This window comes from Aptenodytes patagonicus, chromosome 12 (assembly GCF_965638725.1).
Source record: "Aptenodytes patagonicus chromosome 12, bAptPat1.pri.cur, whole genome shotgun sequence".
Classification (NCBI taxonomy): Eukaryota; Metazoa; Chordata; class Aves; order Sphenisciformes; family Spheniscidae; genus Aptenodytes; species Aptenodytes patagonicus.
The window spans coordinates 12,682,019-12,820,960 of record NC_134960.1 but is presented as its reverse complement, the minus strand read 5'-3'; the positions used below and the strand labels follow the sequence as shown (position 1 = coordinate 12,820,960).

The window sequence follows — 138,942 nt, the reverse complement described above, 5'->3', positions numbered from 1 at the left end:
CAGCAGGCCCTTCCTGGGGGCTGGTGTCTCCAAACCTATGAGCAGGATAGGCACTTAGTCCCTTCCTCTGCCCTGGCCCAGCCTGGAAAGCCATGGCCAAGCAGCACGCAGAGGTGTGCAAGGTCCATGGGCACTTGGGTAGGGGCGCCAGGGAGGGATGGAGGTGTCTGCAGCACCTTGCAGCTCTGGGAGGAAGGACAAATGTCTGCAGGCCAGTCCAGCCCCAGCTGGGGCCACCGACACCCCATCACAGGGCAGTGCCAGCGACAATACTCCTTGTCCAAAGCATCCCACAGAGCAGGCGCGCCATCCCACCGAGCACCTACCTCCTCACTCCTACTTCCTCTGGAGTGAGGAGGTAATAAGACATGAGAAAGGTAAGAAGAGTTTAGAAAATTCTGGTGGTTTATGCTGATTAGTAATTTCCACTGATCAAACCAACATCTTCTCCCTGCCTGACTTTGTACAGTTTCTGCTCCTGTCGAGTCATTACAACCACCCACCCGCAGAGCTGGAGCTCCATGTGATCACCACCTCCTCCCAATGGCATATGACACTTTCGCCCTGGGCCACCCACACGCCTGGGCACCCAGGCACCGTGCTGCCAGCACCCCACCCCAGGGTGCAGTTGCTCTCCTGCACAAGGTGAGGGCGCGAGAAGATAAGCAGAGGCGCATCCCCTTGAGATCCTTTGGGATCAGGTACCTCTCAAGTCCCACCAGCACCTGCTCCTCCAGGCAAATTCCTGCAAGAGTGATTATTCTGGAGCCACCGCAGTAGCTGCTGCCTGCGCAGGAGATGTTGCAGGAGCTGACTTCTTTTGCTCGAGAAACAAAGGGTGGGAGGGAGGCAAGAGCAGCCCTTTGAAGCTGCCAAGCCAGTCCGTGTGCAAGCTCTCCATCCCTTGTTCCACTGACGCAATGGGGAGTGCCTCTGCCTTGACTGGACTTGTGTCTCTGCCACAGGCAAGTGTAACAGCTGACCCCTTGAGAGGGATCATCATGTGCTTGTTTCACTACTGTAGGCAGAAACCCAGCCCAGGAATCTCAGCCGATGTGCTGTGTCTCACAGCGTAGTAAGGACGTCTGAAGCAAAGACCTTGTAGTAGGCCACCAGCTCTGTGCACTGCCAGGAAGGAGGGCGGGGGTGGGCAGCCCCCGAGCTTTGTGCAATGGGTTGGGGAAGCCCATGGCCAAGGGCCTTTCCAGGGAAGCAGCCTAATGCCGGGGTTCCCCCTTCATTTCATGAGCAGATAAACAACCAAGCAGGGAGAACTGGGCGTCTCTACTGGAGGCTGCAGAGAGCTGAGGGTGGGCAGCTGCCTGGCATTAATGGAGGTCTGTCTGCAAATTCCTGGCAGGGCAGCACTGGTGGGGCTGAGAGGACAGAGAGATGTGGCCGAAAAACCCAGAGGGGTGAAAAGAGGCTGAAGTGGACGGAGAGGTCCAGGGGTCCCTGGAGCCCCAGCAGCTGCGAGGCTCCAAGACCAGCTCACAGTGTTGCCCACGTGTCCTCCTCTACCACCTCCTCGCATCTTAGCAAGGAGGATGTTTTACTGGGCAGGAGTTTGCTGTGGAAAAAAAACAGCAGCTAATATCACGGAATATAAAACAATGGCCAGGAGTCCCATGTGCTGGTGGCACTGAGGTCTGGCAGCTGAGAGGAGAGTCCTGGTCAGACTGGGCACCACCTGCCCAGGCCCTGGGGCCCTGTACAGCTCAGCTCCCCGCGTACCTGTCGGGTTACCCCGGCTCCAGCAATGTGGGGCTTCCTGCCAAAGCGGCAGCACTTGGCCGGGTGTGCTCTGCTCGTCAATCGCTTCGGCTGAAAGCAGAGCTCCCCTGTGCGTCAGCAGCCATTACTTCATCTCTTTCCCTCCAGCCACAAGATGACTGCAGCGTCAGAAGGACGTCTCCATTATTAATGTGTGTAGATGAGATGCCAGCTCCAGCTCTTCCACCCGCCTTGACTCACCAGGCTACGCCCCAGCTGCAGGTCTCCTCCCCAGGAGGTGGAGAGCCACCAGCCTTGACACCTTCCAGTTAGAGACCTCTCTGCTAAGCCTTGGGTCCTGCTCTCAGCCAAGGGGGATCACAGGACCATCCAGCAAGGATGTGGGGAAGGAGACCTGGTTCTCATGGTCTGCTGGGGTGTCCAGCGAGATGTCCGTCCAGGTGTCCCACTACAGGCCCTCGGGGACACAGTGCTGTACGGGATGGAGAGAGGAAAGACCTGCTAGGCAGATCAGTCGTTACAGGCAGGAAAGGAAGGACTGAAGTAAAGGGTCTGTTTTCACAGCAGAGGGATGTTACCCATGGAGATCCACTGAGTGTGTCCAGAAATGATCTGAAAAAGTGCAGGGATGGCGAAGTGACCACGTTTGCCACAAGCACTGAGCTTTTCAGAGCAGAGCAGACAAGGACAGGCTGTGAGGAACTGCCGGGTCCCTCTCACTGAGCAGTGAGATGGTAAGGCGGCCAAGGAAACTCCACGCAGGCAAAGGCAGAGCAAACACACAGAAACCAGTCCTAATGTTGGTAGTCCAGTGACGGGCTCTGACCAGTGCGTCTCCTCCCAGGAAGGAGATCTTGGGAGTAGCGCTAAATGATGTTTGCAAAATGTCTGGAGCAGAGAAAGCAGAAAATTGAATGTTGGAAGTGAGTAGGAAAGAAACAGGACGAGAAATTAAACACTGCCGCTGTGTAAGCCAGCAATGCGCCTGCGCTCAGGAGGCTGCGTGCGGGTCTGGCTCTCCCTGTTGCCTCCGTCTCAAGAGGGATATGGAAGAGGCTCAGAGAAGGGAAGCAGGAATGACCCAAGCTCTGGAGCAGCCTCTGCGTGAGGAATGGCTCCATGGCCAGGAAAAGGGATGACGGGGAGGGGTGTGATACAGAACTGCACTGTCTTGGGAGGCACGTGAGGGTATGGAGGGGTGATTACTCACCATCTCTTCCAGTATAGGACTACACGCTCCAAAAAAAACTACCTGGAGGGAAGTTTAAAACAAGGAAAAGGAAGTGGTTCTCAGTGCAACGTATAGTTAAACCATGGAGCTCCTCACCACAGGATGTGACAGATGCAAAGCATTTAAACAGGAACTGAATGAATTCATGGAAGAAAAATCCTTTGGGTTATTAAATACAAAGAACCACCATCTCTTCCTTAAGGCTGGAGGACTATTCTTGCGAAGTCTTGCTGCACCCTTACTCTGTTCCTCTGTAAACATCTGCCGTAGGCCACAGCTGGAGCCAGGATATTGGCCTAGATGAGCTGTCACATGGCTCTTACGTTTTGTCAAACCACTGCCCTGAGATGAAGCCACAGACTGGGCAGCTCCCCGGGAACATCGCACACCGTGTCCTCACCTGAGGGGAGCCAGGCTGCTCCAGTCGCAGGTTCTGCAGGCAGGCTGCCCCACACAGGGGGCTCAGCCCTACCTGTGCCACATGCCAGACCAGCCATGCCACCACGAGATGGTCCCATTCCCTTTGGTTTTAAAAGAATAGTTGATAATAATCAACTGAAGTTCACTATTTTTCTTGAAGCACTTTTTGGAATGCCTCACCACGGGGAACATCCCTCTGCCCAGTCTCCTCTGGATTTTCAGGCAGCATACAGCCTAATGAAAGCAAACACTTCTGCTGCTAACAGCCGTCTGGTGATGTCCTTGAGACAGAGGAGGGGAAAAGAGTCTGGGAATTCATGGAAACCACAATACATGTTCCGGTCACAAAAAATAATTTTTAAAAAGTTCTTTTGCTAGAACTCAGTCCCACCTCTTTCACCAGCCCGCACCTCTGCGTGCACGTCTCCCCTCCACTGCTTAATGCTCGCAAGAGTTTTAATCAGCTCAGAGTTGGCACGAACTGGCTATTCAGACATGGCAGTTGACTCCAGGGTCTTCTGTTTGCCTGGTGCCATACAGTCTGATGATATGATCTGATCATTGTGATAGCCAGGCAGCCCTACTGAATTTGGTCTGAGTTTGGAGATTTCAGAACATCATCTCCAGTTCCCCGGGGGTGATAAAGCAAACCTCACAGCAAGGGCACACAGAGAGATGCTGTCATATGCCTGGAGTTCCCTGCAATGCACCAGTTCTCAGCAGCTGGGTACCAGCTGCTGAGTATGGAGATGTGACTCCACCAGCTTTAATGGGAAGATCTGACTCTGGTCTGTCTTCTCTGTTGTTTGGGAGAGGGTCCAGCAGAGGTGAAACAGAGAGAAATTTCTATTTTTAGAAACATTTGTTTTCAGGATAATTTTTCAAAGAGGTGACTGACAGGGCTTCATGTGTTCCAGAGACTGAACACACCAGTCACAGTGTGGGTCACTCTGGCAGCTATCCGACCCTCGGGAAGTGAACAGAACACTTCAGGGGGAATGATCCTTTTTGTAGCTCCTGTCCCAGTCTGCCATGAGAAACCATCCTGGTACAGCAGCACAGAGATGCTGGGGATATCCAGCGCCATGGCTGGCAGAAAGCTCCCGGCCAGGACCTGGCGCCTGTTTTGACTTAGTGCATTGCTGCTGCAGTTTGTGCTGCAGCATCCAAGGGATGCTCTGGATGCATTGCCCACCTTTTGGCCAGTGGTGACACAGGACAGAGGAACGCTGTCACCTGCTGCACCCCACGGCTGCGGCAGGTCCACCCTTGGGTGAATGTCAAACACTCATTTCTTCCCCTCTGGTTTCAGACCTTTCTTTGTCTCCCTGCAGAGGGGAGGCAGGTCCCACATGCCTGAATTTTCCTGAGAAGCTTCAGAGTGATGTAAATCCCCTGTCTCAGACAGCAGGTTGGGTGCCAGTCCTAGGAGCCTGGCTCCATCAGCCAGGGTAGCACAGGCTTGCCGTGGGGAGCCATGGCTCAGCCACTGCGCGCCTTCCCCTCCTCTGGGGACCCGGGGGGACTCTGTGTCCTGCTGGAGACAGGATCACAAGAGACCTTGTGACAGCAGGGGAACCATTGCACTTAGGAGAGAGGTGCGAGTCTTGTGCCTGAGTCACACAAGATTTCGATCTGCTCCCCAGGTACTAGTGGGCTTTGGACCAGGCCAGCAGCACCTGTAATCAGGGTGAGCCATCCTTGCTCTGTGACATTCCTGTGCCAGGTGTCAGTCGCCACCGCACAGACGTGGCCGCACAGACCCAAAGGAGATGGCTGCAGAAAGGAGTGTGGGTAAAAGAGCTCCACACCCAGAGCCTCGTGCAGTGGTAATAAAAATGCCTGTATTTTCACTCAGTCTCAGTGCCAACAAGACCAGGCACAGAGCAGCGACTAGCAGAGCTGTGTTCCCGCCATGAAGCCACTCTGCAGTTGAATCTGGTCATGGGCTGTCAGAGGTGCCCTCCTGCTCTGTAGCAGAGACCAGTCCCCACCAGCACCCGCTCCCCCTCGGTGGAGGATGGTGCAGAGGGAGCTTGTGCCACTCATGCTGGAGCTGCAGTCGGTGCAGAGCAGAAGGGAGGCTCACCCCTAGCTGGTGCTGCTCCCAAATTTGCATTATGGGTGTCAGCAAAGTGCCCTGCTCTTCAAGGCACCCAGCTACTCCCCATGGCACTCAGATGACTGGCCCCGTGCCTCTGAGCAGCAGGCAGCAATTCAGTCTACTGCCAGAAAACATGGTGGCCAAAAGCTGCCTTGCTGTGTCACAGAGCCCGAGTTAAGCTGTCCCTACAGGGTCTCGCTGCTACTCAGCTCTGGGACTGAAGCTGGCACGTCCCTGGCTGGTTTGGAGCATGGGCACGGTGAGCTCAGGGCTGCCACAAGATCCTGCAGAGCCATTTCTGTGGCTGCCCACGTGTTGGCTGAAGTGTCTAACACAGACACCTGCTTTTGCAAAACACGGCCTCTGCTCCCCTGAGCTGTGCTGAGCTGCTGTTCATTGATGCTAAAATTAGCTGAAGGTCCATCAATAAAGGAGCCCTTGAAAGAGCTCGCTCTCAAGAGCATCAAAAGGGGACAGCCTGCACCCTTTTCATCTGCTTGCTCTGCTCCTCAGATGATAAAGTGGGACCTACATGGCGTGACTGCTGCTCCGGAAGAGATGTAGAGCAGGGCCTTGCACATCAAGGGGCTGATTGATTTGTTAGTGATATTTCCAGTACTGTGGCGACAATAACATGTGATGAGCCTTTCCCCTTATCCGGCACTTTCCACCCTGCGCTTTTCACAAACGCTAATGGACCAGAGCTCGTGATGATCTTTGGAGGAGGAGAGAGAAAAAATTCAGGCATAATCAAACAGCATCTCTCAGCCCATTTTTTTTTTTAATCTCAACAAGAATCAGCTTTTGAATGACATGAAAAGCGGCTCCATTGAGTAGAGAAGATGTTCAGGCCCGCAGGTGAGTGTTGGAAGGAACAAGACACAAGTGGATCCTACTCCTGGGAGGGCATGCTCATGAAGGGGCTGGAGCCCCAGGTTTCCAGCCACAGTTTATCTGGAATCAGGTCCTCTGGCCCGAGTCCAAATCCTGGGATACTTTGCCCGGTAGCATCCCAGTGCCACTGCCCTTGTGCATGGCTTGTGGGAGATGGGCCAGCACTCAGCATCTGTCAGACCTAGTCTCTTGCGAATCTCCCCCAGGATTTAGAAATCAGGAGGATGACCTAGGAGATACCATGTTTAAAAATCACAGAGACATTTACAGACAAGTCCCTGGAGGGATGGGGCTCCTTTCCACTGCCCTGTGCTCTCCAGGCTCTCTGGGGTGCTCTCAAACATGTTTTTCTTTCCAATCTTGGGAGGAAGCAACTTGCTTTAAAAAAAATGGAAGGAACTGTAATGCCCTGACTCCACAGGACTAGCTCCATGACCCCTGAGGAGGTGCCGATAAAAGCCACCACATGATGTGCTGTTAGTGATAAAATCACCGGACTCAGCAGTCCTTGATTGGGTTCCTCATCTGCAATCTGCTTGCTCGAGTGCTGATCCTCATCCAGAGGCAGCCTCTAAGTGTTTTAAGATTCGGGAGGTGGGAGGCAGAGGGAGCATGCCTGCTGCGGAGGGGCCTGGGGGACAGGGGGACACAGCCTCTGCTCACAGCTCTGTGTCATTTCTCCCCCAATGTGTAAAGGGATCCAGAGCACCCCAAGAAGAGGGTGATGGGGAGCCCGCTGGGACAGACTGTGCTAAGCTGGCTCCTGCCACCGGAGAGCAGCAGTATCCACCCAGAACAGCCAAAGCCTGCACTGGACAGACAGGACCGAGCTGGCCACATCCTGCACTTCAGGCTGTTGCTCTGCTGCTGCAGCAGACGCTCTGCACCACCTGCTTTCGTTCCTCTTATCCTCCCCGGCATCCTAAACCACAGCACATGGCATGTATAAAACCCATGTTCCCTAAAATGGTTCAAGAAATTATACTTAGGGGGAAGATTTACTGCCAGGTATATCAGCCGTCATCCACAAGCTGAATTATTTTGCGTTAGAGGAGACTCACCTCAGTGATTTGAACATGACTGATTTAAGCAGTCTCACAGAGGAAATGTGCCTTGGATGCCAAATACCAGTACTCTGCACTAGCAGGGTAATTAATTCAAAAGCACCGGAGAAACTGCTGCTGAAGACTTATCCATAGCACTTGACATGCAGTGAATCAGCTGTACTGTCATTTACATCTTTTTTGGCCCATGACTTCTTCAGAGTCTCTCACCTCACCTCCCAGTGCATCCGCTCAAGTACCCGAAGCAATTTCAAGTCTGACATCACTGGAAAGTTTGGACCTCAGCTTCACCTCCGTTCAGCAAATTGTCCCTACTGATTGTGCCAAAGGAAAAGAGATGCAGTTCCTCCATCTACCTACAAACACTTCTGGAACTGCACAGCCTCTTGGTAGTGGATTAGGGAAGGAACCTGCTTTTGGAAATCTCATGGCCTTTCAGAGAGTTAAGGCAAGGTAAAACAAGGTATCCCAAAGCAAATCAGATGGGCTCCATCAAGAAAGAAATTTTTAGGGATCTCATGTCTCTGAACTTTTTTGCCTGGGTGGATAGTCCGAGCTCTGCAGCAGAGCCGGGGCAATCCAAGCAGCCTGCAGACGCTGCTGCTTGGCACTAATATGTTCACCAGAGAAACTCTGCAGGAAAGTCTCTTCCAGGGAACAAGTTCATTGGTAGAGCTTCAGCTGTGCACTAACGGCATTTCCTATGAATCATCAAAATTACTTGAAAATCCCCCTTTTCCTGCAGTACTTAAAAAAACCCTCTCTCCAAACAGCCAAGAATGTCCCAGACTGCAGAATTCCCCTCTAACTTCTTGAAAGGCTTGGAAATGGCACTGTTAGCTCATGGACACCTTCTCCACGGACCCAGATACCTTTGGTTCAATTCAAGCACTGCAAGAAGGAGATTTGTCCCACTGTCCCAGCCCTGCTCCAGGCTCTGCCCAGCTGGCCAGAGCCATGCCCCAGCTCCAGGGCCCCCCGTGTCCCTTCCCTGCCAGAGGATGAGCAAGGCACAATGCTACATCCATGCTGTCGTGGCTGTGGATGATGGGGTCTGTCTGGAGACACGATGTGGTGAAATGCAAGGGTTTGGCATAAGTGGGGAAGGCTCACCCCAGCCTTGCCTGTCTCTGCTGCCCTTCTCCTGCAGCAGTGCCGGAGATGAAATCCCAGGCTCCGGGTCAGACATGGCACGGCTGCTCATATCTCTTCTGATGCACTAAGGCATCGCCTGTGCTGGCTGTAACCCTGGACTACAAGGGGTGACAACTTTCTGAGGGTTATGTGCGAACACTTAAAGCAGGCACCCTTGCCAAAAATAATGGTGCCTCTTGCCTTGTGCCAGCACTGGCATTGAAGCTTTGCGCTCAGAGCCAGCCTGGCAAATGCAGCCGATGTCAGACTGCTCCAGAAAAACAGAGTTATTTTCAACCTGGACCAGTTCCCTGGGTTGGGTCCCCGCAGCCCCGTGCCTGGCCCTGCCAGCGCAGGGGAGGGAGGGGCAGGAGGGCAGTGGCGAGGGGCCTTAGCAGGGGTGGCCAGCAGCACCTCTTTGGTGCCTGTGGATGCCCTTGGCGTGGGTTGGTGTCAGGCAGGACATTGCCCAAGGAATGCAGAGGGACCGGATCCCTCCTGCCTCACTGCAATGTCCTGGTGAGCCCCACCTCACCCTGCTCTGCCAGAGGCACCTGCGGGGGAGCAGAGTTTGGCCAGATGGGTGGCAAAGCCACCCTATGAAGTGTCCTCAGGCACACAGACAGGACCATCCGAAGGTGAGCCACCTCACGTGGGGTCCCAGCACAAGCCTGGTTTGGTTCCTGCTGGCACAACCTGCTCCTTTCCAGCCATTTTCCCAAATGCCGTAAGCTCTGCTAAAAATAGCTGGATGGAGTCTCAGCTAAGGTCAGCACAAAGCCGAAGCCCAGGGGCTCAGGAGGGAGGGCAAAGCCTCCTGCGTGAAAGGCATGCTGCTGGTGTAACGGTGTGGGCAGGGGGAGCATGAGGAGATGCTAGAGCAGAACAGGTGTCCCCAGACAACCAACCTGCTGTGTCTATGAATCTGCAACCCAGATCTAATTTAAAACACAAATCCCTCAGCCTTGCCAGAAGCTCACTTGCCCCTCCTGCCAAAGAGCAAAGAAATACTGAGATGACTTTGGCTGCCCAGGGCTCAGTGAAACACATTGGTGGTGTCTCGGTTTGTTCATCTGCACCCGGGTTTTACCCACTTACAAGGAAAATTGGGGCAAAACTGCCTTGGGTTCTCCATCTCTCTGAGACAATAAACATTTCAGAGAGCAGATCGGACCTCGGGTTGAAGATATGGACCTTGCTTTTTCTTCGCTACACTGGGTACACAGGGTGAATGTGCCCCTCTGGAGAGGAGCTGATGTTAGGTGGCTGGAGGGACGAGTCAAAAGACAGAAGATAGTTTTATTTCTGAAGATCTTGGGCTTCTGCTGATCCCGCTCTTCTTTTTTCTTTGCATCAGCCCCAGCTTTGTTGGACCTTGCCATGAGACAATTTGATTCCCTAAACCATCAGAAAACTAGCCTGGCAAAACAAGGGAATCGTCTTCTGCCAGGCTAGGAGGTGCATCGGCTCAGTGAGGGGCCGGACTGCTGGAGCGGCTAGCCAGGAGTGAGCAGGACTCTGCCACTGGGCAGGGGATGGGATCTGTCAGCTCAGCTCAGCTCAGCTGTGGCATGTAACTTTGCTCTTTGTGGTCCGTATTGCAGAAGCGCTCAGGATGGTGCTCCTAGGTCCTACCTGCAGAAGCAGGAGGAAAGCCCTGGAAGATGGCAGCTCCACTCCAGAGAAGCTCTGAAATTATAACTTGACCTGAACGTGAGCTGACTGCTCTGGAGCAGAGGCGCTGCATGCCCTTTGACTTTTTCAATCATGACTTTGCTTAGCTTGTCATTTCACTGTTCCTCCCTCCCTTTAGAGCCTTTAGACAGGAGCCTGGGATATCCCTGCTGCATCCCTGGAGGATGAGCAGTTCCCTCCTGCTCCAACTTCACAGCAGCACATATTTGCTGACATGGTTACAAGCATGCAAAGAGAATCAAGAGGATGCTGCTCCACCAGTACTGCATCAAACAGCTGGTTTATTATACCAGAAACACTCCTCTCCTTTGCTGGGATCAAATTAAGAGGTTTGGGGATGCTCAGTTGCAAAGCAGGCACGAAGAAAGGATGAGCAACGCTGGGATCAAGGAGGGCTGGTCACACTGGAGGCTTGGTCATGCAGCAGGACTTCTGACCTGTCTTCTGGAAAGAGAAGAGAGGGGATTTATTCCTTTCATTTTATCAAGTGATGCAGCTATAAACATGTTTTCATTGTCTCAGTGTCCCTGAAAGATGTGAAAAATAATAATGAACAGGAGCTAAAGAATAGCTTGCGGATGCTCTAGCTGTCCAGTTCACCCCATCCTCTTTGGTGGTGGTGCCGAGGCTGGTGTTCTCCCTGTTAGCAGTGAATTCAATGATTCTCGTATTCTTTCCTGGCTGTCTGCAGAGCGCCTTTCCAGGCAGCAGGGGATTTTTCTTCAGTTTTCCCATCTGACCACTCCCATCTGGTGTTTTGGCTGACAGCATGTCACTGCCAACAGGGGACAACCCTTGCACTGTCCCCTGGAGCTCCTTGAGCCATTCGAGTCACTAGTCTGGCAGAACATTAACCCAGAGAAAACACCAAGAGAAACCATTCGGACAATTTTCTGCAGGCTTGGAGAGCCGAACTGACCACAGAGGGTCTGATGAGCCGCCAGAGCTGGGCATTAGGAGTGGAGTGAGTAGGAGTGGAGGAGGACGCAGAAGTGAGACTACCATGTATGAGCAGCAGTGAGTCCTTAGATCAGGCCAGCTGCTGTGAAGCCACAGCCTAAAATTCCCCTCCCAACTTACATTTTCAGTGTTTTTAATTGATATAATTTTAAATCCAATCAGTATCTCTGTGGGTTTTATGTTTGTGCAGATCTTGGTATTGTTCATGTTTGTCTTCACCAACTTCTGTGCTTTCCTAAAGATTCAAGGACACAAACCCCAAGGCAGAGGCCGTGGTAGGATTTTTACAAGGCCGGGACTGCTTTCAGACTGTCAGTGTCTTCACTGCTCAGCAAGGCAAACCCCAAACATGGTGCCATAGGATGTGGTTTTCTGCAAGGGGCTAGGAGGGGAATTTGCCTGTACTGTGGCATGAAGACAGAACAGATCCGTTGGCCAAAATAAAAAACAGCAAAAGCTCTTGCACAGGTGGACTTCATCCTGACACAGGAGGGGACAACACACCAGGTGAGACCCACCTCCAGATGTGATCAGCTTCTGGACATCTAGGATCCATCAGGCTATGAGTCTCCTCCAACTTCATGCTCTGAATAGTGCTGTTCGTTCACTGGGTTAAATTCTGCCTATCCAGAAATACACATGCACCTTCCCTCTTCCCTGAAACTGAACAAAGCTCTCTTTGCTACTGTGGAGACGTAATCAGAGCCCCAGAGTGGCTGAGATGTAAATCTGAAAGGTAGGATACAACATGGTGTCCCCAGCCCACAAACAGATGTGGTCTGCAACCACAGGAGTGAAGAAAAGGGAAACAGGTTGAGGTCATCTCGGCGTGGCACACAATGGGACGCTGGCGCATGGGGCTCTCCAGCTCTTCCTTCACAGAGCAGCCAGAGCTGGAGGTTTTCCCCACACTCCTGGTCCCAGTGCAGAAGGGTGTTCACAGGTATCCTCAGGGCTCCTGACCAGGGGTGATGGAGCTGCAGCTCTGGTGGTAGGTCTTTCTTCTCTTTTATGTCCTGGTTTTAGCCTGGTTTATGCTGGCTGACTTCTGCCATCTCTCTGCTATCTTCCAGCCTGTCCTGCAGCCCTTCCCACATTGCCTAGACTGATCCTCCTTTGAATCCCCCCATTCCCATCCCTCCCGCAGGACTCATTAGTGAATGCATGTTAAAAATAACCAAGACAAAAAATACCAAATGCTGATTGCTGGTCATCTTTTTTGCACAACACCCAACTAGACTGCAGACATTTTGGGGAAGATGTGTGCCTGGGTGCGTTTGCACCGGGCTCGGCTCAGCCAGTCCCTGCCTTGTGTGATGTTCCCTGGCCCAAGGCACCGGCAGTGTCCCCTGGTCACAGAAATGTCCCCCGGCAGGCAGGAGGTGGCAGCATTGCATAGCCCAGAAGGTCCTGCTCGCCTGCATACCCACGCGTGGTCTATTTACTGGCCAGGAGCTGCAGACCTGTTTTTCCAGCTCCTCCAAGGATACGTGACTCAAGCCAAACACCTCCAAACTGCTCAAATCCCATCCAGAGCAACATTAAATACAACTAAACCCCAAAGGCCGCTAAGTGCACATCAGTCCTAAGCTGTGAGCAAATCACCATTAACAGCAATGTGAGGGCAACTGAGGACACAGGGGCTCTGCATTTAGAAATGAGTGTGATGTTTAAAGATACCTCATTTGCCCTTGAAACTCCAGCCCCCTTAACTAGTGTGCGATGTATCTGAGCTCCTCCGCACAAGATCCACATTCCCTTTGAGTGACAAGAGTGCGGATATTCTTGCTTGCGCAAATGCTCCTTGACAGAACCGAGGTGGGAATGAGTTGGAGGCTAGCTTGCTCTCAGAGCATCATTTTCATTCTGGTGCATCTGGCATAGTCCAGGCTGATTTAGAATCCTTCGCATTTTATTTCTATTAGAGATGCGGAGAGACCTGTAGTAAAACCTTGGATCTAAGCTCCCTGAAACACAAGGGGAACTTGGAGCTGATATTTGCAGTTCAGGGCATTGCTGGCTGCCAATCTTCCCTCTCCACTCCTCCTGGTCTCTCACCATGGAGTCATCCTGTAGCTGACTGAGTCCACCACAGGAAGAAACACAGGCAAATCACAGACTTCCCTTGCTGCCTAACAGCCAGATGGACACAAGCCAGGACTTTTTTGCACTTGTGCAGCCAGAAAGTGTTTGTACCACAGTGCCTTTACCAAGCTAGAAAGCAACATGGTGCGTGCAATAAAAGCCTCTATCACCTTGTGGATGCTGTTCTGTTAAGAGGACTGCTCTACGTTTATATGAACAACTTCCTACCAATATAGCAGTGTCCTAACCTGGACCTCTTACTCTCACTTTTCTCCAAAATAGTTAGCTATTCAAAAAAATCTGTGCATAGACCAGTCTTAAAATCAAACTTTTTATTATTCTCATGGCTTTGGGTGCACCAGGCAAGCTGGAAAGCAGTTTCTTTAAAAAATTTCTTTACTGAAAGAGTGGTTCAACATTGGAACAGGCTGCCCGGGGAAGTGGTTGAGTCCCCATCCCTGGAGGTATTTAAAAGACGAGTAGATGCGGCACTTAGGGACATGGTTTAGTGGACATGGTGGTGTTGGGTTGACGGTTGGACTTGATGATCTTAGAGGTCTTTTCCAACCTTAACGATTGTATGATTCTATTCTATGATTCTCTGACTGCCCCCCTTAAAAGCAGACACCCTGAGTAGGCTTTCCTTCTACATACATGAGCTACATTACTGTAGGAGCTTTCTTTCTCCTGCAGACTGAATCATTTCCCAAATGTAGGCTTGCACAGCAGAATACGCTGCTCTGAGAGGGAGTGATGATGAGTCACCGGGAATTCACAGGTTTGTGTTCCTGCAAAGGAAAAACTCACAGCACTGAGCGAGGGGGCAACAGAGGCGATCTTGGTTTTGACAGACAGCAAGAAACAGCTCCTGGAGCACGAGCTGCTGGGTCAAAGCAATCTGGGGAAGGAGAGGAGCCGAGTGTAACGGCCACGTGACGGTTGGGTCTGCAGGACCAAGAAATGCAGCTATGACGGGTGGCTCTGCCCGCAGTGTGGTCCTTGTGAGGGGGCCACAGCCGCCTCAGGCTCCTCCTGAATCCTCACCTGGACTGAGAAACTCCCAGCAGAAATGCATGCAGCCCGTCCAGGATCTGCAGTGCTGTGCACTGCAATCCAAGCAGGCCGAGGCTGAAGGTCGGAGGGATAAATCAGATGCGGCAGGCCGGGCAGGGAAGGGTAATGAAGCAGATGCCATGTGTGTGCACAGGAGCGGGGAAGGCACCTCTGGTCCCTCAGCTCAGCCCTACAACCCGCTGGGCTGCGGATACCACAGGGCCTTGGGGCCGCAGGAGGACCGGAGGCAGGTTGTTGTGGATTCATTTATATACAAAACCAGACCATTAACGTGCACGCAGATCGGGGTTTGGGATTTGATAAGAACCTTGAAACAGTGCCAGCAGCCCAGCCACAACCCCACATAAAAGAGGTGTGAAGCGTGCGTCACGGCAGTGACTCTGACCCAGCCCTATCTCCTGTTCCCTAGCCCCAACGGCCACCTCGCAGCCAGCGAGGGCAGACGCCCGGCTGCCCAGGCTAGCGAGGATCACCCCACCGCCTGAGGGATGCAGGGGTGGGTGGGCAGAGCAGACACCCGGGAGTCTCAGCAGGAGCCTCGCGGCTTTGAATCCCCGCTGCTCCCAGCCCCAAGTGGGGCAGCGCCCGGGGCAGGCCCAGTCGAGGCCCGCGAGGCGGGGGGCTAGGGCGCCTGCCCCTTTAAGAAGCGGGTGAGGGCACGTATGCTTCTCTCCCCCTCTTCCGCCCGGGCTCAGGTTCGAGTGGCACACATGCGCACAGCTAGCACGCTTCGAGTCCCTGGGCCGGAGGTGGGCGAAGAGCGACGCCGGTCATTGGCTTTGAGGGCGGGCGGTGCGTGCGCATGCGCAGAGAGCGCAGTGCCGCCCTCTCCCCGCCCTCTTCCCCGCCCGCGCAGCCCCGCGAGCAGGCGCGCTGCGGGAAGGAGGCGGTCTTTCCCTGGCGCATGCGCGCCGGCCGCCCCGCCCCGTTCCCAGCGTGCCCCGCGCGGTGAAGAAGCGGCGGCTGCAGGCTGGGGGCATTTTGTGTCCGCGATAGCAGCGGTTGAGAGACAAGATGGCGGCAGCGGCCGAGTGAGGGACCGGCGGCGGCCGGGACCCGGCGGAGCCAGCAGGCTTCGCGTTTCCCTTCCCCTCCCCCCTCTCCCCTTCCCTACTCTCACAGCACCTCGGTGGCCGCCTCTCGTCTTTCTGGAGGGCGCCAAGAGCCGAGTGCCGCCCGGCCGGGGAGCGGGACAGAGCCGCGGAGGGGGGCGTCCGCCGGAGGAGCCCGGCTGAAGCTGAGCAGAGGGGACCAGCCTTCCTTGTTCTGCCCCCCGTCCCGTCCCCTCCCCTCCCCTCTCTTCCCTCCCCTGCCCCTTTCCCCTCCTCTGGGGCGGTGGTAGAGCCCTCTTTCTCTCCCCGAGCCTCTCAGCGCCGGGGGGGCCCCTCAGCCGCCCCTCACCATGGCGAGTAGCAGCGGCTCCAAGGCCGAGTTCATTGTCGGAGGCAAATACAAGCTGGTGCGGAAGATTGGGTCGGGATCCTTCGGGGACATCTATTTGGCGATCAACATCACCAACGGGGAGGTAAGGGCTGCTCGCACTCCCTCACCTCCTTGGGCCTGTCGGCGCGGTCCCTTCCGCACTTCGGGGTGAACCGGAGACCAGCGATAACCTTCCTGAGGCCGACCTGAAGCCTGGGTTTGCCCCCCTTGCCCCCGGTGTTGCTGCCTGCGAGGCACGGGGCGGCCCCGTCTCTCCAGGGTGGCTAAGCCGCCCTCCGCGGGGTGGGGAAGTGAAGGTGCGTACCCCGGGGTTGAGGGGCTTCCACCGCCTGAGGGCCTTCATCGCCGGGGGGGTAGCAGTGCCCCTTCCGATAGCAGAGCCGTGCGGTCATGGTCTCCCCCACCTAGCAGTTGCATAGCTTGCTTGCGAGTGTTAGAGAGAGGAGACCACCATTGTGGGAAAACATACTTTGTCTTTTATGAGTGGCCAAAGTCGTCCCTCTCCTGCCAATCATCTATCCCCCTCTCTCTCAACTGGGGAATGCTATCTCATTTTTATCAACAGTAATAGAAACAATGAAGATCCCTTGTTTCTTCAGCTCTCTTTTTCTTGTTTTGGTTTTTTTTGTTGTTTTTTTTTTCTTCCTCCCCCTCACGGCTCTGAGCTGTAAAGAAGAAACACCCACGTATGTTCTTCCTCACTTACATGGATCTGAAGACTTTACATCTCCAGCTCAATTTCATGACCTGGGATGGATATTTATGTACAAATCATCATGATATGGATTTTATTTGAAGACACAACAAAATGCAGGACGTTGAGCACCAAGATCTTAAAAAAAAATTATACCTCAAAGCATTTGCAGCAGGGGTGTGTGGGAGATGTTGAAGTGCTGTGCCCCTTAAACCTCAGTGGCAAGGCTGTGCTTGGTGGACACTCTGCTCTGACTCCTTGTTCCCTCTCACTGTAGGAAGTTGCTGTAAAGTTGGAGTCTCAGAAGGCTAGACATCCCCAGCTGCTGTATGAAAGCAAACTATACAAGATTCTGCAGGGAGGAGTTGGCATCCCACATATACGGTAGGAATCATTCATGTATGCCAGTACAGTGACTTTTCTTTGATGTTGGTGTGAGGCAGAACAGCACCATTAAAAAGAGATTTATCTGGGAGGGATTGGGCTGATGGGGAGGAAAAATGCTCCATTCTAGGCTCTACAACTAGTTGGGTATCCTCCTCACCGGCCCACTGTCTTTTCTTATCTGTACATACTGTGCTTTGAAAGTGAGATCTTCAGCAGTTCCTGAGCTGTGAGAGATTCTTGTGATTAGAACAAAGTGTGAGACTGTTTCGGTGAGAGCCAATGTTCTTGATGAGGTTGAGAGTTTGGAGCCGGTACTAGAAATGGCTGCTTTCTTTTGTTGCTTGCTTTTTTTTTTTTTGTTCCAACATGTCTTCCTCCTCCGCTCAGAAAATGGCGGATGGACGTGATTAACCCTCCCCCTTCTCGTGTTGGGACAAGGGACGTGCTCAGGCATGTATCTTTTCCTTTCATAGTTATGTGCTGCAGTGCTTGAGACTGCAGAGAACCTCAACCAGGAATGAAATGGCAGCCCCTTTCAGTTACCCGCAACAGACGCGTCACTAGGATTTCCGTACAGTTAAAGTGCCAAGATTAATCCCTCCCAATTGCTCGTTATGCAGCTTCCTTGTTTCATATTCTGTCTGAAACTTTCAGTAGTGTTTAATTTCCTGATCTGGAAGAAAATCACTGGTGCAGCAGACCCTAGGAAGAGTTATTTGTCATGAGATTATTGAGGTGTTAATACTGGGTTAGTTCCTGCCTACTGAATCTATGCATCAGAATAGATTAAATGAAAGTTCAGTTTTCGCCAGAAAGACTTTGTACAAGAAGTTGTTCTTTTTTTAAACTTTGTTAATAATTGTTTTTAAAGTTAGTATTTCTTATGCTTGCACTATGGCATAAAGAAATTTTGTTCCTTGAGCTGCAGAAACGATTTCAATTTGGATATTGGGTCAAACTGTGGATTCCATTTAATCTGTTAACCCTTCTCTGACTTTGCTGTATGTGCACCTATATCAATAGTGGTCTGTAGGGTCTATTGTAAGGTCATAATGTTGACATGTTCTAGATCATGTATTAGTTTTAACAAAACCTAAACCAAGCCTGCATTTCTGAGGTTAATAGCTCCCCTCCTTCCCCTTCCCCCCCCAAACACAACTGGCTGTAGTCCTGAACGTAAGCTGGAGCTATATAGCGGAGGAGACCTGGCCATCTGTCCTCATTCACTATAGCCTTTTGCAGGAATGGAAGAAACATACCTGAATTAAGCAGAATACTTGCAGCTTAAACAAAGTTGCTTATGTGAAAATAGATTTAGATTTAGTCTTTATTTTAGACTAGAGTTTCCTTCTTTTCTTCAAATGGGTGCCTCTATTTCACAACTGAAAGAATAGAAATTGCATTTTGGAAAGCTATCACAGTATAGTTACATGCTAAAACAAGGATTACTGGGAAAACAGCCAAAGCAAGCGGGTATCAGGTGTTTCATCACAAAACTGGAAAAGCAGGCATTCTTAAACTACTGTTTTGAAAAAGTAAACGAACGTTTGGTGCTATAATGAGGCCGAAGTTGCAAATTTTTCAACTTTTCTGTGTAACAGAAGTGAACTACTGTTTAAGTTCTTGGATTTGGTTAAAATGCCCCGTGACAGCATTTTATTTAAATCTGAAATACTGGGAGTAATCTTGCATGTTGAGAAACTTGCTTCTAGCTTCAATTACAGCAGTCATCTTTAAGTTTTCTTTCCTCTGTATTTGATGTTCTTGTATCTGACTTTTTCTGTATAACCAGTGACTGTGGTTTAGAAGTCTCACCACCACAGGGGAACTACAACCTTTCTTTAATACAGACTTCCTTCCTCCTCCCTCACCTCCCCCCTCCCCCCCCCCCCCCCATAATACAAGATTACAAGAATCTGAATAAGAATGGACAACTGAGGCAATACTCAAACAACTCAAATTGATTCATAGACTCATTGTGCTAAAGGTGTGTGATCTATTTGATAATGTCAGTGAGTCTCAAAGTTTTCACTTTCAGGTTCTCACAGTGTTAATCTTTGTAGTATTTTTCTAGAAAAGTGTCTTTCAGAAAATTTTCAGAAATACCTTTTTTGTCTTCAAAAGCAGCATTAATTTTAAATCTATTTGTATGTACCAGATGCTGCTTGACAGGTTCTTTGACTAGGCTTCTGTTACTAGTTGTCTTCTTGCTGTATGACATCTGGTGATGCTTGAAGAAATCTAAAATAGTATTTTTATGTTTATCTTCTTTAAGAGGAAGCTGAGCAGGGTACCCAGCACAGTTCTTGCGGCAAACATCAAAATGTGATGTGTTTAGTAGAAGTAGAATCCATGGTACTCTGAATCTAAGCAAGAGGACTTGGCTTACCAAATGAGACATATCACTGAGGTGCTTAACAAGGATATGTCTTTGAATAGGTGATTACAAAGAGTAAGACCAAAGTGAAACTACTGTGCATGTTGTTTCAGACAATTCAAGCTTTTCTGACATGCGTTTTTGGCAGCAGCTAAGCTGGGAGAATGTATGACTTTGTACTTAGGTCACTTTGCATGTGTAATTGGTAATACACGTTCTGCCATTGTTTTATAATGGTATGCTGTCAAGTCGGAATAAGCTGTTCTTGGCACAGTATGTTTAGAAGGATGAATCAAGTTGAAGGGAAATCTTTCAATACATTTGTTAAAATTTCTGTAATGTGACACCTTTAAACAACAACAGCACAAACAGAGTATTTGATAGAAAATTAAGGAATCATTCTAAGCTTTTCCCATTGCCATGCTGTATAAGCTGGGCTCAGCAGCATTTTTATCTCAGTGTTACACATCTGGGAAACAGAGGCACATAATCTTGCATTCCTCATTTAAGAATGAGGGACTTGTTCTCTATTTTTCATCTACTGAAGTAATGCAGTGGCCAAGATCAACTTCCTAAAGCTGTATTATGTGGCTTTGCCTTACTAAAGTGGTCTGCTGTGGTTCTTTGACTCACAAAGCTGAAATAATAGGTGAGGTATGGATTGGTCATTCATTTTGGGCACCTGTTCTTAAAACTGAATTCTACCCTTTAGATGTGATATGCTATTTTATCATTACTAAGTTTGCAATCTGGAGTGTCTTAAATTATCTAGAACCAAGCAATTTTTTTTTTATAGCCTTTAAGGTTGATTTGATGGCCTTTCTGGCTGATTGCAAGAAAGCTAATGAGCAAAATCTCAGTTTTGGAGTTAAAAGTTTTTTAATATTGCTTCTGTGGGATCAACTGTGAGCCTTCACTTGTTGTGGAGGGTGAACAAGGGGCCTTGATACTCCCACTGTAAAGAACATGTTGTTTGCACATAAAATAGCAAAAATTGAGATTGGAATGTCTTTATTCTCTGAATATTCTAAACCCTTTTAGACTTGCAAATCTCTGACTTCACTGCTTATTGTTGTTTCCTGGAAGAGTAGCAAAGTTTCTGAACTTGTCTCTGGAGTTTCACAAAACCTTATCTAAATGCTCTACAGATTTTTAAGCTGTGGTTTGTTCTTGATGTACAAATTTTGGTTAATTATTAGTTTCATTTTTCACAAAAGGCTCTTGAACCAAGCTTAACATTCTAACAATCTGATCTGCCTTTAGGACACAATGCAAAGTCTGCAGTATTCTGCTGGGCTTATTCTCATTGTTCTTAGCCATCAGCTGTCTTTTTCCTCTCTTTTTCAGTGGCAAAGCATTTTTAGCTGTAATCTTATTAACTGGGCACTTACCCTATTAATTTGGACTATACCTTTATTCCCAAATTCTTGGTTCTGGCTTGGAGGAATGCGGCAGAGTGTTTGGTTGATTTTGTATGTTGTTTTGTTCATAGTGTAACTCTGTTAAAGCGCTGCTGACAAAAGCAATTGTTCGAATTATCTGTGACGGCCGCTCTTGATTTTTGCCATTTATGGTGTTTATCAACTATTGTTCGTATCCTTTATGAAGGTTACCTTTAGGTACTCTTTCAGATGTACTTCTGAAAGAAAAGTGGGCTTCAGATCTTTCTCCTGACAATATCATGGGATAACTTGTTTTCATTATCATCAGTTTCAAATGGAAAACACTTAAAGCTGGAACCAGCTGTAGCAATAGGTGATGTATTAGAAGTGTTGCACTTAAGGGCAGGAAGAGAGCCTAGTGAATGTGAAACAGATATTGCATGTATTCTTGTGTGGGCATTGCTGAAGACAGTGTACAGCATGTGAGGCTAATCAAAGTGGTATTTAAGTTTAGTCATGTGTAAGTTTAAAAACTAAAAGCTACTGACAGCGATTTTTTTTTGCAACATTCTCTTGCAAACTGAACAAGTAAATCCTTACATTTCTGAACTTTTCAATGCAGTAAGTTCTTGCAAAATATTTTGATGTTGAGAAATTCAGTATTGCCACCCATGTATCACTATGCAATCTTCTAAATAGTGAAGCATACTGTAAAGTTTCTGGGGAAAAAAAAAAATCTATAAAAGCATCTACAATTTTTTTTCTTCTGTTTGCTTACTGACATGTTGTTGGATAATCTATTAATAACAGACTCTGCCCATATTCATCTTCACTAAGTAATACATGTAATGGAAAAATGTGGTCAAGTTTGGGTATCTTAGGGTTGTTCTCACAACGGATTTTTCCTTGAGCACTTCAAACTTTGATCTCTTCAAGCAGTGCTTAAAAATCTGTAAATACACCTCTCAAACACCTTCGTTTTAAACTGTTTTCCCAATAACTTCCTGCAGCATAAAAAAAAAAACCCCGCACAAAAACCCCCAAAACCACCACTGGAAAAATACCCACCAAACCCACAAACAAAAAACCAGCCCCCCCAACAGAAAAAAAACCTCAAACCCAAAACTAGTAGTTGGATAAAGTCTGAAAAGTTCTGTCGTCTTCTCATTGGTAAGACTGATACTTTCTTCTAGGTCTGCAAGTAATGAGGAGGAAGGTTCTAGCAATAGACTCTTATGAATTAACCTTCTGTTATTACTTAAGGCTGCATACTGAAGGGCAGAACCACTCTAGTAGATACGAGGAAAGATGAAGATGAACTAAATGGTAGTTCAGGTAGTAGCTCTAAAATTGAAAGCTAGTGTCTTAAATTGATACCTAAAATTTTTCTACTGAGAGAATGAATGTCTTTAAACAAAATCTATTTAATGTTTTATAACAATCTAAACTTCTGTCTTAATTGGTCTTCGTGGACTCCTTAGAAGCATCCAAGAGAGACCACAGTTTGAAAACAAATGAAGCTGTCCGTTTTTGATGTTTTTCTTTTTTTTTTTCTCCTTGGCTGAGCAGTATGCAGTTTCAGTTCAGCGTTACTCTTGTTTGGAGCAGATAATCAGCAGAGGTACTACTGAAACACTCTTCTCAGCAATGTTTCCTGTACCTACTGTGGATTAATGGCTTACCTTCTCAACTGAACTGAACCTTCTGACTTTTACAGAAGAAACTTGACTTAGGTTCTCCTCACTTCCTGCCAGGTGTTAATGCACCTCATTAAACAGCTAGTAAAACAGCGAGTCAACTATATGGAAGTATGTATGCAACATAACAGTAGGCAGATGAAATGACCTTATTGCTTAGGAGATGAGTTGCACTGGCATACTTCATGTATTCATATTTCTCCCATAACCGTACAAAAAATGATACAGAAATTTATTTATAGAGCCTATCTAACTTCGTAGTGTAGGGTGTTCATTGCTGTTTCTTTATTTAGTACTTGGGTGGCCTAATTCATACTCACCATGGCAACTAATGTTAGATGACATCTGCTAAGTATTCCACTTCAGTATTTCAGTCATGCCATATTATGTTAAGTTCATTTATATTACTCCTAGCTGGCTAACAGTTAAGAAGTACTTTTCCAGCTTCAGGGGAGATAAACTAGAAATATAAAATAGGTGTTAATTTAGACATGAATCTTATGATGATAGATTACCTTTCTTACATGTGTTGCTTCAGTATCTCATATTAGTATATTTTTACAGGCAGAATATACTTCCCAATTTGTCTGAAACATTGTTTATTTGTCAGGACATGTGTGTCCTGAGAAGTCTAGAACATGGGACCAGAAGGGACCACTTTGGTCCAAATCCACCACCTATTTTGGACAACATGCTATTCTTTCTGTGAATCAGTCAGGTGCGATGTTAAAACTTTCTAGGCTAGCACAGCAGTGCTCATGATTCTGTTGTCGGACGGAGAGAGAGCAAGCACTTCTGTGCCTAAAGATAAATGCTTGTACCCATAGGCAGTAGCTCCTATTTATTTCTTCCCTGATTTTTTTTTGTTAATAACCTTCTCCCTATTACAGTCCTCCTGTATCTGTAAAGAATAGTTGCATAACTCTAGCTGCCTTGCTGAGCTGTTTGAATACATGATTACAGAGGTCCACCACCTTCTCATCTTTCTTGAAATCTCTTTTCTGTCCCTGTTCTGATTTGGATTTCCTTTCCTGAATGTTGGTGACAGGGCTTGCATGTCAGTGCCTTAGCATTGATACCGATTGCTTCACAGTTTCTGTGTAGAATACCTGTACTTTTACTAATTAGGATTACTTATTATTTTTCAGTGATGCCTGATATTAGAGCTATATGATTATAGGGAGGTCTGTGTTTTCTCTTTAGTCACATCTGACTAACGCCTAGTTCAGAGACTTTTGTATAAATGACTTAGTGCTTGCAGAAATGGAATACAGTTCCAGAGTGTTCATCAGTTCAGTGTCATTTGGTTTTCTGTAGGATGTCTGAATCCTTTGTGTTCATGAGGCCTTCCAGACTTCCATATTCACCCTCATGTGCCTGCTGACTTGTCAAACTTGCTGATAAGGTGATCTCAGGTAATTCTAGTAGTAAGTTCTTTCCAGCTTGCTTGTTCACCGTACACTTTTTGTTTTAATAGCTTTTTTTATCCACCTTAGTTCTTCTGACAATCTCCATTTTTGTCATGTGAACTCTCCCACTTGGTGTTTGAAAGCCCAAGTGCTGGGAAACTAATTGCATAGGACTACACAGAGTAATCATAGGGTCACATACTATGAATTATGAAAGTGACAAAAGCTTATGTAATGCCAAAGAAGTCCAAATCGGCCCTTTTTTTTATGTGACTACAAAGGTTTCTGGAAGTCTGAAGGTTTGAGGTTTAACTATTCGTCTTGTCACAGAAGCATTGTACTTCCTTGCAGTGAGGCACCAGGAGATGCTTTTGTGAGACAAAAAAAAAGTATGACCTTCTGCAGTTCTGTTTGTAATTCCAGGTTGCCACAGCCTCCACCGGAATAGTCGGTGATTGAATTGACAGAAGCCTTTAGTGGAGGATAGGTTACCTTGCAAAGCAGGTGTTGATTGAGAAGAGCTTTTATTAAGCTGGAACAAAATAGTCTTGTTATATTTGCTCTGGTAGCAGGAACACTTTCTTGTGACACTGAGCTGATGTTCTGGTTTTGTATATAAGCTGTAGACAAAATGATGTGCCATTATGCTAATGGTGACAATACCTTTACTGCCTTCGTGGTTTCAGAATGCATGGGATTTGGGGTTTCTTTACCAGTGATTAGCAGCTGTACAGTTATTCAGTAATTTAGTTCATCTTGATCTGAATTTACGTTTTTTTAATGTGAATCTTCTGAATCCTTTTCTTTTAGTCATCATGTGACCAGCTCACACAGCTTTGATAATTGTGCTAGTTTTGTTAACTTGTTGTTATAATTACAAGTGCCAATGTAATGGATGAAACTGCTGGTTGTCTACTAAAATTGTGTAAGTGGTACTGTAGTCTGAAACTGGGCCTATAATTTCATAGCCTATGTCTGAATTCTGTTAGCCCTTTGCCCACCTCTCTGTGCTAGCTGACCTACCACAATTTGACCCTTTCAAAGGAAGATACACTAGATGTGAAGAGAATATTATAATAATCAAATGAAATGTTTTCTCAGTTAAAAAAGACAAGCTATTAACAAACATTTTCTCAAGCATTTCTTCTATCATTAACATTATTTACAGAATATGCAGTTGCTGAAAAAGACATCATACAATTTTTGAAAGATGCAGCTCTGAAAACAGAAAAGGATTTTAAGTTTGGGTAGACCTGACTACAGGATTTGCTATTAAGTGCTAGACGTGCATCAGCACTTCATTTGCTTGTTTCAAGGTTAGTTAAGGGAATTAAAAAAACCACCCCACATGAGTTCAAGTAAACATTCACTTGTCATGTGATCTGGCATCATACCTGCTTTACTGTATGGGATTTGGAAACCACTGTCATGTGACTTACTTGTTCAGCATAGAGCTACAAATACTGAAATTAAAGATGTTACAAAACTTCAGCTGTGTGCGTATACTGGGGCAATATGTCAGGCTGCTAAACCACATGATTTGAAAACTTGTTGATGTGGTGAGTCTTGGTCTTTCAAATTAGACAAGTCACTGAAGTTAAATTAAGGTCACTGTGTTCAATCTTTAACCATGCTTTGACAGAAAGCTTCATAAAGGATATTTATTGTATTCTAACTGATCTGTAGTTTAATTTAATCTGTAGCTTTAAACAGATGAGGCAAGGGAGAGTGACAAAGCATTTTCATGCATGCGTGAGCTTGGGCACGCCTTATAGCTTGAATATGGACTAGGGTTCTTATTAGTTGTATCAGATGTTAGTGTTATGCTGCCAGTTCAAGGATAAATCTTAGGTCTTCATAATAATATTATCCTGTTAATGTTTTGTGTAGTCTTCAATAAGATCATCTGCTACTGTTCTTCAGGAAAGCTGAGAATAAATAATCTGTGCTTTTTGGGGGTTTTTGGCATAAGTAAGGTATAAATGGACCTGTGCTACAGAATCAAAATTCTCTATTTAGGAAATAGTCCTAATGGGACATACAGCACTGTGGGAATGAATTAGAGAAATAATGAGTTTTCCTAGTCTAGTAATTTAGCTTTTCTTTTTGAAATAATACATTGTATGTAACTATATTCAGAGTCATTACCCACCCAAAGGGAACCGTCAAGTAGTTAAATCTCTTGCTCCCACTTTCTACTCCCCTCCAAAACTCTCCCTGCTTAAAATGTATTGCTGCTGTTGCTTCCTCAACTTTAGTATGAGAGAGACTACTTCCAAGTGTGCTTAAAAAAAAAAAAAAAATCCATGCAGCTCTAACAGACATGCAGGACACTTGTGTTCTAAGATGCTAGAGTCATCTAATAGTTGCCCAGGGCTTTGTATGGATCATTCCTTCATATTAGTAGTTCACTCCAAGTTTCATTGCTGATGCAGTATTAGAACTTCTGAAGATTTTTCTTTGAGACGCTAGCTTTTTTTTTATAATTGTGCTCAGTTTGTTGCCATATTGTTTTGCACTTCAGCCCAATAGTGTTAAAACTTGCATGCCAAAGTGCTCTGAATTTGTGCTCATCCAAAATGCGTGCTTATATGCCATCTTACATTGATATGCAAATATGGGAGTAAGGAGTACTTGACAAGCTCTTATGTATCATAATATCCAAGGTTTCCTAAGAAGAGCCAAGACTTCTAACATTTTTACTCAGAGCTGCCAGTAGTAGCAGCTACTAGATTTTGAATGGACATGATGTAGCCTTACTTCATAATCCCATTTTCCCTGGAAATGTTCCAAGGGAAATGAAAACTTACTTGCAGTGTTAGCAAAGTAAATAAAGCACTCCAATACCCTAGCAGATGTTTCGGTTGCCAGTAGTGAAATGAATAGATGTGGCAGTCTTCTGTGAGGAATTACAGGCAGGTAAACATGAAAATGAAATGTTAAGAGCTCCTGTCTTATTTCTTTGTCTTGCAGAGTTGATTCTGCTTTCCACCAGTGGAAAATGGTCAGGAGATTAAAATTTTCTTGTGCATAGGTAGAAGTAGGCCAAATGGAGGTTGTGCAATCAACATTACTGCACTTACTAAGCAGAGAGATCCCTAAATGCTTTTTAAAGTATAGCTCTCAGGGTAGGCTTCCTTTTCATCAGCTTCACTTTTTCTGTGATGATGTAACTAAATTTTCTTAGCTCAGCTGAAGACTGATCTTTGATCCTTTTCCTTTATACTGCAGTCTCCTGGGCACTGAACCATTACTGTACTGAACAATTACACTCAGCATCTGAATTGGAATTCCATTTCTAGAAGAAAATAGTATTTTATCTAGATCTTGATTTACTCCTTAGAATGCTTCAATTCAGCTCATTATTCTTCAGACTTTTTCACAACAAACCTAAATTTCATATAACAGAATAACTAGGCAGGTCATTTGTTCTGGTTTTCATTACTCTAGATGACCATAATGTTTCGTTTTCAACTGTGACCTATGGAGTTGTTTATAGAGCCTTGTCAAAACTACTCAGCCATTTGCTTAGGTGACTTTGATAGGAACGAAGAAGTAGATTTACAGGCATAGTCAGTAATTCTTGAACTGAAGCCGGTTTGTAGTTAACAACTTTTCTTAACAGCATCTCATTTTGACTCTTTCTTCATCTCTGCATTGCATTTTTTAAATACTCTTTTTAGTTGCTCTTGCAGTTGAAACTAGCTTCTGATCACTCCTTACAAGGGCCTAGCTAGGCAGGTCTTTTCAAAATGTGTACATTTCATGGCTCGGTGTCAGGTTGCAGTGTGAATATTCACCTTTTCATAAATTACAGACTTTATCAAATAATACCAGCAGTATGCTTTCCTAGTTGAGTCACTTGTAAGTTTTTGGGGTTTTTTGTACATCATAGTACATTCAATGAATTTTTAGAAGGCAAAAGCTGATTAAGTAGTACTTACAGTATTGATATGATTACTAACATGTTGGAGGAAAACTGTTTTGTTGACATTTCATTTGAATGACTTCTTTCAAAATACATATTTTCTGCATCCCCCCTTGATGTAGGGAATGAATAAAGGTCCTAGGCTGACCTGTAAAACAATTAGTATGATCCACAGCTCTTCTATAACTCCTATCAGATTTATAACAATGCATTATGAAGTGCATGGTTTCTACTAGAATCCTGACAGTGGAAGGTACAGGCCAGCAGTTACTGAAACAAATCCAAATATAGAATTTTTTTCTTTGCGGTTTTGTAAACATTTTACTTTACTACCCTGGCTAAGCTTGGAATCCTATGAGTACCGAGGAATTTGTTGGCTTTATCAGTGGTAACTATTTTCCAGACAATTATGCATTAGTGTCCTGGAGTCATTGCCTAAAGAGGAAATAAAATGTCTATATAGATCTTTAAGCCCCAGCTACTACTGTGTTTGAGCTGAATCTTGAGATTTTTTTTTTTAAATTTTTATCTGCATGCTCTTATAGGGTGTATTCTTGGTTTATCTTGTCTGCACTGCTGTTGTTGGAGACGTCAAGACTCCTCCAGGAGAGAGCTGGTCAGTGCCTTATCCACTGACTGCTGGTACTAGGTCCTTGTTGTAAGGACTAGGTGCCTAGCAAAGGCAAAACGCAGCCTTCTGATCAATAAGGCGGTGAATCTTTACGGTGATGTACTAGTACTCAGTACAGCTTCATAAACAGTTTTTACACACACCTCTCTCACTTAACTGTAGGTATCTGCAAGGTGCAGAAGGACTGTGGAGAAGAATATTCAGGTTCTGTCTTTCAGTGCCCATTTAAAGTATGGGAATTCACAGCTGAGTTTTGCAGAAGTGAAGGGTGTGATTCCAGGTCTTCTCAGGCAGCTTAGGTGGTGAAATACTATCCCACAGTTGCAGATAATGTAAAGCAATACTATGATGGAAATGCTAGACATGGATTGGAAGGAAAAATACGCATGGGAGGCCTTCTGCTTGTCCTCACAGCATTGGTAACATTTACTTTTTTGCCCCGAGTTGATATATCAGACACTTAAGGGTGGATATCGCAGTCTGTTTGGCTGCAATTGATACTTTGCTACATTTGTATTTTTGCTTTTATGACACTTAAGTGTTTTTCCCTTTATGACTTTGAAAACCTGTTAAAGAGCCTTTATCTCCTACTTAATAGGACGATAGAACTTGATTGCCATTTGTTAAATTTGGATGAATGAACAAAGAGGTAGTATATGAGTTAACTGCATGAGCTGGTCTGTTGCAGAGAAATCATACTTGAAAACAAAGCCTAAAGCATTTAAAGATGTTTCTGTAAGTTAAATAACACAGGAAACAATGATGGGACTGTAAGGTGTCCTGCAGATGAGTTTCAGTTCAGACTCTGTACACATGCCTCAGTATATTGACCTGTAATGGCATCTGCTTTGATTGCATTTTGATTTTGGTGTTTGGTATTTCAGTTGCTGCTAAAGTGTAGTAGTGTTTCCTCTTAAGAGAAAATTAAATGTGTGCGCACACACTTGCCAACTTGTGTATTCTGTTTTGTCCTCAGACTTCGTTTCCAGGAAAAATAAGACACTACTAGCCTTCGTTTTTACTTAGCTTTAAAGATTGAACATTAGTCAGCAATGTGCCCGTGCAGCCAAGAGGGCTAATGGTATCCTGGGCTGCATTAGGATTCCTGCTAACGCTGAATAATTCTCTTTGTTGCAGGTGGTATGGTCAAGAAAAGGACTACAATGTTCTAGTTATGGATCTTCTTGGTCCCAGCCTCGAAGACCTATTCAACTTCTGTTCTCGCAGGTTTACGATGAAAACAGTACTTATGTTAGCAGACCAGGTACGTACAAATCTTACTGTGAGGAAGTTAAAAACCCTAAAGTATTTTGTGCAACGTGGTTCTTTTAAGTGGGTTAAATAATGTGTTACGCAGTGTTGTATATAGCTAAGTGAACACTTGACCTATATAGGAATGAAGTAATGGTGGCTTCTGTGTGCTGTGGCATACAAAATCAACATAGGCCTGTAGTGGGAGTGCAGCGCAGATACCAACTCCTTGATGCTGCAGGTCTAAGAAGTGCAACTTTATTAAAGTATCGAGACTAATATGGGTGGATTAACTCCCAATATCAGCCGTGGGGGGGGTGTTAGCAGGTCTGAAGCAGTCTCCAGTTATGGTTGATCTGATTCAATGGAAACCTGTTACGTGCTGGCCAGCTGTAGTGACAGGTGGGCAACATGCAAGTCTATGGGTCTGTTCTTACTGAATGTCACTATGCGCTCACAACCTCCTGTAACTTCTAGTACCAGACCATGAACTAATAAATACTGTTTTGGTGGTTGTGATGCTTAAAGACAGTTCTTAAAGCTGTTAGTGGAGATGCCGCTCTACCTCAAACTTAATCAAGACCTCTAAAACTGAGGTCTGTTAAGTCTTTTTCTAGCAATTGATATTTTTTCAACTTGGTCATGAAAGTACAGCATTTGAAATGGCCAGCCATACTTATTTCTTGCTGTTTAATAAATAGCTTGATTGTGCTGTCTTCAGCTACTTGAAAGGCGGTAAGGGTTTCACGAGTTTAATTTTCAATGGTAGTTTAAATGTCATCTAATATTACACAATTGATGTTAGTACCAAGTTGTCACTTAGCCAGATGCTCGTAGAATCTCAGGCTCTTGGCCAAGGAAGCTCACGGCATTTGTATGGAGGCAAGGTCAGCTGTTCCTATTCTCAGCTGCCTTAAGTGAGTGGTGCACTTGCTTGAGAGCGCCATTTGCCTGCTCAGTTAGCTAGTCTGGGTGTTACAGCATCTCCAGGGAATCTGTGTGGTTTTCATGCAGTATTCCTTTGGATGATAAACACTAATTAGTTGTCATCTGGGAAACATAGACGGGATGTATGATATCAGTGCACGGAACTGGCTTTTAGGGCCAGTAGAACAGCTGTCAAGGGTATGATGTTGTAATAATTCAACTCACTAAAGACTGCGTGAAGAGTGTTTTAGTAGCTGGAAAGCTCTGCCACATAAATGCGTGTGCTGTGATCTCACGCACAGGAAATCGCATGACTGTATATGATGATATAGATGTGCCAGAGTTTCTCTGCGTCTTCATTGCTGACTGTTACTCCTGGATCACAGTAGCCTAGATATGACAGTATGGACCACAATCAAGTTGTTACTTGCTCCGTGAAAACTATTACCTGGAAAAGCGATGCTTGATGATGAATGAATAACTGGGACAGGGGGAGGGAATGAGCTTTAAAATTGTCTTGTGGTAGGTATAGAAAACCTTTGTTTGAAGTAAGAAAAAGAAATTGCTCTTTAATAGGACACTATAGTTAGAACATGAACTTGAATGTCTGGGAAATAGCTTCAGGTATTTAATCTGCCATTTCCTGACCAAGATTATGGAACTTTAATGTATAAAAAAGATAAATTTATTTGAACAGTATTAAAAAAAAGGCTTGGTTTTCATTAAGCAAAGATATAAACTTAAGTTGCAGAGGAAGGTAACATTAAAAATTAATGCTTTCATTGAAGGTTTAAGTGAATTGTATTGCTGTCATTGAAGTCTTACCTGTTCTGTTGTTGCTGTGTTTTTTTACAGATGATCAGTAGAATTGAATATGTGCACACAAAGAATTTTATACACAGAGACATTAAACCAGATAACTTCCTAATGGGTATTGGGCGTCACTGTAATAAGGTTAGTCTAATGCTCTTTGTTTAAAAGATCCAAAGGGAATGGCTATGTTACTTGATTGAAGCTGCACAACCTTTTTAAAACTCATTGCTAAAACTGATGTTTTGGATGCTAAACCATGGTTCTTTGTGAGAACTTGAATTTCTCAGTGTCTGCTTCTAGATGCAGTGGCATAAACATTTGGGTCTCTGACCCACCCTGTGGGATGCACTTGATTGCAAGATGATTTCTAGGCTTGCAACAAGATTCTAAACTAACCCTAGAGAATACTTGGCTACTTTTCTCAATGATGGAGTTTCATTATCGAGATGACTGTTGTAATAGCATTTTTTTCCTCAATGATAAAGTCAAATCTTATCTTTGGCTTTGGGGCTGACTTCCTGGGATGAAAAGAATTCGTGCCAACGTGGGAGCTCCTGACCTACCTGTCATCAGGGCATTAAATCTTGCAGTGACAGACTGGTAAAGAGAACTCTTCAGCCATCAGAATTGTGGATATGACTAATAGCCACCATGTAGATCAATTGTCTGTATAAATAAATGAAATTATGCAAATATGTTGATGGAAAACTGTTAAGTTGTAGAGTACCTGAATGTGTTATGCAACAAAAAACTGCTCTCAATTTATTTTGTGGGGAAAAAAAACGGGGGCGGGCTGAGGTGGTTGCACTTGTTTGGATGGGTAAACGTAGTCAGAAGTGCATGTTTCCTGTTGAAAACCTTACATAGAAGAAAACTTTTTTTATTTTATTTTTAGTTCTCTTGAGTGAAATATGCTTAATCCTGCAATTTGTATGTCGAGCTCGGGCAGACAGGCAGCATTGGCAATGCATTAAGCATGCTACTTAATAGAAATTAACTTCAGGACAAATATATGTGATCAAGCTGTTTATTGGAAGCAAGATTCCCACTTATCTTCTCTATATGCCATCTGAGAATGTCTCATCTCTTTAGGCACTACTAGTATTTAAAATGTTTACCTTTGTTTGCCTGTATGAATGCCAACTTCAGGGCCATGAACACTAGAAGGGGAAAGCTTGATTAACATGAGATAACAGCTCTTATCTGAAGAGGTGCAGTGCACTGAATGTTTAGATACAACCATTGTTGGAAAAGCTTGTAAGTCCAGCTGAAAGGCAGTCTTTATGTAATCCTGTTGCTGTTAAACTTTGCTTGTTCCCAAGTTTCATACTTTCACTCTGTAGAGCTCTATTTTTCTCTGCTGTGTCGAGCAGTTAGGCTCCTTAATTTTCTGGCATGACTTAGAGTATAACTTTAATTTTTTTTTTGTAGTTTTAGTTTCTGATTTCCAATTGTTCTTTTTGGGCCATTTTTCTATACTTTTACACAGTCATGCTAGGTTGGCATTGCTGCACTCTTTCATCTTGATGTGGATTAATGGCCTAGAAATTGCTGCTGTGCTTACTTTAGTGGAGGAACACATTAGATTTGCATAAGCTGAAATGAAAAACAAAATTGCCTGTAAACTGTTATATTTTTTCCCTTTAGTAGACTAGTTAAGGAGCCACGCAATTATATGGTGGTAAACACTGTCTGTGGGCATGGGCTTCTTTACTGTTGCAAGGTTTTCGAGTTTAGTGGGGTAGTTCTTGACAGAAGTGCAAATTAATAGGTTTACATGAGCAAAATGAGGAATGGGTTGCTTCTGTTTGGAACCAAGTGCTTTATTTAGGGAACACTTGCCACCATACAGTATTGACTTTGTTTCTTTTTATAACTAAGTGTAGTTTTGGGTTTTTTAGAGATGACTATGCACAGTTTAAAGAAAATCAGCCACAAAGACTAGAATAGCATGGTAATCTTGTTCCAGTAGCTTCCTGTCAGTTATATTTTTTTTTAAAAATTAAATTGATTTTTTTTTCAAATTTTAATTTGGTGATGGGGAGAAATTTTGCTCCCACCTTAAAAGATGAATTTTCAGCTCTGCTAGAAATAAGCCCTGCATGCTTATGAAAGTAAACTTTAAGGTGACTAAATGCCTTCTACCTCTTCCTTACTGAAGATTTACTTTTTCTAAATGTCTCTTGGGGGAAGGGCAGTTTGTGGAACCAAATGATGCTTTTGTAAGCAAAACTTCAATTTCCTTTTTTAATAGAGCCAAATGTCACCATTGCTATCCCTGGTCAAGGCAGTGCCATTTTGGAGTGGCTCACAGTTGAAATTTACCTTGTCACATCTTTCAAATTTTCTCCTTGGAAAAAAAAAATTAAAAAATAAAAATATGAACATACATAGTTTTTTTGAAAACTACAGTGCTTGGTGGAAGAAGGATGGCATTTGGCTACCCTGTTCTTTCTCGAACGCCTCGGTGTTGCCTGTCTGCGCCGGCCATTGTTGCAATGTAAGCAATACTGTTTGATGCACTGCCACCCTCTATTGTTTGTTCAGTGTTTAGAATCTCCAGTGGGGAAGAGGAAAAGAAGCATGACTGTTAGTACTTCTCAGGACCCATCTTTCTCAGGATTAAACCAGGTCTGAACTGTCTCCTATTCCAACCTCAACCCCAAATTCATGTGCTTTATTTTTGTTTTGTTTTGTTTTTTTTTCTGGAGAATGTAGACCTTGCAAAAGCACCTCTTATGTTGGCATTATTCAGACATACTTGGCAAACATGTAACATTACTAAGATGTTTCCCTGTGGCGCTTGTTTAAATTGTGGAATTATTTCTAAACTTGATATTAAAAAGGGCTAAATGTACTTGCTTGACTTCAGATGCAGAAACAGGTTTTATTTTTGTCCTTTAAAACTCAAAGGCAATCTATTGAATGTGTTGAAGGATAGATGTGCCACCCTAGTGAAATAGCAGGGCTTCTGCATAGGGCTGTCTGCTTGCCTTCCTGTAGGGTTCCTGCAGTGTCTTTCAAGGCACGTGGAGAAGTTCTGTTATCGCTTCAGCCAGACTCCTTCTCTTGCAGTTTTTGTTCAAAATCTTTCCAAATGTGTAATGAGGACTCTCATATTTTCATTCATTGTGCTTATAAAATGAAATTACTCCAATAAGCTGTGTCTTGGAGAAGCATGAGCTTATCTTGTAGTGTTAAATGTAGTACTCCTGACTCTTTAAAAAGAGAAGATGAATTGGAGAGAAATGAAGACATATGCCAGTTTGTAGCAGGACAGCTGGAAATTGCTGAATATGAATCATAGCTCAGGAGTTTGGCCATAGAATCAGTCTGTAGCTTTCCACAATGATAGTCTTCATGTATTAAATCCCAGGCAGCTAGCCGCTGTATGCAAGCTGACAGGCTTCTGTTGTCTGCTTCTGAAACTTTCTTATCAGTTGAGGCAGAGACTTTGATCTACTTCTCTAGTTGCTCTTGGCAAAAATCTTGCCCTACTTCTCCAGTTTCCTGCTGATCATGCAACAAACAGAATTAAGGTGGTATGAGGTTATCTGTGGGAATACATCTGTGTTCCTCCTGTCTGGCATCGGTACATTCTGTGCTCATCCAAATAAGGCTGTATCTTCCAACTTAACTCTTTGCAAGATGGACTTAGTCTTTTGCCTTCCACCCATCTAGAATGGGAAATACAGAATGAGCCTAAGCTAGGGAACAGAGTAAACTTCTCCCAAGAAATCAGTGCCATAAAACAATATCCAGTTACTTGACTAGCGTAAAATAGGTATGTGTTGCTGAATTGATTCTTTTTTTTTTTCCAAGAGGTTCTACCCATACCTCTTGAGAGAATGCAGGATTACCTTGTTCAGGTCTAATATTGAGAGGTCGTAGCAGCTGTGGAACAGACAGAGCATCATTTACTTTTATAACTCTTTTGAAGAAAGTAGTCTTAGCATGTCTGTGCTAAACAGGGCTAGATACCAGCTGTTTATGTATTAGAGACACACTTCAGTGTTAACTAGTTTGATTCATGAACTATGACTTTGTCCCTTCATACCATTAATTAACAGCAAGATCCCCAGGATTACAGAAAGCACGTGAAGACTTTGAATTGTTTAAAGTGTTTGTAACTAAATGTGCAGTGGAAATATTCTGACTGATGTGTATAGTGTTTGGTTTTCCCTCCTTCTCAAGGCATAGTATTTTGCTTAAACTAATGGGCAAAGGCCCTGCAAAAGTAGCTGTTGCAAACTATACGTCAGAGGCTGTCATCTGATCAGAAAGCTTTAATCAGAAAATAAGCGATCGCATTTGAGCTCAGGCTTTGCTTCTAGGAAAGTTGCATTTGCAGTATAGTAATCACATAGAAGCTTTATACTATCTGCTTTAGGAGTTTAGTATCAAAATTGCTAATTTCCTGGTAGCTGGAGAACATGCCCATGCTCACTAAGTGAATAACTACCTCTAGTGGTAGCTGTGGCGGGTGCAACAGAGACAAGACCCCCACTTTCCTGAACTGTCTGACCAGTGTAATTGATCTTAAAACTTGGTTTTAAGTCCTCTTGCTCAAAGCATTCTGGGCTTCCAGGGTAACTTTCACTACAACAGCAAATGTAGAACTGCTGTGCTTTGTGGTCGCGTATAAATCATGGCAAGATTTCAACTCAAGGTTTTCTGCTCTGACATCAGTAGTTTAAGAGGCTTTTAGCTTTGTTTTTTCCTGTCTAGACTACCAGAGTTAGAAAATCTTCTTCAACCAGAATTCTAAAAACATACCTACCGTGCAATTCAGAAACTTTCAGTCTTTCGGTATCTTTGATGCTTCCATGTTGAGTGTCACTTCATAATTCACAGCACTTCAGTGTACCAGAGTGACCCTTTGTTTCAGTCTTGAATGCAGGTATACCTGTGTATCAGTCTCTAGCACTTGTTTGCATTTAAAGCTGCATCTTCTGTTCTGGAATCGCCTTTAAGGTGATGAACCTACTGAATAGGTTTTTACTGAGAATTTCTTGAACCTTATGTCTTCTTTCCATCATCTCCTTCCCTCACCCAAGTTACTTTTGCAGTATTCATTAATATGTAGGGGTTGTAGTCCATGATCCTGTAGCATTAATCCAGCGTTGGAATCGGGAGCTCAGCCTGATGATTTGTAGCTTGAAGACTGATTGCTAGAATTTGAAATGTTCCTTGTGTACTTCTGCCTCAGCTTTTTTTTGCCTAGTCCTGAAATCTTGTTGCAGGAAGGTACAGTCTGTATTAACCTTTGTAGATAGGCTGGCTGTTAGCACACTAATTAGCATGCACTCAGTCATTGGGCAAGCTTGGTTATTAGAAACCTAAATTGGATTCCATGTACTAGGCTCTAGCTTCCTGGCTGTATTAATATCATCAGCAAGTGTGTCGTGTTGCTCTGATAGTGTTCTGGTAGTCTTAAAATGAGCGTATGATTGAGAGCAAGATGTCTTGTTTGCTGTTGAAGGTTTTGGCCTTATGCTCTGCAGAATGGCCAGTATTCTTTGAGACCTAGAGAAGAATATAGGATGTGCATCATTCGCATTAAGCTGCTGAGCTGCCATTAACTGTCTGTATGTGTAAACTGCTCTAGTGTGAGTGGGTTTTTGTGAAGTGTGCTTTCGCACATACTAGTTTCCTTCCTAAATTGTGCACTGTAGTTATCGAGCTAATGTGATACAAACTACAATAGTAACATAAAATAGTTGTAGAACTAAGCTACAGATGCCGAGTAGCACAATCTAATCTATTCCACTGGATTGAGAAAAGGCTTGAACTAATTCCCTATTAAGTTTTTGAACTGGCTAGTTAAAGCTAGTTGTGACTCTGCACTGTTACTTTGCTTTCTCTTAACTGTAGGCTGTTACATTGTGTGGGTGTCAAAATGTAGCTAATGCCTAGTGAAAGAGGTTGGGGATTCCTTGCACTGTATAGGAATATAATCTATTTTCATTTTTCTTTAAGTTATTCCTTATTGACTTTGGTTTGGCCAAAAAGTACCGGGACAACAGGACAAGGCAACACATACCATACAGAGAAGACAAAAATCTCACTGGCACAGCTCGATATGCCAGTATCAATGCACATCTTGGCATTGAACAGAGGTGAGTTCAAGGAGGTTACTGCTGCACTTTGGAGTCTGCAAGATGATCTTATTTGTAAGCTTCTGGAGTGTCTGAACTAATTTTATATGAATAAGTGTATATATCCCTTTGCAAGTGCTTTTCTTTTTGGCTGCCTATTCAAGGGTAGGGTAAAAAATCCAAGCACCTAATTTGCTTCTTGAAGAGAGTCTAAGTCTTGCAGGCATGAGGTGGATGTTCTGCATACTGTTTTGTTTTTTTAAAGGATAGGCTATACTTCCCTGTGGTTCTGTCAGAGGACCTACACAAATAAAGTGGTGCACTTTCCTGATTGTGTTGGTACCTGTTGATGGCACTGCTGACTGGCTTGAGATGCAATTCTGTAGCCAGAAAGGGTATTCTAAAGCTGGTGTCTGTATCCTGTTTTCTCACTCTCCCTTCAAGTTAGTGAACTATTGTTTATCCTTTTGTCTGCAGGCAAGACTTAAAGATCTTTTACTTCACTCACATTGTATTTTGGTTTCTGGTATACACAACCATAGTTGTGGATCTGTATGTATGTATATATGTCTATTTGTGTGTATTTATATGTTTGAGCTTTCCTTAATCAACAAACACATTTTTATCATCTGGATCAAAAGCATATTGCTACTGCAGTATCCTAGCAGCGGTCCATTGGAGATAGCACTTTACATTGTTTGGAAGTGTATGTTAGGTACTCATGAGATATGAAGTGATGCTTCCCTTCTCTTCCTTACCTATATGCCTAGATGTTGTAATGTGTAAGTGTAATAGTGTGGCTTTATCACATGATGCTGAGGTCGCTTAGCCACAGTTAAAACTTCCATGAATGCCTGTGCCTCTGACTTTCAGTTTAATCAAGATGGGAATGACAGAATTTCTAGTGGTCAACTTCAACTGACCATGTAACTTACAAATATTTGGTGCTTTAAAATGCTCCATGTTTCTTCTTTGCTTTAATTTCTCTAAGGTTCCTCAAGTGTATTTTATTGTCAGTGTCATTATCTAGACCTGTTTGACATGTGGGTCAAGTAAGGTAAATGACAGGTGTCATTTCTGAAGTAAGTACATTTCATAGAACCCAAGCCATCCTTGTAAGGGAATAGCTGTGCTAGCACCTTACAGTGAAGGGAGGGAACTGCAAAGGACTATTGCTTTTGAATTTAGTTGGAGGTCTTGTATCATCTCTGCTGGTACTGGGAATTCTAATATAATTAGAAATGTAGCTTGGTGCATGCTAAAAGCTATTAAACTGTCTAGATCAAGCTAACAGTGAGGCAAACAAATAATATATTCCTGTAATCAAGAGAAACTAGTCCTGAAGCTTATGGCTGAATATTTCAACTGTTAGTGCTGTACTTTAACTGTTACAGAACATATTTTCCTATATGTAGTGACAGCTATTCTCGGAGCTGTTTGCAATGTTACCCATTTCTTGTTTTAGTAATGGAGAGTATTGTCCTGTTTTCCAAATCCTGAAAATCGTATTTATCAGTATGTGCTCAAATGTAATATATCCATTACAGATCTACAGAGCTAAATGTTTCCTACTACAAAATCATGAAATTAAATATTAAAACAATTAACTGGATGGGGGGTGGAACCTATTAATCCCTTTATTGCTTCTGAATTTACCACTGCCTTCTCAGAAAACATAATTTTATGTCACAGCCCCATACCGGTTCACTGAATCCTGTTGATGATTAAAATCTGCAATTCTAATATAATTAGCAAGTTTTGCAGGCTGGATTTGTGGTCTTAGTATCATTTTTCATCCCTCTGTCTTTGGCTGTGGTTTCACTTTACAGCTGAGATGACCTCAGAGCTAGCTGCTGTCAAGAGGAGTGAACCAATCTTACCTTCCCTGACCCCTGGGCACAGCTAGTGCTTTTTTGGCCTTGTGGTGAAATGGCTTAGGGAGCAATGCTGATATTCTTCTGGGATAGCTCCCTGAACTAGTTCCCCAAAGGGTCAGAGAGCTGCAACATGAGTTGAGGGGGTGACAGGCATGCCATTCTGGTGATTATTAGTGTTTATATGGGGTTGACTGTAACATAAAGTATCACCTACAACTTCTTTCCTCTCATACCGAGATTTGGAGGTAGATCTGTCCAGGTTCTTACAGACTGTTCTCATTTAAAGGTAGCTGTTTTACCCTCACCCGTATGTATAATCCTGTTTGCAATACCGCTCTCAGCCTTTTGCTCCCTTGTAGGGGTAGTAGGTGCATAGTCTTTCCTGCGACCGTTTAAATGCTTTTTTTGCAGATCTCCCTGGGTGGCAAAGCAGCAGCAATACCTGTCAGGTTCTCTTGATAAGGGAGCTGGGAGGAGAAAAATAAGTTATTTTTCTGTCTCATGATAAATAGATGTTAGCTGCAGAGGGGCAGTCAGAGGAAAAATCTAATTCGACCACAGATGGGAAGAGGCAACTTTGCCAAGAGGAAAAAAATCATGGAGCATTTTTTCCACTTCAGTGAACTGTACTAGCCTCAGTAATCATGAAAGCTGTGTATGATGGTGTTCATGTGGCTGAAGTGTGGATCTGGAGCATATGCAGTACAGAAAACACTTGAAGCCTTTTTAGATGAGTTTGCGTGCAAATTCTCAGTGAAGTCTATGGATGGATAACTTTGGAGTTCTCTAGCTGCCTTAAAACAGACTACTTATGGGAAGAAAGCAGAGGCACCTCTCGGATTGATGCATGTACCTTTCTAAATATTGCTTGTCTTTTAAAAATCATGGAGGCAATTCAAGGTATTTTAGCAGAAGTGAAGAAAGAAGGGAGTTAATGCCCTTTTGGGGCTAGATGTTCAGTATTGGTCCCAGACTGAGGCAAGGTTCAGGGAGAAATCTTCCTTAATGAAGTTGAGGCTAACGTCATGTATCTCTCTTACAATGCATTCCGTGGTTCCTACAGGTAAAACTTTAGTTTCTATCCAAGCTACTTAATTAAATGGGAAAGATGTTTAATGTTTCACTCTTTATTTTCCAAAGTTTTTGTCTCCCAAATTATTCTAATGTAACTACAGATGGAAACTTGCCACACACAATACCTACTGACTATTTCTTGCTTGAAAAATGAATAGGATCTCCTTCCTGCTTGTGACGACTTGTTACATGCCTGCCAGTGGAATCCTGAACACCTAGATGTCTTAGCTGTATTAGAAAGAGACCTTCCTTTGCACCAAAGCTTAGGTTTTATTCCTTAATTTTTATTTTTATTTTTTAAATTTTGGAATGCTTGCACTATTTGGAATGAAGTATGAAATGGCAAAATTTGTAATTCATTGTGTTCTTCCTCTTTCTCCAGTCGTCGGGATGACATGGAGTCTCTAGGCTATGTATTGATGTACTTTAACAGAACCAGTCTGCCTTGGCAAGGATTAAAGGTAGGTTATGTTGCCTTTTCTTTTTCCCCACCCTTATTTTCACGTTTGGGTATCGTGCTTCTGCCTGCTGCTCTGGCTAGGTGGTTGTATATAATGTTTAGCTTCAGTTACACAAGTGGCTTTTCCCAAGGCATGATATTTATAGAATGTAGAAGAAAGGTTCTTTCTGCTTCTTGTGCAGCAGGCAAAATGTGTATTGTTTGACTGTCTTAAAATTTATGCTAAACAATAGCTTATGTCATCTTTGCAAATTATTATTGTCCTGTTGTAGGCTGAGGCCCTTTTTGGGAAGTAGAAAATAACATTGCTAGTGGCTTTTTGAATTGCTGTAGAGAGTATGGAAATAATCTCTTGCCTAGCAAGTTCAGCTTTAGTGATATCTTCAGTCCGGTTTATGGCATGACTGAATAATTATTAGCTGCAACAGACTTGTTTCAAGTATTTTCATGTATTGGTAGCCAAGTACAAGCATGGCAAATATTTCTTATTTCTGTTATATAGACTTCAGTGATCTGTTTTCATGTTTTAATTGTTTTCCTTCCTCCATGTGAGAGTTGTGTAACCCAAATGGTGTTGCAGCTGCAAGTTTTCTAAAAAGGCAAGCAGCTTGTGAAACACTAGAACTCTTCAGCTGCAAATGAATGTAATGGCTGCTTACTGAAACACGCAGGCAGCCCTTGAATGGGGTACTGAGTGGGAATTAATAGAACTTTGGCAAATGTAAATGCAAGTCTGGTCTGTTTAATGGACAAAAGCAGCAGCTAGAACTACACGAGCTGTGCCACGTGATGGAAGCATTAGACTGCCCAAATGGTATTAAACTGTGTCCAAATCTTAATACCAGATTGACCTTCATTCTCTTTGCAGTAAGTGTGTGGGACTTGGAGATTTCACATAAAATACTTATGGTTGACCAAAGGATTTTTGTTTGGTTTTTTTTTGCTACTGTCCTTGTTAATCCAGTGTTGCACAGTATCTCTTATATTGTGACCTACATGTTCCACAGGCTGCAACAAAGAAGCAAAAGTATGAAAAGATTAGTGAAAAGAAAATGTCCACTCCCGTTGAGGTTTTGTGTAAGGTAAGAGTTTCCAAGTGATGTCATACTGTGAAATGGAAGTTCTTTTCTTTCTTGTTTTTTTAAAACTAGAGCCAGTATATTAGTCTCACATGGCATTTGCTGCTGAATAATACTTCCCTGGCAGTCATGGGTGCCTTGTGTTTGGCCACCCAGCAGGACTGTGAATGTGTGTAACAGGGCAGGCATTCGCTGCTGTTTCTTGGAGTAGTTCATGCCACCATCATTCCAGTTCTTGGTGACTGTTGGCTGTGCAAGTTCTCCAGCTCTCTTAGGTGAGGCTTGTTCATTTCTTCAACTTCTACAGTGAAAGTTCTACATGTGCCCTCATGGATGAATAAAACCAAGGTAGAGCTGTATAGCTTGCCTGTATATACTTGTTTCTGCCTCTTCAAGATTGTTCATGTTGTCTTCTGTATCTCAAATAGAGGCTGTAGTGGAATTGGATGTCAAGTGATCTTTAAAGCCATGTTGCAGAATGATGTTTTTCCAATGCTATCCTTTAGGTCTTAAGATTTCTCTTGAACTGTGGCAGTCACATGCTTGTTAAGAAAGGTCCTTGAGAACACGTGGTAGTTTTTGCACATCAGACAGCAGCACCAAGGATTGCACTTTCTAGTCATGCACATTTATATACACTTATAGTCTGACAGCCTCTTCCAAACTGCTGACCTGTTGTACCCTGTGTTTTCTTTCTTGTAGTGCAGCATTATGCTGTATGCTATTACGTATTTACATGTAGGCTTTCATATAGCATTAAATGTATAAATATGTAAAGCAGGGAATCTTTGAAAGAGGTTTTCATGGTTTAAGTCTTCACACTTAATAGTGGTAACTGACCTTGCTTCTAGTATGCTCAAGTAGATTATCAAGGAAACATGAGTGGAATCTTTAGAGAAACAGTTACTACTTATTTCAGAGACCTAGTTAATAAGAACTAGGTTTAATTAGGATGAATGAAGTGCTTTAAATATGTTGTATGTTGAAGGTTTTGGTAGCAGAGGACTTGTGATTACAAAACATGCATCAGGTAACAATTCTGGGGAAGGAATGTGTACCTGGTAACTTGCTGATTAAATCCACTTTCTGAAATACAGGATAAATGAATACCTAGAGGCAAAGTGGAATTCACACTTAGGAATCTTCAGCCAGTTTTTCTCTGCCATTATAGACAGAAATACAGCTTTTTACCTTCTTACAGGGTTGTTAGAAGTTTTTTGCTGCAAGCCATGGCTTGATGATTAACACTGTTGATTTACAGGGATTCCCTGCAGAATTTGCCATGTATCTGAACTACTGTCGTGGCCTGCGCTTTGAAGAGGCACCAGATTACATGTATCTGAGGCAATTATTCCGTATTCTTTTCAGGTCAGTCTCAAAGTGGAAAAGTACAGAAATTTGTCAGTGCTTTACCAGTTGGTAACTGCTCTGTGGGACTTGCATTGCAGAAAGCTGCTCCGTATGTGTGTCGTGTAGGGAGTTCTGGGACTTTCTTTCATTTCAGAGTTTGAAAAGCTTTAACCTGAAAAATATTGTTCAATGTTAAACTTGAAGGAAAAGATTCTCTTGTTTTTATGTTGCCTGATCTGACCACCAATGCTAGAGGGTTGAGCCCATGCTTCCAGTTCTGTTGCAAGTAGCTTAAGAAATTGACCCCTCGGTAGAATTGTTTGAAGCTTTTTATGTTTGGAGATTGGTGATGGGGGACTAGCAGTGGTGCCCAGGAGACGGATTTCAATGGAGGGGAATAGTGCTGTTTCATTGAGGTTGTTAGAGAAACCAGAACCATAAACTCAACCTTGTGGAGTGAACAGCATCTGTCAAAAGAAGAGCTGGTACTGATCTCTCAAGAGTCTACCTCCAAGTTTCTGGAATCCAAAGCAATTTTTATTCGATGATCTACAATACTGCAGTCTCTCCTTAAAACTATATATATTTAAAAAAAAAAAAAGCTGAGAACTTCAGTACAGACAAATGGGTAAGCTGGGTTGTGAGGAAGTGCTTCTACAAATGCAGACTTTTGCGTAAACAGTGAAGAAAATGCTGCTTAATGGTATTTGGGCTTGCTTCAAGAATCCCTTTAAGTTAGTAATACTTAGCATTTATATACCATTCATAATCTCCAAAGCAGCTTACAAAAAGAGTTAACCTCTAGTTCTGGGTTTTCAGCAAAGGCTTGGTATTAGCAATAAGGAAGTTATGATGTGTTACAGTAAAGTATTTCACTCTTTTCTAGGACCTTGAACCACCAATATGACTACACATTCGACTGGACAATGTTAAAGCAGAAAGCAGCACAGCAGGCAGCCTCTTCCAGTGGGCAGGGGCAGCAGGCCCAAACCCCCACAGGCAAGCAAACTGACAAATCCAAGAGTAACATGAAAGGTTAGTAGCCAAGAACCAAGTGACGTTACAGGAAAAAAAAAAATTACACTAATTTGGACAATGTCAGCAATTTAAGTGTTAGATCAAGGAGGTGGTTTAAAAAATATATTTGGCTGTTAATTTAAAAAGCAAAACCAAAAGACGTCCTTGGAGAATTTGACTACTAACTTTATACCAAAATGTCCTTGTTCTTCATATCATTTCTTCTGGGGATGTTGGGTCATTTTAACCACTGCATCTTTTGCTCCCACATTAACCACTTTCCAAAAACAAGAAACTGACTTGGTGTTGGGAATGTGACATTTTTATTTATTTTTATTTATATATACATATATATATTTTTATATATATATAAATATATAATACAATCCAAAATCCTAGACCTAACACTTCTTAAGGGCTAATTCTCATTAACTAGGCAAGGATCTAGAGACTTTGGGTTCTACTCTGTTCCAGCTGGTATAGTGCTGTGGGTTTGCTTCTGTTCTGTATGCCTCAAATATTGGAAACAGAAAATTGTGGATGATCTGGCTTCCTCCAGTGGGTTTACATTGAGACATTTGGTCCAGAGTTAAAGGAAAGGACCAGTGAGCTCAAAATGTCTTGCCTAAATCAAGGAGTAACCCCAAACTGCTGTGGACTGCCAAGTCACAATTTTCTGAAGTATCTGGATGCTCTGGGGTGGAGCTTCAGGTTTCTTGACTATTTTTAATGTTTCTAGGTTATGGTTTCAAAGGGAAATGTGAAATGTTCAAGATGTAATTGTGTAAAAACTGAAAACTGAGTTCTGAAAAGGCAGATATGATTTTTTTTACATATTCTAGAAGCTTTTTAAATTTTTTTTGTGATGTAAATCTACCAGTGTTAGTCTAGTCAGTCTCTAGAATGAAACTGCTACAGCTAATGACTATTACAGCCAGTCTTGTAATGAAACTGATTCTTCAAGATGAGCTGTGGATAAAATTGAAGCTAGTGAGGCTGTCTGAGTGAGAGTAGAGAAGCTAGGTTTAAGTTATGTACTTGGGCATTGCTAGTACTTGCTATTCTTCAGTACATTCTTGTCTTGACTATCATTTTTATGTGTATAAAATTATATATTAAGCTAACATGGCAGACTTGGAAGTCAAAGAAATGCAGAAGTTTGCAATAAACTTATCAAAACATTGTTTTTCGTGTATTGTGGCAGCATTCAAACATTGCCAGGTGGCTTTAGTCAAAATAGCTATCCAAAAATATAACACTTCATCCAGAAAAATGAAGAAGTAAAATACCTGCTGGTCTTCCCAAGGTGCAATCTGGAATGGTTTCTTGAAGGAAAAAAAACTTCCACAGGATACCATTAAATGTCAGATTCTTTGTGGCATAAAGAGTCCAACTTGTTTTGCTGGAGCTGACAGGTGTTAGAACACTGAAGGCTGTAAACCAGTTCCTTCAGCTGGAACACCAGTACGTAGCAGACTTGTAGCAGTCTCCTGATAGACTAAGCAATCTAACAGGCTTAGATTGCTTCCCAAAATACAGAAGCTCTGACTGGAGTTCAGAACTCACTACTGAACCCAGCGTGATGTTGGGGTGTGGAGAGATTGGCTGTTAGAGCAGGAGGGAAGGAAGTAATCTGGGCAAAAATGTGGATTCTTCACAATGGCTCGTGCTTAAAGTGAAGGTCTTAACAGGAGGTGATGGTCTGTAAAGGGATGCTGCTGTAAAAATCAAGTTGTATGCACTTGAAATACTGTTTTGCCGGTGAAGTATTCTGAGGTTTAATGTGCTACTCTTCTGGCTCAGGCGGTCTCTGACCAAGTGCTATACTGTAAGTGAAGAAAAGGTCATTATAATGATTATCTGCCTCCACCTTCTAGTGATGATTTAGTGACAGAGTGCAAAGCTGCAGCTGACTGACAAGTACGAGTAACGGGGAAGCTGTCTTGCAGTTGAACCTTAATAGACCATTTCTGTTTCTTGATGGACATTCCTCATCGCACTGCCCTCTGGTAACGAGGCCCATCGCTATAGCTATGGAGAAGTTGCTGTTTTTCTAGCAGAATTTCATTGGCTTTTGCACGGAGTAACAGCCTTTTAGGGGAATGACTCCCTCTCCCCTCCCTATCACAAAGAAAAGGCTTGTGACCTTTGGATCGATCAATCTGTAATGTCAGCAAAGCATTAAAGTAGTGTTTGTCAAACATCTGAAGACTTCTCCACCTTCCTAAAATAGTTAGCTTAGTCTCTTCATCAAAGTAAAGATTCCAGATTTCTAAAATCCTAAATGCCTTTTTGTGGGGAATGTTGCCTGTTAATGAAGATTTTTCTGAAATCAGCTAAGCTCAAGCTGGAGGCTCTATGGCTTATGTTGCTGTCACATTGATGATTAATGAAATACTTGGTTATTTTTTCCAGAGTTCAGTTAAATTCTCATGTAGCTGCTGTAGCAAAGCCTATGCTGAAGTGGCTTAAAAGGCTTCATGGTATCAAATTATACTCCTCTGGTAACCATATCCAGTTGAACAAGAGTACTGGAAATAGCAATTTACAGGTGCATTTATTGGTTAAAATCTTACAGTATACTGTATAAAGTGCTATTGAATATGTGCATCTGGGGAGAGTGGTGAAATCTTAATTCTTTCAAACAATGTCCAGAGACTTACATGACTTAGATTGTTTGGACAGTGTGCTCATCTATAGATATTCCTGGCTGCCTTAACTTGGATCCATATTAAACCATCTCACTGAGTCCTATAGGTTATTCAGGCTGAATATTCTGTTTGGTTCCAGGGTAGCCTGTTCTGTCAATGGCCTTTTTCTCTTTCCCCCCCCCCCCCCCCCCCCCGTCTCTCTGTGGAACCCTGTGCAGTGTCTTTTGTAACAGCAAGATCAGCTGTTTTTGAACTTGGGAGAGGTGAACTCTTTCAACAGACAGAGCTTCTCTGCTGACTCTGGGAAGTTTAGCTCTTGATCTCTTGACAGTGCAGCAGCTGTTCAGGTGTGATTTGTAACAATGCTTACAGTCAGCTTCCCTCAGTCATAAAACTGACTCAAGCAGTCAGTCTCCAGGATAAAGTCTATCAGTTCCATTTGTGAGAGATGTTTTTAATTCACTTCAGTGTAGAGTTCTGTAAGCCTGTCAGCAGTTCCATTAGCATTCACTGGACACCTATGGTCGTGGCAGTATTTCTCAGAACAGACTATTAATTCACTACTTGAGATTTAGCCAATTGACAACTAAATACTTTTCACTGCTTGTCTCTGCAGCTACTTAATAGAGAAAAAGTTTGAACACTCCTCAAGTAGAGGAGCTTCCTAGAGTATGACAGTACAGTTACTCTTCTCCCATTGATCAGATCTGCAGCTATGGTAATAATAAAGCAATTTGAGTATCCCTCACGTAGCATAGAGATTATCAAAGTTTTGGGTAACACCGCAGAGGAACAGGGAGTGATGAATGTGCAGGTTTGAGCTGGTCCTGTATATAGTGAAGATTTGTTAGAGAGATGCTGGCATAAACTCTTCAGCATGTTCTTTATTCTGGCAAAGTCTTGTGCACTACATGAATGTCTCAACATCTCATTTGACAGCTGCGGTTGGGCTGTTTGGGAACACTTCTGTGCAGTCTGAATAGGACTTGCAAGGGATGTTGTGGGTTGAATCCAGTAGATTACAGAGAGCAACATCTACTGAATCCAGCAGAGTTGGGCATTCTCTTGCCCATAATACCTTGGATTTGAGGTATTCTAACAAACAGCAGCATATCATTTGTTAGCATGTCCTTTGTCCTCGGGTTCAGGATCCTGTTTTCATTTGAAATGTCCAGGCTTCTAAAGCAATGAGTTGATCTGTTTCTTTCCACACTGGGAACACGCTCCTCCTTTGTTGACTTAGTTTTGGCTGCTTTGATGGAGAAAGTGGTTCAAATGACGAATCAATGTTCACTGCTGAACACACTAAATGGAAAAACAGTGTAACTTTTGGTTGTATGCATCAAGTAAGGGTTAGGACAACTTTATGCCAGTGGAACTGAAGAATCCCTTGGGGTTTCTGTGTGAATTTGCACTCAGCTGGGAATGACTGTCTTAATTCTGGTGCAGGATTTTTTTTGTTTTTAGAATTGCTAGTGCTGGATAAAGAGAATTGTCCTTCAGTGCATTAAGATTGGGTTTAAACAAAGCTGTTGAATCTCTTCTAAATTACCTGTAGCCCATTCTGGAAGAGTTAAAGCTGTCTTCTGGGTACTATCCAGATACATTTTTTTTTTTTTTTTTATTGAATGTCAGGCTATGTTTAAGACTTGTTTGCACTTGCTTCTCTCTGGATGACAGCACAAGCTATAGCTGAGGTCAGCTTTATCTGTATTTCACTGTGAAGAGATTTCTGTTGCAAAAACTCAGAGCTGTTGTTCAGATGAATTCATACATCGACAGAATACTGTGCGTTCAGAGGGCATCCAGAATGGAAACTTGCTTGGCAAAAGTAGTCTTTGGTTGAGACTCCTGTTATCTCTTTAAAGCACAGTGCTACTACCTGAGTCACCAGAAATGAGTATATAAGCAGTCACATGAAGAGAAGACTGGCTTAGCTTGCAGTAACTGGTTCTTTGAGATCTATGTATGTATTCCTTTACTCCCTTTTCCACAATGTCTTGAACTTGTCATTTGGAGTACTGAACTTCAAAAGAACTGTTCTTGACGCCCCACCTCCCCTGTCACATGAGTTGTTTCACTTGTCCTTCCAAGGACAGAAGGTATGCTGGGTTCCTAGTCACTGTCAAAGGTTCTCGCTTCTGTTCTGGTTGCCCAGAACGTCGTACATGTGAGCATGTAGTGAACACCAGTTACTGTAAGGTAAGTTATTCCTGTTCCTTTTCCTTCTGTCTGTGTGATACTGCTGTACTGCGTCTCTGAAGAGCACTACTGCAATCAGATGACAGTTTGACATTCAAGGATATAAACACGAGACGTTGCAGACAAGTAGAAAACAATCCTATGAAATTACATCCTGCTTCCTAGTGGCAATAACACATCTTGTTTTCAAACTGTTGGTCTGAATTCCTATTTGAAGAATGTGGCATCCAGCTGGTACATAAGCCTGTTTTCCAGTGCAGCAGTAGGTGTGAGTGAGAGGTGTGTGTTTGAGCTAAAGGGTGGTGGCAAATGCTGGTTAGCTTTGGAAATGGATACCAGGAACTCTGTAATTCTGAGACGGAGCAGCATTTTCCCCTTTGAATGACCATAACTGATGTTTAATTCTCCTACTGTGAAGGCTGTTTCTCATTTTCATCCTGTATCAGTAAGTTGCCCTTGTGTTTATCTTGCAGGTTTCTGAGCATGGCGAGGATGGGACAAAGCAGAGCAGATCGGAGCAGGACTTGTCACTCCCCAAATCCTAGAAATTTTAGTTCATACGTACACTTGCCAGTGGCTGTGGGCAACCATTTACTTGGTGTAAAGAACTTAATATCAGTATAAACTGGCTCTGGGCAGTGTCAATGATGCTGCACTTCGAGTTGTAGCAGCTGTAATTGTGAATATTACTGAGATAGTGAAACATGGTGTCCAGTTTTCTATTGCATTTTTTTCAAGTGGAAAAGTTAACTAATGGTTGACACACAAGTGGAGAAAATTGTGCATATGCCAATTTTTGTTACCTTTTTACTTTGAACTACACTGCTTATGAGATCTCATTGTTTTGGAAGAATGGCATGAACAGTCTTCGGCAACAGTTGTGATAATTGTAAATGCTCACAATTGTGCACTCTTTTCTGGTTATTCCTCCCTGGGTTTTGAAAGTTGTACACTTAAAACATTCTTAAAGTTGTTGGCTTCTATGTGCAACATACCAAGCCAGCTGACATGGTAGTAACCAAAGATTCCAGTTTTTAAGCGTATGAAAGACTCTGCCTGCTTACCTGTGCTAGAAATAACAGCATCTAAAGTGAAGACTTAAGAGAAACTTAGCGACTACTAGATAATCTTTAGGACTCTGCATTAACTCTATAATGTTCTTGGTATAAAAGGAAAAACAGCATATTTGTCACGAAATTTAGTTAACATCTTACAACTGAACCTGTATGTAAGTTGCTTAGATAAATGTAATCACTGTAAACATCTATATGATCTGGGATTTTGTTTTTATTTTGAAGCGGGAGCTTTTTTGTTTACAACTTCATTAAAAACTAAAAACTGTTTCTGTAAGGAAATGAGATTTTTTTTTTAATTTGCCTTGTTAATTCAGTTTAAGAAATCTACATTACCCTGTTTTTAAACCAAGTTTCGAGGCCATTTGTTAAGCAAAAGAAGTCATATTTCTTTCTAAACCATTTTAGATTTAGTGTTGTAACTCTTCCTCATTTTGTTTTTAAATAAATTTTGTATTTTTTCCTTGAGGGGGAAGGGGCAGTCTTGCATTTTTATAACTTGTTGTTTGAGACCAGCCCTCTATACTAAGATTGGATTTTTTTAAAGTGAAATGGCATCTTTTGCAGACCCAGTATTGGCAGCCTCCGAGCGTTGCCATGTCATGCATCGGCTGGACTGACTTGTGATTGCTAGTTTTGAGAAAAATTTGAATGGAGTATTTGGATGGTTTTAAACCAAGGCATTTTCTTTCAAGTTCTTGTGAAGTGGATATGACCAGATTTACTCTTGTTCTTGGAGACAGCCTCGCACCATGCAGAGTTCACATTGGTTACTGCCCCAGGCTGTCTTCCTTCTCACTCCTATTCTAGCCCAGCTGAAAGAAAGAAATACTTTTATTGCTGGTAATTCTTTAACAGTGTAATTTATTCCTTTATAGCATGTCAGAATAAATTAAAAAAATGTCTGAAAATGCTGCCAGATGCCTATTGTGTAAATGTTGTTTGTATGTTAGCTTTTTAGACAGTTACCATGCATGTAGCAGAGTTCCTGCTCACAGTTCATATTTTTACTGTTTGAAAAGGTCTTTCATTTTGAAAACTGTTTCTTCAAGATCATAATACCTACACTGTGCGCTCTCTGTCATCACGGAGTGGTAATCTGGATCAAGGCCGCACTCTCGTGCAGTCACTATGCATACTCTCTTTACGAGAAGGATCTGCCCCAAGAAAATGTTAAACTTTAGCTGGAGAACATTGTGTGCTAATAAATGTTTGTACAGATAATCTGGGAGTACAGGGAGGTAAAAAGTCTGCCGGGCTCCAGAGATGTCGGTGCACATTTGGAAACTTCTGAGTCGGAGTGGTCTCTCTTCTGTTACCAGGAAGGTGGAAGAGGAAACGTAGCTCATTCTTCTGGCTAGGATGTTTTTCTAGACTCTTGAGTATTGCCCCATCCAAATAAGGATGCTTTACAAGCAATGCCTCATGAAAACCGGTATGTTTCTAAGAGCTGGTATCTAGAATACTATGTTATGTCCTTATATATGATTTCCACTCTCTAGGCAATGCATCTGAAGGGGAAGAAGCATCAGTGAAATGCCTTCTTGGCAGCTGTTTTCAGAGTGGCTGCTTGGAATTGTTTTGGCACTACTTTTCTTGCTTTGACATGAGATACTCAAAAATCAGAGGAGATCATTTGGTTTCAGGAGAAGAAATTATTTTCTGTCCATTAAATTTACTCATGACTTTGAGGAGGGTTGTCAAATTTTAGAAGTAAAACTGCCCTTGATAAGCACTGTAAGCCAGAACAGCTCATATGCTTGGAGTGTCAAAATGCATTGGTTTTAGTTTTTACAACTGCAAGCCTTGTCCTACAGAGGAGCATGGAGTCCAGTTAGTCTTTCAGACATGGTGTGTTTATTATAGAGTTTACTTCTGCACGGAAGCGTGAGTTTAAACTGTCGGCTGTGTCGTGCTGCTTTGCAGAAAACCAGCCTGCACCAGACATGCTGAACAACAAACAAGATGGCAACCTTCCTTAAAGAGATGCTGTGATACTGAACACTCATTTGCTGTATAATCTATTTGGTTTGTAACAAAGACTTAAAACTGAAAGCATTAAAAACTATGTGGATCTTGACTTCTGGTTGCAGCTCTGCAAAGGTTTTGTGTTGGGAGGTTTACTCTTACCTACTGAACTGATGCGAAGTCAAAAACTTCTGCAAGCTGTCCCAGGCCCTTTACCAGTAATTATCATTATAACAGAGGCCATGAAGCGCAAGAAGTACAACCTCATGCTCCCTGGAAAGTGCTAGAATTCAGGTAATGACATTAGGCTGTGACAACAGGTTCTTAATCATCTTACTGAGCTGTGTACAGGGTTTCAAAGCAATTTATTAACCTCCTTATAACAACTGAGAGGCATCCTAAGGACACCTTTTAAAGGATTGCTTAATTTGGAGTGTGGAGTGCTCCTATGCGCAGCATACTGGTTCATTATTTTTAACCTATTTAAGCCATTCCTTGCTACAAGCAATTGAGAGCCTTTTTCTCTCCTCCTATAAAAGTCTGAAAGAAGGGCAGGCTGCTCTAGGTCTCAGTTATTATAATGTTAGTAATGTCGCTCTCACTGCCTTGCCTGCTGTTCTGTGTGGTGGTGGGTATTGGTAATGAGTGATGAATTCAAGCCTTGGCTGTGTTGAAAACACTTGGTCTCTGAAAGCTAGATACATTTCTGGTAGGTGCGTCAAGCCTGTCCAGTGTGTGCCATCCTCATTTTTTTTTTTTTGCTGATTGCTATTGAATTCTGTCTGTATGGGTGTTATTTTTCAAGCTTACATGTTGACTTGCTCTGCTATTGCATTGTTCTGCCTGTTCTCTCATTTGGCTTTTTCAGGTGCGTTGCTTACAACTTGCAGGAACTTGTATGTGCTTTCTGTGCTGTGCTTTTCCTAAAACAGACTGCAGCAGAGGTGAAGGCGCCTAAGTGGTAGCTGTGCTGCTTTGAGCAGGAGGTTGGGCTAGATGCATCCCTGCAGTTCCTTCCAGCTGGAATTCTTCTGGTTTTGCATAAGGCTTTAATTTCTCCTGACAGCATTCTCCAATTTACAAGATTTGTTGCTTAGCCAGCTCCGTCAGCCCCATCTGCTCGTTACTTAATCGCAGTGAAATCATCATGATTTCATATCAGCTTGATGTCATAATACAAGTTTATGAGCATGGCAGGCTCCAGACAAAAAGGAAAATGGGCTGGGAGGAAGAGCTGTCTGCTCCAAGCACTAATGCCTCTGGAAACATGAGGCGAGGGATGACGCAGAGGAAGTGCCCACCCTCCTAATAGGGCCTGAGTGGAAGGGCTGTGTTCATGGCGTGTTCTAATGTGGAAATGGCTCTTTAATGTGACCCTTGTTATCCAGGGCTAAACAGGAAGGGGGGAGGGTGGTACCAGGTCTGTATGCAAAGAATTGAGATTGACTGTTGTGCTAGGACACAAGGACGTTCATCGTTCTCAGCTGCATTAACAAAGCTTTTCAAAATAGACCCAGGACTGTGTTGTCTTTAGCTGTGAAGGAAAGGTGGTGTGTTAAGGGAAGGCTGTGCCCAAAACACAGGACTGTGTCCTTGTTTTTAAAGGAACCACAGTGGACTCGGCTGCTTTGCAAAGCTTGGTGCTAAAGGTGTGAAATCTTTTAAGATGCTAACTTGACTTTTTGCATCATGTGAGATGTTCTTAGATGTAACTATTGCTAGTGCTGAATTCAGGTAGCTGGAAATCGAGAGGAGCTAGGGAGTATTCTCACGCCAGGCTTGAGTGATTAGTTTTCCAAGTATTTTTGTCCATAAAATAACCGCGAAGGTGATGCAGCTCCTTTTTCAGAGAATAGCTTGGCATTTTGATATCAGGGGCTGCTTCTGGAAGTACCTGAGCACACGCAGTCCTAACTGTTCTGTTTTCCCTTCCCTCTTCAGGAGCCTTTTGTTCTTGTTGGTAATGCAGATTGTTTTTTGTAAATACAGCTGGTCTTAACTTCATTTCTTTCCCTCTCTGAGTTTGAAGGATAGCATCAATATGCATAGCTGGCAGAGAAGCTCTTTCAGAGCTGCTGTGTGCACTGCTTGTGTCCCAAAGAGCAGGCTCGGGGCTCCCTGCGCTGCTCCCTGTTCTCCACCACCCTTGAAATAACAGTGAGCCTTGAGCTACTTTGCAGGTGATGGACTTTGAACTTTTTTTTTGAATGAAAGCAATTTGAGATCATCGGAAGACTTGGCAGAGTGTACATGCTGCCGTACAGGGTAGACTGGCTTTTGAGCTTTCCTTGTTGTGGTCAAAGCCCCTGTGTGTAATGATAAATGTGGACCTTACCCTTTACAGCCCTGCAAATACACAGGGCAGGTGCTTGACTCGGCACAATTCAGATAACTGGCAGAGGTGGGGCAGTGGTACTTGCATGACTCGGCTGTGCTTTGTGGGACCTCGTGGTCCACCAGACCAGGGGCACGATGAACATATCTTCCCTTTCCCTTCCTTGTACCTTGGATGTGTTGCTGTGGCACGTACTGATGCCAAAGAAGTGCAATGGGACTTTTCCAAATGAGACCATCAGATGTGTTTAACTGAGAACCCCTGGGGTTTAAGGCTGGTCTCCTCAGCATAGCTTACCCTGATGTCTGTCTGGCTCGCCCTCGCTGCTGCACACACTTCTCTCATGGTGTTTGTACACCAACTGGTAACTCCGCTTCTCGGCAGTGTGGGTAATTTTAAAGATCCTTGAGCCCATCTCTGTACGACTACAATGACTGATGTTTCACAAATCCTGCTGTCCCCAAGCAGGTACAGTGGGCTGACCCCAGGGCCAGCTTTTGGGGCTTGCAGCTGGCTCTGGTGTTCAAAAGCAGTTTCTCGTTGCTGGCCTGCAGCTGGACCAAGCTGGCTGGCCCCTGCTGATAGGATTTGCCAAATCTTCATCTGGTGGCGGCTGTAGGTAGGACTTTGCCCAGGCCGGGCGGAGATGAGCAAGGAAGCATTTGCCTGCCTTGGTGTACAGGCAGGTAGTGGGGGAGGAGAGCAGAGAGCTAAAGCTAGAAACTGGTGCAAGTCCTCTGAGCTGAGAAAAATCACTTAGGCAGCAAATAGATTTGGTCTTGTGTGCTGGAGGCTTCCCCCGGCACAGCTCTGACTTGGGCTGAGCTTGTTCCTCCTCCTCGGTGGCTGCTGGCATGGCAGCAGCTGGTGTTGGGCCAGGACTGTTTGCAGCAGGCGTGTCTGGGTCAGGGTTACCTGGTGGGGCGAAGTCTGTGAACAGCATCAGGAGTGTGTGTTCATGTTCCTTCGGGGCTGGCACTTGCATTACATGAGTCAGACCTCGGGTAACCCCTGCTGCATGGCACTGTTTGAACAGCAGGTACGGCCAGAAATTCCTGCTGACTCACATCCTGGAAGTGCTCACCTTCCTTCCCGAGACCCCTTTCTTCTGGGGGAGGAAAGGCGAGGAACCCAGCTGTGGCCGTTCTTCCCTTGGGCTGCCCAGGAAGTATTAATTGATGGCTTTTATTAGATGGGCTTGTGCTACAATGGCCCTGCTGTGCTGCTTGTGTCAGGGTAACCGAGGAGCATCAATAAACTCTGCATTGCACTCCTGGTGTGGGAAGGGGCTGCTGTGCTAAAGCTGAGCTGATGTGGTTGTAGCGAGTTCCTGGCTGGCTAGTGTGAAGCTGTTAACAAATCCCATAAACTGATTATGGGCATAAGTCACTGCTCAGTGACCTTTCTCCCTCTCACTGACAGATTTTTACATTGCACTTCTTGACCTTCCCCGGACCTGCTGGCGGGGGGCTCCCAGCCACGGGGCAGCGCAGGTGGGATGTGAGCTGGGCAAGGAGCTGTGCTCTGCCTGCCACTGGCCAGGGCTGGCTTGCATGCTAGCAACCGGCATGCTCTGCCAGAGTCTGGCAGTGTCTTCCCAGGAGGAAAAGCATGGGCTTGGGAACTTGATGCTGATTGGAAGTGGCTTGTTTTTGCTTCCCAACATGCAAACGGCTCACAGGGTCTGGTCTGTTCTGTGCTTAGCCTTTTCTAGTGAAAGGCCATTGGGGTTTGTCAGCTCACTGCTCCCACCCCAGTCCTGTGTCTCCCAAAACCCCAGCTGCAGGCAGGGGTAGGTAGCTGTGTGGGCAGGATCCCTTCGGTGGCCAAGGAGAGGTGGGATTGGGGCACTGGACAGACTGGCTCAGTTGTGGCTGGACTGCTCTTCCTGGCTTGGCTTTTCTGAGGAAGGAGTTGAACATGGGTGACAAGGGACACCTTTGCATCTGCGGGACACAGTGCAAGGTGTGTTTAAATGTATTTACGGCCCTTCGTGAGGGGGGAGCAGGGGGAGGAAGCAGTTGCTCTGACACAAGCCAGGTCCCAAGCCAAGATCACCTGGGCAGCTGCCTGCTCCTCTTTCTCCTCTTTCCTAGAGGACTCTGGTGCGTCCCCCACCCCCCTCAGGAAGTCTTGGGGATGCTGCCCAGTCCCTGTCCTCATCTACTGGTGAGGGGAAAGCCCGGCACCGCCTGCTGCCTTGCCTCCCACCTTCTCCCCTGCCTTGCCTTTCCCGGGGGTTCAGTAGCCGGACAGGCTGTGAAAGCGGAGCCAGTAAAGCTCTCGGCAGGGTTGCTGGGTGACTGGTAAACACAGCAAAGGCAGCAGTGGGGGGGGGGGGCTGCTCTTTGTCCCTGCTTCCTGGAACCAGGGCACAGCTGTACCCAGAGCAGAGCCCGGCAGCCGGGGCAGCAGTGAGGGACCCAACTTGAAGGGCAAATGGCCCTGTACTTGGAACATGGGGGGCCCCAGCTCACAGGCGAGAGCAGCCTGCCTTGCCACGGCCAGGCACGCCGCACACACTGGTGACTCTCTGCAGGGCTCCTTGCCCGAGCCCAGGGAGCAGGGGGCTGTTGGCTGCTGTTGGCTTGTTTCTTACCCCAGCATTATGTTTGGCTGCCCAAAGGAGCTCCACCGCCAGAGCAGCCGTGTGCTGAGCCTCCCTGGGACTGGGCAGCCCAACACAGAGTGTCCAGAGCTGCATCCCTTTGGGCCATGCTGCCTATCAAACACCCAGTTTGCAGTAGTTTCCCTGTAACCTCTAGGAAAAAGTTCAAATACAAAGACACTGGGGCAAGCGGGGCACAACAAGCCTATTGCACACTTGGCTCTTCCTAGGCGTGACATGGTGGCTTGCGTGGAGTGTGGTGGCAAGCCTGTCAGGTTCTGGCACATGTGGGGCTGCAGTGGGGCTGTTGCCTCCAGTGCTGGCAGGCTCTGCCTCTGACAGGTAATGGGAGAGGAAAGCAGTGCTGGGAGCAATCCTGCTCCTCTAAATAGCTTGCCAGCTGCTGATGCTTGTTAATGTGGCTGAGCCCTGATCCTAGGGGAATGCGGGGTACTTGGGATCAGTGTTGTGAGGGGAGCTTTGTGGGATGGGAAGGAATCCCAAACCACAGGGAACGCTTTCCAGGAAAGAAGTGCTTGTGCTCAAATCCCATTTCTAGAAGGGCAGGGCAGCCTCCTGTGTGGATCTATGACTGCTTTTATTCTCACCGCGGTAATTGAGAGCTGAGGCTGAAGTCCTGATCTCAAGCCTCTCTGCCAACATCCTGGGAGCTAAAGGCTGAACCAGCTCTACGTCAGCTCTCTTGACAGCTCTCCAGCTGCCCTGGAGCTGGCTGCTGGCGTCTTCAGGGTGTTGCCCTGATCTGGAGACCTGCATGTCTTCTCTGGAGTGGGTTCAAAAGCATTGGCCCAGCTCAGAGCTCAGTCCTATCTGCACCCTGCTCGCCTCCGCCCCGTCCAGGTCCTCACCCTGGTGACAGAGAACAGCCATGAGCATCCTGGCTGTGTGGAAGCAGCTGCTGCAGAGATAGTACCGAAACTGCTGCAGCAGCTCTGTCTGCTCCCAGCTTCCATGTCAGCATGCCCAGGGGGGACGGGAAAGGTGGGGATGTCCTTGGCAGGGCCAGCTCTGTGTGGCTTTCCTTGCCATCCTTGGGCCTGCCACCTGCAGCTGAGCCCCAGCAGCCTCTATGGGAAAAGCCCCGATTCTGCTAACCCCCCTGTGGGAGATCTTAGGTGAATACAAAGCAGCTGAAGCCTTAAGATCATCCTCGTGCCCGGCTGCCAGGGCTGTGACAGTCTGTGGAGCTGTGCCCCAAGTGGGATGGTTGCTGGGGGACCTGCTGTATCTCCCCCCCCCAAGAAAAAGGTTTTCTGCAGCACTTTGTCCAAGTGCAGAGTGGGGTTTGGAGGTGCCGCTGTGCCAGGCTAGCAATGGTGCTGGAGGCCAGCTGAAGTGTTTTAACAGCTCTGCTGCAAGAGTCTGTAAAAGAGGCATGGGTGGTCTGGAGGCACGGGCAGAGCATGGCAGAACCGGGTCCGGGCTTACCTCTTCTCTGGGTCTGCCGGATCAGCAGTGTCTCTGCCAGCTTGGCTAACCTGCTGCTGCCATTTGGGGCATAGGCGAACGTCTGTGGTGCTTTGTACATGGGTTCAAAATGAAGTGTTAAAAGAGACCATTTTATATCTGCTGGATAACACAGCTCAGTCTGGCTGCCCTCTCAAACCCACCCACCCAGTTCCTGGGTCCCCGCAGTCCAGCTCGAGAAATAACACCGCTTTTCTTTCAGATGGGGAGAGAGTAAGCTGCTCGTTGCTTCAGCTTGCATCAGGAGGAGTGTGGTAAATCCCTAGCATCTAGCCTGGCTGTACCTGATAGCTGGAGTATGGAGGTGTTGCTGATGGAAAGCTGAGCGCAGCGTGGGAAATGCTTTGGTTTAAAACGTGTGAGCTGCCACCCAGTCTCCTTCCTGCAGAGAGGCCCCCAGGTGCGGTGTCTGCTCCTGCCAGGGTTGTTCCAGGGCAGTTGGCTTTCCCAGGCTCTGGAGCAGAAGGGGAGGCTGCCAGCTCGGGGCAGCACTGTCTCTAGAAGGTGAGATACACATCTGACTAGCACATCCTGTTAGATAAGCACTTCTCTTTTTAACATGCTTGCTGGCTAGGACCGACGCCTATCTTTCAAAGCTCCATCGAGTTGAAACACCGCTCCTGCTGTCGGCAGGATTTCATCAGGCGAACATGTACTCTGGCTCTTCCTCCTACCCGGGAACGCCCACTCCTGCACTGCGAGGAGGCTCCAGCCCCCCAGCTCCCACCTCCCAGCTGAGAGCATCACCGTGGCCCCTGGCAGGAGAGGAGCTGAGAGCCTCCCTGCTGCTGCTGAACAGGCTGCCCCTGCCCTGCGCCTCTCTCCTGGTCCCTCTACCTGCCTTTGAGGCACTGGGGCTGGCTGAGCCCTGGCTGGTGGCAGGGGATATCCCCTTGCTGGTGGGCTCAGGAAGGAGGGTGCAGCATGAGGTTGTTTCCAGACTAGGTTTCTCTTCCTTCCCCAGCTATAAAAACTTTTAGGGTATTTCTTAAAATACTCTGAACTGGCTTCTCTGTCCCATATGAATCTGGAACTCCTGGGCTGAGCCTGTTTTGTGCCATGCCACCTCTAAGCACCTGGCTCCGGCTCCTTCATCCCACTTAGCCCAGATTTTCTTCTAAATAGGTCACTCGTTAATTGAGGGCAAGTACAAAGTTGCTCTGTTTCTCTTAGTCCTCCTAGGCTGGACAGACCCACTTGAGGAGCTGCAAGACCTGGGGCAAGGCTGAGTGATTAAATCCTTGTTGGCTGCTGCAGCTCCAGCTGGATTCTCCAGCTTCCAGGACTTGGTCGCTGGTGTGTGAAGCTGGAGAGGGCAGGTCTGGGCTGACTCTTTCTCAGCAGCCCTGCGAAAGCCGAACCCTTACTCATTTGCAGAAAGAAGATAGTAAAAGCAGGTTGTGGCTGTTATGAGAGAAGGAGGGAGGAGTCCTGGTCTGGTGGGATGGGGTTGTGTACCTCCATGGCGGAGGGCAAACAAGTGCTCTACATCTATTCCTGCCCTTGAAAGAACTGCTCAGCACAGAGACGCTGGTGCCAGGCCAGGTGCTGGGGGAGGTGACAGTGGGGGTGCAGACCCCAGCAAGGGCTCAGTGCTGGGGAGAGGGGACAGTGTGAGCTTTGCTTTTCACCTCCCTTGAGGCATGTTGCTGTGCTGTGCAGACCCCACAGGTGCCCCAGCTGTAAGGGGATCCTGAGGCAGCTGGGCACCACAAGCCAGGCAGCCCATGGGGCCCATCCCGGCAGCTGCCTGCTCCTGCCCTGCGCAGGCTCTGACTTTCAGCCTCTATGTGTGTGTGTTTAGCTTTCCCTGCTTGTTTCCATGAAAACGAGGGTGGACGAAGGGAGGGAGCCAGCTGCAGCCCCTCATTCCCAGCTCCATGGACCAAAGTCCATCTGGGAGCACAGCTACAGCTGGCTTGAGGCAGTGGGACCTTTTGCTGCCCAGGGAAGGGTCTGCTGGAGCAGGACGAGCCATGGCTTAGGGTCCTGTCACCCTGGTTATGGCATTACCCTGCTCCTGGATGGTCTGGGGTGGCCGAAGCAGCCCCGAGCTGTTTTATCCTGCGCGGGAGCTGATCCCCAGCCCTAGGGTAGGCGTTAATGCAGCCTCAGGACCTGGTTGCAAGGGCTTGGGCCGCTTCTCCAGAGGAGGAGGCGAGATAAAGCCGGAGCCTGGCCCGTGGCGCCAAGGTCGAGGTGCGCCTTGAATCAATATTGGCTCACAACAGCCTGTGGGCGATCGCAACGAGGGGAGCAGGGCAGGTATCTGCTGCCTGCCTGCCCTCTGGGGTTGAGCCTGTGCAGCGAGTTGTGCGTGGCCTCTGCTCTCAGGGCAGGGCCAGCCAGAGGAGGATCAAAGCCAGTCCTCGTCCCAGGCCCCAAGGGTACTCGGGCATGAGGGAAAGGTAGTGGGAAACTGCCCTGTTGGCAATCGGCTTGTGCCGCCTCGTCTCTCCCTGGGTGCGTTTTGCTTTCCCAGGCTGCCGGGTGGGAGCGGGGCAGGGTGAGCTGGCCCCGCCTGGCTGCTGTGCCATGCCGAGCAGGTTTGGGGCTGCTGGGCCTGCTCGCCAGGGCGGGGAGGGCTGGGAGCTGCTGACGGAGGGGCTTTCGGGCAGTGCGTCGGTCTGGCGGGTGAGCGTACGGGGCCATGCCTCTCGCCCCGGGGACGGGCTGGGCACGGCTCTGGGTGCCGGCACGTCTGCTCCACATGCTGGCAGGGCTGTGCTGCAGGGGGCTCCCACCGAGACCCCTCGTGCTGCCCCCGCCGTGGCTGAGCGGGGGGTATGTGGGGGCTGGCGATGTGGGTGCTGGCAGTGCCCTGCCTATTTGCCTACGCTTTGCTCAACCAAGACAGGGCTGCTGAGCTCCTGCCCTGCTGGGTTTGGCACCGCATGGGTTCAGGCGTGCCGGGCAGGCCTGCCAAGCGCCAGCTGCCGACACGACCTTCCTGGGTGCTGATTCAGCAGGGTGGGTGGCTGCAAGCCCAGGCTGGGATCCAGGGCGGCCGTGGGTGCCGGGTGGGCTGAGCCCTTCGGTGGGCACAGGCACCCGCATCCCCCAGCCCTGCGCATGGGCTGGCAGCCACCCACACACTTGCACCCTCCTCTGTGACTCCTGCATGCCTGGACTCCTCGGGGGGGCTGTGCCTGCCCCCTCCTTCTCCCCCTCCAGCTTCCCACGCACATGCTAATCCCATCCCACTGCGGCAGAGAGAGCGGCTCAGCCCTTGCAGGGCTGGGTTTGCAAGCGCAGCTCCTGATCTGGGGGCCCTGGGATGCTGTGCCCACCCCCACCAGGTGCTGAAGGACACAATCCTGCCTGCATGGAGCTGCCCAAGTCCCCATCCTCATGTTTCCAGCGTAGCTCCAGGGAGCTGAGGAGTTCAGCAGCATGGCCCTGGGGGGCAGCTCTCTGGAGCCAGGGAGGTGGCAAGTGTAGGCAAAGGGGATACAGTCGCGGAGGGCCCCTGGAAGGTCCACAGAGGGCCCCTGGAAGGTCCGTACAGAGCAGGCAGGACCAGGGGTGCGTGGGAGGGCCCCTGGGGATGCAGATGGACTCATCTCCTTCTCTGCCTCTCGCTGGGTGTATGTGTGTGCATGCGCGTGTGTGTGTGCACGCACCCTCGCCTCCATCCCAGCTCTGCTGAGCTCTTCAAAAATCTGCGTATGCAAAAAGCCCTAATCCCAGGAGCCTTTTCCTGGCTTAGGGGTGTCTTGCCCTTGGCAGGAGATAAACCGGGGTGCTCCAAACCACCTTGGGGATGAGCGCTGAAGCACAGCAGCGCGGTGCTGCAAGGGCCACGACGGTGAGTGTGCCGGGCACGCAGGGGTGCCTGCCCCAGGGCTGGCACTGGGGCACGTTCACGCCGCGCTGACCCGTAGAAGCCTGGGGAAAGGCAATGGGATGTGCTGCTGCAGGTGCTGGTGAGAGCCGATGGGGCATGGGCATGTGGATGCCACACCAGCACCCGCTACTCCCCTCACTTAAAATCACCCTGTTTCTCTTCAGGCCCTGGCAGTGGGTGGCATCGCCTGGCCCCCGACAGGGACCCTGCGCCCGAGGCCAGCGCAGGACATGGGGATTAGTTTTAAGCCGATTGCTGCTGCACGTTAGGGAAGCACTGAGATACTTGGCTGCAGGTCCCTCGGCGGCTGGTGGGTCATGGGGCAGTGCAGCTGCCGTGGGGCTGGCACTGCACCCCGCCGGGGTAGGATGAGGTTTTGCCCCTTCCCCAATCCATTTGTTTTTGCCACCACAGCTTATAAGGGCTCATCACCCCAATGGCCTCTAGGAGTAAGGGTGACCAGCCCCTGTCCTGCCCCAGCTCAGTGGCCTAGTGGGACACCCAGGGGAGCCCTCCTGCCCACCTCCATGCTGGACACCTGCAGGGACCAGCCTCCCCGTGCTGGGGCAGGGATGGCTGCACCCCAGGGTGCTGGGGTTTGGCTTCCAGCACAGTGCCTCTTCTCTCTCTAGCTAGGCAGTAAGAGACCCCCGATATTTTTTTGGAGGGCTGTGGCACACCATGCACGGCTCTGGAAGGAGATGGAGAGGAGGCAGGGAAGCGCAAGCAGGCAGCCCCTGTGGGCAGAGGAGGATTTACGGCCGCTGAGTTTCTGCAAAGACAGTAACTGTGCAGGATTCTTGGAGGGGGTGGAGGGGGAAAAGCTGCCCAAAAAAGGGAGTGTGGCAGCTCGGTCTCCCCTCCTGGGTGCTTTCCAGAAAGCAGGGAACATGGGGGGCTCGTTCTGTCAGGAATAAGGGAGGAATGAGCATGTCTGCCTGCGAGCCCCGGGGAAGGAGCCCTGCTCTGCCATCGCTGCTGTGTCCCGGCTCCCTCTGTGCTCGGGTGCGGGGCTGTGCCTGAGGGGGCTGCTCCCAGTTGGTACCAGCTGTGCCAGCTGACTCAGGGCAACACCCTTCTTGGCATGGCAAGGCCTCGCCAGAGCAGCCAGCGGCACGGGGTGGACTGGTCCTGGGCCGGTGGTAGCGCTGAGCTGGTGGTGGCTGAGCCGTGCTGAGTGTCTGAGCACTCCCCAGCGACTCCGTGCCAACACTGTCACCAGTAGGGAAACTGAGGCAGGGAGCATGCAACACCTGTGACTAATGCCAGCGTAGTATCTTTCCCTGGGACAGCATGACTCCCCTTGCTGTCCTTGGCACAGAGTGGCATGGCTGCCTGCTCCACCCCGGCCCTGGGCTCCAGCGCTGCCCTGTGCCCGCTCTGAAACCCTGGTGCTGCCCAGAGGCCCCGGCTGAGCCCCGTGGAGGGAACAGGCTTTGCTACCCCATCCCATGAGGCCTGGCCATCCTCACCCCAGCCATCCTCGCCCTGGCCATCCTGGGTAGCAAAGCCCTGGCTGTGTTGTTCTTGAGGCAAGGGACAGGCAGGAGATGTGTGCCTCAGTTTCCCTATCAGGTGGATGGGTCAGTGCTCCAGGCTTTATGCCCAGAGCTGCTGGTAACCCACGTGCACAGGGCTGGGGGGAGGCATCCGGCGAGTCCCAAGGGGGACATTTGCTGAGCGTGGGGTCTCTGCTCTCCCCCCGCAGCTGCTGGCGCCGGTGCTGCCGCCCAGCTGGGCTCTGAAACCGCACAGCTGGTAGCCGGTAGTGAGGGGCGGGGAGCCAAACCCCAGCCCTGCTTTGGTGACAAGGAGGAGACTGGTGCTTCCCGGCAGTGGCTGGGGCGGCTGGTTCACGGGCAGGCTGGGGGCAGGTCAGGAATTCTTCAATTAAAGGGCTTTTTTTGGCCAGAAATTGCCAATATTGTCCAAACCTAAATCTCTCTCAGGGACAGGGTCAGCCTTGATAAATTTTCTGGCTGAAAAAAAGGGGGGGAAATAAAGAAGGAAACAATCAAAGCTCTCTGAGTTGGCATTTCCTGAACTAAGTGCTGTATTTTTTTAATTTGGGTGTGTGTGAGAGAGACATGGCGTTCCATCCTGCACCGGCATGTCATGTAACCCCCCCAACAACCAAAATCAAAACAAACTGCTTGGAAAGGGTTGAAACAGAGCGGTTGGAGCCATGGCAAACCAACAGTGCTGTCTCCAGGGGGAGGCTGGGTTTGCGTTTTGGCTTGTCATTTCCAGAGAGGTTTTGCGATTTCCACTTTTCCTCCTCATGCGGGACGGGAAGGACTTTTCCCATCCCTGCCCTCTCCCAGCTGGGTTTTGGGGTGGCCCCTCTGGGCAGGATCTCCTCACCCTCCCAGCCCTGTTCCATCCACCTGCCCATCCCAGGCACCCCAAACCCCACTGGGAGCCTCAGGAAACCAAACAGCAAGAGCCCGGTGCCCCTTCCAGCTCCCCAAACAGGCTGCCAGACTCCGGGTCCCGGCAGAGTGGGCAGTGAGAACCACAGGCAGCACCAGCTGCACACAGGCATGGTTTGCCCGGCTCTTCCCTGCCAGCTATGGGGAAGGAACGTGGGCATGCGTGGGAGGGTGGATGATGCGCGGCCCTGCGTCAGCAGCAAGCCCCACTGGGGTGGGCTGGGTGCTGCTGGCTGCACCCCGCTGAGTCAGCGGGATGGGCGTGGAGGCGGTTAGCCCTGTGGCGTTTCGGCACAGGCTGGGGAGCCGGGAATGGGCGGGGTGGGAATGGGGCTGCGTGATGTGTGGGGTGTGCCATGCCAGCGGCACAGCACGGCAGCTGTGTTGGCGTCACATGGCTGTCCCTGGGGACCTGTCCCTGATGTAGGTGCCTGTCCATCTTGCGGGTGGATGGGTCTGGCTGCATTTGGGAATGAGGGTGAATGGAGGATTAGGGCCTCTCGCCTATCCTGGCCGGGAGATGGGGACCAGTCTGGCCACCCCACTGTGTCCCCTGGCACCCAGTGCTGCCCCTTGCCCTGCACTGATCTTACAGGCGGAGGGGAGGGCTCATGCATTGCTCAGCTGTGAACAGCACCAGAGTGGGGGCAAGCGGGGGGGTCCCTGTCCCCATGGCACCCACCCGGGACAGGCCTTGAGTCTTCCGCATCCAAGGCTGGCATCAGGGCAGGCAGGGCATCAGCTGGAGAGGGGACGGCAGCGTGTGGGAAAGGAGGGGACACTGGCTGCTTCTCCGGTGATGTGGGGATGGTTCTGCTGCTGCACGGGGTGAGGATGCCCGGGGAGGGAGCCGGGCAGCCCCAGCCCCTGCAGGGCCTGCCTGCTGGTTGCTCCCCCCTCCCCCCAGGGCTGGCAGGGGTCCAGAGGTAGGCAGGGCTGGCAGAGTAGGCAGGAATGGGCAGGGCTGGCAGGGTGGGCGGCCCAGCCTGCCTGCTCCGGCCTAGGCAGCACTGCCACCTGCCGTCCGCCCTGGCCTCCCTACCCGGCCATGCTGCCTGCGCCTGCCTGCGCCTGCCTGCTGCACCTGCCCTTCCTCCGCCGCCGTCCTGCGCTCGCCTGCACCTGCCCCTGCGCAGGCAGGCAGGGGCCCCGTGCAGGCAGCGGGCTGCCGGGCAGAGCAGACGTGCGGGGCCGGCAGCTCCCCCTCCCCACCCTCCCGCAGCGCCGGGAGCGGCCCCGCGGGGCTCGCTGCTCCCGGGCTGGGCATCAGGTCAGGTCAGCAAGGCGGGGGCTCCGGTCCTGGGGGGGGGGGGGCCTCCTGCCGAGGGGGTCGTGATTAATGTGGGGTGGACCTGAGTGCCCGGGAAGCTGCAGGGAGAGATCCCAGCTCCCGGTCGAGGCAGCCGCTACCCGGGATGCTCGCGCTGCCTGACAGCAGCAGGGACAGGGACAGTGCATTGGTTCCCTTTGCAGGAGCATGGCAGGGCCCGGATCTGTGGGGACATGGAGGGGAACAGAGCAGGAGGGAGAGAGCATCCCCCAGGGCTGTGCTCCACGGGTGGCTCTTGTCCCTCTGTGCTGGCACCAGACTGTAGACTCCCACCCTGCTCCCAGCCCCAAAGGACCGGCCAGGACAGAGTCACTCGGGAGTCGAGACCTTTATTGACTCCAGGGTGGCTAGGTGGCATGCGCAATGCAGGAGCGGTGACCCACAAGGACATCCATCATCCCTTGGCATGGGGCAGCTGGGGCTGCCTGGGCTGGGTTCCCCACCTCCCCACCTTTGGGGTAGCTGGGGGATCCCCTCCTGCTCGCAGCCCCCCCCACAAGCAGTCCCATACCTCGGTCACCAGCTCGTCTGCAGGCTGTGGCTCCCCACGGGACAGGCTGTCTCCAGCCGCCAAGCCGTGGCCCCAAGAACAGTATTTCCAGGAATCCCCAATGTAGCGCCTAAGGGATTCCTGGGAAAACTGGACCCTGAGGGCACGGCGACCCGGGCTCTCTGCCAGCCCCGCACATCCTCGCCGCCGGCCAGGCTCCATGTGTGGCTGATGGGGGGGTGCTGCTGCCGCATCCCTGCTGTCCCCCCTGCCACACAAGCCTCCTACATTTCTGTGCAACTCCTCCCGCTGGTGCCCAGCGCCAGGCCAGGGGTCCCGAGCAGACACAGGGGTCCCTCTGCTGCAAGGAGAAACCTCCCCGCCCTCCTCCCCCTTGCTCTCTGCAGGGATCTGGAGCTTTGGGGTGAGCCCTTTCCCACAGCCAGGGTTCAGCTCTCCTTGTGTCACTCGTCCCAGCGGGTAGGGGGTCCCGGAGGTCCCCAGGGTGCGCAGTTCCTCCCTTCCCGAGCTACAGTGCTTCATCTCAGACTCCCAATTGACCAGAGATGCAGCACTGCACCTTGGGCTGGGAGACATGGAGGAGCCCGCGGTCGCCCTCACTGCGGCTGGTGTGCATCCATGGGTCGTGCCACAGCAAGGCTGTGTATCTGCCTGCCCAGCTGGGTGCAGGCAAAGAGGTTCCCCCCCCCCCCCCGGAGCTGTGTGTCTGTGTCCCCCATGCCCAGTCCGAACACGATGGCAGGACAGACCCGGGCTTGGTAGCTCAGCCTGGCCCCAGCTCTGCAGGGCCAGACAGGGATAGGGACAGATGGGGGGGATTCTGCCTCCAAATCCATGTACCCCCCCCAAGAGCCAGTGCGGAGCTGGGCAAGAGGGTGAGGGTGACAGGAGTCCCCCCAGGGCCCAGGGCTGCCACCCAGCGGGGCCAGGACCCCCCAGGATGGTATGGGGCCATGGGTATCAAAAAGCTCTTCCATCCCTGCCTTCTGCCTCTTCCCAGCCCCAGGCGATGAGGAGCGTGTGAAAGCTCCTACTGTCCCTCCCCACCCCGTCCCTGTCCCAGTCCCCATCAGAGGAGAGCCTGCAGCTGGCCAGCACCTGTGGGAAGGCTTCAGTCTTGGCTTCCCGAGCTCAGACATCGTCCCAATCCATTCCCAGAGTGGCAGGGCTGAGCCCAGCCCTTCCATGGGCAAGGACCAGGGGCTGCGGGAGGGATGCCCCCTGGACCTTCGCCCTCAGGTCCGGACGGGCTGAAACCCATCCGGACCCAAGGGCGAGGATCCAGGGGGAAGCAGGAGGAGAGGGAGGATGGAGGGAGCAGCCAAACTGAAAAATGTCTTTTGCAGGCGAACACTAACATCCTGAGCAGAGCCGAAACGTGATAAACAGACCATCTATCACAACCGCGTCCCACTGCCGGGCCCCGGCAGCTGCGGCGCTCCCAGCAGCCTGACGAGAAGCAGATGGCGCATCTCTGGCGTGAGCCCCTGCGTCCAGCACCGGCCCCCACGGGTGGGTGCGCCCAGCTGGGAACTGGGGCAGAAATCACCCTGTGCAATGTGCTGGGCTCCCCCATCTGCTGCCCCCAGTTCTTGGTAGGAAAGACTGCGGAAAAGAGCCCCGTGGTGCCCCAGGCTTGCAGCATCCATCAGTCAAGAAGGAAGTTTGGGAGCAGCTTTGGCTGGTGCAGGGTTATCTCCACACCAGCCATGGCTGGGCCAGCCCTGAGCCCCGGCCAACTGTGGGAACAGCCACAGGGACCCTCGTGTCACCCTACGCCTTTGCAGAGCCTCTGCCCCGCTGCTGGCCCTGCTGGGCAGCGCCCTGGCCCCATGCACACCCCTGGGAAGGAGCCACCATGCTTTCAGCAAGGAGTGATGTGTGGCACTGCAGCGTGCCCTGGGAGCCAGCCCCCCTTTGCACAGCTGGGCAGTAGGGAACAGGGGCAGGTTTGCCCACAGCGTGCAGCTACCTGTGCCCAGGGAAAGGGCACATGGTGGTGCCCGTGCTGGTAGCGTGCTGGCATGCTGGCTCTGCCCGTCTCTCGCTGTTGGCCATGTTTTTGGGACTGTACAGTCATCATGTGCCTTCGGCAGCCTTGATGTCCCCAGGGACTCCCATGGCTGAGCCTGTAAGAGACAGAGAGTGGCAGTCAGCGTGGTGGTGTGGAGCCCTGAGTTCTCGGGTCCCTTCCGGGGCAGCTGCTATGGGCCCCCCTGGGTGCCAAGCACCCCACGGGACTGAGGACAGCAACGCCAACAGCTCTGTGCACACAAGAAACCCTATGATAGCCACTCCCTTTGATTGCTCAAAGCCATGTGTGCCCGAAGCCCAAGGGTGCGGGGCATGTTCCCCTCTCCTGGTGGGTGGCTGGCATGTCCCCACATGGGCGGGGAGTCCTGCAGTGGGGCCCAGGGATGGCCCCTGTCCTCTCCCTGCCACTGCCCTGGCCCTGGTGGGAAAAGCTGGGATGGAGACTTCTCTGCCCCCGTGGCGTGAGGCCGCGAGACCTCAGCTGCCACCCCTGGGGAGGTGGTGGCGGGGGAAGAAACGCTGAGAAAGGCTGGAGGAATGCGCCAGGCTGCGCATCCTGCTGGGCTGGAAGCAAGACATCTGCCGGGGCTCGCCCACCCCTGCCTGAGGGGAGGTCTCGGGGGGAGGGAAGCACCCCCATCCTTCCTCCAATGTCCCCATTGCAGCCTCCCCATGCCAAGATAGGGCAAAAAAGCCAGCGCTGCAGGGCCTGCCCTTTCCCCCTCGTCTCCACTCTAAGTTTTATCCTGGTTTCCTGAGGAAAGGAGGCTGCCACCAGCATGCTGTGTGGCCGCCACCCTCTGCTCCCTAGCACTCACGTTGCTGCTGGGAGACTTCTGTGTTGGGGGACACCAGTGTCCCCTGAGCACTGCCTGCCAGGAGGAGAGCTCCGGCCCCGGGTTGCTCGTCCCCATGCTTGTGTGGGTGCGAACACGCCACATGGCTTCAGAAGAAGAAACCAGAATAACAAATGGCTGGACTCATGGTCCTGCCGATGCCCGGGGGACCACCAGCCGCCACTGCATCCCCCAGCTGAGGCTCTCCGGAGGGTGCCCTGGGCATGGCGTGCACGCCCAGGACAGTGCCCTGGCTCCTTCCTTAGTCACACCAGCACTGCCTGGCATTGCCCTTGCTCCTACCCGCTGCTCACCTCCAGCCTTTGCCTCTGCGGAGCCGCTTCCCCTGCTCGCCCGCCCTGCCGCTGCCAGTGGGTGCCGGGAGGACGGGAGCAGGCAGGCGAGCACTTGGTGGCTGTGAGCTGCCTCCCCGGCGGCGCCGGGCTGAGTCAGAGCTTGGCCCTCCCTGCGGTTACAACACAGCGCCCTTTCCCCTCTCCAGGCAGGCCGCCGCTGCAGGAAATGTCCTTTTTTAATAGCAGCTGGGATTTGTTTCCTCCTTGAAATTCCCTGGCCCCGCGAGGCCAGCTGCAAGGCCAGACCTGGGCTTTTGAGGGAAGCCTGAACCCCCCAGCCAGGAGGGCTCTGCCGTGAGCGGCTCTGGGCTGCCCCGCTCTCTGGAGGAGGGCAGAAGGCACTAGGCGATGCTCAGCCCCATGCGGGCGCGCTTTCCCCTCCTCCTGGCCCCCAAAAGCCTGATCTCCACCAGCCGTCGGGGCTCCATCCCAGCCTCAGCCGAGCTTTGATCCAGTTCTGGTTATCAGTTACCCAAGCAGCCCTGATGCCACCTCCGACTGGCTGAGGGACTCATTGCTGGGTGACACCAGGCAAGGTAAGTCCTGCCCAAGGACCCCCCAGGTGCCTCCTCCCAGGTAGTGAGGGCTGGGACAATGGAGGGGAACGTGCTCTTGCTGGAAGGACTCACTCGACTCTATAGAAATTTAAGGGACTGACCCCAGGGCAGCTTCTGCTGCCTGTTGGGTGTCCCTCACAAGCAGCGATCTCACGGGGATGCTGCTCGCTGTCACTCTGCAGCACAAGCTAGTGGCAGGACAGCTCCAATGCTCCTTCCCAGTGGGGCCTTCCAGCTCTCCCAGCATCTCCATCCTGTCCCCCACAGAAAACGGTGGCCTCTGCAGAGGAGATGTGCCTCCTCCCTCCCTTCCTCCCTCCCTCCCTTGCCAGGGCTGGTATTAAATCAAAGGTTTATGAGAAAATGGAGGGGCCAAGGGAGATCCTAATCTGGTCGTAGGCTGATTAACCCTGAGTTCAGGCTGAGGTCCTGATGCTCAGCTATAAATAGCTCTGCCTTCCCTTTCCCATCCTCCTGCCGGGTCTGCGGCGTGCCTGCCCTTTTATGGTCAAAAAGGCAGATTTGGAGACCGAGCGGCCCCCATCTCCCATGCTGGGGGCGAGCCAAGGGGGCCCAGGGGGATGCTGCTCTTTCTCGCTGGGTTTTGCTGGGATAAATTATAATGCCAAGAACAAAGGAGCAGGTTTGGGGGGCTGAGAGCAGGGGATGGGTGCAGAGGGGAGAGCGCATCTGGTTTGTGCTCCTTCCTCCCGGGCAGGCGGCCCCTCTCCTGGTGCCAGAGTGAGGGGGAAATCGCCTAATTTGGTGTCTCTGCGGAGATCCGGGCTCCTCCACACCCTGCCTGAGGTGCAGGGTGATGGCACGGTGGGGACGGCAGGAGGGAGCCCAGGGACAGACGAGGCCTCTGCCACCTCCAGGCTGAAAACGCAAGCTTATATCTCCCCGTTTGTCACCCTGGGGCAGGCAAAAAACCCCACCATCCCTGCCTGGCCACCACTGTGCTTAGTCCTGTGCCGCCATTCAGGACCCACCGGCTTCTGCAAAGCTGCTGGTGCTGGCCGCTGCTGGTGCTGGCCACTGCGGTAAGGGGCTGAAACCCCCAGCAACACCAAAGCCTGGCTTGGGGGTGAGAAAGAGCCTCTGGAGGGGCAGGAGTGGCAGGAAGGGGATTCATGGCTGGAAGAAGCATGGCTAAGGAAGAGCCAAGGCATACAGCAGCCTGGTCATCGCCTTTCCCACGGCCTCAGCTCTTCCCTGCTGCCCCCAGCCCATTGACCACCGTCTCCCCATCCTTAGCTGGTTTCCTCCTCCCAGAGCTGCCTCCCCCTCCACAGGGCAGCGCAGCCCCAGGCCCCCTCCCCAGCCCACCACTGGAAGGCGTTTTGGGGGCACGGGGAGCCTGCCAGCAAGGGCTGATGCCTGTCGGCCCCGGTGCCGGCGCCGGGGCATGGGGAGCGTGGGAGCGGGTGCCTGCACCAGCCCTCCCGCTCTGTTTACACGTCACATTCCCGGTCTGGAGGAAGTGGTGCAGGGGTGAAGTCCCAGCGGGGACAGGCTGTCACGTCACCGGCCTCCAGCCCTTGCTGGAAAGGGCTGGTGGGAACCCAGAGCACTGCAGGGAGAGCTCCCTGCGGACACTGTTCCCAAGCAGTGTGGGGTGGCTGCTCCAGCATCCTCCTTGCTCCCTGGGCTCTGCTCCTCACCCCCGCTCTTGCATGGCTCCCAGCTGGAGCTGGCCGGAGGAGCTTGCAGAGGGGACGCTCCTTGGCTTGGTGGGCATGCAGGAGCTCACACCAAGCCAGCAAAGAGCCTGGAGCTGGAGCAGGCAGGGAGCAGCGAGGCTCCCTCTCCTCTCGCGGAGGCACAGCCGTGGTGTGGCTGGAGCTCATTAAGCTGCCAGCACTCTTGGCTGCTTATCTGGGCTTTATCATCTTATCTCTGCTCCAGCAAGGGAGAGGGGGAGAGGGGTGTGTGTGCAGCATCGTCTGGACATGAGAGGAGCCCAGTTAGTAAATCACTTCCCCCGCAGGCCCCAGCTTTCCCAGCCCTGCCTGCTGTCTGCCCAGCCGAGCAGTAAAAAACGCTAAAAGAAAATGCCCTAAATGGGTCGAGCTCCCAGCAAGCAGGAGATGAGATGTGGAAAAAGATAGAGCACAAAAGTTACATCAGGACTGATACTCAGGCACCGTCTCCCTGCAGCACCAGTGGAGCTGGGTTCCCCCATGCCGGCAGACCCTCCAGCAGGGCTGGCTGGGGAGCGCCCAGTGGGTGGGGTGAGCAGTGCAGCTCCTCTGCTCTGGTGTGGCAGGGCTCATGGGGGCTGGAGGCAGGGAACAGTAAAAATGAAATTTAAAAAATAAGATTGAAAAGGGAGGGGGAAAAAAGGAAAGGCAAATCTGCGATGAGGGATCCCAGGTAAGAAGGCCAGGCTGGAAGAGAGAGACGTTGCCCTATGTACCAGCGACCAGCAAGTTGGTCCCGCAGCGAGCACCAGGGTGCCCTGTTAGCCACCACGGAGCATCCGCCCCACACGGCACGGCGGGTCCCACAGCCCTGTCCCCAGGCCCTGTCCGCTGCCATCCCTTGTCCAAGAGAAGCTGCTCGTCCACCTCCCAGCAGAGCTCAGCCCAGGGAGACGGCAGTGCTGTCCTTCACCTCCCGGCCCTGTGTTGCCCACCATGACAGGGATGTCCCTGCAGAGCAGGTGAGATGCGCTCCCTCCCAGCGGTGTCAGGGCAAAGACCTGGCTGCCTGCACGCCACCGGCCGGCACCCACAAACCCTGCTGCCCCAGGGTGGGAAGCCTCCAGCATTGCCAGCACGTCCCACCTCCCTGCAGCCGCTGGGGAAGGGGCTTAACAGAGCTGTTGCACCCCCAACTCAACACAGCCTCAGCTGGGACCGAGCCCCCCGAGGTTCACAGGGGGCAGATTGCTGGGGCAGATGGCACTGCCTGCTGCCCGGAGCAGGACAATGCCCTGCAGGGCTGGCCATGCCCCAGGCAGCCCCACCAGCATGCCACCTCCCGACACGCTGACCATCTCCTGCAGCTCTGGCACTGCACCGTGCTTCCCTGCTTCAGCGACAGCAGGACAGGGAAGACATTGGTGCTCAGCACCTCCTACTTTGATGTCTCACATCAAGCAAAGCCTGGGCAGGCTGGCTGGTTCTCGCTCAGCCTGACCGCACACGTGTCTGTTCACCTGCCTAGCTGACAGCCGCACACTGTGCACCTAATGCAGGCACAGGGCTGGCCCCAGGGGCTTGCCAGCCCTCCAGAAGCCCCCTTCCCATCCCCATGGGCAGCGTGACTGTCCCCAGCTTGTCCACAAAGCAGCTTCGTTCCTCACCTCCACCCAGCAGCAGAAAGATGTTTGCTTGCAGCAGCCGCAGCCCAGGTGCTGGAGCCTGGCCCCGCTGCACCGGCACTGCGATGAGCTCCCGCTGGGCTGCTCTGCAGAGGCCAGCTCTGCCCCAATGCCGCTCTGCGATGGCACTGGCATGGCCACATCAGCTCCATGCTCAGCCCTGCTGGCTGCACGGGCTGGGTGTGCAGCACGGATTTGGCTGCTGCTGCTGGGAAGGATCCCTGTCCACCCCTGGGGCAGCCCAGGGCACCCACCAGCCCCTTTCCCTGCCCAGGCTGGTGTCTTTGGGGTGTGGGACAGAAAAGCCTGGCCTCTCTCAGGTAACCATGTCCCTGGCTCTGCATGGCATCTGACTCCAGCCTCTGCCCTTTGTCTCTGTAACTGTGCCAGATGAGCCTGGCCCGGCACCTGCTGTCCCTGCTCTGAGCCAAAGGGATGGGGTACCCCAAGGGGCTGGGGAAGCACCAGCACCGCCCAGCCAGTGACCCTCTTGGTGGCTGGTAGGGGAGGAGGAGGAGGCCCTATTCCCCTGCACCCTCCCTGAGCCCAGCTGGCAGGTGCTGCCGGCGGGCAGACACTGCCCCGGCTCCCCAGGACATCCCCAGAGCAGGGCAGGCAGCACGTCCCCACCACCCAGGGGAGGCCAGAGCCAGGTGTGGAGGCAGGGCTGAGACGAGCCCTGTGAATGTACATGGTCCTGGGCAGGCAAAGGGGTTTGGGGTTCTGGAGCGGCGAGTGCTCCCCCAGCACCCGCTGGCCTGCAGACACGGGACGTGTGTTGGGCTTTATCCCCCCTGGCTGGAGCCTCCCCCTGCGCAGGATCTGCTCTGCTTGCCTCCTCTGTTGTGCTCCCGGCCAAGGTCAAAGGATGGTGAAATGGCTCCAGAGCTCAGATTTCCAGCCTCTTGCCTCATCGTTTGCTGCTCAACTCCGGCTCGCTCATGAAGACAAGCTTTTGCTGCTTCTGCCCTGCACAGGTTAAGGCACTGGGGCTGCCCTGGGGAGCGCGCTGGGGTACCCAGCCCAGCGTTCAGCCCCCTGCACTGCCTGTGCTCCTGCCTGCAGGATGCCTGTGCCACGCCACTGCCCATCACCTTTGCCAAGGCACGGTGGTGACTGGCTGAGCGCAGTGCCTGCACCCCTGCCCATTGCTGGCAGAAGCCCTCACCTGCCAGGAGGCAAAGCATGCTGCGGGCTGACGGTATGGCTCATCATGGCCCTGTTCACCAGGAGCCGCAGCAGGCTGCACCACTGGGCCCTCGGCACTGGCTCTCCCCAGCTCAGCCCCAGGAGCGGAGGAGCAGTGGGATGCCATGGATGAGCAAAGGCAGGTTTCGCTGGGGGTGCGGAGGAACAAGCCTTGGAAAAGCCTGATCAGGAACAAGGCTGGTTCTTGGATAGAAAAGGAGACCAAGAAAAGAAAAAAAAAAGCCCTTAATCATCTCCAGACTGCCTCTTGACAAGCGTGGAGGGAAATGCCACTCTATCCAGCAGCCACCCAGAGCTGCAGCCTGTCTAGACACAGCCTTTCCCGAATTCCTGCTGATAACTGCTTGGGAAATCTTTGGCGGAGGCGTCTGCCTATGTTTGTTGGAAATTAACTCCTCTCCTGTCGGCCGGTGGTGGGGAGGCAATGGCGTTGCCCTTCGGCAGGGCACCCTGGCCGGTGCGCAGAGGCTGGGGAGACAGGGCAGGCCCAGACAGGATAGCCCTGTGCCGGGGACACTGCCACTGGGACGGGGATGCAGGCCATGTTGCACCAGTGGCTCCCTGTCCCCATGTGCAGCATCCCAGCGCTGAGATGCCGCAACTTCCCCAGGAGCAGCCAGCAACATCGGGAAGCCCTTGAAGCACAGCGGGATGGGGACAGACTGGGACCATGGTGCCCACGGCTGCCCTGAGAGGTTACAGTGCCCTGGTTACTGTCACCGTCCCTTTGCAGAGGGACACACAGCCCATACAGGAGCTTGCACCCCCAGGGATGGCATTGCGCCCTGGCTGGACTCAATGTCCTCGTGCTGGACCCAAGTGACAGCTGGTGGTTGTCCCTGTGGCGGTGGGAGCCGCCCTGCAGAGGAAGGAGGCAGGGGGACATGGCAGCTTGCTGCCACATGCCCACCGGGCATGGTGTCCCCAGGTGACCCACTGGGAGGGGACAGCCACTGCTGGCACCCTGGGAGCAGAGGGACGGTGCAGAGCCAGCCATAATCCAGGCAAAGGCAGCACCGTGTCCTGTGAGGGACGGGCAGGGAGGAGTCACGACCCAGAGAGCCTCAGGGAGCCTTTGCAAGGCCTAAGCTCAAGGCTTTCTAGGAACCATGTCCGTACCCTCATGCCATATGGGGCCGGCAGCCCTGCCATCGCCTGCTGCACGCCCCGTGCCATCCCCACCAGCCCTGTGGCCAGGCCAGGACTCAGTTGCTGGCTCCCACAGGGTGACCATGCTCGGCAGCCACTGCTGCAACTCCAGGGGGATGAGGATGCGGCAACCATTCACCCAGTGAGCAACGGAGCTGGGGAAACGCCGGCAGCTGGGAGCACGCCAGTGGTGCCGGCTAGGGGCCGCGGCCAGGGGGGCAGAGCAAGGCAGCGGCACAGGCAGGGCTGGCGTTGGGGTCCCAAGAGCTGCAGGCTATGGGATGCTCTTAGTCGGTGCGAGTGCACTGGGTAGGGTGGCTTCAGCACCCTGCAAGCCTCCAGTAGTGAGCCCCATCCCCTCCCCAACCTGTTTTCCCCAAAAAGGAGCAGCAGCATGGCTGGCCAGAGGAGCCGAGCGAGCGGCCCATGGCCCATGCTGCGCGGGGAGCTCGCCCGCCCAGGCTCGCCTCCAGCTTCCCGTTTTTTCCATCCTAGACATACACAGAGCAGAAAGCAATTCCTCCCCCAGCCCCGGGAGGGCCCTTCCGTGCCTCCAAAAAGCTGGGTGAGCCCCACCAAGCCCCTCTCCCAGGGCCAGGACAGAGCTGTAGGGACAGATTTTGGGGAACCTCTTTGCTCAGGACTGCCTGGCCCCAAGGTGGCTCTGGCCATTCCTCGCCAGCTCCATGCCCAGCGGGTTTCCCTGCTGGCACCCTGTGGCCGAGCTCCGCTCGCCTCCCTCCCTCCTAGGGCACAGCATCCATGCACCTGGGGCAGGGGCACCCCTACCCACCTCCCTGCGGCTGAGCATCCCGTGGCTGGCAGAGGGGGATGCTGAAGGAGCCGTGCTTTCCCCTGCCTCCTGCCTGCCTGTCCCTGCCCACACCCAGGGCCGGCACCAGGCAGAGCAGGAGCACCCATGCTGCCGGGGAGTCTCAGCACCAACTGCCCCCTGTCCCCACCGCCCCACGCAGGCAGCTGCCCCATGCACCCAGCGCACCCACCCACGCACCCGCCCGCTCCCTCCATCCGCAGGCACCTACCTGCTGCCCCATACCTGTGGCGGGGCACCGTGGGGACGCGGGCACACGCCTGCCACCTCCTCCCGGCACATTATAACCCGCCACTGGGACCCCGGCGCTGCCAGCCGGGGTTTTTTAAGCGGCTGGCATGGGAGCCCTCAGCAAAAAACTCCTTCCAGGCTGCTCAGAAGCTGGAAAATCTTTTTCTTTTTACCTTATATGAGCTGCAGGAGGAGGCCAGGCTGCCGACGGGCACTGCTGTCAGGGGCGCCGAGGGGATCCATTGGCTGGGGTACCGTCACGTGGCCCCGCCGCCGCGACCCGCCGCCGCGCAGCCGAGTGTTGCTTTTACCCCCTAAGGAAGGGCTGCTTGACAATTTTCATATTTCTTCTAAATTTGGAGATTTCAGACAATGCTGGGAGGCTTGGCTCGGGATGCCAGAGGCCCATGTGGAAGTCATTAAGTTGGAGAGGGGGAGCGAGGGAAGGAGGGCTGGGGGGAGCGGGGGGGAGGAGAGCGGCCAGGGCTGCGCCGGCTGCCAGCGACGCGCCTGGGAACCCAGGCCATCCCGCCCAGAGAAAGTTGTTTGCAATAACTGACTTCCTCCCAGCCCCGGGACCGCGCATGGGGGGACGTGCATCCCACCGCTGGTGGGGCTGAGGTCCGGCAGGGCAGGCTGGCCGCGGGGCCCAGGAGCCGGGGCAGTGCTGGCCTCTGTCCCACCAGCCGGGGGAAGGAAGCAGAGATGCTCCCTGGCCCAGCTGAAGGTGGCTCGTGATTCCCATTACTTTGAAAAGCTCCATCTGGCCTGGGAAAAAAGGCGTTTCGGCAGCCACGGGGCTCTCGTTGGGCTGCCCATGTGCACAGGGCGAGATCCCTGCGTGCTGGTGGGGCTGGGAGCCCCATGGGACGGTGGTGGCGAGGCTGGGGCTGCAGGGCTGGAGGTACGTGGCACCTTTCCCCAGGTTTTAGCGGCACGTGGAGCTGGTGTGGGAGCTCCATCACCGCGAGTCTGCGCCGGCCCCGGCCCCTCCCGGCCTCTCCCGGCCCCATGTGGACCATGAGTTCATGTATGGCCTCCAGCCGACACTGGGGCCCCATTAAGCAGGGGCCAGTTGGCAGTTCAGGAGGGAAACACTCAGCACCGAAGCACCTTCATCCTCCTGCACCAGCCATCAGCCCCCAGCATGTCAAGGAAGGGGGTTGCCTCTGCTCCGGACACTGCTGCCCTGCCCTGAGCCCCTCCGGGCGATACGGCTGTTTGCAGAGCTGTGCTAGGCTCCCTTGGGGCAGTGAAGCCAGCAGCGGAGCGCAGCTCCGAAGGAGGAGGAAGCAGCCACTGCGGGGTCCTCTGCAGCAAGCAATAACTGAGGGAGAGCCGGGGAGCAAGGCAGGGGGCACCAACAGCTTCTCCTCTGGGTTTTCCAAGGTGATATCACTCCCTGGGAGGAGCAAAGGGCTGGTCTCTGGGGTCTTATGCCCTGAGAGGTCCCCTGGCTCATGGGAAGGAGCTCGATCCTGAGCCATGCACAGGCACAGCGGCAGCGGCAGCTGCTGAGCACTCCTGGTGCCTGGGGATGTGCACGCACTGCCCTAGCCTCGGTGAGGACTGGCGGGGCAGGACTTCCACCAGCAACACATCCCGGAGGGGCCAGGAAAGAGAGGGGTCCTACCATCACCGGACTCCCGAGCCTGGGAGCTGGGGAGAGCCCCATAGCCAGGACCAGGGCCCCTCTGCCATCGTGCCAGGCTTTGGACAGGGACAGTGGAGTGCTTGGCGTCCCTCCTGCTCCCCCCAGACTTACGCACCACCTCAGCACCGAAGCCCCTGCTACAGGAGCCTAACGTCCCTGCAGCACCTCTGTGTCCCCCCTGGGACATCCTTCCTACGCTGAGGCCAAGGCCGGCCACCAGCCCCCTCCTCCCACTAGCCCCGCGCCCCTGCAAACCAAGTGGCCACCAGCCCGGCACAGCTCTGGATGGCTGCAGGCATCTCTGGAGGGTCAGGGCTGGAAACAAAGCCCTGCTGCCTGTGGCTGACAGGGAGATGGGTGCTCAGAGTCATCCAGCTCACCTGGGGGAGGTGAAAGAAAGCAAGCTGGCAAAGCCAGCTCTGAACCAGCTGGACTGGTTTTGCTCAGCTGCTGGAGAAACACCCACTGCTGGAAAGAGGGAGCGTGGGCAAGTCACTCTGGGAGTTAAAGAGGTGAGGAGGAGAGGCAGTGGCTGGCCAGGCTGCTGCGGAGCACCCAGCCACGTCAGCTGGCTCTGGGGACGGCACCCCGAGGTGTGAGTGGGGGGACAGTGGGGAGCAACACCAGTGTGGAGGAGTTGTACCAGCAACAGGGTTCAGCCGAGGGAGGGGGCGAGTCACCCGGGAGGTTGCTGCCCTGCCAGCTGCAGTAAAGGAGAAGCAAGGAACCGGGCTGTGCTTTTTGCACCACTACACACACACACACACTCACATGCGCACACTCACATCTCCCTCCACCCCAGGCACCCTGCAGCAGTGAACACCGCGGCCAGGCCATCACAAAATAGGCAAATGTAGGAACTGCCATGTGCTCAGTCCTGCTCCCTACTCTGCAATGGGGACCGCAGGGCTGGCAGGCCAGCACTACCCGGTGGGGGTGAGGACAAGACATGGGAAAGCAGCTGCCAGCACAGCCCCTGGGGATGCTCAGCACCTGCCAGGAGAGCAGGGACTGGAGTGGCAGTGCCTGAACCTGCCGGCAGCACGCCCAAACCTGGAGGAGAGAGGCAGCTGGTGTCTTTCAAGGAGCCAGAGCCACCATCGAGGTACGTGGCCAGGAATATGAAGGACTTCCCTGGGGCTGCTGGCAGCAGACTGGGGGAAAAAAAAACCAAAACTGCTTGTTTCAATCCCTGCACACACACAGATTCAGTGGCACCGTGGCAGGACAAGCCTTGATCTTGCCACGTCCCAGGAGCAGCCAGCTCCCAGCAGGTCTGCCTGCAGTCACTGGGGCGCGGGGCCGAGCCCGGGCTAGGCTGGGTGTGTGAAGGGAACTGCACAGAGCACAACCCTGCTGCATGCCGCCCCACAGCAGGGGCATCCCCCTCCCTCCGCTGCAGATAAGCCTTGGTGCACGGCACAGAGCTAGGACAGCATGTGTGGCACGTCCCCTGGACACGCTGAGGCTCCTCCCTGGGCACAGAGCCCTCCCACGCCACTTCTGACCCCCGTACCCCTCGCTGTGTCGGGCACCCCGTGCCCGCGGGTACCGAGCTCATCCCCATCCCGTGCCCTGGGAGCCTGACAGCCTCCCCGGGAGCCGGCACGGAGCCGGCATCTCCCGTCCCCTGCTGTCCCCTCTCCCCTCCACACGGCCGCGCAGCCCCTGCTCTCAGTGGGCTGGCTTTGAGTGAAGCACAACTAACTGCTGCCATTAAACAAACCCTATAATTAGAAACCAGGTTTCCTAAATGAAGTGAAAAATGTAACGTTAGCCTCTGTTTGTTCACTGGATGCTGCTCTCTTGTTCCATGACCCAGAGGGGTCGTGCCCTGTGGTTTCTGAGAAGCCTTAATAAGGTAATGTTTAGGAGGTTACTATCTTTACAACTCTTGTCTTATTACAACTCCATAAGAAAAACATTTGGGGCAAAGCAGGATTCCTTGGCGTGGGTTTGTTTTTGTTACTCCTTCACTAAGATGCTGCCCAGCGATCCCTCCTCGTGGCAGATTCAGTTTCAGTATCTCCACAAAAGTGATTTTTTTTCCCACCCCCCCACCGACCTCCAGCCCCCTCAGCTGGGCATGAGGGCCCGGGTGGTCCCAGGTGGCCGGGACAGCCCCGCTCCCGTCCCAGGCAGGCGGTGAGGGGACCGCTGGCTGCCGGCCGTGCACGGGGCGATGCCGCGGGGCAGCTATGGAGAGGGAGCCCCCAGGCAGGCTCTGTGGGGCTGCTCCCACCTTCCCAAGAGCCCAGGGAGCGATAAGAGAAACCCCTCTCCCACAAGCCCTGCTAACATCCAAACACACCAAATTTACAGCCTTTTCATCTGCTGCCCGACATCAGAGGAGGCTGCTGGGGGGCAGGCAGGCGTTTCTCAGCCCGTATATTATTACACCCGAGAGCAGGCAGCCCCTGCCTCCCTCGCCCCCATGCATGCACCGTCTCCATTGTGGGGGCAGGACAGCGTGATTAATGGGCGAGCTGGGCTGGAGCAGCTCTGAAGGTGACCTTCAGGACTGGCCTGTGCTGCTTTGTAAATCCATTCCCTCCACAGACTGCTAAAACAGCAGCACGTACGAGCAGGGGATGGGGACCAGGGCAGGAGAATTTCCACCCTGACTTCAAACCACCAGTTCCCATCTGGTGATGACTCCCCAGGAGCTAAGGGGTCCCTGCATGTGCTGCAGTGGCCCTGTGCCCAGGGCCGCAGGGAGAGGAGGTTTGACTTCAGCAATCAGTGTCACCGCCGAGCTTTCCGTTTACTTCCACCCTTTGCCTTGCCCTGGGAAACTGGGAACTTGGATGCCTGCCGGCAAGCAAAAGCCACCAAAGCCCTAAAAATAAGAGGCTTTCTCCTCGCAGACCCGGAGGGCATCACTGCCCTGCAAGCATGTCCCTGGGAGCTCCCTCCGGCCCCGTGGCCTTGCAGGGAAGGCAGCGGGGACAGCTCCAGGCTGCTCCGTGTGCCCCGCATGGGGCCAGAGGGCCAGCCCTTCCTGTGGCCAGAAGCTGGAATGCAGAGGGCATCCTGGCAGGACCATGTCTCACCTTTGCAATGCGGCACAAAATGCAGCCACCCCTCCAAGGTGCTCAGGCGTTGGTGTCCGACCAACCATGTTTGCTGGCTTAAGCTGCGGGGGGAAGCAAAATGGAGTTATTTGGAAACCCAGCATTGCCTGCCCGTGCTCTGCGCTGGCGGGCAGTGGGGTGCAGCCAGTATGGGCTGAGGCCAGGAGCCCAAAGGGCTGGGGAAGGCAGGAGGGCAAGCATGGGGGACATGGAGCAGGGTGTGGGGCCAGGTGCCCATCAGGCTTGGCAGGCTGAGGGGACTCATGCCCAGGCGGTGCCTCGGCGGTCCCTGCAGCCTCTCTGCCTGGAGGAGGCCCTGGCTCTGCCCTGCTCTGTCCTACGGGGAGCTGGGGCTGCCCCACACAGAGCACCCAGAGGGGTCCCATTGGGACGAGGATCTGTCCCTGCCATGCCCTCACACCAGCCCCTCCCGTCCCCCCCTGCTGCCGCCACGGGGCCAGCCAGACATGGGGCAGCAGGAGCAGGGAGCTGCCGGGGCAGCGGCCTGCACTGCACCGGGCGCTCTGCTGGGCAGGGGCAGAAGGAAGTGGGTGTTTTCAGCACAGGGAGCGGGAGAGCAGGCTTTTTCCATCAGGTGCTTTGTCTCCAGGAGCAGAAAGCAAAAGAAAACAAAAGGCAGGAGAGGAGCGGGGCAGGAGGAACCTGCGCGTCTGGATCGTGTAACCAGCGACGTGCTGTAAACGCTGGGCGGCTGATGGATGTGCCGGCGGGGCCGTGGCAGGATGTGCCGGATGCACACCCTCCCTCCCGCCCTGCCGTCCCGGCGCTGCCGGCAGCCGCTCTCCCAACGCCTCTGGCCCCCCGTGAGCCTCCTGCCCGGGGGTGGGCAGGCTGGGGTGCTGCTGGCCCCATGGCCCCCAGCCCCAAAGGACAGCCCTGCACAGCTCTGGCTCCTGACACCAAAGCCTGGCTGTTGTCTCACGCCTGTGATCCAAAGGGCGTGATTTACAGACAGCCCGGAGCATCACCCAGCTCCCCGCCCGAGGAGGCAGAAGGGCTGCCGAGACAGCTGGATTAGGGCTATATAAATAATACTGTCCTTTGATGCAGAACGCAGGCGCAGTGAGACTCTGGGCTGCCAACAGCTTGTCCAGCCCCTTGTGCAGCCGCCACGGTCACCCCTCTTGCCTGCAGCACCCCGGCACTGCAGGGCAGCTCTGTGGCCGCAGCACCCGCATTGGGCAATGCCCCTTCCTTCCCACGGGAAAACCCTTCCCGCCAGGGTGGGGACCCTGGAGACAGCGCCAGCACTACAGGGGTGCGGGAGGGGATGGGTCCATGTCCCACGACAGCTGCCCGGGGGAGGGCACCCACCCCACTCGATGCCAGCAACGAATTCCTGGCCGCCCTCGCCAGCTGGGCCGTGGCTCTGTGTTTATGCAACGGCAGGAGCCGGCAAAATTAAGCACTTTTTGTTTTTCCCTTTTTTGAGAACAGGGAGTTTTAATTCCCACCAAACAATGTTCTTTTTCCAGCAAGCTTAAAATAAGCCTTTTTGGCCCGGGCGTCTCTGGAGCCACTCACGCACTGAGCAGGCCTTTGTGCAAATATGGATGTGAGCACTGCGCTGCCGGCTCGGCTGGGCGCTACCTGCCGGGGGGCAGCGGGGGGACGCAGGAGGGCCCCGTGCTGGCCCCCTGTGCCAGTGGCCCTGGCCCCAGCCCTCCTCCCCACCGCAGCGCGGGGCTGGCTCTGGCAAGGCCAGCTTGCCGGAGCACGCTTACGTTTGATGAGTGGAAAATGTTGCTCATGCAGAGATAGGAGGTGCCGCGGCCATGTCGGAGCCTCCCGCCGGCCCCAGCTGCCTGGCCAACGGGTGGGTGTGTGCTCAGGTGTGCTGGGGCCTCACAAACCCTGCAGAGGATCCAGGCTCAGGAGCAGCCTGGTGCCCAGAGAAGCAGCCATGCCCTGCAGCGTGGCACCCGCAGTGATGCTGCCCACCGCCCACTGTGGGTGGAGGGGACTGCAGACCCCACGCTAGCGGCTCCCACCCCAGCAGAGACATTCTTGTTTGTGAAAAAAGGCAAAAAGCTATTTTCTGCCAGCATGGGAACTGTGGTTTGATTCCCCCCATTCCCTTATCTGCAGCCCCTGTCGTGTGCTCTGCTACATGCTCCCTGGTCAGCGCATCCCTATCACCGAGCACGGCATGACAACCCTGCATCCCTCTACCCAGGAGCTCAGGCTTGGCTTGGGGGCATGGCAGCCGGTTCCATGATGGTTACCCTGGGAAATATGCACCTGGGTTTACTTGGGGCAGGCAGAGCCTACCTTCATGGCCCCTCCTGTCTTGTTTGGGGCCCTGTTCCCACTCTCCAGGCTCTGCTTTCCACCCAAGTTTCCCGTGGCAGTGGGGCAATGCAGTGGGAAGGTAGCAGGGATGAGCACGTACAACAAAACCCGAAAGCACGTCCCTTCTCCCCTCCGGGTAACCCACTCCCAGGGGAGCCGTGTGGGGGTTTCCAGCCCTTCCCGGCCACCCACTCCCTCGCCTCCCGCCACGGGGCTGACCCCAGCACACACTGCTCCTGCAGGGGTGGCACCATGGCTGGCACGGGCACACACAGACGGCCAGCTGCGCCGTCCCAGCCGGGCAGGCATGGGCTGGCCACAACCCAACCGTCCGTGCACCCCGGCCTCTTCCCTCATGCGAGGCCGGTGGGGAAAAGCCGCCCACACCCGCCCCTGCCTCCCCCAGTTTATCAAATTTGGCCATGTCTGAAAAGCCCTGGTTTCCTTTTCACCAAAAAAGATCAAAACTGGGTAATTGGCTGCTGGCGCGGATGCCTCTGAGCCTCTCTCATGTGTAAACAGCATTGCCGAGTGCTGACACAACGCAGGCGGCCGCGGCACATGCAGGCAGCCAGCACCCTCTGGGCGCCCCGGGCCCAGGGCTGCTCACTGGCCCTTCTCCGGGGGATCACGGAATAGGTGGTGAAATCTCTAGGGTGCAGGCAGGGGCTGGCTCAGCACCCCAGAAAAGGCTGGTGGCGGAGGGCCGGGCGCTGCTGTACTGCCCAGCGCAGCAAATGCAGGTGGCTGCAGAGCCCCTGCTATGGCCAGGTCCCCTCTGCCAGGTCCCCGAGGTGACAAAAGGGACACGCTGTGCTCAGTGCACAGCATCAGACCTCACCCAAGAGGATGGAAAAGCCCCCAAAACACTGTGCTGAGGCTGTCCTTGGGGATGTTAACGTGGGCTGGGGCTCCCCTGCGGGTGGGAGCAGCTGGGCTGTGTTCCCTGCTGCATCCTGGGGATGACGGGGCTGGGAGGAGGAGAGAGGGCACTGTGAGTTGAGGGGTGCAGTGAGTTTTACCCCATTTGCGGGGTTTTCTACAGGCCCAGTTCACGGATTGGGAAAAGGAGATGGAAATTTCCCACCGCCCTACAAAGCACAAGGGTCTTCAAACCCCTGGGGATGTACGGTGAGTTGGGAGGCAGAGGGAAACTCAACATCTAGTGCTGCCACAAAAGCTAGCAGTGCTGGGGAGGGAGCAGGGGGGTAAAGGGGAGGCAGAAGACACCAGAGAGGGGTGGAGCAGCCCCCTCAGCGCGGCCCGGCCTCCGGGGGCAGCAGCCCTAACGATGTAAAGGGCCCCTCCAAAGGAGCAGGGCAGACCCTGCTCTCAGTGAGCGTGGGGAACAGCACCGGGCACCCCCGCCTCCCGCGGCCGGCTGGGGCGGGCAGGGGAGGAGGGCTGCAGGGAGGGATGGAGGGAGGGATGGAGCGGAGGAGGGACGGAGCGGAGGAGGGGAGGGGAAAGGACGGAGGGCTGGGGGTGCGGTTGGGTGGAGGACAGCACCATCGTGTGGCACAGCGGCTGCCTGGCCGTAGGGACGGGGACAGCCCAGGGCAGGGGGGCTGCAATGCCGGGCTGCTGCAGCCCCCGGCCCGCGCCCAGGGCCAGCCCCCTCCCGAGAGAGGCCCCTTCTGCCCCCGTCCCTGGGATGGGGCATCGCAGCCGGCATCCCCCGTGCCTCAGTTTCCCCCACCGCAGCACCCTGCATCCCAATGCTTGGCACCGGGAAGCCAGAGCAGGACGGCATGGGGGGGGGGGGGGAGCACCCCGCCACAGGGGTGTCCCACAGGGACAGCAGGACAGCCCCAGGCTACCCGCACATCTTGCTGCCAGCGCAGGATGCAGCCCACCCCCGGTCCTCCCGCAAGTCCCTGCTCCCCCAACCCAGCAGCCATGTCCCCCCCGGCCCCGGCAGGGCTGTGACCACGCTGGTGGCACCACCGGAGCCCACACCCCCTCCCCAGGGCAGGTTATTGCCCAGCGAGCCCCTCCGGGCTGCCCGGTCCGGAGGGACCCGCCACCGGCCACAACCACAGCCGCAGGTGGAGCCAGTGCCCGGGGAGGTGGCGGGTGGCTGAGTCCCAGACCACGCTGGCCCCCCGCCCTGCCGGCACCGAGGCTCCCTGGCACCTTGGGGACCGGACACACCTCCGGCGGAGTGGAGCCGGGGGCTGAGGCTTTCCCTTTTTAGCTCCCTGCTCGCCAGTGCCAGCCACACTGCAGGACGGCAGCCGGCAGCCCCTCCACAGCGATGGAGCGGGCTCCAAACCTGGTAGGTGACTGCACGGCAGCTCAGGGCTCGCTCCTTGTTTTCTTTCTTTAATATAATTATTTGCACGCTTGTTTATGGGTGGCTACCTGGGTTTGTTTTCATTGGAGATGCATGCTGTGGCCTGCCAGGCCCATCGCTCCCACGCCTGGCATGGCGAGGATGCAACAGCCTCGGAGAGCAAAGCTGTGACAGTCTGACCGGACAGTCCAGCACCCCAGGGGGAAAACAGCCCTGGCCGAGTGGTCCCTGCCCTGGGACACCGCACACCCATAGGAAGGGCTGCAGGAAGGCAGGCGGGACAGCGGGCAGGGTGCGGGGCCGCCTGCGGCTGGCTGCAGGGACACGAATAGCAGGGAGCAGGACTACAGAAAGCAACTTTGTTCGCTGCTGGGCAGCCTGCCGGGTGCCAGCACACGGGAGCTCAGCCCCGCGAGGCCGGAGGGAGAAGGAAAGGAAAAAGCATCTTTCTTTCTCTCTCACTGTCCCCGGAGCACACAGGGAGGGAGAGGAGGGTTTGGATAAAGATCGCATTATTGACTGTCTCATCTCTAAAGCTTCTTTTAAACCAGAGGCTGCCCAGGTACAGCCTGAGCTGAGGGTGCACCCATCCCTCCCAGCATGTAGCCACCTTGGGGTAGAGAAGGAACTGGGCACAGCTCTGGGAGCGTGGGCAGGGGCACTTTGGGCAACACAAATTGCCAGCTGCAACCAAGGCGAGGGGCTTTGCAGTCACGCATATCAGCTGGGGCTCAGGCTAGGGGCTCACCACGACTGCGTACCCACCACCCCTGCAAACTGCCCTCACGTGTGTCTATGGGTCTCGCTCACAGGCCAGTGTTGCCCTTTGGGGATTGCATGTGCCACCCCAAAGTCAATGTGGTCCTGCCATCACCCAGTGTCCCATGGGAGGTGGGAGAGCTCCCCTTCCACGCCAGCCCTGCAGCCTGGGCAGCCACGCACCATCCTCCTTCCTCCTCAGCTTCTCCTCTGCATCTTCACCTTTGCCATGGTCCTGGTCCCTGAAGCGAAGGACCAAAGCAAGGCAGCGAAGGGGAGGAGAAGGGGCCCAGTGCGGCCGCCCACAGCCACCCCTGCCCTGGCCTGGGCCCTGGACGACTCTTACACCTCCATGGCAGACTACGAGCACAGCATCCAGGACATGGTGCGCCAACTGAGGAACAGCTCTGAGCTGGGAGACGCCAAGTGCCAGGTCAACCTGAGGCTCTGGAGGTCCAACCGGAGGAGCTTGTCCCCCTGGGCCTACAGGTGAGCTTGGGGCAGGGACCTCGGGGATATGTATGGTGGCTCTGTGCCAGCCGGCGCTGCGGCGGCCACGACTCCAGCATCATGGGGCTGCAGTAGCTGCTGGGGGGTACGGTGTGACGCAGCGCCCCATTTCACCCCACAGAGGCATTGCCCTGCCCATCCCCAGCCACCCACTGCCCCCCATCTCACCATCTCTCCAGCCTTGTCTTGCTTTCCCTCTCCTCCAGCATAAACCATGATGCAACGCGGATCCCAGCAGACATGCCCGAGGCCCGATGCCTCTGCACCGGCTGCATCAACCCCTTCACCATGCAGGAGGACCGTACCATGGCCAGCATTCCAATCTACAGCCGGCTGCCTGTCCGCCGGCTGCTCTGCCAGGTGCCGGGCGAGGTGGGACACAAGCCCTCTGGGAAGAAGTGTCACAAGAAGTACCAGACGGTCATGGAGACCATCGCTGTGGGCTGCACCTGCATCTTCTGAAGTTGCAGAGCTAACCCCTGCAGTCACGCATGGGCATCTAACCAGCTTGCTCTTGCTTCCCGAGCTTGCCCAGCCCTCTGGGAGAGGGTCACCCGGCTGAGCGTCAGGGTGAAGAGAGCCCTTGCACAAGGTGATGGCAGCTCCAAGAGCTCCCAGAAATTCCCCTGCAGACTCCATCAGCCTCAGTCCAAGCAGCCACTTTGGGGACACCCAGCATGGGGGCAGCCCCTGCAAGTCACCCAGCTATGCAGTCCTGCAGCTGGCCTCACAGCGAGACACCGCCCCAAGCCCCCTCACCTCCAGGGAGGAGCCCAGCAGAGTGGGCTGGGGGAGAGAGGGAGGCAGCTGCCCCCCGGTCCTTCCAGCTGGGCAGGATCACGCCTCCTCCCTCCCCAAAGTCCCTGTTTGCCTTTGTTCTCTCCACCAGTGCAACAGCTCCGGGAGTGCCCGGTCCTCCCCAGCCCTCCCACAAGCTGCTCTGCACTGGGCCAGGCAGCCCAGGGAGCGGGGGAAGTAGAGGGTGGTTTGGGCGGCTTCTGAGGTCCTCAATAAAGCGCATTGCTGGCCCCCATCTGAGCCACCCCCTGCCTCGGCTTGTCGCGCTGCCCCTCCACCCCTGCCCATCCAGGGGTGGGTGCTACTCAGCCTTCTCCCAGCAAGGGTCTTCTGCCCCCCAAAACACAGCTGAGCCCCAGGCTCGGGGAAGCCTGGACACCCCTGGAAACAGGGAGCACCGGGCAGCAGGCACCTCTCCCTGCAAGCTAGGACCTGCAACAGCCCACCCTGTATGCCCATCCCCGGGGTGCCAGGCCAGTGAGCGGGGCTAGGCTCCATGCACGCACAGCACGGGAGAGGCCACGGGACCTCCTGCCTCAAGCAGGGCCAGCCCTGCCACTGAGTTTCCTGGGGGCAAAGCCAGGAAGGTGGGAGAGGCACAGCGGGAGCCAGGCAGCTTGCCAGGGGGCAGGACCCTATTCCTGCCTAGGGCCAGCACCCATCTGCTGCCGATGCCAGCCAGCCTTGTCCTTGAAAACCCCCCTAGGTCCCTCCAAAAAACAGATGCGCAGCGACCTTTTTTTATAGGAAAATGCATAGGCTCCTTCCAGCAGAGCCTGGGGAAGGGAAACAGGGAAACTGAGGCACACGGCACAGACACGCAGCAACACTGGGCAGGGACTGTATTCCTGAAGGTGAAGCACGTTCAAGTCATCTGGGACACAGCCTGTCCCCTCTCCCCCAGCCCCAACCCCCCCAGTGTCCCAAGGCAATAAATACTCCCCAGGCTACTACACGCAGAGGCCCACTGCCTCCCCTGGCCGTCACAGCTCGGTCTTCACCTTGTGCATCAAGTCCTTCTGGTCAATTTTCTCCAGGTCCTGATACCAGCGGTTGTAAGCCAGCAGGGCCACATTTTTGGCCGCCACCGCTATCATCTCCATGGAGCTGGCCACCCACTCCACGCTGCTGAGGTAGAAGAGGTTTTCGTGGAGCACGATGGGCGGGAGGGACTTGGCGGCATCGTAGCGGGGATATGCCTGCCACTCTGTTACCTGCACCGAGTAGTAGGACCTGAAAAGGGTCTTCAGCTGCTGCTTGTCCAGTGGCTGCTGGGAGAGGACTCGCCACACCGCGGCCTCCTGGGGCTGCTTGCGACGGAAAGCTGTTGAGATGTTCACAGGACAGATGTTGTCCATGGCATTAAAGAAGAGGTCGGGGGTGTCAGTGGTGAGGATGCTAGCAAAGGGGAAGAGCTTGGGGTCAGGGAAGCCAAAGTAGGAGGAGTTGAGGTAGCCGTGCACCACGGAGGTGACGGAGGGCTGGAAGGCTCCGGGGAAGTCGGCGATGGGCGGCTCGAAGTTCTCGAAGGTGAAGTTGCTCCTGCTGGGGTGCAGGGGAGTCGTCACAACCACCATGTCGTAGAAAGCTGAGCCCTGGCCTTCACTGCCCTCGTAGTGCACCTGGTACAAAGCTCTCCCCTCTGAAAAGAGATGGTGGACAGCTAGGAGTAGCCCTGAGCCCCAGGTGGTATTGCCCTGGCCCCCTTTTTTCTAGCATGGCCTCCATCCCCTGGTTTTCCAGTACACACCAGTGCTGGACCATAGCATCTGATGGTTATGGATGAGTTGCTGATGCTTTAAGGCAGCGGAAAGAAGATTTTATCAAGCCTATGGGAGAAAGTTTCCAGAGAAGCCCAGCCTAGCCGGGCAAGGAGGACTGGGGCAGCACAGCCCACTCCCCAAACCCCAGCTATCCAGCCCTCCTGCTGTGCTGGATGGGGGAGCAAGCCTGCAACAAGGATGGTGCCATAGAAGAGACCTGAGGGACCTCAGGAGGGAGAGAGGGGAACCTCAGGGCAGAGGTCTGTACTGCAGGGCCCCCACCAGATCAGAGAAAGGGAGGAGATGGTCAGACCCCCAGGCCCTCGCCCAAATGCTTTACCAGGACCAGGACGCTCTCCAGCCTCCCAACGCCCTCTCTTTGCCCCAGCATCCCCATGCTGCCACCACCAACCTCCTACCCTGTAGCACCCAGACCCACAGCACCCAGAGCACACTCTGTGCCCAGGCTCACCCGAGCTGTGCAGAGAGACGCCCGTCACCCTGGCCGGGATGACATTGGCTTTGGTCAGCTTCAGCAGACCTGAACACACCAGCTTGTTGCCTCCTTCCACCGCCCAGGTGCTGCCTTGGGCCCCCGCCAGTGACATGGCTCCTGGGGAGAGGAAGAGGAGGGTGGCTCAAGAGCCTGCCCATGGAGGGGACGCTGGGAAGGAGAGTCAGATGGGGAGGAGAGCGGGTCCCTGGTTTCACCTGCGAAGGCGGGCACCAGCACCGACTGCCCGTAGCTGGAGCGCAGGACGGCCGCAATGACATCATCCACGAAGCGCTGCGTGACGCCCACCTCCAGCAAGGACTCGGCCACTGAGCGCTGCGTCATGTTGACGAAGGTGTCACCCCCCAGCGAGCGCAGCAGCTCCTCCAGGCTGGAGAAGGCATAGCCGTGCGCCTGGTACTTGTAGATCCTGGAGGGGACAGGAGCACAGGGTGCCCGGTGATGCTCCGGTGCCAGGGAAGACCCCCTGCATCCCCCCAGCCCCGCAGGCTCTCCTACCTCATGAACTTCTCCATCACCTCCTCCACCCACATCTGCAGGCGCAGGAAGCTGATGCCATAGTGCCACCAGAGCCGGAAGAGGTTGAGCAGGTACCAGTCGGTCTCCTCCAGGACAAAGTGCTCCCCGCTGAATATGGCGCTCTTCCCTGCCACCTCGCGCCGGTGCTTGAGGCCTGCAGGGAGCAGAGGGGCCCCAGCCCCGCCGGGCTGGCACGCCTCCCTGGGGCTGGCCGGCTGCTGGGAAAGGCCAGCACCAAATGCTGCCGCAGCAGGGATGTGGGCAAAGATGTTCTTGGAAGAGCATCAGGGAGTGTGAGACCCCAGGGCACTGGGACCCCAGCCAGACCCTGTATGTTGGGGCATGCTGTGGAGTTGACATGCTGCTGGCTGGGACAAACTGGTGGGATTTTGTGAGCCCCCTCCCATGCACTAATTCCACCAGGACCCCTCGCCCTGATGCTCTGCTGGGCCGCCCCATCCCTTTCTCTTCCAGGGCCTGACAGGGCTGGGGCACAGGGACGGCAAGGAGGTCACTGCATGCCCGGGGTGCCGGGGTGGACTGGAAGCAGCCCTCCCTACGACCCCATGGTGCAGCCCCCTGCCTCAGGGATGGAGGCCATGCAAGCGCTGGGGTGCCCACACTCACCAAGGATCTTGACGAAGTCCTGCATGTGGAGGCTGAGGGCATGGATGGAGGCTCCCCTGCTCTCGTACTGCTGCTTGTTGACGGTGACGGTGGCCAGCCGGCCACCCACGCCCACCGGCTCGTACACGTCTAGCTGCACCTGCGGCCCGAAGTGCTGCTGCAGGAAGTAGGCGACGGCCGAGCCGCCCAGCCCGGCGCCCACCACGGCTGCCGGCAGAGAGGGGCGAGGGCGGCCGGGTCAGCAGCGCGCCCCGAGAGAGCAGGCGGGCGCCGCTGCCCCCCGGGTTCCCCGGCCGCGGGGAGGGAAGGGGCCAGCGCCGCGAGCGAGGGCGGGGAGGCGGCGGGGACGGCACGGCACGGCGCGGCGCAGGGATGCACGGCAGCACGCCCTGCTCTCGCCGCGGACGGGTGCCGGAGCTCCCCTCGCCTACCCCCGGAGGCAGGCAGGCAGGGAGGAGGCCGGGTGCTGCCGGTACCCGGGATGGGTGCCCCCTCCCCACTCCGTACACCACCACCACCACCCCCCCCCGGCTCCTACCGATGCTGCGCGGCGGGGCGCGGGCGGCGGCGGGCGCGGCCAGGAGGGCGGCGAGGGCCGGCAGGAGCAGCGCGGCGGGCGGCGGGGCCATGGCGCGGACGGCGGCGCGGAGAGCGGGTCCCGGCAGCGCCCGCCCCGGCCCGCCCCTTACGGCAGGCTCGGCCCCCGCGCCCCCCGCGGCCGCCCCGCCCCGCCCGGGCAGCGGCTCGGCCCCAGGCGGGGAGCCCGCTCCTGGCGAGCAGAGGCAGGCCTGCCCCGGCGCTGGAAGCCCTGAGCCAGCGCGTCTGCCGGCGGCAAGGCGAGGAGGAGGAGCAGGGCGAGCGCGGGGAGGGGAGCGGGCTTTGTTCCCGCAGAGCCGGAGGAATGCACGCAGCCTCGCACTGCTCCCCGGCTTCAGGGAAGCGGTACGGGGGCAGCACCAGGCTCACCGGAGAGACAGCAGCGGTACAAAAGCAGGCCTTGTGATAACTTATCTCCCAGCACTCATCCTCGGAGAATGACACTGAGGGTCAGAGGAGACCCTCAACATCCAAAAGTGCTGGCTGCGGCACATGAACAACCCCAAGCACAGCCACAGCGAGGATCCTCAGCGCCCTCTGTTCCTCACACGCCAGCTGCGCATCCACCAGGACACTCGGCAGCACCCTACTCGCAGTCAACCCAGTGGTGAACCAAGGGCCCAAAACCAGGAGGTCCCCCATGGCACCACCTCTCTCCCGCTGCAAGCGTGCTGGGGGCTGCGCCGTAGGGCAGTACTCGGGCCAAGCTGCTGCTGGAGCATGTTTTCCATGTGCTCAGTCTGCACATGGGGCGAAGGCACAGTGCTCAGTACCCAGCTGAGGGGAGCAGGCTGGATCCCATGTGGCTCGTGCATCAGCAAGGGCATTTCAAGCTTTTGCTTGCACTTTCTGCCCTGGGCAAAACAAGGTGCCTGACAAGCAGCCTGTGCCATCGGGATCCTGTCTGCGAGCCTGCTGCTGCTAGGATTACAAAGGATAGCAAAGACCGAGCAAAAACTCTGGAACAGGTAGGACAGGTAATTACAGACCCAGAGCCTGCTGTAGCCCAGGGCTGGCTCCGTACCAAGTAGCAAAATTCAGTTTGAGAATCCATCATCTGAACTTTGTCTCAGCAGAAACGCAACACAAGCACAGCCCCCTTCCTTTCCCCCAGCCAGGAGCCGCTTCAGAGTTCCTGCATGGGGCAGCACGCACAGCCCAGAAACTCGGGCATGAGCATTTTGGGGGGGCACAGACAAAAACTACCATTGCTCAGCTCACCCAAGTCCTTACAACGGGTAGTATCAACCCACCAGCACGGAGAGACAACGTTCCCAAAGCAGCTTAAAACACAGCACACATATCTTTGCAACATGCCACAGGTTTTAACAAGCTCTTACTTAACCAGCCTGATTTCACCATGGCTGTGGGTGACAAGAAATCTGGCTGTACACGCAGCAAGGCTCCTAGGAGCGCGGGTCAGTGCTGCTCCCGATCGCCCCGCAGGAACGGCAGACCATGCCCTGCTTGCAGGTGTTCTGCAATACCGTGCCGTAAGCAAAATGTTCTTCCCCTTGCTCACAAGCTCTGATGCTTTTCTGCAGATGGAGGTGGCTGTGGTTTGAAAACTCCCAACTCTCACTGCTGCTGCAGAGAAAAACCAGCAGAGCCAGAAATTACAAACACAGCAGCAGGCAGCAGTATTTCCTGGTCTAGTCCGGTTAGCAAACACCGAGCAATGACCACACATTTTAGGCAGAATGAGGAAGAGCCCCTATAATGGGACACAACCTCTGCGATCACAAGGGGACTTTGCTGGCAGATCTTTAGCACAGAAATATAGATCTCACCCCATAAAGGTCATTTGTAAACGGTCTTTTGCAACGTTTTTTTTCTAGTGAGAAGTGCCCAGGGGCATTCAGAGGTTCAGGAGACTAAGGCAAGCAAGGCCCACCGACATGGCACCAAGTGTTATGAGACTAAGGCAAAACCAGGAATGGAGGCCCGGCTATTTTTGCAGAGGACGCGCGAAGGGAGAATGCGATCTGTGACAATCACACCCCTCCAGAGAAAGCCTGTTCTTCTCTCCAGCAAATCCCTGAAATCATAACCTGCCTGTGGATACCACAAGCGTCAATACACACTGTATATTGAGCCATCCTTAATCGAGCTGCCATACAGTACGCCTGCTACAACACACTGCACACAAAAGGGGAAAAGTGCAGCAAAGCGAAGCTGTGAGGGAACAGAATGGCAAAAATAAAACCAGATGTCAAGATTTCAACTGTGAGCAGAGTTCTGCAGAATGAACCACCACCAAAGCCTGGCAGACAGCATTTCTCTACACGATGGTCCGTGAGTGGCCTTACCTGGAACAGACACAAAAGCAGGCACAGAAGTATCAGAGAACGACACACCTGGGCAGTTTATCAGTGCAGAAATCCCTGACGACTCACCTGCGTGAGGAGAGATGACAGGCACGCGTGTGTGCATTTCTTGGAGTCCACCTAAAGGATTGTGAATGACATGTTCAACAAAGTTCTCTAATGCCATGGCCTATAGCCCATATTTTAGACAATCGGATCAGGAAGAGCGAGAAACCTTTCAATCCGCAGTCCCAGCCAATTAAAGCGGCAGTCAGAATGAGCAGCAGCTTGGGGCAGGGAAAAAAGGAAAAAAGAAGCAACTGCAATTCCTTTTTTTTTTTTTTAATTAGCAAATAGACAGTATCTGGACATCTAAAGGAAATCAGCCCTTTCCAACGTTAACTCAAATGTCGTTGTCAATTATTTGCACCACTCCCACACTTCAGTCTTTGTCTTTCATACAGCCAGAACCTTTGGGTAAACAAAGAGCACAGAAACACAAAAAAAATACAATATATACAGGCTTCCCACCAACGAAATGGACTTATATTTTTGGAGATTAGCGACGCTTTGTTCATTTGACTTTGCAAGTAATATCAAAACATCTCAAGTTTTAAAATAAAAAAATACTACAATATTCACATATAAAACTTAAATACATTTGTTTAAAAATTAAAGGACTGCTAATAGCTATTGATTTATCACAGCTGTCTCTTTCAACAGCAGCTCTGCTGATGAAGCACTGAAAATTTAAGGTTCACAAAGCGACAGTCACATTCTGCACTGCTCCTGGTCAGAGTTAAGACGCTGCCACGCTCATGAGACGGTGCCACTGGAGACTCGTCCAGGAGTTCAACTCAAACATGTCCCACTGACGGGGCACGGCAAGGTCACAGAACAAGGCAAACACCCATGTTCAGTGGGGCTACCCCCTTCCCGAGAGCAGAAATGCAGGTCCACATATCACCATCACATGCACCTCTTATCTAGTTGTCTGCATTCCCAGCTCGAGCTCTTCAGTTCATGGCTGGGTGAACAGAGTGGAAATGACTAAAAGGTACGTGACATTTCCTCTCCTCTGCTATTCCGTCCCTGCTAACGTACTCCTGTGTTTTATTAAATAGTCATTGAATAAAGTGACTGGAGAGAGAAAGCGCACGGGTCCGTCTCCTCTCTGGTGTAACTCTGCAGAGTACAACGGAACCGCACCAACGGGGACTCTGCCCCACCGTGCTGAGTGTGCAAGCTTTACACAAACAGGGCAGACAAAGGAGCAAGAATCTACAAAGGAGAAATTCAATCCACCATTACGCAATCTCATCCACGATAAAAGAGATCATTAAGTGTGCTTGAAAGGCAAGAGAATCAAATTTTGCCTAGGAAATCCGGATTCCGTGATGGAATCCAGGTTTGGTTATTTCATTTTCATTTCACCATTCAAAGGAAGCATAAACTAGGACAGACAACAGCTACAGTATTTCTCTCTTTGGTAACTTCTGTAAAAGTCTCTAAGCAATGGGTACATCTTACAGTAATCATCATAAAAGCCCGATAAGATCCTGTAGAAGTTTCATAGATTGAAAAACTGGGGCATGAACAGAGAAAATAGCTTCCCCAAACTTAAATGGGGCCTGTGGGAGGGCAAGAAAGACTGCACAGGAACTGGATCCCTCAGATTCCTGCTCTAGCCACACAACAGTGCCGCGGTGAAAGCGGATTCCAGATACACAAGCTGAATCAATAACTTCTTATTACAGACAGAAGGTCTGGAGTGCATTTTAGGGTATTTCTTTAAGGCAAAAATGGGTGTATACTAGCTGAGGAGACAGGCAGGCTTGGCAAATAGTCCGAAGGTGGACCAAGTAGCTGTAGTACTTTCACAGTCAAGTGGCTCTGTGGGTCAGTTTAAAGAGGATTTGGATCCCATCACTTCTGGTCACATGCTACTTTTAAACCTGGCTCAGGTAAGCTGCAGCCTTTCTTGTGACAGAAAACTACCTGTTGTGTAAAATGTCTTTGCTTTTGTTTAGTTCCTTATAAATAAGGTTTCACATTCAAAGTTAGCTTCCATAACCAGCTCCCCCCTCATATTGCAGAAAGACTCGGCTGATATAACAGGGGCTGAAGAGGCAGCAGAGAACCCAACCGCTCCTTCCAGCTGAAGACACGGTTTCCTCAGAACAGGCTGCAGACAGTCTTGAGGCAGAACAGCAAGACTGGCATTGCCACGTTTCATATTTTACCTGTTCTTTGTCTTGAGTAATAGCGTAACCCGGTGACCCAGTCAGCATGTAGACCAGCAAAACAAGGAAGACCAACAATACAGGAAGTCCTGTATATCTCTGCAATTTCCAACAACGTGATAAAACAAGAGCACTGAACAAGAGGTTTGTCCAAAGTGATCTAATGCTGCCATGAAGCACTGTTTCAGGGTTGAAATCTCAAGTACCTGCCTGAAAACCTAACTACGCAGAGGCAGAAAACCACGCTTCAAAAAGTATCCACTACCGAGTCACCCACATACAGCTGTCACTAAAGCAGCTTGCACGGAGCATATTAGAAATGTGCATCTTCCTTAGATTTCTGGAATGACAACCATCTAGCTGCATATAGTCTCCCCAGATGAAAGACTGTTGATAGCTGCTAATTGAAGGCTGCGGTAATCTTGAAGTCCACCACAAAAGCATTATGCAACTGAAGCCTGCAAAGGAATGGGAGGAGAATAAGCTTTCTTCCAAACCAGTGATGGCATCCACCACAAGTAGAGTTTTTGGAAGTGGATCTCAAATAACCATCAGGCCATGGATCCAATTCCAGTAAGTAAAAAGGCAGGAATTAATGAATTGGTAAGAAACAACCTGAAACCATTCCTGCCTTGGTTTCACATAGTACAGACCATAGGCTGGTTTATATAACTCTTCTGTCATTATACTGCTTGATGCTCTGAAAGGGTTAAATTCTGATCTTACTCGGTGACTGCATCCTTTCAGCTGAGATAAATGGACTCGCAGGCAAAGGGACCACTGGGAAATACATATGCCATGCTGTGACAACAACATGCCTCCAACTAAGAGGACGGCTTGAGGTCAGCTTTCACTTCCTCAGCCTTCTGCTTCTCTTGCTTTCATGTCACTGCTGCTAAAATTGGTTCAAGGGCACTTGAGACTTCTAGTAGAAAAGATTTTTCCCCTTGCGTCAAAACCCAAAAGGTTTAATATTTACTATGACCACACAAAAGTAGAATCTGAATGTGAACTGGAAGTTAGTGTTATCCGAGTACCATTATTGGGGAGCTGAGAAAATAAAACAGTCCAGACTTCCTGCTTAAGGGCACATCTCCATTTTGCCAGCAGCTGCAACAAAGCATACAGTTTATCATGCTTGAAAGCTGCACAAATACCCATCAGGGAAGAGAGATTACTCTCCTCTAAAATATACTTTTTGGTTGGAGAAAAAGAGATTTGAGAACAGTTTTCTGGCTTCACCAAGAACCACTACTCCCTGTTTTACCTTTAGAAACAAGGAGGCAAGCTGAAGTTTTACCTGGAGAATATTAACACATTAAAGTCTGACTTAACAACTGAATTCTCTTTAAAACCTCATCCCTATTCAACTGTAGTACGACAGAGATTTCATTAATTGGGGATTGTTTTCCTGAAGTGACATGAGAAAAAGCTGCCCCTAAACGTCATTTCAAGTGATCGTCTTCATCCCCACCTGAGGGGTCTGGGGACAAGGGAAGACACTAAAACCAGCCTGATAATAATACTCAGCCCTTTGGGCTTTTCTTCTTCCAAGTGCTTTGCAAAGAAAAAGCCTCACCACATCCCTGTGAGGTAGGTCAGTAAGTATTATTATATTCCCTTAATACAGATATGGAAACTGAGGCAGAGAAGTTACTTTCCTGAAGGCCACTGCAGGAGCCTGTCTCAGAGATGGAACCGGGAGACAAGACTCCTCAGTTCTCAGAGAATTTCCCTTTCTCCCCCGTATCTCCCCTCTTCCCCATACGAGTCTTAATGGAGAAATGAGCAACAGAGAAGGGGGCTACAGTGCCACATTTCTGACAAATAGCAGGACTCCTAGTACTACTCCACATACTCCAAAAAGGATTATTAAATATACAAGTACCTTAGAATTAATGGCAAAATGACTGCACACATTATAAAGAAGCCAACATACAATACAAACCTAGCTTAATAAATAAGTAAAGACATGCAGCTGCAGTTGTGACTGGGTGCTGAGGGGTCCTCAGCTCAGTAAGGTCCCAGATGCCAACGGGTAAGCCCATGTCATTCCTGTGACTCTACTGCCACGCCAACGAGTGCGTGTCTGATAGTGCGACCATGGAGTTTATAGCCATCCTGAGTCACCAGTGCTATTGTGCCCGGCTGCATTCCCTCCGCTGGTACATGGCAGACTATTTCATGGTCATATGGATCATATTTGCCACCAACAGGGTTCATCTTCTGAAGGCCATGTTTGGCAAATACACTTTGCAATTTGGCCTCTATGAGAGAGAGGCCTTCATAGATTTTCTTCAGGGTTGGATTTGGATTACTAGGCTCCGCTTCTTCTGCGGCACTCTCAGCAGTCTTCTCCAAGATATCTGCTACCTCCACAAGGTCCCTGCAGAAACTCTGGATCCCTACAGGCACAAAGAAGCAAGAAGTAAATGAAGGGCAGTTTACAGAACATACAGAGCTACAGTACCAATGACAGGCACAAAGTCATGTCAGTTTGAAAGCACCTTTAAAGCTGCTAATTGATTTGAACCATTACTTTCGTAAGCACAGACAGTGTCTTCTGTATCCTGTAGCCAAAGCTTTATCATTACATGGGTAGTAATCTAAAGACTCCCCAAATCAAGGTATATGCAGGAAAGGTACATCTATACACATCTACACCCTCCCCTCCCCCCCGCCCCCTACACCCTCTCTCTCTCTCCCCCCCACCCCACCCCGCAGCAGAGCATTAGTATTTCACTCCAAAAAGTTCTTGCAACTAAGACGTGTCATTTAGGACACTGTTCCACATTCTCTCATACAGTCCCACAGACATAAATGTTTTGCCAAGCAACTCACATAAATGCCCATGCACACGGGGAACAAATGCAGTGGGGCAAAGTAAAAATAATACATGACTACTCAAAAGTACATCCACAATTTTATTCATAAGTTAAAACCATTGTGGAAGGACTGGTCAAAATGGTCCTTGGCTTAGTCATGAAAAGTCATGCAGTCTTTTTCATTAGAAAAATGGGTTTAGATCAGATACATTTCCACTGTATTACACAGTGGAGAAATTTCAGGAAAACCAGCCTCCCTCAGCTATATAGATGCCCTAACCAACTTACTGGAAAGACACATTAGGAAAAGAGAGAAAGAGAAACAATAGTTTGGTGCTGTCTATACCTGTACATACATGTTTAAACATGCACAGAACAAAGAAGCATGAAGGAGAAGCAACAAAAGAGCAGACAGAAGCAGACCAATTACCAACCATTTCATAGAATCATAGAATCATCCAGGTTGGCAAAGACCTTTAAGATCGTTGAGTCCAACCGTAAACCTAAGACTGCCAAGTCCACCACTAAACCATGTCCCTAAGCACCACATCTACACGTCTTTTAAATACTTCCAGGGATGGTGAGTCAGCCACTTCCCTGGGCAGCCTGTTCCAATGCTTGGCAACCCTTTTGGTGAAGAAATTTTCCCTCATGTCCAATCTAAACCTCCCCGGCGCAACTTGAGGCCATTTCTTCTTGTCCTATCGCTTGTTACTTGGGAGAAGAGACCAACGCCCACCTCGCTACAACCTCCTTTCAGGTTTTTCTCTTGTACCAGAGTCTGTTTTAATGCTCTACAGACCCCCACACCTCACTCCGTGAGCAACTTCTAATAAAGAACCTAATTTTTCTTCAAATCTGAAGCATACCACATATAAAATTCAAAGAGCTCAAAAAAACCCTCTCAAAACCAACGGTGCTGATTATCCCAGAACTCAACAGCCATTTTACAGCACAATGGGTAGAACAGTAAGAAAAATACAGCAGCTCTAATTTCAAAGCTACTGGAATTAACAAAAAACCTTTTGAGATTCATGCATTGTGGAGAATAACAGTTTCTCATTCTCAGAGATGGTGCTGGCAGAGTGCAATGATTAAACAGCAGTTTCTTCGCCCTTCACCTGCCTCCATTGCCAAAGCTAAAAATCCAGCTCACTTCATGAATGCTAAAATATTTATTATAAAATTTTAAAGAACATTTGATATAGGAACTGACAACCTTTGTCCCAGGCAGGATCTACCTCCTAAAAGCTAGAGCAGAAGAGAAGAGGCTGTTAATACAGTAAAGGAAATCACAACCTGATGACACAGCTAAGAGTATGAAATACACCCTGCCAGAGCCAATTCTCAGCATACAGAAGAACTTGTAATTTCAACCAAATTGAAATTTGGTAGAACTACACTCAATTGCACCAGGCCTATTTTATTAGAAAAAAGGTCACAAAACAGTCACTGAGATAAACCTGGTAGGACACAGCTGGACATACAGAAAAAATAGCAAGTAAGCCCAGACACCAACAGTCCAGGCCAAACGTCATGCCAGACTTTACAATGAACAAGGGCAGGATGAGAGAAGAGAGAAGCTGTTGATCAGCATTTTATGCTCAGGCAGGCAGGCTACCGCAGTAAACACAGCTCTGCCTCACTTTGCTTACCAAAGAGCTTCGCATCTTCCACAAACTTCTGCGTTCTCCTTCGGACATTCTCAGAATCTGCCAAAGCTTTCCGGTATCGCTCCTGTAACCGCAATAGCAAGGGGAGACATCAAACAAGGAGGTAAACCCCATTTCCTGACAAGCTGGCAATCCCTTAGAAATGCTTTAAGAGGAGCCCCCTTCATGTCAGAAGCTTGTGCTGGGCTCCTGCATTTTCATTGCATGCAAACCCAAGTCCCTCTCCTACTGATTAATCAGCACAACTGCAACTCCCTCAAAAGACCCAAGTGAAGGCCAGAAGCATTCAGGGCGCAGCTCAATTGAACACCGCATTGTCAGGATGCTGCTTTTTGCATGACTCACTGCGGCTACTGAGACACTCCTTTCTCCAGCAGGCAAGTTGGCGGTCTCAGCAACAGATCTGCAACCAGCTGATTTATCACTTTGTGCGGTAGTACTCTCAAGGCGATTATCTCCAGAATTGCCTGCCCAGTGCTGCAGTATTTAATCCTCCTATTAGTCACATCTGTTCTTCAAAGTCCCTATAACATGATCCCTACCATTTCCACCACACCACTGTCACTAAAGAGGACTTTCCTTCTCAATCTGGATCCAGTGCGACACCATATGCGATGCTAATCAGGACGCATCTACTGCTGTTCCCTCTGTACAATACTGTGAAAGAATTGACCAGGCCATCTCCAACATACAGTTTTGCCTGCCAGGATCATACTATCAGTGTCTTGCTCCTAGTTACTACTAACAGATGGCATTTCTGGGGAAGGCAGACCGTACTTTCACAGTGCGCCCTCTCACACTTAGAGCACAGCTGCTTTGAAGGCTGCCATAGCAAAGCGGCGTTGTGTGCATGTTACAGGGCTTACAGAAAAAGCTAGGGCTGAAAGACAGACCAAGTCAAGGGGACTGAACGAAAGACATCATGATGCCACCAGCAGCACACTCACAGTTAAATCCCGGACTTGTTCTTCCAATTTGATGGCTTTGTGCTCTAAGGCACAGTCAGAAAGGGGATGCTTGGGCTCATCACGGGGATCTTCTGGGCCACACTCATCTCCTGTACTTCTCTGCTGAGCTGCAGTGCTGAAAACACATGGGGACCCCCTGAAATACAAACTAGTGACAAAGAAGGAAAGTTAAGTAACAACAGGGTCAAAAAGAAGAATTCTAGTTTAGCGTCATTACTAAAAGTAGGCTCACTTAAAAAAGGTACATAGGATTCTAGATAAAATTTTAGCTCTTTTCAGAAAATACGGACAACTAGCACAGAAATACAAAGAGACAGATGTTTTGAAAAATTCTTTTATTTTAGACTCACATGTTACTACAGAGGCTGTACACCACTTCTTTGGCATACCTTGAAAAGAGTCACATTTTCACAGGAAAACAAGTTGTGGGTTGCATTTTTGCTGACCTCCCAGTACAGGTGATCAATACCGGATGACAAACTTCAGAAACATTTTTGCAAGGTAGTCTTGAAAAGGAGGCAGGTGATATAAAGCTTTTTTTACAGTTATTTAAAAAACCCCAAATGTTCTGAGCAAAATTCAGTAAGATCTGCAAACTCATGGCACTTAATAAGATAGCAGGCTAGGCTCTGCCCGCCTACCTAAGATGGTACAGTGACCACAAAAGGGCAAGTCGCACCAGTGGAATGGCTGTGGATTTCTGTGGAGTAATTCAACAAGCAAGGAAAGACAAACATCTCAAACTGCTGGCTAACAGAGGATCCAATTCTTGGATGTTCTGACCTGTTTGTTCTCCTGGGTGCAAACAGACATAGTATTTGGTGTATTCAGTTTTCTTCCTATTGAGTGAAAAGGAAGAGAGTTTAAACTTTTTGCCAATCGGTTCTTCTCACAAAGTAGCAATCGCTAGACTGTACCCAGCTTTCATGTTCACTGCACAAAGAACAGTTAAGAAACCAAAGAGAACTGTCAGAGACATGACCAAGTTGTGTGCAGCTCAAATATTCTGAGGCCTTCCACCGGGACCTTCACAGCACCGTTAGCTGTGTTTGGAAAAGGGACTGCCAACCCTGGAGAGACTGTGGCTCATAGATAAGGCTCCACTTGGAGCAGGTACTCCCCTAAGGGACTGCAGTCTGTGAATAAGTCCAAGCCGGAGCAGGGGCAAGGGGAAGAGTTCATTGCAATGTTAAATCCTATGGTCTGGCCGAAAGGGGCCAGGGTGGAGATTGTAATGGAAATACCTTTAAATTGTTGTAACCCGGGATTTGAGTTGCATGTTATGGGAATTACTATAGCAGGAATCCCTTGTGGCTAGCCAGGCTAGGAGTTCATTGCAATGTTAAACCCTATAAACTGGCCCAAAGGGACCAGGGGTGGAGATTGTAATGGAAATACCTTTAAATTGTTGTAGTCCATGATTTGAGTTGCATGTTATAGGAATTACTATAGCAGGAACCACCTGAACCAATGGAGGACAAGCCTTACAAGAAGCAGTGCAAGTGCAACAGTGACGCAACCTGAGCTGGCTTTGGTGCCCAGTAACTCCACGCAACACACCACCCTCTCCTGTCCTGAGTGACCACCGTAACAGATGGAGCCTAAAGTCATGGACTAAATGAACTCAATGGACATTTTGTGGACATTTTATAGACATTTCACAGGGGTGGTGCACAGACTAGGGGAATGATATCTGTGTATTACATCAAAGGATGGGAAGGGGGGTGGTGGGTAATGAGAATGTATTGGATAGTGTGGAACCTGAGCATGATGTAAATGGTATGGAATAAGGGGTGGAGAATGTGCTGATTTTGGCTGGGATAGAGTTAATTTTCTTCATAGTAGCTAGTATGGGGTTATGTTCTGGATTTATGCTGAAAACAGTGTTGCTAATACAGGGATGTTTTAGTTACTGCTGAGCAGTGCTTACACAGAGTCGAGGCCTTTTCTGCTTCTCACCCCACCCCCCCAGCAAGTAGGCTGGGGGTGCACAAGAAGCTGGGAGGGGGCACAGCCGGGACAGCTGACCCCAACTGACCAAAGGGATATCCCACACCATATGACGTCATGCTCAGCATATAAAGCTGGGGGAAGAAGAAGGAAGGGGGAGGATGTTCGGAGTGATGGCGTTTTGTCTTCCCAAGTAACCGTTACGCATGATGGAGCCCTGCTTTCCTGGGGATGGCTGAACACCTGCCTGCCGATGGGAAGGAGTGAATGAATTCCTTGTTTTGCTTTGCTTGCATGCACGGCTTTTGCTTTACCTATTAAACTGTCTTTATCTCAACCTATGAGTTTTCTCACATTTACCCTTCAGATTCTCTCCCCCATCCCAGCAGGGGGGAGTGAGCGAGCAGCTGTGTGGTGCTTAGTTGCCGGCTGGGGTTAAACCACGACACCCTAATATTCTCCAACAGTTCTAAGCACTTCAACTGTTTTTCTCTCTATTGGCAATGGAAGAGTTGCAAAGGCAAAAAACCACAAAACAAGCCCAAGCCTCAACTGCTGAAGCCTACCTTATTTCCAATTGCTTTTTTATCCTAAGTACGCTTTTCAACTAAAAAGCATGCTTGTCAGTGGTTCGTGTTGGTACAGCAGGTGGAGCTCATCCAGCAGGCCAACTCCACAACTTGCAGATGAAATGATGAAACAACCAAAGAGTCAGATAATTGGATTGAGCTGTATAAACACCACCTAGGTGCTTAGCAGCCTATTCTATACCGTAACAATCTCAGAGGTTTCCCAAAAAACCAGACAATAGAAGTCTGGCTGAAAACAGTTTGGTCAGAAGATCATCAAAACCAGTGTGCTAGACACTTTGAAAAATAAAGAAAATATTTTTCACTTCATTCTGTTCTTTTCCAGAAAGCCCTTCACCTGCGGTAACAATGCTGTCACTCCAAGAGCAAAACCACCAGTTTTCACTCCCCCTCCTACACCACCTACTTTTACAAAGCGACCTAGACAGGACCCATTCCTGCCAGCATGAGGCCAAAGCCTCAGCCCACCTCCCTCTCATGCCTTACACCAGGAACAGAATCTGCAGCAGAAAGTTCAATTTACTCCCAAACCAGCTCCATTCAGGAAACATTTTAGTATATGCTTAACAAGGAAGGGTGTCTCCTTTTTTGGGAACACCTGGGCTCTTCCTCTAAGCAGAGCTTTCAACATCCCCTTTAATAGAGGGGTTTTGCATATACTAAGTGCACCTCTACTAAGTGAAATGCAGCATGGCACAGAAATCACTGCACTGGCACCGACTCAAACTTCTGTGTTTATACAGCACAATTCAACACTGCACGGAGATACTAATTTAGGCCCCAGAATCCATATAGCTGAGTTCGTGTTACCAGGCCTGCACCATTATGCTTTCTTACTTTTCAGCAAGACTATATCGGTCAGGTACAATGTCACAGCAGTGCACAGCTTTTGTTTCTGGGTCTATCAAATTGGTCACGAGACCTAAGTGTTGTTCAGCAGTCCAGCTAAGCTGAGCTTACAGCAGCAACTGGAAGGGACTTATTCCAGTACTGGAGCTGTGCAGAATGAAGGTTCAGGGAGTTAAACCAGCTGAAAACTAACCCTACAAAACAAAGACTTTTCTGCCTGTGTCCCTGAATAGGTTTGCTGACAGATCAGATGAGTGCAAGTGCCAGTACAAAAGAGAAGACAAATACGTGAAGCCTGGTGAGATATTGGAGGGAGAATGTGGGGAAGGGTTGTGCCCCTTTGGGTGGCAGCCAGGGCTTAGACTGGCTCAGCTCTATGACCAAAGCACAGTTTAAGAGATTTGTATCTGCCCAAAGACCACCAAGCATCTCCTACCACTCCCTGCTTAGCAGCCCAGATGTTCCCTTATTTTATCTTTAATACAAGGTTGCTACATGTCCCACAACACTACTGACAAGTTTCCTTTTCCCACCTGAAAACATTTGCATATAAAATTTTTTATGAAGTGGGTACTTAAAACATAATCTGTATGTCAAACTGCTCCTTTTCAACACACTACATGCCAATACAAGTTGGAAAATGCTTTTGCTACGTACACTTGCTCTGGAGTAGGACGTTCCTCACACTAATCTTTAAAGAACCAGGTGAGGGGCTGTCACTAGGCTCTTTTCAAAAAGCTGCCCAGCCACTGCGGTTCTGGGTTCCAGGAATGCCAACACAGAAGAAAGCCCCACATTTTAACCCTGGCTGCAGAGAGATCTGTTTGGGGCACGAGACCCCATCTTGAATGATTTTTAAGATTTGTCACATTCGTGTTGACTGATTAACAGCACTTTTTCAAAGTTACAGAAAGTAGACTAAACTGGAGGTGGGGACAGAGAAGGACCCCCTTCAACAAGCCTTTAAAATCAATCCATGAAGCTTTTAACAACTGTAAAGCTTTCTTTGTGAATAAAAGGTGTGTCCATAGCAAGCACCAACTACAAGCTTTGTCCTTTATCATCTCGCATTTCATTTCAAGAGCTGCAGGGATGGAAATTAGCCATGCTACAGATGAACCAAAGAACCTGAAATGCAGCTGAGAAAGCAGCCTTGCTAGGCACCTCACAGGTTAGACTCCTGTGTCTTAAAAAAGCTATACAAATGAGTTAACTCTTTTGCATCCAAGAAGCAAAGGTGAGTCATTTCCCTCTGCAAGTGATTTACACTACACGAATAGGTGTGTTTTGGTGTGTAGGAGGAGAGGGGCATGAATGAGCTGGTGCCTCAGCTACGGGGACCTGCCTACGTGAAGCAGAGAGCTGCCTGCATGGACTCCTTTCTCCAGCTTGTGAAGCCAAGTCACAGAACACTCCCCCGTGCAGTGAAATACCCCGGGTACCACGTGCTGTTCAGACAAGCCTGCCTTAAAAGTTGCAGGCAAGAAATAAGAACCACAGACTGACTCCAAATGGAATTCTTAAGAACGACTATTATGCAGAATTGAAAATGCCGCTCAATTTACTTCCTCCTCCAGGATGAAAGAAATACTCCACTAAAAAGGGCAAGTGCTATTTACAGTCTGTCCACTGCACTATGCTCCATCTTCTAAACACAGTCATGATCACAGCTGCCCTAAAAATAGGCAGAAATCCCACTGGAGGAAGTTGACACATCCTGAAGTGACAGACACGTGGAAGTCCCAGAGCGCGTGAAGGGATTATACAACTAAGCTAGTGATACAAAAAGATTTACAAACCGATGTCACAGAAAGCCAAACAGATAGGTGTAGCAGAAAAGTTGATTGTATCCATATGGCTTAAGACAGTTCTCCTTAAAGATTTTAATTTAAATGATGACAACAGGTCTCTCAGGTCAGAACAATAGTATCACCTCTTTCTGGAGCACAGGCACAGATACCCGACCATCCCAAACCGACTGTCATGTTCCCTCTGAACACAAGGGTCCTATCCCATCTCTCCTTAAACACTCCCTCCTCCTTCTCCTCCCAAATCAGCATGACAAAGCACGCAAGTGCTGAGACACACAGAAACATCTGCATTAGTGTTTTAGCTCTGATGAGCGTGCTTTGGAAGGAAATCTCCTAATTGCCCCCAATTACTGCACTCTGTTTCATCAGGGAGTGATACCAGAGATTAATACTACGTGGATTCCTCTTCGATGAAACTGGAGAACAAGCTTGTGCAGTGAACCTTAACACAGGACGGCTGTAAACTGGGCAGTAGGCTTCCAGACTACAGCTAGGTCAGGGTAAGAAGTCCCCTAGATGTGTACAGCGTGGGTGTCTGGGCCCCACCACTTTACTGTATGGAGCCGCTCCTGTCGGCTGCGATGCAGGCACAGCCAGAGAACTTGCGTACAAAGAGGAGTTTCACACCGATGTTAGGTTCTGGCGATCCTCCATGAAGGAAGCCTGCTCAGCTCCCATCAGACAAAGTCACCTGTTTCAAACTTGGTGCACATTTTGAGAGGGGCAAAGCAGTTTTCACACGTGTAAGAGCATATGAAAGAGCAAGGACTTTCAGACACGCATCTTTACATTTAGTCACAAACACAGTTGCTTCTATTACGTGCTGCAGAATTACTTTATTGCATTTAAATGGTCTTTTTTTTTTCAGAGAAAAAACTCTAGGATAAACTACATGCATTTTGACTTCTTTTCTTTTCACCTGCCCACATTTCACTCAAATAACCAAAGCACCTGTTACGGATTTCACTTTTATAAGCCATATTCCACAATGTCCAAAAATATGACTGGACATCATTTTTCTGTCTAAATATTGACACAATTAAATGGACCCGCTTCCCTTGACCATCCAAAACACGCTGAAAGTACAGGTGCTGCATCACTACCAAAAATAAAACCCAAGGAGCACATTAAACATATAGTTAATGAATAAATGGTTCAGACAGGAAGAAGAGACCCAGAAATCACCTGTGGATACGTGCAACGGCAGGAAACAACGTCACAACGTGACTTACTGACCACAGAAACGCTTTTCCCTAAAAAATGAAAATGAACTTTTTCCTCAAAATGTCACTTTTCCAGGAAGGAGTTTGCTTCTTGAAAGCCTGTTTTTGTTCCAGGCCTTCTGAGGAGCTAAGGGCCGGCAGCGTGCCCCTCATGAGGGGCAAAGCGGGGGGCGCCCTTCCAGCGGAGCCCCGCGCCGGCCCACACCCCCGCCGGCGCCCCGGGGCCCGGGGCGCTGCCACGTCTCGCACCGAGCCCGCCACAGGAGGGGAGGGGTCAGCGCCGCGGCCGTTGGCGACCGTTAACGGCTGAAGGAGGGGGACGACACAGCCCCCCTCACACACACCGCCTCACGTACCTGCCGCGCCGCGGCGCGCCACCGAAGGAGAGAACGGTCCCGAAGCGCCGCAGGGAGCGAGCGGCCATCGCCCCGCAGACGGACGGACGGAGCGACTGACGAAGGGGAGCGCCGCGCCGGCGCCGCCCGCCAACTACAGCTCCCAGAACCCCCTGCGCGGACTACGAATCCCGGCAGGCAGTGCGGCTGCGCGGGCAGCGCCTCGGTGGGGGTCTGGTTCGGTGCTTCGGGCTAACCCGGGCGCGGCGGGCCCGGGACTCGGGACTCGGGGCTGGAGCTGGAGCTTGAGCTTGACACGCTGCTCCTGCCGCCTCTGGCTGCGCAGCTTAGGGGGTAATAACGCGACAGGTTTCACCTCTTGCTCAATACAGACTGAGAGAGGCTTGGGCCAGCAGGCAGACCTGGGGTGGAGGAAACGGTGTTTCTTACCTCATGGTGAATAAATATTAAAAAAACTGCAAAGCCTTGGCCAAGTGCGGCTCTTAACCGAGGACTACCTCCACGGGGTCTACAGGAAAGATGGGGAGGGACCTTTTATCAGGAAGTATAGTGATAGGATGAGGGGTAATGGTTTTAAATGGGAAGAGGGTAGATTTAGGTTAGGTATTAGGAAGAAATCCTTTACTGTGAGGGTGGCGAGGCACTGGAACAGGTTGTCCAGATAAGTTGTGGATGCCCCATCCCTGGAAGTGTTCAAGGCCAGGTTGGATGGGGCTATGAGCAATCTGGTGTAGGGGAAGGTGTCCCTGCCCATGGCAGGGGGTTGGAACTAGATGAACTTTAAGGTCCCTTCCAACCCAAACCATTCTATGATTCTATGACGTGCTTTCACAGGCTGTGGTGGTCCAGCTCCATTTCTCCCCACTGTGGGCACAGGCTCCTCATTTCTTTAGCGGGAGAGGCAATGCTTTGAGGAGAGGGTTTTTACCCATTTCCGAAGTGAAATGGGATGGTGCAGCTCCACGTTCCAGAGGCAACAGAAGCAGTGACAACCGGCATGGGGAAGCTGCTACCGAGGACGAGTACTGTCAGGAACGGGGCTTTCCTGCACCTCATCCCTGGGAGATGGGGAGCCCCTCCAGCCTGGGCAACGGGCAGCTAAGTTTATGGTTCTGAGCTAACTGCAGCCACTAACGTGGCATATGAGATTCACCCAGCCTGCCGGCCCCGACAGCTGCTACCGCAGGGATGCCGAGCCCACCCCAGACCTGTCCTGGCCCATTTCACTACGAGCAGGAGTTTACCCACCGTGCTCCCTACAGCCAGGGGAAGGGGCATGCCAGTGCCAGTGTTTTTATTAAAAGCTGCTTACTTAGTTACTAACAAGAGGGCTTTGAAAGAGCAAGCTCCAAAGGTTAATTGTGGCAGTTAGCATGAGTGGGCGACAGGCCTGCTCCCTTGTTCCCGGCACAAAAGCCTGGGCCTTTCCTTTTTATTCCTGTCCCTTGTTTCTGCCTGTGCTAAATGACCTTCCTCTATTTCTCTTTTCTGTTCCAGTCCCCTTATTTGAAAGCACCTTTTTTTTTTTTAATTTTTAAACTTCCCTTCGCTCCATTTTGACCACATGCTTTGGCAAACTGTGTCTGACTGCAGCAGCAATAGTGTGAATGCGCTGTTGGCCAGGAGACAACCCCCCTCCCTTTCCCTGCTCCCCCGAAAGCTGGCATGGGGCTAGGGCAGAGAGAGCTGGGCTGCCTCCAGCCTCAGCCCTTTATAGCACTTCTAAGCTGTTTAGCAAAGTTGAAAGGTGTACACTGTTAATTCGCTTTCAAATGCTGACACTTGAGCTTTGTTCATTCCCAAGGGAAGCCAGCGTGCCTTCACCCTTACTGCCTGGAGGACAAGAAGGAAATATTGGACAAGGGCACTTGGTTGAGGCACAGCAAGCTTGAGACATGAGGAACCCTGAGATGAGACCCTGCAGAGCTGGGAGCAGTGAGCAGGGCGAATGATCGGCGTCTCCAAACTGTCCGTTCCTGAGCAGCTCATGAACCCCAACACTGAGGCAGCCAAAAATCCCCAACGAGTCCATGGTCGCTTTGGAAAGCGTTAGCCTGGCCTCCAGCGTCCCCAGTGTGGCACATGCTGATCCTGATAAATTGGAGTGCCTGCTGGGCAGTGCTGACTGCCAGCCCCTGGGCTCTCCCCTCCTTCCTTATGCACCACCACAGGCACATACACCTCGCGTCGAACTCTTGGCCCCATGGGAGGCTCCCCCAGAGATGGGTTTCCCAGTAGTATGCGACCCTGATCCACAAAGGACTCCCCTTCCCCACCCGCCTCCCAAATCCCCCTCCCGCCCCCTTCCCCATGGTTTATAGTGTTGCCCACGAGGCAGATGGTGCCGCAGTGGCGGGGTGTGGGAGGGCGTCTCTCCCGCCATGCCTTCCCAGCACCCTCCCGGCGCCTTGGAGAAAGGGGGCTTGTAGATCCTCCATGAGCCCCAGTGTCCGGTGGGGGCTCGGCAGGCGTTCCCGCACCCAGCTTAAGTCTGCTTCTTTTCCCATTCCTGCAGAGAAAGGAAAAAAAGCGTGGTATGAGGAGACGTCACTGGAGAAGCGAGCACTGAGCCCTTCGAGGACCTCCCTCCCTACTGGGGGCTTTGGACCACGCCAGCATCTTCAAAGCCTGGGGTCACTGCTGCCCCGGGTATTGTAGAGGCTGCCTGACCAAGAGGAGCCTATTGACAAAGCCTTTTTACTCCAGCTACAGGAGGCATTGCACTCACAGCTTCTCGTCCTGCTGGGGGACTTCAACCACCCCGACATTTCCTGGAAAAGTAGCACGGCAAGCTGTAGGCAATCCAGGAGACTCCTGGAGTGCACTGAAGATAACTTCTTAAGCCAGGTAATAGCCCTACCAGAGGGGATGCCGTACTGAACCTGATGGTCACCAGTGCAAGTGAGCTAATTGGTGATGTCAAGATTGGAGGCATCCTGGGCTGCAGTGATCACACACTGGTGGAGTTCACAGTCCTGAGGGATATGAGTCAGGCAAAGAGTAAAGTCGGGACCCTGAATTTTAGGAAAGCAAACTTTCAGCTGCTCAAGGAATTAGTCAATAGGACCCCCTGGGAAACTGCCCTCAGGTACAAGGGAACAGAACAGAGCTGGCAGATCTTTAAGGATGCTTTGCATAGAGTGCAAGAGCTCTTGATCCCCAGGTGTAAGAAATCAGGAAAGGAAGGCAAGAGACCGGCATGGCTGAGTCAAGACCTGCTGGTCAAACTAAAGGGCAAGAAGTAAATGCACAGGCAGTGGAAGCAGGGACAGGTATCCTGGGAAGAGTATAGGGACGCTGCCCGATTGTGTAGGGATGGGGTCAGGAAAGCCAAGGCGTGGATGGAGCTGAACTTGGCAAGGGATGCAAAGAATAATAAGAAGGGCTTCTATAGGTATGTCAGCCAGAAAAGGAACGTCAAAGAAAGTGTACCCCCCCCCCAAAATGAGCAAGACTGACAAACTGGTAACAACGGATGAGGAGAAGGCTGAGGTACTCAACAACTTTTTTGCCTCAGTCTTCACTGGCAACCTCTCTTCCCACACCTCTTGAGTGGATGGACTGCAGGATAGGGACTGGGGGAGCAAAGTCCCTCCCACTGTAAGAGAAGATCAGGTTCGTGACCACCTGAGGAACCTGAATATACATAACTCTATGGGACCTGACGAGATGCATCCCAGAGTCCTGAGGGAATTGGCTGATGTAGTTGCCAAGCCACTCTCCATGATATTTGAAAAGTCATGGCAGTCAGGTGAAGTCCCTGGTGACTGGAAAAAGGGAAACATTGCACCTATTTTTAAAAAGGGTAGAAAGGAGGACCCTGGGAACTACTGACCTGTCAGCCTCACCTCTGTGCCTGGGAAGATCATGGAACAGATCCTCCTAAAAGCTATGCTAAGACACATGGAGGTCAGGGAGGTGATTCGAGATAGCCAGCATGGCTTCACCAAGGGCAAGTCCTACCTGACCTAGTGGCCTTCTATGATGGAGTGACTACATCAGTGGACAAGGGAAGAGCTACGGATGTTGTCTATCTGGACTTCTGTAAGGCCTTTGACACGGTCCCCCACAACATCCTTCTCTAAACTGGAGAGGTATGGATTTGATGGGTGGACTGTCCGGTGGGTGAGGAATTGGTTAGATAGTCGCATCCAGAGGGTAGTGGTCAACGGCTCAATGTCCAGATGGAGATCGGTGACAAGTGGTGTCCCGCAGGGGTCCGTATTGGGACCGGTACTGTTTAGTATCTTCATCAATGACATAGCCAGTGGGATCGAGTGCACCCTCAGCAAGTTTGCAGATGACACCAAGCTGAGTGGTGCGGTCGACACGCCAGAGGGACGGGATGCCATCCAGAGGGACCTGGACAAGCTTGAGAAGTGGGCCTGTGTGAACCTCCTGAGCTTCAACAAGGCCAAGTACAAGGTCCTGCACCTGGGTCGGGGCAACCCCTGGTATCAATACAGGCTGGGGGATGAAGGGATTGAAAGCAGCCCTGCAGAGAGGGACTTGGGGGTACTGGTGGATGAAAAGCTGGACATGAGCCAGCAAGGTGCGCTCGCAGCCCAGAAGGCCAACCGTATCCTGGGCTGCATCCAAAGCAGCGTGGCCAGCAGGTCGAGGGAGGGGATTCTGCCCCTCTACTCTGCTCTGGTGAGACCCCACCTGGAGTACTGCATCCAGCTCTGGGGTCCTCAGCACAGAAAAGACATGGACCTGTTGCAGCAGGTCCAGAGGAGGGCCACAAAAATGATCAGAGGGCTGGAACACCTCTCCTACGAGGACAGGCTGAGAGCGTTGGGGTTGTTCAGCCTAGAGAAGAGAAGGCTTCAGGGAGACCTTATTGCGGCCTTTCAGTACTTAAAGGGGGCCTATAAGAAAGATGGCGACAAACTTTTTAGCAGGGCCTGTTGCGACAGGACAAGGGGTAATGGTTTTAAACTAAAAGAGGGTAGATTCAGACTAGATATAAGGAAGAAATTTTTTACGCTGAGGGTGGTGAAACACTGGCACAGGTTGCCCAGAGAGGTGGTGGATGCCCCGTCCCTGGCAACATTCCAGGTCAGGTTGGACGGGGCTCTGAGCAACCTGATCTAGTTGAAGATGTCCCTGCCCATGGCAGGGGGTTGGACTAGATGACCTTTAGAGGTCCCTTCCAGCCCAAACTATTCTATGATTCTATGATGTTCTCCCCTCTGCCCACCCGGCCTTGCACCTCCCAAATCTCCCTGCAAGCTGGGCTCATGCCAGCAGTGAGTGCTGCTGAGCTGGGCCAGCCTGGCTGCAGGGGACCCTGGCAGTACCCCTTGCTTTTGGGGTAGGGAGCATCCCCAGTCCCCAAATTTCATGGTCAAGGAAGGGAGACGGGATGAAGGATGAGATTTCCGGTGGGGCCAGGGAGGAGAGGGGAAGTGAAGCAGGACCTTGGCCTTCCGCAGCACGTTTCCCTTGTTGGCAGGGAGGATGGAGGGACTTCTCTTCCTCAGTTCGGCTGCACAGTTAACGGGGACCAAGTGCTCAGGGGGGCTCCCGTTTGGCTTGTTTGCAGCTTCCTGTGGAAAAGGGCGAGCAAGAAGGAGGAGGATTTAGAAGACCCAGGGAGCAGGAACAGCCAGGGAAAAATAAAAGGCACAAACTGTCATGAGGTCAAAACTGATGTGGCCAAACCTAATTGACGCTTTGCTTCCCATCTCTGTCCACAATGGGACAAAGCAGCAAGGATGTCCCTTCTTCCCCACGTGCTGCTCCCCCCGCCACCCCAAGCACCGTTGCTGGGGGAAGCCAGAGCCGCGAGAGCGAGGAAGAAGGGGTGCATACCCCATTCTCAGCCTTGCCAGTCACAGCCAGCCCCAGGGCCGGCCCTCCCGCCAATGACTGCTTCAGCCGCTCCTTCACTTCTGTCAGCTTGAGCTCCAGGTCAACACGGCGCTCCTCCTTCTGCCGGCACTGCTCCTCCAGCACCGACACCCGCTGCTCCAGGTCCTGCAGCTTCGACCCTGCTTGCACAAGCGTGCCCAGCTCAGCATGAAGCTACCCATCCTCCTGGATAGGGACGCTAGATGGGGCTGCCAGCCTTGCAGCATGCTGCAGCCAGCTCTGCTCATGGCCACAATGCCACCGCCAGCCCAGCGTCCCCATCCCACCCCAGCTCTGCAGCCTTCCCCCCCCGTACCCAAGTGCCTTCGAGCATCCTCAGCTGCAGCGGATGGCACCAACCTACCTGTGCTGCCCTTCACGGCTTCCCGCAGCTCTCGCTTCTCTTTCCGCAGCAACACCAACTCACTACGGATTGATGCTTTCTCCTTCTCCAGCTTCTCCTTCTCCGTCAGAAATCGCCTGGCGTCCTCCTCGGCCCGGTTCTTCCCGTACCTGTACTGGTTAGCATCTGCATGCACAAGGAGAGCCTGTCATGAAGGCTCTGGGCCCGACTGCATTGATGCCACCCACGGTCCAGCTAAGCTGGCGCAGCACAACCCATCACCCGTGTGCTGGAGCCAGCCAGCCCCAGCCTGGCTGCAGACCCCCTTGGGGGAACAGTGTCCTCCTGCACTGGCCAGGGTCCCCCCACAGAGGTTTGCGGCTGAGGACCCCCACTCACTCGACGCGTGCCTCTTCACTTTGACTTGCGGGTCCACCCGCCGCGACTTCTCGCTGCAGGAGGAGGCATGGCGCTTCACCTGGGCTCCTGCCGGCCGCCCTGGCTCCTCCTCGGCCTGCGGCAGGAGCGGGAGTGAGAGTGTGCTGAAACACCCGCAGGGCCATTGCGGCCCGGCCAAGGCTCCCTGGGGAATCTTCTGTAGCCCGGCCACAGTGATGAGAGAGGGACAGCCCCTGAGCCACACTCACCTGAACCTTCTCGTAGGGGACGTCATCGTACACCACACGGGAAGAGTCTGGCCGGTGGTCCTGGGAGGAGCTGGCCCACCTGCAGGAGGAGGGATGTGGTCTTCCTTTCCAGGACATGCCTGCCAGCCCCCCAGTGAGCCCTTCCATCTCAGAGGGCTTCCTGCACTGCTTTCCCAGCTTCACTCACAAGCACTCCACCCTACCCTACCCTACCCTACCCTACCCTACCACATGTATCCCTTAAGTCCTTCATCAGCGTTGATGAAACACCTGCTTTCCATCCTGCCCAAGGGAAACTGCCCTGCTTCGGGAACCGACAACCCCTGGGACACCAGCTCTCCCCGAGATCACAGCACAAACCATGTCGCAGCCCGTGCCTTTTCTAGGGAACACACAGGGCTGAGGATCACCATTCCCAGCCCAACACTCTGCCCCTGGCACAGCCCCTTCCCAGCCACAGCACAGCGGGAGGACAGCCTTACAGGTAGGAGTGCCTCACAGCCGTCACTATGTTGGCAATCGTCTCCACGTCCACGTAGTCGTAGTGCAAGGCTTCTGGTGCTGTCTGCGAGCCCGTCTCCACCAAGAGGAGACCCAGCCAGCGGCCCAGGTCTTCGGAGCAGCTTGCCTGCAGGAGAGAGAAAGGGTTGGGGTGCGTGCCCAGCTCCTGGCCCCTTGCTCTTGCTCCTGCCTCCCGACGCAAAGCCCCGCTGTGGAGAAGGGCTCTCCGACACGAAGCGTGTGTGCAAGACTTAGGAGGGTCCAAGAGAAAGCACACAGACCCATGCAGGAGATCCCAGTCTCAAAGCCCCAGCCACCCCCTGCAACCTGCCTGCTTCAGCCCCGCCAGCCTCCTCCCTGCCTCCAGCCTGCAAATACCTGCGTGGCTGCCCCCAGCTCACCCAAACGATGCCCTGGGCTTCCTTAACATGCAGGGGAGGGGAAAACAAGGCACCGCTTGCATGCAAGCGTTGATCATCACAGGAGATTCTCCCCCAGCTTGGCAACCCCCTCCTCACAGGACTGGCACACCCTGCCCACCCCACTGCCCTCTCACCTCCAGCGCTGCCACCTCCTGCCCGTTGCGAAGGATGCGGAAGGCGAAGGGGTGTTTGGGGCCCAGCCCTGGGACCACCTCGCAGCCCCGGAGGACGATGGCGTTCACATGGGTCCGCAGGTCGGTGCGGTCCTTGTGGAAGTAGAGGGTGTTGCCCTTCAGGCGACACCAGCGCTCCTTCCAGCACTGGTTAACCAGGACGCTGAGGTAGCCTGGGGGGTGACAGGGCCAAGGGAAGGGTCTCCGCGCCTGCTCAGCTGGACCTCAGGCAGGCTTTAACGAGACAGGGCTGCTCAGAGATTACGGCATGGCTCCCTGCTCGTTTGGTCCTTCTGTGCCTCAATTTCTCCACAGAGAGCCAGCTGGGACCCCTGGACCCAGCTGAGGTGCCAGATCAGTGCCACACAGTCACCCGAGCCCATTTTCTGGGAGGACATGGGTGACCCCTCGCCCCCTCCCCACACACCATGGGAATTTGCAGAGCTGGGACTGGGCTCCATTTTGTAGCCTGAGGCAGTGTCACAGCCCTCCAGCAGCTCGGTGAACTTGCCCCCACCCCACCGCCCCCTTACCTCCCACCTGCCCCCCATATGGCCAGGCTGGGGGAAGGATGCTAGCTCCCCACCGCTCCTGGCCCCGCACAAGCCGAGCCCTGTCTCTGCCCCCGGCCCACACGAACCGCAGCAGGGGATGTCCTCCTCAGTGGAGGAGGTCTGCGTGTCCTCGGGAGAAGGCTTTTTCTTGGAGAAGCTGATGATCCTGGTGATCTTCTTCCCCGCCGCCCGGCTCATTGAGCCCTTCAGGTCAGCCAAGCCGCTCTTTTTGCCTTTCCCTGGAAGAAGAACAGGGTATCTGTGTGCCCCCGGCGCATGTCACAGCATCCCCCCTCACCGGGAGAGGATGCTCCCCAGCTGTGGTGCACACAGCCGACCCCCCCGGACAGTGGGACAGCCTGCCTGGCTGGGGGCAGGGGCCGTACCGTGCTCGCCGGGCTCTCTGCGGGCTGCTGGGGAGCCAGTCTCACCCGTCGCCACACTGTCCGAGTCGGAGGTGTGCTTCTCCTGCGACAGTCGCTGTGGGGGGATCGGAGCAGGCACCCTGTCAGCAGCGTCCCCCTGCGCAGCCCCCAGCAACAGCCACTATTGGTCCTTCATCCCTCCCGTGCAGGGCTGAGACATCCCTCAGCGCCAGGGGAGCCCAGTTCCCCTTCCCCAGCGGCGGGGAGCCCCTGCAGAGCTGTTGTGAGGATAGGAAGGACTCCTCGCGCAGCACCAGGAGCTCGGTGCTCCCCGAGACCTGTGTTCCCCAGGCTCGGCCGCAGCAGCCCCATGCAGCACCTCGGCAGGGCGGTTAGAAACCATCACCTTATCCAGGTCCATCTTGCACGGCATCACCGGGGAGGTGGGGGCTTCCATCCTGCCCACTGCCGGACTGCTGGCTTCCTTTATCACCTGTGGAGACAGCCCCCAGCAGCCACTCAAAATGGACCTGAGGGCCAGGGCTACTCTCCCCGTCTCAGCACACTTCCATCTCACCGCCAGAGCCAGGCTGAACCACAGGGAGAAAGGTCCTGGTCTCTGTAGGACAGGACAGCGAGCCCTGCTCGGGGCACAAGCCCGGCTTGCCTGGGGGATTGCACACACCTTGACCCCTTCAAAACTGCAACCAGTTTTGCAGATTTTGTCAGAGATTTTGGAAATCTCAGAGGTGAGGGACTTGGGTGCCAAGCTGCACAGTCATCCTGCCAGCACAGGACACCTCATGACACCCCATTTAACAGGCAGGCACAGCATGGCTTGCCCAGGCCATGTAAAATGACCCTGTTCTCCCATATTTGGGGTAACAGCTAACAGCGGGGTTTGTGGTGTGCACAGAGGCTCCTTTCCCACCCACTGCCCCTTCCCCGCGGCCCCCGCCTCCCGCTTCTGAACAAAGGCAGGAAAAGGCCACGGGGAAGAGGAGGGAGAGAGCAAACATCCCCACCCCGCAGGGGCTATCAGTGCCGGAGACGCCCAGGCCCTGGGAAGCTGCTGGCCAGCCCCCCACGAACCGATAAGAGATGGGAGCAAAGCCCCCTTCCCCTTCCAGGGGGGCAAGACCTTTCCCAGGGCAGCCCACTCCCTGCCTCAGCCAGGAAGGATGCCAAGGAGGGTCTGTGGCCCCCCAGGCAAAGCCAGGGGGCAGCCATAGTACCTTCAGCCACTCCTCAGCCTGCTCCTTGCTCTGCACAGCCAGCACCAGTGCCTCGGCTCCCGGCAGCGAGAACCGCAGCTCGTGCTTCTTGCGTCGCCCGTCCTTGGGGACATAGATGACGTTGCAGGTCCCCAGGGGCACCTCCACATGTGGCTGCCGGTCCTTAGAGCTTTTGTAGCACTAGGGGAAGCAAAGGGAACCGTTCAGGACTCGGCCAAAACCTGCCTGTCCTGCTGCCATGCTGGGGAGACCTGGGGTCCCTCTCAGGGTCCCTCTCAGGTGGCATAGATGGAGGTGGCTCAGTCTCTGCAACAGCCTCGGTGGCAGAGGGCTGCGTGGTGCCCTCTCAGTCCATGGGGTCCCAGAAGAGGGGAGCCCTCCATTCACTTGCAAGGGAAGCGAGGGCAGCCCCTGGATGTGCTCTGCAGGGCAGTCGCAGCCTTGGGGCAGGGTCTTGGCTTGGATAGTGCCACTTTTCTTCAGCCTGGACCCGACCTCCCTCCCAGCCCACCAGTGGGTTTCTGTCCCCCACCAGCTCTGGGCTCACCAGCAGTTTGCTGTCCCGTATGATGGTGAGCTGCTTGGCCCACTGTCCAAAGCGCTTCTTGCGCAACAGGAAAGCGCAAATCCTGCAATCCTTCACCAGGTTCATGGAGGCTTCCTCCGACGGCCACTGGTGTGTCAGCTGCTGGCCCTTCCCCTCTTCCTCCTCCTCGTCATACGACTCGTAAGAGCTGCTCATCGCATCCGAGTCATTGTCTGGAAGGAAGCAGGCGAGTCACCCCGAATGGCACCCCGGGGCCCTGCATGCCGGGCATGCTCGCACACTGCCAGGGCTCCCCGCGCCTGGCAGGCTCCAGCACAGAGCCTGCGCTGGGTGCTGCGGTAGACGGACTCCATGTCATCCCCTGAAAACAGCAGTGTTTTGACCCCAGCTGTCTCCATTTCCCTTCCAAACCAGGCAGGATGCTCGTGGGCCAAATGCTAACCCCAGGTGTGTCTATCCAAACCCCTGGGCTGCCTTATTTCTTTGCAAGCCTCAAACTTTGAAAGCCTGGATTAAACCTTCTACCCGCAACAGAGGATCACACGCCGGCCCTCTGCCCCACACCTCCCGTGCGGGGCATGGAGGAGCAGGGCTCTGCAGTGGTGTCCCTGCCCCAGCTCTCCTCTGCCATGGCAGAGGCAGCTCATGCAGGGCACAAGAGCTGCATAGGCAGGGACACCCCTTCCCCACGCTGGTGACAGACATGGCACCAATTACATCCCTTCTGCAGCATGAGGGCTCTGGCTTGCGTGACAAACAGCACTCCACGCTCCTTGCTTTTTGGCCGGCAGCCTCTGACACGCGAGACGTCCTCCAGCCCCTCAACCCCACCGGCCCCCAGCCCAGCCCTCAAGCCCCCATCTCAGGGCTGGACTTTGCTGAAGCTCTCCCCTCCCTGGCAAGGGCACCCGGATACCTACAGGAGTTTTTTTGCTCCCCGTTCATCCTGGTGACAGGGTAATTGCTGTCTGCATCCTCGTAATAGCCATCCTCAATGGAGTTGGGGGGGCTGGAGCTGTCTGTGGAGGAAGCAGAGGGCAGCTGGGGCTGTTACACCTGGTTTCCCCCCCAAGGATGCTCTGAGCAGTGAGCCTGTGAGCCAGGGCAGAGCAAAGCACACCCTCCCAGGGCATCTCAGCATCAGTCCCCCCATGGCTCCAACCTCTCCCCATCACCCCCTTCCCAGTCAAGCCGGAGCAAACAACTCCTTGCAATAACAGCGCAGTGGGATGGGAAGGAAGTCGGACAGGAGCGATGCCGGTGGGAGCACTGACATTTCCTTCCCTGGGATGAGCCGTCACACCCACCAAGGGCTGCCTGCTTTGCCAGGCAGGCAGGCAGGTGGGGGGATGCAGCAGGCATCCCCCACCCTCCTGCCGCCTCAGCACGGAGCGGGACTCACTTCGGGAGGTGATGTACTCAGGGGCCTTGCCGGGGCCCAGGGGCAGGGCTTCCTCATAGTAATCCTCAGGCGGGGGAGTGGTGGGCAGCGGTGGAGCAGGGTCTACAGGAACCTACAGCAGAAACACCACCGGCATCAGCCAGGCAGCGGAGAGGGTCATGAGTCCCAGCAGCTATCGCGGTGGCAAGGGACAGGAACGGGTCCCAGCCCCGGCCACCGCCACCTCTCTGGGCAGGTGCAGAGCAGACCTCGCAGGTTGGCATTTGGGGACTTACAGCTTTTGCTGTCTGGCTCCTCGCCAGCTCCAAGCCAACGACATCGCTGGTGTCCCCCTCCTCCTCCTGCATGTCCTGGAGATCCCGCAGGTCACAGTCTGCCCAGGGATAAGCAGAGAGGGTGAAGGGAGCAGGAAACCCCAGAGCTGGCCTCCCCAGCCATGCCCTCCAGGGACCCGCAAGGCAAGCACCCCATGGCCCTTCACTGGGAAAGTGCTGGGAGACGGGCACTGCTGGTAAACGCAGCTGGGCCGGGGTGTGTGTGGACCCCCCATGGCCAGCCCCCAGGCAGCTTCAGGGGAGTGGGAGCAAGCACCCGGGGTGATGGTGCCCACCCTGGACACAAGGATGCAGCTTTTACCCTCCTTCCCCAGGGCACCCCAAGAGCTCCTGCTGTCAGCAGGGACCCCAAGGCCAGCACGGCACCCACCCAGTGGGACTCCCGGGCGTCACTCTGGGTTGGCCACACATACCAAACTCCTCAAAGAGAGACTCCACGAAGCTGGTGCCATTGCTCAGGGATGCCGTGTTGACATACATGTAGTCCATGTCTTTCCCTGGGAGTGAGGGGATGTTCTCAGCCTGGGGGTGGGCAGGGTGGCCAGGGCGAGCACCGGCTCCCCTCCTCCCTGCAAACACCAACCCAAGGACACAGGCCAGCCCACCCCACCGTGCCATGGGGCGCTCCTCTGGAGCAGGCGCCCGGGGAGGAGAGGAGCCCCCAGGGATGCTGCTGCCCCCCCCAGGAGGACAGGAAAGTGGGAAGGCTGTGAAGCCCCAGGTGCACGGCCCTCCTGGCCTTCCCGCGGAAACCGTTGCACTCAGCAGAAACCGGTGGCAGGAAGACCTCTGCAAAGCGGCCCTTCCGCAGGGAGCAGCCCCCCTGCAGCCACGGCAGGGCTGACACCAGCCCCCGCGCCCGGGGCGGGGAGAAGCCAGGAAGCGAGAGCGGGGAGCAAAGCATCCCAAGGGGCCTGAGCAGGGCGCTGGGCACAGAGTCAGCTCATCCCTGCCCTGTAGACGGTTTTCCCTACCCCGCTGGGGTTTTGGCCCGGGGCAGCTACTGGGGTCATCCACTGCCGCTGGGGACAGCTACTGGGCACCGTGGGAGCGGGACACAGACCTGTGGGTGGCTGCAGCTTCTGCAGGATGGTGGAGACGGCCAGCTTCTTCTCCTGTGTGGTGGCACTCAGGTACTCGTGATCCAGCAGCTTGAGCAAGACGCTGAGCTCTGGCAGGAGCTGGTCCAGCACTGGGGGGAGCAGGGAAAAGCCCGTCAGCCACGATGGTGTCGGGGTGCTGGGGCTGAGACAAGGCAGAAGGGGCTGGAATGTGTGGAAGACCCCAGGATGGCGGTCTTGCCCAGCTGGCCCAGCACGGCTCAGGCGGTGTTTGCTAAGCGCACACGTGCTCCTTCCATGCACAAGCTCTTCCACCCGCACGCAGACGCCGGGATGCAGCCTGCTGAGCCCATGAACGGAAACACCAGCTCTGCAGGGCTACTGGACCACTATCAAAGGGCTCAGCACACATATTTTTCCACGCAGATAAAACTACACCTCCGTCCACCCAACAGCGTATCATTGCTGCTGGTGCCCCCTCGCTGTGATGGGCACTGGGCGGTGACGGAGGGAAGGAAGGAGGGAAAGGAAACCCAGATGCCATCTCCAGAGCCACCTGGCAATGCCACCCAGGGATACATCCTCCCACCCCTCGCCTGTTTGGGGACACTCATATTCCCCTGCTGCTCAGACCACCTGTGACCTCCCAGCCCAGTGCCACCTCTACAGGGCCCCCATACACAGGCTAGAGCCTTCCTTCCCACACTCACCAACAGCAGCTCCTCTGCCCTGCTGTCACTCCTCCTCTGTATCATCCCAGCTCATCCACACCACTCCAAGGCCACCCCACTCTTCCCTCCAGGCATGGAGTCACTGCCCCAAGGGACAGTCCCTGCCCCACACAGGTGGCCTGAAAGGTGCCCAGGGAGGGGATGGAGACTGCAGCACAGGAGGGGCTCTCCCCACCTGGCTCTGTGTTAGCTGAGCCTTGGTCCAATACACATGGCCCCAGATGCAGCCAAGAGGGTCAGAGCAGCTGAAGTCCTGGCAAAGAGGAACCGCACCAGAAGCCACTGCTCATCCGCTTTCCCATCACTCTGTGAGATCCCAGCACCTGCCAGCTCCTGGGCTGCCACTGCACCTGAACACAGCATTAGCCTGGCAGGCAGAACCAGGCAGGAGAGACAGGGAGAGCCCAGCAAAAAGCAGGAGAAGAGAATTTGCTGCGAATCACCATTACAGGCACAAAACATAAAAGTGTGGGTCTTCTCTTTGACATGGTGATTCATGGGCTAATTTTTATGAAGCAAAAGCACACTGCAGCTGTGGGGCTACCCATGCAGCAAGGCTCCAGAAAACACTTGGGTGTTTGCATATCAGAGCAGGGCTACAAAAAAAATTCATCACTGAAAGCAGTATTTATGGTGCTGGCAGCAGCTGACCGACAGCTTTGGGAAAACGTGTTGGCCAGGGATGGGAAGGATGGGGAGGACTTGAACAAGGCGAGCTCTGGACTCCAAATCTCTCATGAGCTCCCACACTCCCAATTCTGCACGTGCACCAACATCCTCATCCCAGGTCTCTTCCTGTGCCTCATCTCCTCCAAGCAGGATAAGACAAAACTGAGCTGGATCCAAAGCCAAGCTCACGTTTTACCCGGGACCATGTACCCGCCCAGCTCCACTGGCATCCAGGGTAGCTCCTGCAGGGTCCAGCACCTGCAGGAGGCGGCTTGCATTGGAGAGGCCAAGCTCAGGGTCAGCAGCAAACCCACAGTTCTGGAGGCTACAGAGGATGGGAGAAAAAAGCTGCTGTTTCTTCCAGTGCAAGCGTGAGCAGGATCCCTTCTCTTGGCAGCAACCGAAAGTCATCGCGGCACAGCTGGGGCAGCATGCAGCTGGCTTTGGGTCTCCAGGGACCCAAGGAGAGGCCAGAGGTGACCGCAGAGGCAGCTTGGATGTGCTGACTGATGGGGATGGTTTGCAAGTAGGGGAGAACATGTGCCCCAGCAGCACGGAGCACTGGGGACACCCTGCCCGTGCTGTACCCACCCCCACACTCCCGCTCCGGGACCAGGCTGGCACTGCTGCCCAAAGCAGGGACAGTGCAGTAAAACCAACTGCTGTTTCAAAGCTTTTCAGCTGAAGGGGAACCCAACATGAGCGGGTTGATGCGGATCAGCGCCCAGCCAAGATGAGCCCTCAGGCAAGGAGACAGCATGCCCGGCCCCAAATCGCTGCCTCCTCAGGACACAAGGCAGGATGCGGCTCACAAGCCTCTTCCTGCTGTCCCAGCCGATGGGCTTCTATCTCCGCAGACCTTCTGCTTCCTCCTCCCTCCCCAGCGCCAAGCTAAACAGCAGCCTCAGCCCTTTCGGCAAGGATGGCTTTGCCAGACCCATCTCCCATGGGCAGGCCAAACCAGGACAGGTAGCCGCCAGGTAGGGGGAGAAGCCTCAGCACAGCTCCAGAAGGAGCAAGCAAGCCTGGGGAGCTGGCAGCATCCCCCAGCCCATGGGGAAGGAGAGGGCAACCACAGGGGGAGCAGGGCTCCTGCTCTCTGAGCTAGAAAAACACCCCACAGCAGACAGGCAGCCACGGGACCCAGGTCCTGCTGATGCTCCGCTTGCTGCCCCCCTCCAGCATGCACCTCCCAGGGCAGGGACCTGCTCCAGCCATGCGAGAGCCTCATGCGTGTGATGAGCGAGGGTGAACACTCAGCTCCCATGGCCCTCTCTTTGCCCCTCTGCAGAGGCAGGAAGGGAGGGAAGAGGGGCAGATTCTCCCTGGGGTGTTTGCAGAGTGCTGCACAGGCAGGATGGGAGCAGGCTCCTGCTCAGCAATGCGGTGGTGGTCTCCAGGTGAGACATCCTACCCTACCTTGCCCAAGACGCAGCTGCAGGGCTTGGTGGGGCATGGGGCTAGCAAGGAAGTAGCTGGGACAAAAAGCAAGATGCCCCCCTATCCACCCAGCACCTGCAAGCATCTAGGGAGACACCAATCTTCCTACTGCCCCAGCTCAGCAGGCTCTCAGCTGGCCATGAGGTCCCACGGAGGAGATGGGGACCATGCACACACCCTACATCAGCTTCCCACAGCACACCAAAGCCTAAGCCATGGTGCTCACCAGCATCCCCATCCCCTGCCGTATGTAGGACATCTCCCATCATAGCCACCAGCTCCTGTGTCAAGACTTTGAACCAGCCGAGGGCAAAAGGGTAAGCGGGTTTCTATTGATAGTGACAAAGCAGACGGCATGTGTGGCAAGGGGGGCGAGGAGACCCCCCTGCACAGGAGAAGCAAGAGTGGCCGATAAGTGAGGCTTGTCGCCCGGCATGGCAGGCGGGTGAGCTCATCAGCAACGCCCTGAGTGCCAGCTCTGAGCCGGGGCACACGAAGCACGGCGCGGGGCGAGCACTGAAGGCGCCTTTGTTTTCCCCCAGCTGAGCTGTCCCCTCCGTCTCCCTTGTTAAACATCCTCCAAAATACAAGGCGGGGGGGGGGGGGGGCGGGGAGCAGTCAAAGAGGCCTGTGATCTCAGGAGGGTGTGCGGCCCACTGAGCTGAGCCTCTGCCCAGGGGAGCGGAGGAAGGGAAGGAATTAATTTCCTACACTCGTTAGGCTCCCAGCCTAAATAAGGTTAATGGGGTGGCTGCAGGAAGCAAGGGGAGATTGCTCCAGGGTTGCTGTGTGCAGGGCAGCAGGTGCCGATGTGACTGACCCAAGGTCACCCGGCGAGCAAGGACCGGCACGTTACTTCTGCAATAGCCAGCAGGAGCAAGCATAGACCCTGCACCAGCCTGCATTCGTGCCCACACCACAGCATGAATGGTGGGCTGTGGGACTGGCTCAGGGGTGGGCGCGTGGGTGCTGGTGTTGGTGCACACCCCTGCCCTTGGGGGCTCTGGCAACTGTGGCGTGAAACTGCGGAGCCCGGGGATGGAGGCGGCAGCAGGACATCAAAGGGCTCCTGGGGGGAAGGTGGCATGATATCAGAGCAGCCACGGGCGCTGAGCAGGTGATGCAGCCGAAAAGGGACCCTGCGTCCCCCACCCGCTGAGCCACCGCCTCGCTTGTGGAACACCTCCGGCCTCGAGCCTGCCTCTGGTGCTGATAAATGGCTCCCACCTGCTGCTTTCTTCTGGGGCTTCTCTTGCAACCAAAATCCTGCGGGATTGCACCGCATCCCAGGACAGGGAGCGATGCCAGCCTCCCCTCCTACAAACTCACTCCTCTCCACATTTGCAGCCTGATGGGGAGATGTCAGCGAGGTCTCTGAGCCTGGGAAGGCTGGGAGCCGTGGCAGCAGATGGCTTTAGCATTAGTTAACTCAGGCTGGATGGGCGGAGGGGACCCAGGGCAGCTCTGCCGGGATGGGGTGAACTGGGGGACCAGCACCAGGATGCTGCTGCTGTTTAGAACAACGGGGCAGTATTTCCTCTGCTACTAAAGCCTGGCCTAGAAGCAGCACCAAGCACGATGCTGGCAGAGGAACTGTGTCCCCTCCAGCGCCCCACCACCTCTCTCCACCCTGCACCCAGGCCAGCTCTATTTTTAGACCCCGTGAGCACTCCCTCCCTCAGGGACCCGCTTCCACAGTGCAGAGATAAGGGTCCGGGCGCAGCCTGCAGCTGCAGAGCCCATCTCCCCCTCCCCAGCCTCTGCTCCGTTGCAGAAGCAAAAATCAGGTCTTGCTCCAGCAACCTGCAGAGAGGAGGAAGAGGAGGAGGAGGAAGAGGCTCCGGCCAAGCCAAAGCAGGAGTTTCCTGGTGTACAGACCCAGTTTTTGCAGGGGGAGAGATAAGACAACACATGTGGGGTTGTCACCCCAAGCAAAGTCAGTTCACAGCCCAACAGAGAGCCCTGGAGAAGGGAGATGCTGTTTCACAGCACCATAACACTGCGAGGCTGCTGCAGTGGGACGTGCACAGGGACTCCCATCCCGCAGCTGCCCAGGTGCCGGCAGCCCCACAGCCACGGCTCTACCGTGTCCTCCGCCTGCCCCCAGCCACACTTCCTCCCATGCCAGGTGAAGGCTGGGGGTGAGGGGGGCCAGGGGGAAATCGGATGCTGGGAGTGACGGCCATTGTTTGTAGCTAAAATAAAAACCAAGTGAAAATAAATCCTTCCTGTTGGCGCGAGCAGGGCCCTGGGACGCTCTGCCTGCCTGCCTGCGCAGGGCTGCTTAGAGCCGCCACTGGCAGTAAACAAATGTTTATAGCTCCTGGGATGCCATAAATAGGTGGGGTGTGGGCCGGGGAATGGGGCACAGCCAGGGGCTACCCCAGCAGCCGGTGACAGCAGCGGAGATGGCCCAGCCCCAGGAGCAGCCCTGTAGGGAGGTTGCCCACCCTGCGGGACAAACAGATCCAGTGTCGCCGGAGGAGTTACTTGCAGCAGATAAACCACTCTGCCCTCTCCACGGGCTGATGTTAAGCTGCCTGCAAGAGACACCCGGGCGCCGGGATGTGCCTCCATACCTCGCTGCCTGGCCCCAGTGTCCTTGTGTCCCAGCATGGGCTGTGGGCATCACTGGAGGGGTGATGCCCAAAGTGGGTGTTGGCAGCCCCCTCCGGCCCCAGCACGCTGCTTCCCGCCCCGGTGGGGCCGGCTTTCCCCTGCCACTGCTCCTTGAGGGAGGCCATGGCCTCCTGAGCTCTTTGCTGAGCTCCTGGGGCAGTTCCTGTTCCATTACCATTCCCAAGGAGGTTTCTTTCCGACGGGGAGGAGGCAGGCACGCAGTCGGCGAGGAAGTGCCTTGGCGGGGGCGGCGCAGCGCTCCCAGAATTGTTCCTTTGTGCAGAAGACAGGAGGACAGACTGCTGCCTGCCTGTACCCTGCCTGCGGCCACCGCTCCTCCGGTGCGGGCAGGAGGAGTGCCCTGCCAAGCAGGCAGGAGAAGGGCAGCGCTCAGCCCCCGGGAGGTGGCAGGGGCGAGCAGGTCATCCCTGCCAGCCGGGCTCAGCTTCCTGGCCAGCCATCACCAGCTGGGTGTGGGGCAAAATGGGATGACTGGGATGGGCTGGTGGGGGCAGGAACGCCAGCCTGGAAAGTACCTCTTCCTCCCAGCGTGGCTGTCTGTACAGCTATGGAGCAATGTGGCATTCTCCAGCCCGGAGGGTTTTTAGAGAAAAGCCAACCATTAATGATCACACTTGAGCTCTGACAACATCCCATAGCAGTGGAAGATTTGCTAAGGGGCCACTTGATGCACATGAATCATCTCCTCCCTGGAAACAAGGGCCCCTTGAGTGGGGCGGATGGGGTGAGCGCCTCTGACTCGGCATCCAACAATGTCAGCAGGAGCCTGAGCGCTTGGGGCTGGCTCCTGCGTGGCCGGGAGCCCCCCCACCCTCCCCGGCTCTCCAGCTGCCCCAGCCTGTGCCTCTTCCCACCCCTCGCCGTGATTAAACCCCTTGCCGTTAGCCCCAGGATCCTGGCAGCCGTCCCTGTTCCCCCAGCGGCTCCCAGCTCAGATGCTGCAGCATCCCCACGTGTTGCAGAGCACAAAGGGAGCTCAAACCTTTTGACCCATCCCCCAAACTCCCAGCACCTCCCTGCTGCCTCCCCACCACCCCACGCCACACCCCATGCCCCGCCAAGCCAGGCTGCAGCAAGCAGGGCAGGGACGCACATCTCCTGGGGATCTCATCATCATGACCTTACAGTAACTAATATCCTTAGCTGATAACCTTGGAAAATCAGTCCTGGGAGATGAATGTGAAACCTGCTTGCTCAAGGGGGCAGAAGGTCCCCCGCCAGCTCTCCCTCCCGGCGCAGTTGCCCACTGGCTTCTCTCCTTACATGAAGGAGCCCGCAGGGTTTGCAGGGCCCCTCTGTCCCACTCCAGCCCTGGGAGAGGGGGAGATTAGCAACCAGAGAGGTTAAATAGCAAGAAGGCTGCCCTGGCTGTGCCTGCTGAGCCTCCTTCATCTGTGGCCCCATCTGCTCCAGATGCACACCCCAACGCTGACAGCAGCTCAGGGGGAGGATTCCTTTCCCAGCACAGGCCCAGCGGCACGGCCAGCTCAGCCGCTTTCCACAGTGCTCATGTGAAGGGTCCTGCGTCTGGCCCAGTGCCTTTGCCAGCAGTGCCTCATCTCCCTGGTATAAATAGCTCTGCAGAAAGCCTTATCGCATGGCCTGGCTCTCAGCCGCTCGCCCACTCCAGCAGAGACCGGCCGAGCAGCAAGTCCAACCCGGGGCTGAGCGGCAGAGCCGCCCTCTCAGCCACACTCTCCCCAAGCCCTCCTGCTTCAGCCTGGCCCTCTGTGCCAAAGCAGTTTCTTGGAGTTCTTACCACCCCCCCAAAAAGCCAAGAAGAGCAAGGGGAGCTGCGGCGCACACCCGGGGCTGGTGCTCTGCCCGGTGCACCCAGCCAGTGCAGAGAGCATGGGCATGAGGGAATCGGCTGCAGGAGCAGGACCCCAAACATCCCCATCCCAGTGCACTCTTTTCTGCAGGAGAGACAGTTTCACATCCTCCCTGCAGTCTTACACATGAAAACAGGAGTCCTGAATAGAGCGAAGTGTAATTACAGGCCTACAGAGCTTGCACAGGGCAAAGATTATCACCGGCGTTCACACTCCTGCCAGGTCATGCACTGCAGAAACCACCTCGTGCTGCTGTGGGGCCAATCAAGCCTCTTCTCTATATAATTGGATTAAAGGAGAAACTGGAGAACAAGGGGATCATGGTGGCTCCCTTCCCACCCAGCCCCGTGCTGGCAGCACACCCCTCGCAGCATGGCCCAGAGGGAGGGGTGCTCCCCTGCAGTGAAGCCCCAAGCTGGGCTGAGGCTCTCCTGGTGATGCCCATGCTCAGAGCACCGCTGCAGGTGGAAAATCTCCCCCTCAGCGGTAGCAACCGCATGCCCAGAGCTGCAGCCTTCCCCCAGGGCTGCAGCACCCTCACCCTGCCTGCTCTGCTTGGCCTCCCAGTCCCCTTGGGCAGTGACTCGTGGAGGGGTGTCACCTCCCCAGGGAGCCCCCAACAGAGCCATAGGGCATCGGAGGGGCCGAGGCTCTCTGAACTGGCATCGCTGCTGGAAGAAACCCCTGGGGCAGCCCTTGTTGGGCTGCAGGGTATGTCCTTCCTCGCAGCAGCCTGCATCAAAGCAGAGCAGTTTCACGAGCTGTGCAGGTAATAATTAACAGGCTGATTAAATCACCCACAAACATCTCCTGTGACCCAGGCAGATAATGACCCTCCAGTGCCCCGTGCTGCAGCAGGACTCCTTCTCCAGGGGCTGCCAGGGCTGTTCCCCCTCCGCTGACGGCTTAGCAGCCCTTTCTCTGCCTCCTGGAGAAGACTGTGGTGGTTTGCTTTAGCTCACCAAAAGCAAACTTTATCCCTCTAACCCGAAGAAGCTGCAGCTGCCCCCACCCCAGAGGAGGGGGGTGTTTCCGGATCTCCCCCTCTTACTGCTGAGCACAGCAAGAAGTCGAGCAAATAAACGCACCCAGGTGAGATATTGCTGAGTGACCCTGCTCATGCCACCAGGCAGGGCACGGGCAGCCTCCTCCCTCTGCCCGCTCTGCCCCTGCCCCGGACCCCTGAACCCTGGAGGGGGCTCCCAACCCCAGGTACAAGTTGTTTCCAGCCACAGCTCAGCCCAATCAATGCAATTAGCTCTGCGTGGACCAGATTCAGCGCTTCCAGTTTTCAAAACTCGGTGCCAGGCGCAGCAGGCGCGTGGCAGGATGCTCCACCAGGCCAGCCTGGGAGCAGAACTCAGAGGCTGCTGGCTGGAGAACACGTTTAAATAGTGAATGAAAAAGAGAGGTTTGAGATGCACTTTAAAGAAATAGTCAGGCAGGAGCAAGACCTGCTGAGTAATGTATAAAAAACAAGCTTCAGGCAGAGCGGAGGTGTTAGGATTAGTCAGAACCCAGAATAAACTGTATTTTCTCCAACCAAAATTTTGGCATTGGCCTTTTCCAAACAAACTTCACAGCATAGGGAGCAGCAAGTTGGCCTGGGCTCCCTTCCGACACTGGGAGAGGCCCCGGGACTGGTGCCACAGCCATTTGCCCACCCCTGTGATGGGCAGAGCACCGGGAAGCCTCCCTGGGTCGCACCTTCCTGCCTGTAGCTAGCTCAGAGCTGGGGGGACCTGAAGCTCTCACCTCTCTGTAGCCCTTTGTCTCCACCAAACCTCAGCCTCCAGGACAGCAGGAATTACAGCTAATTGCAGGCACCGTGGTGGGAAACCCGCTGACTCAGCACCCCGGTGCTGATGACGGCTCTCCTGCGGGCATGCCCTCCCCACCGCCCTGCACCCAGGCAGGCATGGCCACGTTACCACCCAGGGCCAGGTGGGTCCTCCAGCCCCCAAACCTCCAAAATGGACATCCAGCCCCACTGATGGGGGTGGAAAGCTGTCTGGATCCCAAAAGGCTGCTCTCCGTGTCCCGTACATTCCTCTTCTCCGAAGCCAAGATCCAAAACATCTCGGATGCAATACCCAACCCACAGGAGTGAGACGCGGGAAGGCCAGCAGGGCTGACATGTCTTTCTAGAAGGAAGAGTCTCACAAGGCGGTTGTGCCTGGACCCTCAGAAGAAGAGGAGGGTACGGGACCCTCACCTAGCAGGGTATGGGCAGGGAGGGTGTGGGATTTGCAGGAAGGAGCTAGTGGATTAGCCACCAGCCAGCTCTGCTTTCCCAAACGCTTTCAGCCACGTTGCACAATGCAGACGCGTCTTTTCAGAGGTGGTGGGAGGAGAAACCACAGACCCCCTATGAGGGAAATATCCCCACAGAGTCAGGGGGAGGGAGACAAGCACCCAGCACCCAGCCCTCCTGTGTTAGCAGGTGTCCGTGGGCATCCTTGCCTCGACCCCGGCAATGCCCAGGAGCTTGGGGGCTGCGCCAGGAACAAGTCCCCCCTGCCTGGGGCAGGGATTGGGACCCATTCAGTGGCCACGCCAGCCCTGTCCCTGCGGGAGAGCGACGTTCCCAGGGCGGTCAGGGCATGGCAGGGGGTCTCTGTGTTTGGGGGCCGGGGCCGTGCTGCCCCGGAGGACCCTCGGAGGGCAGGATAAGCATATTTTCTCAGCTGAGAACAGCCCTTCCGTTTCCTTCCCTTGCCCAGCTCCGCCGGGAGCATCAGGTGCAGCAGCAAGGCCACCAGCCGACAGCATTTCCTACCCACTTAACCCCTGCAGGGCAGGGGCGGAGAGGCAGGAAAGCCAGTTTATCCCAGCGGGAAAGCTGACAAGCCTGAGCACAGGGGAAGATGCAACTGCTCTGGTTATTGCCAATGGTTCCATCAGTGCCAGGACCGGTTCACTGTATCTGCTTTTAATCCAGGACACAAAAGCCAGCTATCAAACCCGTTGCTACCTACATAACTTCTATTCCTGGCTCTGTCCTTCACAACCTCAGTTTCCCAAAGTGCAAGATGACACTGGGACCACATGAAAATGGGAGGCTGAACCCACTGGACAAGAAGCCAAAAAGTGGCTGTTCCCCCATCACCAAGTTAGGTGGGTTTAATGTTCAAAAAAACCCAGAGGAAAATCAAAGCCATTCTTCAAGTTGCTCCTTACACGTCTCTTGCTAATTGCCAGCGATCAGAGCATACCAGCGTCTCCCAGAGCTCCCTCCTATCACTTCCAGGATCACACGCGCAAGAAACCCACTTCAAAACAAACAAACAAAAAAAAAGTACTTTGAGCATGGAAACCCCTTGCAGCAAAGATCTGTTTCGTTCCAAACTGTTACGAAATGTCAGTGTTTTCCCTTGCCTGCCAAAGAGCCTCCCTTTGATGCGATGGGAGGCATATCAGGAGCAAAAATGGAAGGGGCTGCAGCAGCCGTGCCGTGGGGGTAGCCTGGGAGAGGGAGGGCCAAAAAAGTTATTTTCATCCTTCCCCACTGTGGAGGCTGCAGATCGTCAGCGCAGCGTCTGCAGGGGGACCTGAGCTCCCCAAATGCTGCTGCTTTTAGCGCCACAGGGTGAGAAAAGGCAGACTGTTGGTGGCTGTGCGGGTGCCCTCCCCACGGGTGGCAGGACCTGCTCTATTCATCCCACGGGTGCCCTGGCAGGGGGTGCCAGCCCCTTGTTTGCACAGCAGCGGGGCAGGGCTGGCAGAGACAATGCAGAGCTCCTTGGGAGGTTTCCAACCAAACTGTCCTGCTGCCCTGAAGAGTGACATTTAATAGATATTTTGCAGGACTAACAGCTGTGCCATTAATTTTCACTGGGAGAAGGTTCCTTATATGCAGAAGGAGATGTGTTCCTCGGGAGAGCGCTTTAGCTGTGCCAGACTAGACAGTAGCTGGTGTAGAGAAGGGTTAAGGGGTTAGGACATGGGTCTCGGATGCCAGAAACCACTTCAAGCCTCCACTCTGCTAAATCATTATCTCCTGTCCCCAGCAAGTTATTTGGCTACTAAACAACAGGCAAATCTTGGGTCAAGCCCAGTTTTCGCTCCCTGTCCTCCTCTAAAAAGCCTTCCCACTGTTTGGGATGAGACACTTCTTCAAAACGTTGAAGTTTTCCTGGGCTGGGATAAGAACCGCCCGCCGGCTGCAGGCAAGAGGATTTGGGTGTGCGTTGGCGCTCAGTGCCGCTCCACAGCAGAGGGTGCGTCAGCCTTGCAGCTCAGCACATTTGCACTGGAAAACAGCATTTCCAGTTCAAGAGCAAACACGGGAAAGAGGCAGGTTTTCCAGACAGCCCAGGCAGATAGGACAGTCCCCAGGGTCCCTGGCTGGAGGACACTACCCCTGCAGCAGTCAGTAAGGGCACCAGCCCGCTCCTTCCCCTCTCCAGCAGCCCCTGCCACAGTGGGCACCCTCAACATGCAGGGCAGGGCAGGTCTGAGCCCCTCTGGCGCAGCCAGGCTGGGTTCAACAGGGATCCAATACCTACAGCGAGACCCATTTCCCCCAGTTAAGGGCAGTGTTGCACACAGGGTATCGGAAGATACAGAGGGGCAAATAACTCCAGTGCCTCCCTGCTCTGCTCAGCATCAGCATCCCCGGGGCCGCCCTCCCACCCCTCTTTGTCCTGCACGGTGGGGCTGGGGCAGTCCGTGGTGGGCTCAGCTCCCTTCCCCACATGCTCCCCAGCTATAAACAGGCAGTGGCCCCGGGCAGCTGAGTTTCCAGCGGAAGGAATGGCTGCAATGCGGGGGAGAGCTCGGCACTTGCCTGGCGTGCTAACAGCTGGCCCGATCTGTGTTTCGCACCCACTCCGCACCCCCTTCCACCGGGCTACGTGCACGGGGCGGGCGGGATTCCTGCTGCCAACTTGCAGGCAGCAGGTCAGGAATGATCCGGGCTCCCTCCCACCAACCCGGTGGCCTCCCCATTCCTGTGGGCGAGCTGGAGCCAAGTTTATCCCTGACACATCTCCGCCGGCTTCGCTGGATTTAGACCCCAGATAACTTTGGTGCAGGACCTACATTCTGGTGGCACAAAAGGTCAGGGAAGAGTCACTAATGAGCAGAAGCCATGTGTGAGCACAGCCCTGTTAGAGCAAAGGCTCATGGCACAGATCACCTCCCAAATCACGCACACATGCACTTCTCCATCAGCACAACCTGAAACAACTCCTCAAACAGCCCATAGCACCAGTTGCCCAGGTTAGGTACTGGTGTAGAGCTGAGCCCTGCACCAGGTGCTGCCCAGCCTGCTGGGGAAGGCAGCAGGCTCGGCTGGAGCATGGAAAGCGATGAAGCAGCTGGTGGATCATAAAGCAAGAGCAAGTCAGGGGCTGAGTGGAGCTCCAGGTGAAGAAAGGGGTTGCCAGAGAGCAGGCAGAGGCTGGGAATGGGGCACAGAGATCCTACCCACCACTGGACCCAGCACCCCTTGCACTAGGAAAGGGAGCCCGGCGAGACCCCCACAACTTCCCTCCATGAGCCACAGCCCCCAGAGGGATCCAGCGGCTCTGGGTGATGAGCAGGAGGGTCTGGAGGAGGTTTACATTAGCAAAGAGCCATCCAGGTGCCAACAGCAATTCATTACAAGCACTCAAAGCAAAGCAGGCAGGCACTGCTGCTGCTACCATAGAAGGCACCAGCAAGGGGGATAAAACAGCAGAGCGGCTCTCCCCCTGGCAGGGCCAGCCTGCAGAGTGGCTGCGCCATGCCCGGGCCCGTCTCCACAATGCTCCAGGATGGTTGCTGCAGCGTGCTGGGCACCCCCTGCCCTTCCCTGTGGTGACGTCCCAGGTTTGATTTTTGGGGTGGGCTGGGATGCAAACAGGGTAGCCTCCCACCAGCTCGCACAGCAAAAGAACAGGGAAGGCCAAGACCGTCTGCTCTCCCCAATCCCCATCGGTGAGGTCCTCTGGAACCTCGAAGGACAGCTCTGGCATCGTGTGTCATTTGACAATACTCCCCCTCCCGCAACAGCACCCTCCTTCAGAGCCAGCAAAGCCACCCTGTCTGGCTGGCAGGCAGGGCGAGCCACAGCCGTGGGGGAAGGCTGTCCCTGTCACCGTCCCCGTCCCCTCCCAGGCTGCTGGGCACTGACACTGCTCTCTGAGCACAGACACTGCGAGCTGCAGTCCGAGTCAAAGTCCTCATAACTGTGTTTCCACTGCGGAAACACCACCCCATCCTTTTACATCGGGAAGGGGAACTCTTGACCCTCAGGTCTTTCTGGTGCTGACCCAGAGCTGCAGACGCAGCACTGCCTGAACCACCCTGGGTCTTCAGTGTGGTCCCAGCCCGCAGAGCTGGAGCAATGTCCCTGGCATGCCTGTTATCATTTTTGGCTGGTGCTGCTGCAGCACCTCCGAGGACCAGTCAAGGGCCAGGACCTCTGTGCTACACCATGTCAGCACCTGCTCCTCCTCTGCAACCCTGCGCCACTGTTCTGAAGCAGCAATCCCCCTGAAAACCTCCCTCTGCTCCTGTCCAGGGACCTGCCAGTCCCAGCAGAAAGCCAGGACCTTCTCTGCAAAATTGACCTGAAGCCCTGGCAGGTTTATTCATATCCCAGATCAAAGCCTAACAGCTACACGAGCCTGATGCCACAAGCTGCAGGCGGGAATCGCACACATGTGGGAACGCAGCCACCTCCCAGCAGGGTGGGGATCAGGCCCTCCATGGCTTTATGAGACCACCGGCATCTTCCCCAGCTAGGGAAACTCTCTGGATCTGATCAGCTCCATCTGGAAACACCAGTCACCTCCCTTTCTACGACCATAACTTCCCCTAACAAGTGCTTACACCCCCACAGGCTTGCTTACGAGCCGCTGGCTTTTCACCCACCTGACCAGCAAAGGGAAACCGGTACCAGTTTGTGTCCCGACTGGCCCTGCCGCAGGGCTGGGGGGGTGGGCAAAGGCACCCTGGGGGCAGGGTCCCACATCGATCCGGTGAGCTGCACCCGCTCGGTTGGGAAGGGATGCGCGACCCCCAGCCCCCCGGGACCGGGACCGGCATCCCCTCTGCCCGGCACGGCGGGGAGAGGGGATGCCGATGCCGGTCCCGGCCCCGTCCCGTCCCGTCCCCCCTTACCGCTGAGACGGTCCATGGTCCCGGAGCCGCGGGCAGCACCGGCCGCCCCGGCAGGCGCGGGCGGGCGAGTGTCACCGGTAGCAGCCGCCCGGCGGGGCCGGGTCTCGGCTTCGGAGCGGCCAATCGCTTCGTCCGCCCCTCCCTCTGTGCACGGCAGCGCCGAGCACCGGCACGGCCCGGCACGGCACCGAGAGACCTCCTGGAGGTGTCCCCGCCGGCAGCACGGGCGGAAAGTTTGTCCCCACCACTGGTGACCCCCATGTGCAGCCCTGCAGCACCCACCTCCCTCCACCCCCCTTGCACAGCCGTGGGTCTCCCGGGGTTCCCCCTCACCCCGTGCATCTCCCCCAGGTGCTGCCCCACACCGGGCATTGAGCATCCCCAGCAGCGGCAGCACCCGGAGATCCTGCCGTGAAGGGTGGGGGTCCAGAGCGGGCCACCTCCACCTGCCTGCTGCCTGCCCACGGGGATTGTTGGTTTGGGCAACTTCAGTTCGGGCAAAGATCCAGAACTAATGCCCCCACCCGAAGGCACACCCAGTGAGCAAGCACAGCTCACCCTTACCACCTCACTCCTTGCTTCACTGGTGCTGTCCCTGCTCCCCCCCTCCCCCAAACCACTTCATATCTGCTCCCTCCTGGTGTCCCTCACGTGCCCAGCCTCTGCCTGGCCATGGTGCTCATGCCACCGTCACTGTCTCTCCCCAACAAAGACCTCAGGGGAGACCTGGGCTTGGGAGACCTGTGGGGTGTGTGAGGGACTGTCCTGCGTGTGGAGAGCACACGGCAGCAGGGGCAGTGACTCCTGGCACCCCCAGGACAATTTCTCCCGGCCTCAGGACTGCAGCTGAGACCTCTTCTGGGGACAGCAGGCTGTGACAGAAATGTGATTCAGTTTCACACGTACCCAATTATCACTTGGGAAAGCAGTAATTGAAATATTGGACATGCATTAGTAACTGGCCTCCAGGGCTTCCCCATTTGGGGCACTCAGCCCAGGGCAGATCAGAGGCAGTGACCCCCCTCTTGCACCCCCCTGTGCCCAGCTGGGAGCCAGCCCTGCCCCGCTCTCCCCAGGCAGCTCCTGCCCAGGCGCTGCTCCTTGCCTGGCCAGTGTTTGCTGGTCCCTCCCTTCTGGATCGAGCCCCATTTTCTCTCGTAACGCAGGGTCACCTCTGGAGCTGTCGTCGAGGCACAGGGCGCTTGCAGGCCAAAGCTGACAACACCGCTGCCTGCTGGGCTCCAGCTGTTTCGTGGCTGGGATGTGCAAAGCAGCCAAATGAGAGTGGGCTCAGGCAGTGACGGCTTCCAGGGCAGGCGCTAACACCCCTGCCACTGCTCACCGGGTGCAGATGGGTGTTCTCTGCACACCCTGGGGCAATGGGAGCCCATGAGGGCTCCATGGGGTGTCTGCTGCCCCTGGACAGCATGGGCTGGAGAGGCTTCCTTGGCTCTGAGCGATAGCACTGAGCCCTGCCTCAGTTTCCCCATCTTTGCCATGCAGGTAGATCCGGGGAACAGTTAGTTACTGTCCATAAAATGCTTTGAAAATGAAAAGACTCCTGCTGTTGTGTTATTATTATTAATAATAATAAT

At 52.5% G+C, this 138,942-nt stretch overlaps 5 protein-coding genes across 9 annotated transcripts; 2 read left to right on the top strand and 3 right to left on the bottom strand.

The window, feature by feature from the left end:
• The first annotated feature begins 15,339 nt into the window (after positions 1-15,339).
• Positions 15,340-52,295, top strand: CSNK1A1 (casein kinase 1 alpha 1). 4 transcript variants are annotated; one of them, XM_076350056.1, is made up of 11 exons: positions 15,341-15,920; positions 16,810-16,916; positions 29,481-29,607; positions 31,377-31,475; positions 33,882-33,965; positions 37,314-37,453; positions 40,766-40,844; positions 41,851-41,925; positions 43,184-43,290; positions 44,159-44,271; positions 49,616-52,295. In XM_076350056.1, exons 1-11 carry the CDS (start codon positions 15,798-15,800, stop codon positions 49,621-49,623), a joined length of 1,062 nt encoding a protein of 353 aa, XP_076206171.1. In that variant the 5' UTR covers positions 15,341-15,797; the 3' UTR covers positions 49,624-52,295. The 4 variants fall into 4 exon arrangements, with proteins under 4 accessions (XP_076206170.1, XP_076206171.1, XP_076206169.1 ...); XM_076350054.1 differs by having other exon boundaries at positions 44,159-44,307; XM_076350055.1 differs by lacking the exon at positions 49,616-52,295 and having other exon boundaries at positions 15,340-15,920; positions 44,159-44,411.
• A 33,113-nt stretch (positions 52,296-85,408) lies between these two features.
• On the top strand, positions 85,409-88,334 carry IL17B (interleukin 17B). Its single transcript, XM_076350357.1, has 4 exons — positions 85,409-85,438; positions 86,505-86,585; positions 87,565-87,851; positions 88,079-88,334. Exons 2-4 carry the CDS (start codon positions 86,565-86,567, stop codon positions 88,332-88,334), a joined length of 564 nt encoding a protein of 187 aa, XP_076206472.1. The 5' UTR covers positions 85,409-85,438; positions 86,505-86,564.
• Positions 88,335-89,495: 1,161 nt separating this feature from the next.
• Positions 89,496-92,722, bottom strand: PCYOX1L (prenylcysteine oxidase 1 like). Its single transcript, XM_076349773.1, has 6 exons — positions 92,632-92,722; positions 92,094-92,300; positions 91,446-91,620; positions 91,145-91,356; positions 90,906-91,046; positions 89,496-90,312 (listed from the first exon to the last, which is right to left on the bottom strand). Exons 1-6 carry the CDS (start codon positions 92,720-92,722, stop codon positions 89,654-89,656), a joined length of 1,485 nt encoding a protein of 494 aa, XP_076205888.1. The 3' UTR covers positions 89,496-89,653.
• Positions 92,723-95,334: 2,612 nt separating this feature from the next.
• Positions 95,335-111,735, bottom strand: GRPEL2 (GrpE like 2, mitochondrial). The gene is made up of 4 exons (XM_076350517.1): positions 109,485-111,735; positions 102,685-102,853; positions 101,720-101,801; positions 95,335-99,644 (listed from the first exon to the last, which is right to left on the bottom strand). The coding sequence occupies exons 1-4, from the start codon at positions 109,550-109,552 to the stop codon at positions 99,289-99,291; spliced, it is 675 nt and encodes a 224-aa protein (XP_076206632.1). The 5' UTR covers positions 109,553-111,735; the 3' UTR covers positions 95,335-99,288.
• A 77-nt stretch (positions 111,736-111,812) lies between these two features.
• On the bottom strand, positions 111,813-137,400 carry AFAP1L1 (actin filament associated protein 1 like 1). 2 transcript variants are annotated; one of them, XM_076350515.1, is made up of 19 exons: positions 137,348-137,400; positions 122,928-123,056; positions 122,278-122,361; positions 121,805-121,902; positions 121,530-121,641; positions 121,048-121,146; positions 120,128-120,339; positions 119,581-119,760; positions 118,752-118,838; positions 118,367-118,460; positions 118,067-118,219; positions 117,388-117,599; positions 116,813-116,958; positions 116,331-116,409; positions 116,083-116,197; positions 115,705-115,869; positions 115,302-115,480; positions 114,908-115,036; positions 111,813-111,993 (listed from the first exon to the last, which is right to left on the bottom strand). In XM_076350515.1, exons 1-19 carry the CDS (start codon positions 137,361-137,363, stop codon positions 111,970-111,972), a joined length of 2,313 nt encoding a protein of 770 aa, XP_076206630.1. In that variant the 5' UTR covers positions 137,364-137,400; the 3' UTR covers positions 111,813-111,969. The 2 variants fall into 2 exon arrangements, with proteins under 2 accessions (XP_076206630.1, XP_076206631.1); XM_076350516.1 differs by lacking the exon at positions 122,278-122,361.
• Between the last annotated feature and the right edge of the window lie 1,542 nt (positions 137,401-138,942).

Coding starts and splice junctions, on each gene's coding strand:
- CSNK1A1 (XM_076350054.1), top strand. CDS start 15,798: ATGGCGAGTAGCAGCGGCTCCAAGGCCGAGTTCATTGTCGGAGGCAAA. Junction 37,454..40,765: donor CATCTTGGCATTGAACAGAG/GTGAGTTCAAGG, acceptor CTCTTTCTCCAG/TCGTCGGGATGACATGGAGT. Junction 41,926..43,183: donor CCGTTGAGGTTTTGTGTAAG/GTAAGAGTTTCC, acceptor GTTGATTTACAG/GGATTCCCTGCAGAATTTGC.
- IL17B (XM_076350357.1), top strand. CDS start 86,565: ATGGAGCGGGCTCCAAACCTG. Junction 86,586..87,564: donor TGGAGCGGGCTCCAAACCTG/GTAGGTGACTGC, acceptor CTTCCTCCTCAG/CTTCTCCTCTGCATCTTCAC. Junction 87,852..88,078: donor TTGTCCCCCTGGGCCTACAG/GTGAGCTTGGGG, acceptor CCTCTCCTCCAG/CATAAACCATGATGCAACGC.
- PCYOX1L (XM_076349773.1), bottom strand. CDS start 92,722: ATGGCCCCGCCGCCCGCCGCGCTGCTCCTGCCGGCCCTCGCCGCCCTC. Junction 91,621..92,093: donor GGACTTCGTCAAGATCCTTG/GTGAGTGTGGGC, acceptor TGCTCCCTGCAG/GCCTCAAGCACCGGCGCGAG. Junction 91,047..91,144: donor GCTGGTGCCCGCCTTCGCAG/GTGAAACCAGGG, acceptor TCCTCTCCCCAG/GAGCCATGTCACTGGCGGGG.
- GRPEL2 (XM_076350517.1), bottom strand. CDS start 109,552: ATGGCCGCTCGCTCCCTGCGGCGCTTCGGGACCGTTCTCTCCTTCGGT. Junction 102,854..109,484: donor GGCGCGCCGCGGCGCGGCAG/GTACGTGAGGCG, acceptor CTTTGTCACTAG/TTTGTATTTCAGGGGGTCCC. Junction 101,802..102,684: donor AACAAGTCCGGGATTTAACT/GTGAGTGTGCTG, acceptor TTGCGGTTACAG/GAGCGATACCGGAAAGCTTT.
- AFAP1L1 (XM_076350515.1), bottom strand. Junction 119,761..120,127: donor TACGGGACAGCAAACTGCTG/GTGAGCCCAGAG, acceptor TGCTTCCCCTAG/TGCTACAAAAGCTCTAAGGA. Junction 117,600..118,066: donor GGAGGACATCCCCTGCTGCG/GTTCGTGTGGGC, acceptor GTCACCCCCCAG/GCTACCTCAGCGTCCTGGTT.